We start from the raw sequence: 112,062 nt of genomic DNA, 5'->3' as shown, positions 1-112,062 counted from the left end.
GATAGTGCCCCCCTGGACAACCCCTCGCCACACCTGGGCCATCCCCCACCAGTCCCTTAGCACTCGAAGACCCCTCCCAGGCCAGCAGCACGGCTCCCCCTCAACTGTGGCGCCGCTGGACACAGCCCGCAGCCGCCACGCCGGGTTCACACGTGAGAGCATACGTGTCCTGCGCCATCAGGAACTCGGCCCTTCGGGGGCGGAGCATCGGGCAGGGACTTCAGGTGATGGCCTGATGCCGTCCCAATGGCGTACTCCTCGATGACGCTGTTTTGGAGGGGGCGGGGCATCCGAAACCAGGCACTGCCCCCGATTCGGTTGTAAATAGAGATTCTCCGCCCAAGCGCCAATTACGATATCGGCGTCGGGCAACGGAGAATCCAGCCCCTGATCCCCATACTCTTGGTTAGACCACACTTGGAGCATTGAGCACAGTGCTGATCTCGATAATCCTTTATTCGACCACACTTGGAGCATTGAGCACAGTGCTGATCTCGATAATCCTTTATTCGACCACACTTGGAGCATTGAGCACAGTGCTGATCTCGATAATCCTTTATTCGACCACACTTGGAGCATTGAGCACAGTGCTGATCTCGCTAATCCTTTATTCGACCACACTTGGAGAATTGAGCACAGTGCTGATCTCGATAATCCTTTATTCGACCACAGGTGAAGCACAATACTGGAATTCATATTATGGAAAATACATAATTACAGGGTGACATGTTTACATGGGAATCTTCCATCACAAATGAAGACACAGGAATTTACATAATGAAATGAGCATGTCATAACAGGTAATGATCCTTTGGAGATTGGAATTGTTTAGTAGAGTATGGCATTTTAAAACTGTGCATAACCGTCTGAGCATTTTAATCGCTTGTATTAATAGTTGTAAAATTATGCGCAATTCATAAGCACCTTGCAATCTTTGACAGCCTGGGAAAAACTGCAGCATTTAGAGAGCCCGCTCAGAACTGATAAAAAAAAGTTGAGCAACATCATATTTTTCTTTATTACTATTTGACCAAACTGGCTGCCCACAGCCCGTCTCCCTGTTTCACACTCAGTTCTGCTGGAATCTGATCTGTGTGTATTCCGTCGTCTCTCCCCTGTGAAAATTTCAGTCACCATGGGGCAGCTTCGAGAAGTTGATGTTCGCATAGAGAAGGTCGTCAGGATTGTCGGCATTCCCACATTCAGCATCACCTCCTATTGGACCTTCAGAGAGATCACGGAGAGCTGGTGTCTTCACATCTCCAGTTGTGCCTCTGTTTGTGTTCCGGGGGTCAATAATCAGCATATCCTGTTTACCCTAGAGAGAAATGGAAACAAGACATTCTCACATCATTCACTGGCAATGATAGGGTTAAATTATTGCATAGCCTCGGAAGTGACGGTTGTGGTTCAATCAATTCTCTTTCTCTTTCTGTCTCTCTCTCTCTGTCTCTCTCAATGTCTCTCTAATCTCTCTCTCTTGCTCTCTGTCTCTCAGTCTGCCTCTCTTGCTCTGTCTCTTACTCTCTATTTCTCGCTCATCCTCTCTCACTCCCAACGTGTAATGCTCTCTTTGTCGCTTTCTCTCTCTGTCTCTCATTGTCTCTTGCCCTCTATCTTCTCTGTCACTACCCCCCCCCCCCCCCCCCCCCCCCCGTGTCTCTGTCTGATGCTCTCTCTGTCTTGATCTCTTTTGCTCTCTTTCACCGGAGTCGGTCTTACATTCCAATCTCAATGCTGTTTGCAATCACAGAACTTCCAAATTGCATTCAGAGCCAATGAAGGATATTTTGTGACTTGAGTCACTGCTGTGGTGTTGGAAATGTTGCAGCCAAGGAGCACAGCAAGATCCCACAAACAACAATGCAATAATGACCCAGGCCATGTGTTTTAGTGATGTTGGTTGAGGGATGTTGGCCCAAGGACACCAGGAGGAATTCCCCTGTGATCTACTTTGAAATTGTTGGACATTTGACTTTTTATGATAACCTGATAGGGCAAATGGAGCCTTCATTTACCATCACAACTGTAAACTGGAGCCGATGACAGTGCAATGCTAGTCCCTGACAGTGTAGCATTCCATCTCAAATGACCCTTTGACAATGCAGCATTCCTTCAATACTGACCCTGCGACAATGCAGCACTCTCTCAAGACTAACTCTCCAACAGTGCAGCATCCCATCTGTCCTATCATCCGACGGTGCAACATTCCCTCAGTACTGACCCCCCAACGGCGCAGCCACTCCCACAGTATTGACACTTGACAGCGCAGCACTCCCTCATTACTGATGCGCTCCTCAGTGCTGACCCTCTGATAGTGCTGCGCTCCCTCAGTGCTGATTATCCGATAGTGCTACATTCCCTCGGAACTGACCCTCTGGCAGTGCAGCACTCCCTCAGTACTGACACTCTGACAGTGCAGCACTCCCTCAGTACTGACCCTCTGACAGTGCAGCACTCCCTCAGTACTGATGCTCCAATAATGCAGCACTCCCTCAGTGCTGACCCTCCGACAGTGCAGCACTCCCTCAGTACTGACCATCGGACAGTACAGCACTCTCTCAGTACTGACCCTCTGAGAGTGTGCAGCTCCCTCAGAACTGACCCTCAGACAGTTCAACGCTCTCTCAGTTTTGACCCTTGGACAGTGCAGCACTCCTTCAGTACTGACCTTCTGATATTGCAGCACTCCCTCAGTGCTGACACTGACAGTGCAGCATTCCATCAGTATTGACACTCCAACAGTGCGCTCCCTCAGTAGTAATCCTCCGACAGTGCAGCACTCGCTCAGTACTGATCCTCTGAGAGTCAGAGTTCCCTCAGTACTGACCCTCCGACTGCGTAGCACCCCCTCAGTACTGACACTCCAACAGTGTAGCGCTCCTTCAGCACTGACCTTTTGACAGTGCAGTACTTACTCCATCAGTGCCAATCCTCCTTCGACAGTGCAGCATCCCTCAGTACTAACCATCTGACAGTGCAGCATCCCTCTGTACTGGCACTCCAACAGTGTAACACTCCCTCAGTACTGACCCTCCGACAATGTAAAAAGAACAATACAGCACAGGAGCAGGTCCTTTAGCCCTCCAAGCCTGTACCAGACATGATACCACCCTTAGCCAAAACCCTCAGCACTTCCATGTACCGTATCCCTCTATACCCATCCTATCCATATATTTGTCAAGATGACTTTTGAACGGTGTTAATGTATCTGCTCCCTCAGTGCTGACAGTCTGACAATGCCCCGCTCCCTCAGTACTGACCCTCTGACTGTGCAGCACTCCCTCAGTACTGATCCTTGGCCAGTGCAGCACATCCTCAGTACTGACCATCTGACATAGATTATCATAGAATTTACAGTGCGGAAGGAGGCCATTCGGCCCATCGAGTCTGTACTGGCTCTTGGAAAGAGCACCCTACCCAAGGTCAACACCTCCACCCTATCCCCATAACCCAGTAACCCCACCTAACACTAAGGGCAATTTTGGACACTAAGGGGCAATTTAGCATGGCCAATCCACCTAACCCGCACATCTTTGGACTGTGCGAGGAAACCAGAGCACCCTGAGGAAACCCACGCAGACATGGGGAGAACGTGCAGACTCCGCACAGACAGTGACCCAAGCCGGAATCGAACCTGGGACCCTGGAGCTATGAAGCAATTGTGCTATCCACAATGCTACCAGTGCAGCACTCCCTCAGTACTAATCCTCAGCCAGTGCAGCACTCCCTCAGTGCTGACCTCCGTCAAGTGCAGCACTTCCTCGGTACTAACCATCCGACAATGCAGCATTCCCTTAGTACTGACTCATTGAGAGTACAGCACTCCCTCAGTTCTGACACTCCGATAGTGTAGCAGCACTCCCTCAGTCCTGACCCTTGGATAGTGCAGCACTGCCTTAGCACTAACCCTCCGACAGTGCAGCACTCCCTCAGTACTGACCCTCCAACAGTGCAGTGCACCCTGAGTACTGACCCTCCGACAGTGTAGCACTTCCTCAGTACTGATCCTCTGACAGGGCGGCATGGTAGCATAGGCGTGAGCACTGCTGCCTTAGAGCGCCAGGGACCCAGGTTCAATTCTGAGTTCAATTCCGGCCTTGGGTGGCTGGGTGGAGTTTGCACTCATTCACCGTGAATGTGACTCTGCTGGAAGCCAATTTAGAACACTCACTTGAATGCGGATGAGACTGTGAGCCCTCTGACTCAGAGAGAGAGAGTGATAGAGAGTCAGAGAGGGAAAGAAAGGGAGAGAGAGACATGCTAATCATTGATGACAGCACAGGTAGGAATCTGTGGGTCTCCCACTGGGGATCTGGGATACGTATTATCTACATATTGAGACAGAAGCTTTGTAGTGAATGTAAAAAGTTTCTGTACCTGGTGCTTCACATGGACTGGTCTGGTACTCAATGAAAGATCTTTGGTTTCTGAACCTCTTTCCTTATTCAATGTCTTTCTCCTGCAATAATACAATATCGCACTGTGGTTATTATATATCAGAGAGTCAGTGCGGCACAGACACAGAACCCAGTAACATTACACAAACTTACAAAAAACTTCTTTTTTTTGATTTGTCTTTAAGCGATATCAACTTGACATCACGAGAAGGGAAGTGTGACATGTGATCCAGTCTGAGGTTCACTTTTAGCAGAGCACACACCCACAGATCTGGGGCGGGATTCTCCGATATCGGCTCCAAAAACGGCTCGAATCAGTCCTGCATCGCGCCACCCCAAAGGTGTGGAAGTCTCTGCATCTTGAGGGGCCGAGCCCTCACCTTGAGGGGCTAGGCCTGTGCCGGACTGATTTCCGCTCCGCCAGCTGGCGGGAAAGGCCTTTGGTGCCTCGCCAGCTGGCGCAGAAATGACTTTGCCAGGCGGCGCATGCGTGGGAGCGTCAGCGGCCGCTGACCATGGAGACCATGGCGAAGGCGGAAGGAAAAGAGTGCCCCCACGGCAAAGGCCCGCCCGCGGATTGGTGGGCCCCGATTGCGGGCCAGGCCACCATGGGGGCACCCCCGGGGCCAGATCGCCCCGCGCCCACCCCCAAGACCCCGGAGCCTGCCCGCGCCGCCGTGTCCCGCCATCCCAAAGGTGGTTCAATCCACGCTGGCCGTCGTGGGTTGACAGCGGCGGGACTTCAGCCCATCGCGGACCAGAGAATCGCTGGGGGATTCCCGCCGACCGGCGCGGCGCGATTCCCACCCCCGCCGAATCTCCGGTGGCGGAGAATTCGCGACACGGTGGGGGCCGGATTCACGCCGGCCCCCGGCGATTCTCCTACCCGGTGGGGGGGGGGTCGGAGAATCGCGCCCCAGATGTCTTCACCTTTATCCTGATCTATAACTTCCCTCATGTGCCTAGTCTTAATAAATTAATTCATAACATGCTTACAAAATCCCCTAAAAGAGATTGGTGCCTTGTGCTTGTACAGTAAATAAGGCGTATTATATCATTAGATAAATGCAACATGATAATTGGTGCTCATAAGACAGGTTGCAACAAGCTTAAGAATAGGTACATCATGATGATCAGCCTTAGATTATCCTACATGGCATGAGAAGGCTTTACTCGGTCCTCAACGAGTTCACGGTGTCGGAGAGTGTTGCAAACGCAGCATGGTGCCTGCGCAGGAAAGTTTCAGAGACACAGCACCGGTCATGTGCTCAAATAAAGAGCTGGTCAGTAGATGAATCCCTCCTGTTGAGCCTGCCCAGTTCCATGAGTGGACTGTAGGTCCAGAGACCCGGCACCAGATTAACGCAGTCAGTAAAGGCGAGTGACGAGTGTGTGAGCCAGATCGATAACGAGCAAAGGAGAGTGGCATGTTAGCACAGTGGTTAGCACTGCTGCCTCTCAGCACCAGGGACCCAGGTTTGATTCCCGGCTTGGGTCACTGTCTTTGCAGGGTCTGCACGTTCTCCCCGTGTCTGCGTGGGTTTCTTTTGGGTGCTCCAGTTTCCTCCCCGTAGCATCTTTGGATGCTATATTGCCCCTTGGTGTCCAAACGGTTCAGTTGGATTACGGGGATAGGGTGGAGGTGTGAGCTTGGTTGGGGTTCTCTTTCCAAGGGCATGGTGCAGTCTCGATGGGCCTAATGGCCTCCTTCTACACTGTAAATTCTATCATTCTCTGAGTCAAAGAAAAAGACAGTCATAAGGTTACGATTATAATGGTCGGCTTCAAGAGTTCCTGAACAATAGTTTGAATTGAGAAGCAAAGTCGTAAGTACCACAATTAGTCTTCATGGACACAGCTTCGGAAAACATGTGAAAGCAGCTTCAGCAATACTCTCCCAGTTACTATAAAAGAAGGAAGGTTAAAAGGAGGTATTGTCAAAATGTCAACTAAAATCCAGAGTTTAAATTGGGAAACAGCCGACCTACTATCCAAATTTAAAATGTCTTAACAGTGAACAGAGCTATGGTTTCTTGATTCATGTGTGTCTGCGCCCGACAAGCTAGCCTTACAATGGACCTCGCAATTGGGAGCGAAGTACTACATAGGCTGAACACGTCAGGAGTTCCAAAGAGGAGTTAATAGATTTCCATTGGAAAACTGATTCAGTATCTGGCTAAACTTCTGTGTTCATCAACTCGAGTTTGTGATGTTCTTTGCTTTGTGGATGATGATGACTTGAAGTTGAGTGTCTTACAAAGAACTTCAAACTATATAAAAGCAAATTACTGCGGATGCTGGAATCTGAAACGAAAGAGAAAATGCTGGAAAATCTCAGCAAGTCTGGCAGCATCTGTAGGGAGAAAAAAGAGCGAACGTTTCGAGTCTGATGACTCTTTGTCAAAGCTCAAAGAACATCAAGCTATGTTTCAAACAAAGCTTATTTAGTAACACTACAACTAAACTAGGTTCGAACCAACTTACTAAGATATGAATATGACAAGATACATGAAGACTATTATTCTATCTACAGAGCTTCTGAAAACACAACTACTCTCTACCCCGCCTAATCACCTATTCCCAGAATCAAGGTATCATGTGATCCAGGTGTGTGCTCTTGATCACCATTTAGTGGCTGGAAGCATACACATTAAATTGTTAACCCTTCATTTACTATACAATATGTATATTTGGGTAGCAGTGTTGCTTCACAGCTCCACGGTCCCAGGTTCGATTCCCGGCTTGGGTCATTGTCTGCGTGAAGTTTGCATGTTCTCCCTGTGTCTGCGTGGGTTTCCTCCAGGTGCTCCGGTTTCCTCCCACAAGTCCCAAAAGACGTGCTTGTTCGGTGAATTGGATATTCTAAATTCTCCCTCTGTGTATCTGAACAGGTGCCGGAATGTGGCGACTAGGGGCTTTTCACAGTAACTTCATTGCAGTGTAAATGTAAGCCTGCTTGTGACAATAAAGATTATTATTATATTGTCACAGAATTCATGTCATTTTGAAAACAGCTGGCAGAATCCAGAGTCCACTTTGTCAGCAGGAACACATAACAGGGTGATCCTGTGATTTTTCTAAAACAGACAGAACTTTGAGGCAGATTCACATCCACTCCCATAGTAGTGTTTCAGAAAGATCTGAAAGACAATCCCAAAAGTATAGCATCAAACAGCTACTCAAGGGTGGATATAAGGTGTGGGCTTAAGTTTGGTGCTCTTTTCAAGGGCCGGTGCAGACTCGATGGGCCGATTGGCCTTCTCCGACACTGTAAATTCTATGATTCTATGATTCTAAGTGTAAGGAACCTCTTTAAAATCCTTTCATGATCCTGGTTCCCTTTTTAAGGCTTGTCCTGCTGGCTGTTTTTAAACCTACAGAAGTTTGGTTTTGAACTGCAACCCCTGCTGCAAGCTGCTATTTGAACTGACCCAGACACACCCCTTGATCCAGTGTGCTTTGTGGCATAGCACATGATGTTATTTTATTGGGCTTGGCTAGCAGCCAACCCCTCTTCTGCAATTCCGGTACCTGTTAAATAGAACATAGAACATTACAGCGCAGTACAGGCCCTTCGGCCCTCGATGTTGCGCCGACCTGTGAAACCACTCTAAAGCCCATCTACACTATTCTCTTATTGTCCAAATGTCCGATATCCATATCCCCCATATCCCACCTCCCCATATCCACCCTCCCCCATATCCCCCCCCATATCCCCCCTCCCCATATCCCCATATCCCCCCCTCCCCCATATCCCCCTCCCCCATATCCCCCTCCCCATATTCCCCCTCCCCCATATCCCCCCTTCCCCATATCCCCCTCCCCCATACCCCCCATATCCCCCCTCCCCCATATCCCCCTCCCCCATATCCCCCTCCCCATATTCCCCCTCCCCATATCCCCCTCCCCATATCCCCCTCCCCCATATCCCCCTCCCCATATCCCCCATATCCCCCTCCCCATATCCCCCATATCCCCCCTCCCCATATCCCCCCTCACCATATACCCCTCCCCCATATCCCCCCTCCCCATATCCCCCATATCCCCCCTCCCCCATATACCCCATATACCCCCTCCCCATATCCCCCATATCCCCCCTCCCCCATATCCCCCTCCCCATATCCCCCCTCCCCCATATCCCCCATACCCCCCTCTCCCATATCCCCCCTCCCCTTATACCCCCTCCCCCATATACCCCCTCCCCATATCCCCCATATCCCCCTCCCCATATCCCCCCTCCACATATCCACCCTCCCCCATATCCCCCATATCCTCCCTCCCCCATATCCCCCATATCCCCCCTCCCTCATATCCCCCATATCCCCAAGTGAATCCAGCCCTAACCTTAACCTCTGCAATACACGCGCAACCGATGGCGTGCATTCATATACCTGTCTAACACTGTTGCCTTTTACCCCTGCCACCACCCCCACCCCCCACCACCCCCCCCCCCCCCCCCCGACCGCCACAGGAGGAACGCGCACACAACACCAGGGAGCATGTGAGGACTGGAGGAGGCCCCGCTGATGAGACGCCACTGACCGAACACGAGGAAAGGGCCCTGGAACTGGCTGGCGGACCTGAGGACCGGGAGGTTGCTGATGCAGAGGTCGGGGGCGTACTAGCAAGTGAGCCACCGACAGCCCGTCCCCATATCCCCCCTCGCCTATATCCCCTCCCCCATATCACCTGATCACTGCCTGCGTGCCTAACCATGCATGCTTCATTGTGTATCGCAGGAACAAACGTCAAGGCACCCATCCCCGCAGATGCAGACCGCCCGCTGAATGCCCCTCGGAGGCCATGGGAGACGGAGAGACCCGGACTCTCCGGAATGCGACGCCCGCAGGATGCCCCTCGCAAACCACGGGAGACGGAGAGACCCGGACCCTCCGGCATGCGAAGCCCGCAGGATGCCCCTCGCACACCACGGGAGACGGAGAGACCCGGACCCTCCGGCATTCGACGCCCACAGGATGCCCCTCGCACACCACGGGAGACGGAGAGACCCGGACCCTCCGGCATGCGACACCCGCAGGATGCCCCTCGCACACCATGGGAGAAGGAGAGACCCGGACCCTCCGGCATGCGACGCCCGCAGGATGCCCCTCGCACACCACGGGAGACGGAGAGACCTGGAGCAACAGGGAGACGACGCCCCCGTCACGTGCGGGTGCAACGACGCAGGCTTGTGCCATCCAGCGACGAGAGGGGCAGCCACAGGCCCCAGTCACAGCCGAGCCAGGACACCCCTACCCAGGACACCCCTACCCAGGACACCCCTACCCGGGACACCCCTACCCGGGACACCCCTACCCAGGAAGACGAAATACCGGACAGTGACTCAGAGTGGATGGGTGGAGACGAACCCCCACCCCAAAGTGCCATGGATGGGTGGGACGAAGAGCACGACACAACGCCACTGCTGTCACCAACACCCTCCACCATCGCAGAAACACTCACCATGGTTGGGCACTTTAGTGATGAGGCGTCTGGTACACTCACTGGTGCGCACAACACAGCCATCCCGGTACAGCAGGTGGAGGTAGGAGCAGCAGAGGGGCCGGGCGGTCGGAGGGCAGCCCAGCCCAAGCGAACATCTGCCGCCCAGATGGATCCCAGGTTCCTGGAGTTACCACACCCACACATATATCCGATGCAACCACCGACCCGGAGACGAGCGAAGAGGGTGACGGCCGGCATGCGGCGGCTGCAGTCGCAGGTGGAGGAGTCCACCCGCGTCCAGGAGCTGGGAGTGGTGCCGGTCATACGTGCCACCCAGGCCGACACCGCACGGGTGGCGTCCGCGGTGGAGGCAATGGGTGCGACGGTGTCAGACATGGGGAACAGTTTGTGAGGCCTGGGGCTTTCCGTGCCAGCGGAGTCTGTGGCCCAGGACATGGCTGCCCTCTCACAGGAGGCCATGAGCCAGTGCCAGCGCCAGATGGCAGAGGCGCTGGAGCGCACAAAGACTCACGAGAGACGAATAGAGATGAAGTCGATGAGGCTTTATTAAGCGTGACTTGTTTCCCGCAGTTCAGTAGCAGACTGGCCTGCGGGGGAGAACTCCTGGTTCTTATACTCCGCCTTCAGGGCGGAGCTAGAGGTCAACAGCCAACCAGGACCCGGGATCTGTCAGCCAATGACATCACGGTTTCACAGTCCCACATGACCCCTAATGCATACTACCACAGGCGCTCAACGCCATGGCCCAGTCTCTGCAGGCCATGGCCCAGTCTCAGCAGGCCATAGCCCAGTCTCAGCAGGCCATAGCCCAGTCTCTGCAGGCCATAGCCCAGTCTCAGCAGGCCATAGCCCAGTCTCAGCAGTCCATGGCCCAGTCTCAGCAGGCCATCGCTGAGGGCATCGGCGCCAGTGGCCATGTGCGAGCCGGCGTCGCACAGTCACAGACAGGGTTTGCCAATCCCCTGGGCTCCATGGCTGCAAACCTGCAGACCCCTGTCGATACCAGCACGGGCCTCCAGGACTGGCAGCGCCAGATGTCGGGGGGGGGGGGCGTCGGATGGCCAGTCCGTTCGCATCCCCCACCCATGTAGAGGCTTGGGGGCCATCGAGCACCCCGAGGGAGGAGGAGGTGGTGTGGTCCGTCCCGGGTCCCCCTGTAGGGGAGGTCCCGGAACATCGCGACACCTCGGACTTCCCCCCCTTCCGTCCCAGGTGCATCAGGTGGGCAACGGGCAGGACAGGCTGGCAGCTCGCCATCCCAGTCACCCGGGCCGCAGCCTGGCCCATCTAGGCCAGGACGCCCCAGGAAACGGCCGCCAAAGGGATCCCGTGTCAGAGGGCAGGAATCACAGGAGTCCACCTCCAGTTCTGCTGTACCGTCTGGGGAACCACGTAGACGTAGTCAAAGGGCCCGTAAGGCCAAACAATTAGACACTGAGTAAGTTGGCACAGGTGCAGGGCACAGATGAGTTTTAGGGACTAGGGCAATTGCATGAACTCCTTTGGTTACTAAAGTCAATGTTACACCGACAGAAGCTGCCTTTGTGCTCTGTCCAAAGCGTGCGGGGGTGTCATGTACGTTGAGCGCAAGTGTGTGTGTGAGGGGTGGTCTTACCTCAGCCCCAGGTGAGTCTGCCCCCTTCCCCCTGGGCCGCCATCAACATCCCCCCGGGCAGAGGACGTGACCATGCACTGCAGTGTCACAGCCGCATGCAGGGATGGTCCGGGTGGATGGTGGTACTGTGGCCATGGGTCAGACATAGTCCAACGATGTGGAGCCAGGAGCCCATCGCAGGGCGGGTTGTCATCATCCTCCATGGCCTGCAATAGACACGCGTTCACCCGCAACTGTGTGAGCCCGGCCATTGTGCCGCAGGTGGATCGGCAATGGGGGGGGGTGGTGTGCATGCGGGTGGGGTGGGTGGGGTTGGGGAGGGGGGTGAGGGTGCTGGGTGGGTGGATGGGTGGGGGGCGTGGGTGGTCAGCTGTTGCCATGGTGTGCGGTCTGTGGCCATACTACCCGATTCCCACGCCCATCTAGTCAGTGAAGCGGGCGGCTATCAGTCTGTCCCGTGCCCGCTGGGCCAGCCGGTAACGGTGGACAGCCACCCTCCTGTGTCTAGCCCATCTGCCCTAACCATTGCCCCCATCCCCCTCATCTGGGGAGGTCTGCGCCTCTTCCTGCTGCTCCTCCACTCTGCCCTCCTCTGCCTGCGGCACATCGCCCCTCTGTTGGGCTATGTTGTGCAGGACGCAGCACACCACAATGATGCGGCCAACCCTATCTGACTGATACTGGAGGGCGCCCCCAGAGAGGTCCAGGCACCTGTAACGCATCTTCAGCACGCCAAAGCACCTATCACTCCCCCTGTCGCTACATGGGCATCATTGTAGCGGTTCTCCGCCTCATTGCGTGGCCTCCGTATAGGCGTCATCAGCCACGATCGCAATGGGTAGCCCCTGTCGCCCAGCAACCAGCCCCTCAGCCGTGGATGGCGTCCCTCGTACGTGCCGGGGATGGATTACCGCGACAACACGTATGAGTCGTGTACACTGCCCGGGTAACGGGCGCAGACGTGCAGGATCATCATGCGGTGGTCGCAGACCACCTGTATTTTCATCGAATAGGTCCCCTTCCTATTGCTGAACACGGCCCTGTTATCTGCAGGTGGCCGCACGGCGACATGCATCCCATCAATCGCGCCCTGGACCATGGGGAACCCGGCCACGGCAGAGAAGCCCACGGCCCGGGCATCTTGGCTGGCCCGGTCCACAGGGAAGCGGATGTAGCGGTGCGCCATGGCATATAGGGCATCTGTCACTGCCCGGATGCACCGATGCACCGATGTCTGCGAAATGCGGGACAGGTCCCCACTCGGTGCCTTGAATGACCCCGTTGCATAAACGTTCAGGGCCACCGTAACCTTGACGGACACGGGGAGAGGGTGTCCCCCGCCAGTGCCACGCGGTGACAGGTGTGCCAGCAGGTGGCAGATGTGTGCCACGGTTTCCCGCCTCATCCGGAGTCACCTCCTGCATTCCATGTCTGTGAGGACCTGGTATGACAGCGGGGGCCGGTACACACAGGGCGCCCTCGGGTGCCTCCGTTGCCGTGGGACCGCGACGTCCTCCTCCCCCTCCTCGTGCTGTCGGTCAGGTGTCCCTCCAGCCTGGGCGGCTGCCGCCTGCCTCTCTGCGGCAGCCTGTGCCGCCTCTCTGGCACGCTCCTCCTCATACAGGGCAACATAGACATTAGCGGCTGCCGCCACGGCGGCCAACATCGCTGGATGATCGGAAAACATGACGGCCTGGTTGGGGGGGGAGGGGTGGGAACGACGACATGTCATCATTGCCTATATCCCCTCCTCCCCCCAGCCAGGTGGCATGGACCGCATGGGTCCAACTGTTGGAGGCTGGCACCTGGCCAGTTGGACCAACTCACTTGGCCTCACATCCCCCTCCCCGGCACGGGCCCCCCATCCCCGGCACGGACCCCCCCCATCCCCCTCCCCGGCACGGAGCCCCCCCCCCCATCCCCCTCCCTGGCACGGGCCCCCCCTCCCCGGCACGGAACCCCCATCCTCCTCCCCGGCATGGACCCCCCCATTCCTCTCCCCAGCACGGACCCCCCGTCCCCCTCCCCGGCACGGACCCCCCATCCTCCTCCCCGGCATGGGCCCCCCATCCCCCTCCCAGGCACGGACCCCCCCCCATCCCCCTCCCCGGCACTGACCCCCCATCCCCCTCCCCGGCACGGACCCCCCATCCTCCTCCCCGGCACGTGCCCCCCATCCCCCTCCCTGGCACCGACCCCCCCATCCCTCTCCCGGCACGGACCCCCCATCCCCCTCCCCGGCACGGGCCCCCCATCCTCCTGCCCGGCACGGACCCCCCATCCTCCTCCCCGGCACGGACCCCCCCATTCCCCTCCCCAGCACGGACCCCCCATCCTCCTCCCCGGCACGGACCCCGCATCCCCCTCCCCGGTACGGGCCCCCCGACCCCCTCCCCAGCACGGACCCCCCATCCTCCTCCCCGGCACAGGCCCCCCATCCCCCTCCCCGGCACGGACCCCCCCCCATCCCCCTCCCCGGCACTGACCCCCCATCCCCCTCCCCGGCACGGACCCCCCATCCTCCTCCCCAGCACGTGCCCCCCATCCCCCTCCCCGGCTAATGGTAAGATTCTTGGCAGTGTGGATGAGCAGAGAGATCTCGGTGTCCATGTACATAGATACCTGAAAGTTGCCACTCAGGTTGAGAGGGTTGTTAAGAAGACGTACGGTGTGTTAGCTTTTATTGGTAGAGGGATTGAGATTCGGAGCCATGAAGTCATGCTGCAGCTGTACAAAACTCTGGTGCGGCTGCATTTGGAGTATTGCGTGCAGTTCTGGTCACCGCATTATCGGAAGGATGTGGAAGCATTGGAAAGGGTGCAGAGGAGATTTACCAGAATGTTGCCTGGTATGGAGGGAAGATCATGGGCGAAATTCTTCCCCAACGGCGCAATGTCCGCCGACTGGCGCCAAAAACGGCGCCAGTCAGCCTAGCCCCCCAACATTGAGGGGCTAGGACGGCGCCAGAGGGATTTCCGCCCCGCTCAATTCTCCGGCCCGGATGGGCCGAAGTCCCGCCCAGAAATTGCCTGTCTCGCCGGCGTAAATCAAAGCTGGTATTTACCGGCGGGACCAGGCGGCATGGGCGGGCTCCGGGGTCCTGGGGGGGGGGCGCGGGGCGATCTGGAGCACAGGTTGACCCCGATTAAAAGGAGGTTTGATTTACGTCGACGTGACCGGTCATCACGTCGACGGGACTTAGGCTCATCCGGACGGGTGAATATCGGCAGGCCCAAAATCGGCTGCCTTGCGCACACCCGTGCTATTCTCCGACGTCTGAGGCTCCATTAACGCCCCGCCGACTTTTCTCCATTCGGAGACTTTGGCAACCGGCAGAGGCGGGATTCACGGCGGCCAACGGCCATTCGCCGACCCCCCGCTGGGTCGGAGAATGGCCGCTGGCCACCGTGAATCCCGCCCCCGTCCCCGCCGAAGTCTCCGGTACCGGAGATTGGCCGGGGGTGGGAATCGTGCCGCGCCGGTTGGCGGGACCCCCCGCTCAATTCTCCGGCCCGGATGGGCCGAAGTCCCGCCCAGAAATTGCCTGTCTCGCCGGCGTAAATCAAAGCTGGTATTTACCGGCGGGACCAGGCGGCATGGGCGGGCTCCGGGGTCCTGGGGGGGGGCGCGGGGCGATCTGACCCCATGGGGTGCCCCCACGGTGGCCTGGCCTGCGATCGGGGCCCACCGATCCACGGGCGAGCCTGTGCCATGGGGGCACTCTTTCCCTTCCGCCTCCACCACGGCCTCCACCATGGCGGAGGCGGAAGAGACTCTCCCCACTGCGCATGCGCGGGAAACTGTCGGCGGCCGCTGAAGCTCCCGCGCATGCGCTGCATTTCCGCGCCAGCTAGCGGGGCAACAAACGCCATTTCCACCAGCTGGCGGGGCGGAAATCCCTCTGGCGCCGTCCTAGCCCCTCAATGTTGGGGGGCTAGGCTGACTGGCGCCGTTTTTGGCGCCAGTCGGCGGACATTGCGCCGTTGGGGAAGAATTTCGCCCATGATCTTCCCTCCATACCAGGCAACATTCTGGTAAATCTCCTCTGCACCCTTTCCAATGCTTCCACATCCTTCCGATAATGCGGTGACCAGAACTGCACGCAATACTCCAAATGCGGCCGCACCAGAGTTTTGTACAGCTGCAGCATGACTTCATGGCTCCGAATCTCAATCCCTCTACCAATAAAAGCTAACACACCGTACGTCTTCTTAACAACCCTCTCAACCTGAGTGGCAACTTTCAGGTATCTATGTACATGGACACCGAGATCTCTCTGCTCATCCACACTGCCAAGAATCTTACCATTAGCCCAGTACTCTGTCTTCCTGTTATTCCTCCCAAAATGAATCACCTCACACTTTTCTGCATTAAACTCCATTTGCCACCTCTCAGCCCAGCGCTGCAGCTTATCTGTGTCCCTCTGTAACTTGTAACATCCTTCCGCACTGTCCACAACTCCACCGACTTTAGTGTTATCTGCAAATTTACTCACCCATCCTTCTACGTCCTCCTCCAGGTCATTTAAAGAAATGACAAACAGCAGTGGACCCAAAATAGATCCTTGTGGTACACCACTAGTAACTGGACTCCAGTCTGAACACTTCTCATCAACCACCACCCTTTGTCTTCTTCCAGCTAGCCAATTTCTGATCCAAACTGCTAAATCTCCCTGAATCCCATGCCTCCGTATTTTCTGCAGTATCCTACCGTGGGGAACCTTATCAAATGCTTTACTGAAATCCATATATACCACATCAACTGCTTTACCCTCATCCACCTGTTTGGTCACCTTCTCAAAGAACTCAATAAGGTTTGTGAGGCACGACCTACCCTTCACGAAACCGTGTTGGCTATGTCTAATCAAATTATTCCTTTCCAGATGATTATACACCCTATCTCTTATGAACCTTTCCAAGATTTTGCCCACAACAGAAGTAAGGCTCACTGGTCTATAGTTACCGGGGTGTCTCTACTCCCCTTCTTGAACAAGGGGACAACATTTGCTATTTTTTCATCCTCCAGTCTTCTGGCACTATTCCTGTTGACAAAGATGACTTAAAGATCAAAGCCAAAGGCTCAGCAATCTCCTCCCTAGCTGCCCAGAGAATCCGAGGATAAATCCCATCCGGCCCAGGGGACTTATCTATTTTCACCCTTTCCAGAATTGTTAACACCTCCTCCTTATGAACCTCAAGCCCTTCTAGTCTAGTAGCCTGAATCTCAGTATTCTCCTCGTCAACATTGTCTTTTTCCTGTGTGAATACTGACGAGAAATATTCATTTAGCACCTCTCCTATCTCCTCGGACTCCAAGCACAACTTCCCACTACTGTCCTTGACTGGCCCTACTCTTACCCTAGTCATTCTTTTATTCCTGACATATCTATAGAAAGCTTTAGGGTTATCCTTGATCTTACCTTCCAAAGACTTCTCATGCCCCCTCCTGGCTCTTCTTATCTCTCTCTTTAGGTCCTTCCTCGCTAACTTGTCTCTCCTAATATCTCCTTCACTATCTCTCCTAATAAGGCTGGAACTTCTCTCTCTGATATCTCGGCTGGAGTGAGCTGCTCTGGACACTATCAATCCTGTGAAGGTTTAACTCCCGATTAAATGCTGATAGGATTCACAATCCAGCCAGGCCTGTCAAGGTTTTAATTCTTGATTTAAATGCTGCAAGCATTCTCTATTCAGCCGGGCCTGTGCAGGTTCTAACCTTTGTGAGATAGGTTGGGAAACGCCAAGGCTGATAATCTCTCCTGAGAATCCAAAAAGGGTCCTTCAGTCCAGGCCTTTTTCCCTCTCTCTATACCGCAGCCGAACACCCTGCGCAAAGACCAGACAAGCAGCTGAAAGGCAGAGTGGACGGTGAACTTTCTGTAAACTCTGAGCTGGAGGACTCTATCTCAGTGAGACTGAGTCATTCTGGTGGAGGCCTGTACAAGTGACGGTGACTCCAGAGGAGTCCTGCAGCCCACGAGGTTTAATTGAAGGCACATTCAAAAAGATCCAAACCAACTGATGATTTCAAGATCACCGACTACAAGAACTACCAACTCAGCAGCAAAGATTCATCTCGGTCCTTTTAATCCCTGTTATTTTTGAACCTTTCCTTCCCGACAGTATCTATTGTGTGTGTCTGGGTGGCGGGTGGGACGGGGTTTGGGGAATAGTTAGATTAGTAGACCATTATTCTATTGTTTCCATGACCTGTTCATCTCCTCTTGTTATAAATAAAGTTTTTTTAAATGTTTTACTTACAAATCTGGTGCCTGTAAGCCATTGGAGCAGTCAAGGTTCACAGATGTCATGAAAACACATAAATTATTGGTTAATTCGCTTAAATTGGGACTCCAAGGCCAATGGGGCTTGAATTGACACAAGCCCGGTGTGTCATAACAGAAGCGATCCTCGCTTGCAGGTCCGAAGCAAAATCCCAATTCATGACACACTCACTAGAGCACCCAAACCCAGTAAGGCATGTGATAGGTGTGGTTTCCTGTATGCACCAAGGAATTTCCAACTTTTCATCAACTCTGCAAGGAATGATGCAGAAAGGGCTTTTGACAATGGCAGTGCACTGGAGAAAATGCTGATGCAGCTACAAAGGGCCATACACTGATTCCAAGCAGATTGTTCATGATGGGTACCGACAGGCAATAAGAACGACCGTCTGCTAGACCATCAGAAACGTATGCATCAGGTAACTGACAAAACAGAAAATAATGATGATGTGTGCACGGGAAGACAATGAACACATTTCACATCATCAATTTCATGGAAAATATAATGCCGTCAAACTGTTCAAAGTGTTTGCCAAGATTCTGTCCTCACGAAGTTGGTTCTTACTCATGATTGGCCAAGATTGACAGCGGGCAAGTGCTAACATCCTCTCCCTGCAAATTCTAAAATACAGGTTGTGGCGCACAAAGACTCCGTGAGACGAATAGAGTGAAGTCGATGAGGCTTTATTAAGCGTGTCTGTTCCCCAGCAGCCCGATAGTAAACTGGCCTGCGGGGGAAGGCACCGGCTTCTTATACTTCACCTTCAGGGCCGAGTATGAGGTCAACGGCCAACCAGGACCCGGGATCTGTCAGCCAATGACATTAGGGCTTCCAGTCCCACATGACCCCCAATACATACTACCACACAGGTATCCACAGAAATGGAAGGCCATGGTGAAAGCTGCTGTGAAACTTGCTGCGGTGTAACATTCAGCGTACAACAGTTCACTAATTCCATCCGGGTTCCATCATCCTGGAGTGCAAAAACAATCAATCTTCCTGGGTGTCACACATGGAAACTAAAGGCCTGACAATTGCAGGTCTATCAGTTTTATGTGACCCCCACATTAAAAACAATCCATAGAACCATAGAGAAGTTACATCGCAGAAAGAGGCCTTTAAGCCCATCCTGTCTCCTCCAGCCAAATAGAGAAAAACACAACTGGCCACTCATTTTCATCCCATTTTACAGCACATGTTCGGAAGCCTCTGAAATGTGACATCAACCTTCAGCAGATCAATTTCTTTAGTTCTATTTATTCCAGTATTGGCACATTGCCAATCCAAGTAAAATCAAGGATATTAAAGCCATGCCAATCCCTCAAGATAAGGATGATCTTCAAAGGTGGCTGGGTCTTTTTAATTTCTTGTCTCTATACATCCCAATTTTGCTCAAAAAACATCGTCACTAGGAGAATTGTTGAGAGGTGATGTGCCTTTCCAATTGCACAAAAACCAATAGCTCTTCAAAGTTGAAACAGTCATTATCAGAAGGAATTATCCTGGAGACAGATGTCTAACTGAAATGTTTGGAAACATGGATACTAAGAAAGGGCAAACTGATAGCAATTGCTTCAAAATCTGTCTGTAACGCCATCCAACTTCTCCAACATCGAGCTTTATTGTTTCAAATCATACCTATCTATTTGGCAAATGATTTGTGGTAGCGACAGACCACAAACCACTTGATAATTTGATGAAAACAATTCACTAATACATCACCATTGCAAAGTCTCTGGATGAAGATACAGGTTGCGACTGTGAGATTAGGTACAAGCCAGGTAACTTGATGATCACATCAGATACACAGAGCTGATTGTCTAACCCAGTGAAAACAGAGGATATATCCATAGGCCTATAAGTTTATTTCATTGACATCGACCTTGTTCTTCAAATTCATGTGGTGCATTTTTCACGTTGCAATTGCCAGCAGTTACAGAAAAAAACAGCAAAAGATTCTACATGACAGAAACTAGCAAACCATCATTGAAAGATGATCTGAATCAATTCAGCATGTGCACAAGCACGTGAGACAATTTTAGCCTTATTGACGTGAGCTCAGCATCTCCCAAGGAATCATTTTAACGGCAGGCAGGTCAACATGCCAGAATCTTTGTGACCTGATATTCTTCAACAACTCCATCACTCGGGCATGGGCATAGATCAAATGAGACGACTCACAAGAGAATGATTTGATTGGCCAGGTATGAAGAATGACATTGAGATCATTGTCAAGATGTGTGAGGCATGTCAAGAGCGTATGACAAGACTCATTGATTCGACATAAAGTTCCTACCCATCCTTGGTCCAAAATTGCATCTGATCTCTTTCATGTTCGTGACACTGACTCCATCATCAACGTCGACTACTTTACCAAATACCTCAATGTTCAACATTTGCACAACACATCAAACAGAACTGTTGCACAATCTCCAAGTGCTACTTTCAGATAATTTGGTGTGTCTCGTGATATCATTTCAGGTAACAGTCGCAATTTATTGGTATGATTGGAAGTGGATTATAGATCACACTACTTCTCATTATCCAAGGCCTGGCTATTGAATGATTCACTTGGTGAAATCCCTAATTCTCAAAAGTAGTCAGACAAAATCTATATGTTGTCATGTTACATCTGAGAGTGATACCTTTAATTGCGACTATTCCATCACTGACAGAGCTCAAGTTTGGCAGACCAGTGATTATTGATATACCTATTCTTACCCATTATATTCGCTGAGAACTAGAGCACAACTTTTATAACTGCAATAGAAGATGACCAACGTGCACAAAGATAATTCAGGTACATAATTGCCAGGTTTACAATTGGGACAACAATTTCAGATCCAGGATCCAACAGAAGGTACGTGGAAACCAGCCGAGGTGACAAGGATTCATTCAGAACCAAGGTCCAGTGACGTAATTACACACAGAGGCGCAAGGGTGAGGTATAACTGCGGACAAATCAGATCCATTCCAGCTCCTGAATCACCTTATAGTCTTACTGCATTGAGAACAAGATCCCAAATGCAACTAGGAACAATATTCAAGCTAGACAACCTCACAGATCACTGTGAGAAATGAAAGAAGCCTCCAGACAAGGTGACCATTACAAGATCTGCGTGTACCAGTTGATTTCCTCTCTGCTTTAGAGACTCAAATTCATCTGTTTATGTACTTATGTAATCATATCTAAACATAAATATGTATTGTAAATAATTATAGTTCTTAAGGAAGGAGAAGTATCCTGAAAAAGAAAGGTTGCTGTTGGAATACATCTTTAAGGGATATCAACATGACATCATGCGAAAGGTCAAGGAGACACAGCCTGAGTGAATGAGACACAGACAGAGTGAGAATTTGGTAATTTGGTGCAGTGAGGTAACCAAGAAAGGTAAGTGGTTAATCTAATTTTGCTGTTTTTCAGTTAAAAGTGCAGTGTAGATTAGTGTCTGATTGGCTGAAGCTGCCCCCACCCTAATTGCTGAGAGGCAGTTATCTGGCAGTCAGCTGAGGCCTGTTAAGGGGCACAAAGGTACACATTGTATTCTTCTCTTTGAAGTTTTAGTGTGAGTCATCCTAAAGTCTGTATAAAAGACAGACAGAAAGCGCACTTAGTAAGCATTGCGCAGGTCAAGGAGACACAGCCTGAGTGAGTGAGACACAGACAGAGTGAGAATTTGGTGCAGTGAGATAATTCGGTAAAGAGTGGGAGAAGGTGCTTTTTCCCGACTGTTTTGTTCTCTCTCTTTCTTCGGGCCTAATTTCGGGAGCCGTTTGGAGGAGGAGGAGCAGTCTCTGTGAGTATAAAAACCTAACGTTACTTCCTGTTTCCAGTTTATTTTTCCAAAAGTGATGTCAGAGGGAAGCTGTGATCTGATTGGTTGATAGCAAATCTGCCCCAAATTAAAAGAAAACACAGCTAAACTCGTAAACTTAAATTAAACTAATTAATTAATTAGTGCTGGCTGGTCAGGTGATGTGATGGAGCTGCTTGATGTGGAAGCTGGCAGATCCCATTGCGAGCTGCAGCGACCACATCTGCAGTAAGTGTTGGCTGCTCGAAGAGCTCCGGCTCAGAGTTGATGAGCTGGAGTCTGAGCTTCAAACACTGAGGCACATCCGGGAGGGGGAGACTTACCTGGACACTGTGTTTCAGGAGGCAGTCACACCTGTCAGAGTAAGTAGTTAAAATCCTGCCAGTGGCCAGGGACAGCAGGGTGCGACTGCAAGTCAGGCAGGTAAAGGGAACCAGCAGTCAGGAACTCAGGAGCCTCAGCCCTTGACACTGTCCAACTGGTATGAGGCACTTGCTCCCTGTGTGGATGGCGAACAGGGCTGCAGGAAGGATGAGTCAGCTGACCAAGGCACCATGGTTCAGCAAGCCATTCAAGGGGAGGGAGTAAATAGGCAAGTTGTAGTTGTAGGGGATTCTATTATCAGGGGGATAGATAGTATCCTTTGTGAGCAGGATAGAGAGTCCCGCATGGTATGTTGCCTGCCTGGTGCTAGGGTGCGGGACATCTCTGACCGGCTTGAAAGAATACTGGAGAGGGAGGGGGAGGATCCAGTTGTTGTGGTCCATGTCGGTACCAACAACATAGGCAAGTCTAGGAAAGAAGACCTGTTTAGAGATTATAAAGAGCTAGGATTCAAATTAAAAAACAGGTCCTCAAGGGTCATAATCTCCGGATTACTGCCCGAGCCATGTGCAAATTGGCATAGGGAGGCAAGAATAAGGGAAGTTAATACGTAGCTGAAAGAGTGGTGTGGGAAAGAGGGGTTCCTTTTCATGGGACACTGGCATCAGTTTTGGGACAGGGGGGACCTATACCGTTGGGATGGTCTCCACCTGAACCGAGCTGGGACCAATGTTCTGGCGAAAAGAGTAAATAGGGTGGTCAATCGGACTTTAAACTAGAGATTGGGGGGGAAGGGAAAGTCAGGGAACCAAGAGGTGAAGTAATCAGTGGGAAGCGCAGCTGCTTAGGAATGCAAAAAAGCACGAACAGACAGAACTCAAGAGTGGTTACGATTGTCCCCATCCCACAAAATATGACACAGTGTATGGAAAGGCTCAGTAAACCAAGGTCCACCACACTAAGAAAACAAAAAGGGACGGTCAATAGAGAATTAAAGGTGCTATATTTAAATGCGCGCAGTGTACGGAACAAGGTAGATGAGCTTGTGTCCCAGATTGTGACTGGCAGGTATGATGTGGTAGGCATCACAGAGACGTGGTTGCAGGGTGTTCAGGACTGGCATTTAAACATCCAGGGATTCACAACCTATCGAAAAGACAGAGGTGGGCAGAGGGGGCGGGGTTGCCTTGTTAATTAGGAATTAAATTAAATCAATAGCACTAAACGACATAGTGTCAGATGATGTGGAGTCTGTGTGGGTAGAGTTGAGGAACCACAAAGGCAAAAAAACCATAATGGGAGTTATGTACAGGCCTCGTAACAGTGGTCAGGATCGGGGGCACAAAATGCACCACAAAATAGAAAGTGCATGTCAGAAAGACAAGGTCACAGTGATCATGGGGGACTTCAATATGCAGGTGGACTGGGTAAATAATGCGGCCAGTGGACCCAAGGAAATGGAATTCATTGAATGTTTACAGGAGGGCTTTTTCGAACAGCTTGTGATGGAGCCCACGAGGGAACAGGCCATTCTGGACTTAGTGTTATGTAATGAGCCAGACTTGATTAAAGATCTTAAAGTAAGGGAGCACTTAGGAGGCAGTGATCATAATATGGTAGAATTCAATCTCCAATTTGAAAGAAAGAAGGTAGAATCAGATGTAAAGGTGTTCCAGTTAAATAAAGGTAACTACAGGGGCATGAGGGAGGAACTGACGAAAATCGACTGGGAGCAGAGCCTAGTGGGAAAGACAGTAGATCAGCAATGGCAGGAGTTTCTGGGAGTAATTGAGGACACAGTGCAGAGGTTCATCCCAAAGAAAAGAAAGGTTATCAGAGGGGGGAATTAGGCAGCCATGGCTGACAAAGGAAGTTAGGGAATGCATCAAAGCAAAAGAGAAAGCCTATAATGTGGCAAAGAGTAGTGGGAAGTCAGACGATTGGGAAGGCTACAAAAACAAACAGAGGATAACAAAGAGAGAAATAAGGAATGAGAGGATCAATTATGAAGGTAGGCTAGCCAGTAACATTAGGAATGATAGTAAAAGTTTATTTAAATACATTAAAAACAAACGGGAGGCAAAGGTTGACATTGGGCCGCTCCAAAACGACGCTGGTAATCTAGTGATGGGAGACAAGGAAATAGCTGAGGAACTAAATAAGTACTTTGCGCCAATCTTCACAGTAGAAGACATGAGTAATATTCCAACAATTCCGGAGAGTCAGGGGGCAGAGTTGAATATGGTAGCCATCACAAAGGAGAAAGTGCTCGAGAAACTAAGAGGTCTAAAAATTGATAAATCTCCGGGCCCAGATGGACTACATCCTAGAGTTCTGAAGGAGGTAGCTGAAGAAATAGTGGAGGCGTTAGTTATGATCTTTCAAAAGTCACTGGAGTCAGGGAAAGTCCCAGAGGATTGGAAAATCGCTGTTGTAACCCCCCTGATCAAGAAGGGAAAAAGGAAAAAGATGGAAAATTATAGGCCAATTAGCCTAACCTCGGTTGTTGGCAAGATTCTAGAATCCATTGTTAAGGATGAGATTTCTAAATTCTTGGAAGTGCAGGGTTGGATTAGGACAAGTCAGCATGGATTTAGTCAGGGGAGCTCGTGCCTGACAAACCTGTTAGAGTTCTTTGAAGAGATAACAAATAGGTTCGACCAAGGAGAGCCAATGGATGTTATCTATCTTGACTTCCAAAAGGCCTTTGATAAGGTGCTTCACGGGAGACTGTTGAGTAAAATAAGGGCCCATGGTATTCGAGGCAAGGTACTAACATGGATTGACGATTGGCTGTCAGGCAGAAGGCAGAGAGTTGGGATAAAAGGTTCTTTTTCGGAATGGCAACCGGTGACGAGTGGTGTCCCGCAGGGTTCAGTGTTGGGGCCACAACTGTTCTCTTTATATATTAACGATCTAGATGATGGGACTGGGGGCATTCTGGCTAAGTTTGCCGATGATACAAAGATAGGTGGAGGGACAGGTAGTATGGAGGAGTTGGGGAGGCTGCAGAAAGATTTAGACAGTTTAGGAGAGTGGTCCAAGAAATGGCTGATGAAATTCAACGTGGGCAAGTGCGAGGTCTTGCACTTTGGAAAAAAGAATAGAGGCATGGACTATTTTCTAAACGGTGACAAAATTCATAATGCTGAAGTGCAAAGGGACTTGGGAGTCCTAGTCCAGGATTCTCGAAAGGTAAACTTGCAGGTTGAGTCCGTAATTAAGAAAGCAAATGCAATGTTGTCATTCATCTCAAGAGGCTCGGAATATAAAAGCAGGGATGTACTTCTGAAGCTTTATAAAGCATTAGTTAGGCCCCATTTAGAATACTGTGAGCAATTTTGGGCCCCACACCTCAGGAAGGACATACTGGCACTGGAGCGGGTCCAGCGGAGATTCACACGGATGATCCCAGGAATGGTAGGCCTAACATACGGTGAACGTCTGAGGATCCTGGGATTATATTCATTGGACTTTAGGAGGTTGAGGGGAGATCTAATAGAAACTTACAAGATAATGAATGGCTTAGATAGGGTGGACATAGGGAAGTTGTTTCCATTAGCAGGGGAGACTAGGACCTGGGGGCACAGCCTTAGAATAAAAGGGAGTCACTTTAGAACAGAGATGAGGAGAAATTTCTTCAGCCAGAGAGTGGTGGATCTGTGGAATTCATTGCCACAGAGGGCGGTGGAGGCCGGGACGTTGAGTGTCTTTAAGACAGAAGTTGATAAATTCTTGATTTCTTGAGGAATTAAGGGCTATGGAGAGAGCGCGGGTAAATGGAGTAGAAATCAGCCATGATTGAATGGTGAAGTGGACTCGATGGGCCGAATGGCCTTACTTCCGCTCCTATGTCTTATGGTCTTATGGTCTTATGGAAAGGAAATTTGTTGTGTAGTCCAGTCTTGGTTTCACTTTTGCATTGAGCAAAGCTCACATGCACAACTCTGATGTCTTCAAGGTTTATAACTGTATAATTGTTCTTAGGTGCTGAGTCTTTATGAATCCACAATGTGTTTCCCAATTCCCCACAAGTTATTGGTGCATTGTTTCTAGTACAGTACATAAATCCATGTATTATCTCACCATAATATTGCAGCATTTCTTCCTCTCCAGTCCTGTTTTTTCCCCCATAACCCGACAATTTTTTCCCTTTCAAATATTTATCCAATTCCCCTTTGAAAGTTCCGAATGAATTTGCTTCTATCGCTCTTTCAGGCAACGCCTTCAGATCATAACAGCTTATTAGTATTTGTTTGAATACAGGACAATGAAAGATGCACTCCAGATCATGAGGGACAAATAAACTGCTTACAGGAGAGTTGTATGGCTGTAAACTCAAAGAATAGAATCACAGACTTGAGGAACGAATGTTGAAGTAAATATTTCAAAACATATCAAGTTAAATATTCATACTTACTTCCTCACATTCAAGAAGATTAAGATTCCAACCACAAATACACTCAGTATGATCCCAACTGTGAGCAATCCCACTGTCCATTTATTAGAGTTTCTACCTGTAAAAACAACCTTTAATTACTGCACTGCATTTTTAGAATGATGCGACAATGTATCACGAGAAACAATACATCCACTCATTCACGGGCAATGCCTACATTTATTGTCCAACCCCAGTTTCTCCTTGTGAATGTGAAGGGTGACCTTCCTCCTGAAACACTTCGAGACCAGTTTGTAGGGGAGTTAAAAAATAACCACGTTGCTATTTGAGACTGGAGTCACGAATACATCCCAGATCGGGAAAAGATGGCAAGTTTGCTTTGCTGAAGGGGCAATAATAACCAAATGTATGGAATCTCTAGGGATGTATCAACCAATCTCATTACAATTATGATCATGATCAATATGTGGAGATAGGGCGGGCGAGTGGATCTAGATAGCGTGCTCTTTCGGAAAGTTGGTGCAGACTCAATGGGTTGAATTGACTCCTGCACTGTAGGGATTCCAAGAATCACCAATGGCCAAATTTCCCTTACTGTCTTTTGTTTCAAAAAAAAATCTGGCAATCTCAGATTTAAAATTAACTATTTGATCGAATACTGATTTCAGTTTGGATAAAGAAGTTCCAGATTTCTCCCACCCTTTGAGTGTCAAAGTTTTTCCTGATTTCGCTCCTGAAAAATCTGCCTCACATTTTTAGTTTCTGCTCTTTCGTCCAAGCCTCCCTGAAGAAATACTTTCTCTCAATCAACCCCTATCTGTTCTCATTAATATCTTGAAAATGTGATCCAATTACTTGTTAACCCCTGAAAGCACAGGGGATTAAAGCCTTCTTTGAAAATACTCGTTTTCAATGCAATAGCTGTTTTGGGATAGGAGAGATTACCAGATTTCCATTTGCCTTTGTGTAAAGAAATGCTTTTTTAAAAATCCATTCATCGGTTGTGGACATCACTGGCTGGGCCAGAACTTAAGAATCAATATCTGGAGTCACAATAGGACAAACCAGGTAAGGAGGCAGATTTCCTTCCCTAAAGGGCACTTTACAACACCACAATGGTTTCAGATTATCTCGACACTTTATTTCCAGATATTTATTGAATTCAAATTTTACTATCTGGAGTGGTGGAATTTGAACCCCAGTCCCCTTAGTGCCTGGATCACTAGTTTAATGACAATGCAACTACTCCACCACCTCCCCATATATCCAGATATCACCATTGAATTTGACCAAGGCATTGACATGATTAAAAGCTTGGTCAAAGAGGCTAGTTGTAAAGCATATTTTAAAGGTGCTGGAGAGAGAGGTGGAGTGAGGGAGGGAATTCTCGAGTTTAAGGATCAAGCCAGCTGAGCGGAGATCGATCCCGAACCATTCTCTCACCTTTGGCCCACAGATACACCTTGAACATGGCTTCCCCATGTGGGTTTCGAACCGAGCAGGATGCCGTCACTTCCTCCTCATTGTGGGGTCCCGTCAGGATCAGGGAGCCAATCACCTGATGCCCATCTCTGACCGAACGTGACACAAAATGTCCGTGTGTTTGGTTATCACTAATGTTGGCATGAGGCAGGTGCCAGATGAGGACTCCAGGTGGATTGGAATTGGACACACAAAAGCAGGTGACCCCTTCTGACTGCTGAGTGCACTTCGACTCCTGGGAAATATCTGGTTCATCTGTGGAGGAAATGACAACAATGGGACACTTAGTACGATAGAAAATTAATACTGAAACACTCATTGGTGCACTTGTTACTTCCAGACTTGAATATTCCAACATTCTCCTGCCCGGTCTCCCATCTTCCAACCGCCATGAACTTCAGCACATCCCAAACTCTGTTGCCCCATATCCTAACTCATACCGAGTCCCGTTTACTCATCACACCCTGTTGTTCACTGAACAGCATTTGCTCCCATTACAATATCCCTCTTTGTCCCCTCCCTATGTCTGTAACCCACTCCAGCACTTAAAAATCCGCTGTTTCTCTGTAATCACCTCCAGTCTCTACTACTTTCTCTGTCTCTATGACTTGCTCCAGCCCAACAACACTTGATACCTCTGTAAACTAATTCAGCCCCTTCAACAGTCTTGATCTCTTTAACGTTCACCTTTCCTGACAACTCTTAATGTTTCTGTTCCTCATCCAGCCCCTTGAATCCTCCGTTTTTCTGTAACCTACTCCTAGAACCTACCCTCGGTCAATTCCAGCTTCGTAAGCATCCTTTCAGCTGACTGGGGCCGTAAACCCTAATCTCCCTTCCTCCTTGCCTCCCTCCACCCCCGGGCCCCCACGCCCAGATAAATCTGTCAATTTATATCGTTCTCTTCATTTAGGGTACTTCTTCAAAAATCTAACATATCCTCTGAGCTTCACTGTTATAATAGCTCCTTATGTATCTCGGAGAGGCACAAGGTCAAAAAAGCAACAAGGATTATGCTAGTTATGCTAAACTACAGCAAGTAAGAGCCAGATAGAGTTAAATGCTTACATTGCACATCCAGGTGGGTAATGTTGGAGGTGCTGTTACCCAGTGGGTTCCTCACAGTGCAGTAGAAACTTGCATCATTCTCCCGTGTTACAGGATTGAAGGAGAGAGTGCGACTACGTGTGTTTAACTGGATGCTGGTGATCCCCTCGATCCTGAACCAGGTGTAATGGGATATCGGTGGGACACTTTCACTGGAGCAGGTTAATGTGATACTATTTCCCTCTCTTATCCCATCAGTGGATCTGCTGATGGACACCATCGTCTCCTGTGGGGGATCTGGAACAAGAAAAGAGGAGAATCAGAAGATAATCCCCAAGCCCCACAACCCTCCGAGATCTCCGTGCTCCTCCAATTCCGGCCTCTTGGCCATCCGCATATTTCTGTTGCTCCACCAATGGCAGTTGTGTTCAGGGTTGCCTGGACCCTAAGCTTTGGAAATCGCTCGCTCATTTCTTATCTCCTCAAAACACAATCTGACACTGAGTCACATCAGGAGATATCAGAACAGTTGACCAAAATCACAGTCAAAGAGTCAGGCTTTAAGGAGCGTCTTACAGGTTGTGAGAGAGTTGGAGATTATGGGCTGGATTCTCTGTTTGGGAGACTAAGTCCCCTCGCCAGCATGAAAACGGTGGTGTCTAACGCCTGGAAAACTGGCGTAAAATGGCCACCGATTCGTCGTTTTGCTGGGAGCTAGCATGGAGGCAGCATAGACCTCCCCGCTCTAGCTGCCGATACAGCCCTGAGCATTTCCTGATCCGTGGCTGTGCATGCACATGGCAACGGCCTGCAGCGGCCGCACCATGCTTCATGGACCCAGCCCGTGAACCCGGACCGCAAAAATAGTACCCCACTTCGGCAGCTCGCATGCCCCAGCCCACCAGCCCACACTGCCCCCAGCCCCTAATGAAGCCCCCCCTACCCGCGGATCGGCCCTCCCCCGACTGTGGCGGTTCCAGACTGAGTCCGCAGCCACCACGCTAAGTTCACGACGGGTGAGACCAGACGTGTCCCACGTCGTCGGGAACTCAGCCGGTCGGGGACAGAGCATCGCAGGGCAGGCCTCAGGCAATGGCCTGAGGCCGTGGATACGTGGTGCCGCGTATTCCTAGAGTGCGCCGCTTTTCAGGGGACGGAGCATCACAAAAGCGGCACCGACCCCGATTTTGCATCATCGGGGATTCTCCGCCCTCATGCCAAACGCAATTTCAGCGTCGTGAGCGGAGAATCCAGTGGTATGTGTCTGTGACAGGCGGCACCTCCGTAGCGCAGTGATTAGCACTGCTGCCTCACGGCACTGAGGACCCAGGTTCGATCCCAGCCCCTGGTCACTGTCTGTGTGGAGTTTGCACATTCTCCCCGTGTCTGCGTGGGTCTCACCCCCACAACCCAGAGATGTGCAGGGAAGTTGATTGGCCACACCAAATTGCCCCTTAACTGGAACAAAAATAATTGCATAGTCTAATTTTTTTTTAATGCATCTGTGGTCCTGTCCATTCAACTGCATGAAATAGACATTGTAAATCCCACAGTCTCTTGGAGATACATCTGTTTGCACTGAGAGAGACGTGGCATCTAATACCTTGATGATAAGACCAAAATTACATCCAAGAATGAAATCCCAGTTGGATTAGACATGGCAAGAGGCACGACCACTGACTGAAGTGCAAAAGCATCAGCACAAAGCTGAATAAAGCTCTAGTCCAGTGACTAGTGTGGAGTGTTCCACTCTATCAATGCGGGAGTTGGACAGAGGAGAACAGCTTTTGAAATGTGGGTTGGGAGGAGGATGCTGGGAATCAGATGGATGGACAGAAAGACCAGTGAGTGTCTTAGATCAAAAGGAGAAGTTCAGGAATTAAAGGGTTGCTCAGTACAGTCAGAGAGAGAAAGATAGTCAAGTACGAAGGCTGGAAAAGACCCGACAGCCTTGTCCTGACACCAATTGAAGGAGAAACTGAGAGTAAAAACAGAAGAGGAGAAGAAAAATAGGATAGGCGGATAACATTGGGACATGGATTGTGGGAGAATTGAAGAAACAAGACAATGCCAATGGCTCCACTAAGACTGATAATGAATGAATGATTAAGATGCTGTGAATGGGTCGCTGGTCATCTGTGTATTTGTCTGTGTATGTATGTGTGTGTGCGCTGTTGAGATCTGTGTACACTCACGTTCCACAATGATGGTTATGGACCCCTCCACCGCTCCATGTTCATTCTCTGCTGCACACTCATAGTCTCCAGTGTCCCTGGATGTAACATGAGGAATCACCAACCACAGCTCATTGTTGGAACTTGTTCTGATCATTGTGACATTAAGATGTCGCCACGTCAGGTTAGAAGCTGGGAAGCTCTCGACAGAGCAGATTATCACTGTAGAATTCCCCTCAATTATATTGATCCATGAAGCATTAATCATATCAAGAGAAGACATTGAGAGATTCCGTGGTGAGTCTAAAAACAAAGGAAGAATTTCTCGTGAGCAAGCACTGTCTGATGTCTGTATGTACTTCCATACACCTTTCCTCAATATAGCTTCCTATCTCACATTGAAAATCGACACTGCCTAGGGAAACAGTCATGCTGTAGTTTCAATTTCAACCAGTGGAGATGCTATTCACCTTGAAGTAGCTTCCTTTCATACCCACAGGAGGTCCTTGGGAGTTTGACATCCAATGAATTGTGTTTGAGCAGTGGAGTAATGAGGGGTAAAACTACAATTCTCTGTGCAAGAGGTTTCTTGTCCAATTCAGGTACTTGTTGATCAAAAACACAGAATCAGAGCTTGTGGGGAGCGATTCTCCGCGTCCGCGACTAAGTGCCCATGACGTTGTGAACATTCACGACGGCGCGAAACGGCCCCGATCTTGATGGTTCAGGGCCCGAAAATGGGCTAGGATCGGGGCCGTGAGAAACTCGGGGGGCGTGTCGCAAAAGCAGCGTCGTCAGCGCGCGCCGGGCATTGGCGCTGCGTAAATGTGGTGCCGCGTAAATGACGCGGCCGGCGTAACTGGCGTAACTAGCGTCACCCACGCATGTGCGGGTTGGCCAGCGCCAGACCCCATTTCAGGCCCCCACCCGGTGAAAGAACCCCCCTCGCCCCCCCACAGGCCGTCCCCCCAGCATTCCCGCGCCGTTCCCGCCGGCAGCAACCAGGTGTGGATGGCGCCGGCGGGAAGCCGTCGTTTTGAGCAGGCCGTTTGGCCCATCCGGGCCGGAGAATAGCGGGTGTAGCGGAGATTCGCCATTTTGGGTGTCCCGGGCGATTCTCTGGCCTGCGCCGCGCAGAACTCGACGGGGCAGTTCTCGCCGCTTGGGTGAATTGCATGAGGGTGTCGGACTGGCGTCGCGGGGAAAAATGGCACGCCACGGGATTCTCCCAACCAGCGCGGGAGCGGAGAATCGCGCCCCATATCAAGACTAAAGTTCATCACTGAGAGAGGATTGGAAATCATGCGTGTGTTTATGTGTGCACGTGTGTTTTTGTGAGCCGTTGAAGTCTGTGTACACTCACAGTGTGTTTGTATGTGTGTGTGTGTGAGATAAGCATGTGTCCACTCACATTCCACAGTGATGGTTATGGACCGCTCCACTGCTCCATGTCCATTCTCAGCCGCACACTCATAGTCTCCAGTGTCCCTGGATGTGACGTGAGGAATCACCAACCACAGCTCATTGTTGGAACTTGTTCTGTTCATTGGGACATTAAGATGTCTCCACATCAGGTTAGAAGCTGGGAAGCTCTCGACAGTGCAAATTATCACTATAGAATTCCCCTCAATGATATTGATCCATGAAGCATTAATCATATCAAGAGAAGTTATTAAGAGATTCTGTGGTGAGTCTAAAAACAAAGGAAGAATTTCTTGTGAGCAAGCACTGTGTGCAATAAGACTCTACACTTCACCTCTCTTTATCTGATGTCTGTATGCATTTCCAGACACCGTTCCTCAATATAGTTTCCTATCTCTGCAACATATTTGGGAAGACCAGAAGTAAACCACAGGCTAACAAGCGATCAGGAGCCAGCCCTGGTTCCATGTATCCCTGGTGCATGCTGAGCACTCATTAATGAGGAAGCGAACAGGCTGGTCATTCAATCATGAAAGTGTCCCACCCCTGAAGGGGGCAACAGGATATCAATGAAAGTACAGGACTCGGCTTACACCGTGCACCAAAGAAGCAAAACCTAACCTCTAAGGCTGTCCCTAATAAGAGCCTTCAAAAAGGGGCATCCCAAGTCCCATGGGGCAACAGGATACCAGCCAAAGTACCGGACCTGACCGAGCCCAGCACATCCCGACACATATGAATCAATACCCCAGGACCTCTAGCACACCCCAAAACCTACACCCCAGTCAACCTGCACCTCTCCAACCACATCCTGGGCAGTGCACTGTCCCCACTTACACTAAGTAAAAAGGATGAATATGGCCAGTACCAGCCGAAGTGAGCTAAAGAGATGAAAAATCCTCAAGTCACCCAACAATTAGACACCCTAGGAGGGAAGGCCGATTCCCTCCTCTCCGATACAACCAAGGGAACCTCCCCTAAACCAATGGACCCGACCAGGATAATAAACAGAACCCTGTTCTCCGAGATGAAGAGAAGTAAAAAAAAACAAAGGGAAACACGCTCGAACTGACCCCAAAACATCAACCACCGCCCAAAATATCCACCATCACAGATAGGATATAAAAAACAATCCCTCTCTTCAACAGACCAATCACAGATTAGCCAACCTCACTTCAGTGTGCGCCATTACTCAAATCCTCTCAGTCTAATAGTTCTAAAGAGAAATAAGAGGCCCCAAGGAAAAGCTACAACCTCAAGCAGAGTCAGAAGGAGCCCAGTCCTCTCCAGAATACACAGTCTGCCTAGGCCATCAAAGGAGAAAGGCACGGATTCTTCAATTTGAAATAACAGAAAAATTCAAAATGAAAACTGCATGCGGCGAGCTCTAACTTGGGTTGGGGAGGGAGGAGGGCTATCGTCAATCTCCACTCGGGTTGATTAACACTACCATCCAACTCCACCCCAGCCATCCACCCCACACCGGCCCTGGCTCCACTCATCTTCATTATAAACGAGATAAGGGATGACAAAAAAGCACTCCCCTCCCATAACCACAAGGATTATAACACATGAAGGAAAATGGGGCGCTGTGTTAACAAGGAGTATTTCTAGCCTCCACTCCTGGTATGTGTCAAAGTGCTGAGGGGCCAGTACTTTAGAGTGGGTCAAAATAAAACACCAGGTGAATGGATTCTGGTGGCAGAAGCTTACTCCCAACACTGAGCAGTTGCAACAAATCAGGAGTGGGGCTAAGGGAAGCGAGAGATTCGGCACACAAGCAGCACAAGACATTCACTGCACATGGTTGAATGAGTGAACTCCGTGACTATACTTTGCTTCGTTATTTTCCCCATCTCACTTACTTTCACTGGATTGTTCGAAGGATAGGTATGTATATACATGTACCCGAATCCCCCACACTTCCCTATTTAACAGAGGTGCGGAGTGAGACCCTTAACTCCACAACCCTTCTGACACCCGCTCTCAACCCACCTACGGGTCACGACCCGCACTTTGAAAAAGCCTGCACTAGACAAGGAATAGTTCACCCACGTCTGTTTTTCTCAATGACAACGGACAATTTTTGTCTTCAGCACAGTGGTGTTTGTGGGATCTTGCTGAGCACAAACTGGATCATTTCACCTAATGGCGAATGAAGGATGTCTGGACTTACATTGCACAGGTAGTATGAGGGTCCGCTCCGATCAAACAGATGGATATCTCACTCTACAGGTGAGATTTTGTCTGTGATGTTTGGGTGATAGGGTCAGGCTCAGAACAGAAGCATAGGTCAGAGTGACACCATGCTGAGTCACAGTGTTTGAAACTAATCCCGGTATTTCAGTGAGAGTGTCCCAGGTTAAGACAGCTGATGTTTAGGGCAGCACGGTGGTGCAGTGGTTAGCACTGCTGCCTCACGCCGCCAAGGTCCCAGGTTCGATCACGGCCCTGGGTCACTATCCGTGTGGATTTTGCACATTCTCCCTGTGTTTGCGTGGGTTTCGCCCCCACAACCCAAAGATGTGCAGGTTAGGTTGATTGGCCACGCTAAATTTATCCTTAATTGGAAAAAATGAATTGGGTACTCTAAATTTTTTTAAAAGGGGCGACAAAAGACAGGTGCTGTTCCACTGCACATTGTGTTAAAGGTGCAGCTTATGTCCACACCTTTTCCTGCAATAATTTCAGCAGGGATAATTCCCTGAAATTATCCTGGGTATATCTGTGAAATCTAACACACAGAATAGATCCTTTTAGATAAATATAAAGTGAAGCATCAATTCAAATATAAATCACAGTCCCACAAGAGAAAGCTCTTTTAGAAGGGTAATATCAGCATTGAGACATTATTTCCTACGTTCAGACCTGGTGGAGTGTCTGTCAATCAGCTTAATACATTTTCACTCCAATTGACAATCTCGGGTGAGGGAAGAGGAGCTGCTCATAGTTCATGGTGAACTGGCTCATTGTGTTCACAGTCAGTTGACAAATTTAAATTCTATCCTGTCTCCATCTGAACAGAAACAATTTGAAACAATCTGTGAACCAGTACCTAATACCGATTATAAGGCTATTGATCATCTTGCTATTTGTGGGAGCTTGCTGTGCACAAACTGGCTGCTGAAAATGAACATCAAAGCAGGGGCCACATTTCAGAAATGATTTAATTGTCTATGAATCTATTTGGGACATGTTGAGGTGGTGAAAGATGCTATAGAAATGTGAATGTTTATTTTGTTGAAATCAGGGCAAAGCATTTGGCCATATTCCCCATCATGCTCTGCAATAAACTAAACTGGCCGGAAAAGAGATTCTCTTCCAGAAATTTCAGCCTTTCTAAAATAAACCTGCTGAATTCCCTGAGCTGTGAGACCCAAACAAATGTCATCATTAGAAACAACAAAGACAGCGCAGGCAAGCGAGGGACACTGGTGTTTAAATGTATGACAAAGACGTGGTGCAGTCGAACTTAAATCAGATGGCACAGTGTACCTCTAAAATGCAAACCTAATTTTTTGGATGGTTGGCTGCAAGGGTCTTCACCTCATGGAAAATTATTGGATAAAGGGAAATAATGATTAGCACGTTTCTGGACAGGTTCAAACTCTATGGGAAAAACAAAGGACTAAAAATGTTATTGGGCACTTTGATTTTAGCATTTTTATATTTATTTCACCAGAGGATGGTCCAGCTTCTCACTATGTTAAACACCCCCCCTGAAATGTTTAAATGTTTGAATAGAGCGGAAGCCTTTACTTCAAACCCAAGAGACCAGCACTGCTGTCGAAGGAATGGGGAAAATTAACTTGAGTCTCAGAAGTATTAAGCTCCAATCAACAGGAGCTGACCACTTCAGTGATTGAGCGAATGAGGTTCCTGTAACATATTTGATCATTTAAATTCTAGATAATTATTGAGAAATGTACTTTTTTGGAGTAGAGAAACAAAGTAGGTTTGTTGTTTTTGTTTTGGATGGTCCCTCTAATCTGTGGATTCTTGGCGAGCTTCTAGGTTATCGGACAGACTGTCGACATACTCTGGTACTTGCTTAAATCTTATTACAACTGTCTCTACACAGGTTACAGAGTGAGCATGTTGCTCCTGGTAATGTTTCCAACCCCTCTGTCTCGGGAGTCTGACACACGACCGATCGATGCCAGTGATACATCATCATCTCCATCATAGATTAGCATGTCCATTCTGTTAACTCTTACACTGCAATTTCCATATTATTATTTTATATTCTCTTCTTTCCCAGTCTCAATCAGTAACCATTTTAATTTCCCTGTCATCATTTTAAATCTGTGCTTGTGGTATATCAGTAATCATGCGTACAAATAAATTAATCTTAATCAGCAAACCAGCCTTTTGAATGAGTCATCAATTTGTTCCCTTCTAAATTGTGACTTGGAACAAACTATAAGTTTGAGTTTGAAAACAAGACATGGGGCGAAATTCTCCGGAAACAGCGCGATGTCCGCCGATTGGCGCCCAAAACGGTGCAAATCAGTCGGGCATCGCGCCGCCCCAAAGGTGCAGAATGCTCCGCATCTTTGTGGGCCGAGCCCCAACGTTAAGGGGCTAGGCCGGCGCCGGACAAATTTCCGCCTCGCCAGCTGGCAGAAAAGGCCATTGGTGCCCCACCAGCTGGCGCGGAAATTACATCTCCGGGCGGCGCATGCGCGGGAGCGTCAGCGGCCGCTGACGGCATTCCCGCGCATGCGCAGTGGAGAGTCTCTTCCGCCTCCGCCATGGTGGAGACCGTGTCGAAGGCAGAAGGGAAAGAGTTCCCCCACGGCACAGGCCCGCCCGCGGATCGGTGGGCCCCGATCGCGGGCCAGGCCACCGTGGGGACACCCCCCGGGGCAAGATCGCCCCATGCCCCCCCCAGAACCCCGGAGTACGCCCGCGCCGCCTTGTCCCGCCGGTAAGAGAGGTGGTTTAATCTACGTCGGCGGGACAGACATTTTAGCGGCGGGACTTCGGCCCATCCGGGCCGGAGAATCGCGGGGGGGGGGGGTGGCACCGGCGCGCCGCGATTCCCGCCCCCGCCGAATATCCGGTGGTGGAGAATTCGGCAACCGGCGGGGGCGGGATTCACGCCAGCCCCAGCGATTCTCCGACCCGGCGGGGGGTCGGAGAATCTTGCCCATGATTACAATTTGTAAACATCACAGTTTGTGTTCTTTTCCCTTGAGTGTTGAATGTGAATTGTTGAGGAATTATAACCCAGCACTTACCAGAAACCTGAAGCCGGGTAACAGGGTGATAACTATGGCTGGGGCCATTGTCAAATTCTATTCTGAAATAATAAGGTCCTGCATCTTCCCGCCTGATATTGTTTATTATCAGGGAACAGTTGCCATCTTTCAGGTCTCCAGACAGCCGGGTCCGATCGCGGAACCGTGACAACGCGTGATTGTGATTCTTGGAGTGAAAGGCTATCAACGATCTCCCCGTTTCCTCATTAAACCAGACTCCGCCTCTTGGTTGGTTTCCCAGACACGATGGATAACTGTAATGACACGGAATCTGTACACACGAACCATTGACCGCTGTCACCTGTTGTGGAGTCTCACCTTTCCACTCTTGTGACGGTTCTGCTGGGGAGAGAAATATCAATATTTAACACTGGGTGGTTTGTACATCCACCAGACTCAAAATTCACAATGGGACTGAATTGGGCGGGATAGTCAATACTGAGGAGGGTTGCAAAAACAAATCAAAGGTGGGAAGAATAGAAAAGCAGAATATTATATAAATGGAGGGAGGGTGCAGGATTTGATACTGAGGGATCTGGGTGTCCTTGAACATGAATCAAAAAAAGTCAGCATGCAGGTACAGCAAATGATTAGGAAGGCAAATGGAATGTTGGCCCATATGGAAAGGGGGATGAAGGTATGTCTTCCCACAACTCAGTAACTCAACCAGTAACGCTCACTCAGAAACATATATGTTTCAATGAGAACACCTCTCGTTCTTCTAAACTCCAATGGCTAACCGGCCAACCTGCTAAATGTTTCCTCATAAGGTAACCTTTCACCCCAGGGTTCAGCTGAGTGAACATTGTCTGAACTGCCTCCAATGTTGGAGGGCATTGGAGAATCACAACAGAGCACTATGTACAGTTCTTGTCTCCTTATTTAAGAAGGGGTATGCTCACATTGGAGGAAGTTCAGACAATGTTCACTCAGCTGAACCCTGGGGTGAAAGGTTACCTTATGAGGAAACATTTAGCAGGTTGGCCGGTTAGCCATTGGAGTTTAGAAGAACGAGAGGTGTTCTCATTGAAACATATATGTTTCTGAGTGAGCGTTACTAGTTGAATACTGAGAGAATGTTTCTCTTTGTCAAAATGTAGGATCAGGGGGCACAGTTTCAAAATAAGGGGTCACTCATTTAAGACAGAGATGAGCAGAAAGTTCCTTTCTCAAAGGGTGGTTAGTCAGTGGAATTCTCTTCCCCAGAGAGTTGTGGAGACTGTGGGACATTGAATGTATTCAAGGCTGAGTTAGACAGAGTTTTCATCAACAAATATGTCATGGGTTATGGGCGGGGCAGACAGGAAAATGGAGTTGAGACTAGATCAGCCATGATCCAATTGAATGGCGGAGCAGGCTCGAGTCCTTGAAGTACTCAGGTAAATGTGTTCCTTGCGAAACATGTTCAGGAGAGGTTCAGGATTCGGCAGCACCCTCTGCAGCAAACCTCCAACAGCTGGCGCCTCAAACCCCTTTTGCAATTGTGGAATGACAAACAATGCAACAAATTATGAAGGAACTCTGCAGAGTAAACTCAGTAAATGAGGAGATTAATGCTTGGCCTTGGGGATTGGCATTCGCTGAATTAAAATAGAAAACATTATTTGGGAAAGAAAAATAAGGAGGTTGTATATTACCTCAGAAAGAAGACTCGAACTGGGTAGAGGGGAAAAGAACAACAACAACTGATATTTACAGACTAATGTTAACATATTTAAGTATCCCAAGGTGCTGCACAGGAGGATCATAAAACAAAGTGTGACAGCCAGACACAGAGCGAGATATTGGGACAGGTGGTCAAAAGCTCAGTCAAAGAGGTAAGTTTTTAAGGAGCATTTAAAAGAAACAGTGCGAGAGAAATAGAAGAAGAAAGAAAGGGAGGTGGAGAGATTTAAGGTGTCAATTCCAGAGCTTAGGGCCCCAGGCACAGTCACGAATGGTGGGAATTTGGGGAATGCTCAAGTGTCCGGAATGGAAGGAGCACAGAGATGTCGGAAGGTTGTGGGGCTGGAGGAGATTACAAAGTTGAGGAAATAAGGACGAGAATTTTGAAATTAAGTCTTTGCTTGATCAGGAGCCAGTCTAGTTCAGTGTGCACAGAGGTGAGAAGACAGTGGAATTGGTGCAAGTTAAGACACGGACAGCAGATATTTGGAAGACCTCGGGCGTCATTCTCCGACCCCCCGCCGGGTTGGAGAATCGCCGGGGGCTGCCGTGAATCCTGCCCCCGCCGGTTGCCGAAGTCTCAGGTACCGGATATTCGGCGGGGGCGGGAATCGGGCCACGCCGGTTGGCGGGCCACCCCGTTCGATTCTCCGGCACGGATGGGCCGAAGTCCCGCCGATAAATTGCCTGTCCCGCCGGAGTGGATTAAACCACCTTTTGAACGGCGGGACAAGGCGACGCGGGCGGGCTCCGGGGTCCTGGGGGGGGGGCACGGGGCGATTTGGCCCCGGGGGGTGTTCCCACGGTGGCCTGGCCCACGATCGGGGCCCACCGATCCGCGGGCGGGCCTGTGCCGTGGGGGCACTCTTTCCCTTCCACCTCCACCACGGTCTCCACCATGGCGGAGGCGGAAGAGACTCCCTCCACTGCGCATGCGTGGGAAACTGTCTGCGGCCGCTGACGCTCCCGCGCATGCACCGCCCGGGATGTCATTTCCGCGCCAGCTGCGGGGCAACAAAGGCCGTTTCCGCCAGCTGGCGGGGCGGAAAATCCTCCGGTGTCGGCCTAGCCCCTCAATGTTGGGACTCGGCCCCCAAAGATGCGGAGCATTCCGCACCTTTGGGGCGGCGCGATGCCCCTCTGATTGGCGCCGTTTTGGGCGCCAGTCGGCGGACATCGCGCCGTTTTGGGAGAATTTCGCCCCTCAAGTTTATGCAGAAGGGGCAAGTTTATGCAGATTCCCTAATCTGGAAGAAGGAACTGACAGAATTGTGGCTAAGTTTGCAGATGTAACAAAGATATGTAGAGAGACAGGTTGTGTTGAGGAAGCAGAGAGGCTGTAGAAGGACTTGGACAGGCTAGGTTAGTGGGCAAAGTGGCAGATGGAATACAATGTGGAAAAGCGTGAGGTTCTGCACTTTGGTCGGAAGAATAGAGGCATTGGGCACAGTTGAACAGCCATCTTGTGCCTGAAAGGCAGCCGCTGCGGTGCAACGTAGCTGACAGAAGCTGGGAGAGCTCGCTCCCGGGGTGTACCTAGCTCACAATGCCTCACGAATCTATTGTGACCTCACGAGATGCTGCGATGTGAATCCCGCCCATTATGGGTAGATCACTTTTTGGCAAATCTGCATATTAGAGTCAGACAGCTCGTCTTACTTTAATATGCAGTTTCCCGAGGCACCCAAGGCATTGGGATCTATTCCCTTTGCCTCAGAAACATCAGACGAGCACTGTTCAGTACTAGTCTCCAACAAACAGAGATCAGATGGACTGGCACTGGTGGGGGTCTCCAAGGAGAACGGAGGCCACCAGGTGCTTGTCCTTAGGGCGGGGTGGCACCCTGGCATTGCTGGTGCCCCTCTTGCATCTTGACATTGCCACCTGGGTGCCAGCCTGGCACTGCCAATGTGCCAAGCTGGCCCTGGGACCCCGTTCACAGTGAGTTGGAGCTTGGAGGGCCAGGTCCGGGGTTAGAACATAGAACATAGAACAATACAGCGCAGTACAGGCCCTTCGGCCCACGATGTTGCACCAAAACAAAAGCCATCTAACCTACACTATACCATTATCATCCATATGTTTATCCAATAAACTTTTAAATGCCCTCAATGTTGGCGAGTTCACTACTGTAGCAGGTAGGGCATTCCACGGCCTCACTACTCTTTGCGTAAAGAACCTACCCCTGACCTTTGTCCTATATCTATTACCCCTCAGTTTAAGGCTATGTCCCCTCGTGCTAGCCATTTCCATCCGCGGGAGAAGGCTCTCACTGTCCACCCTATCTAACCCTCTGATCATTTTGTATGCCTCTATTAAGTCTCCTCTTAACCTTCTTCTCTCTAACGAAAACAACCTCAAGTCCATCAGCCTTTCCTCATAAGATTTTCCCTCCATACCAGGCAACATCCTGGTAAATCTCCTCTGCACCCGCTCCAAAGCCTCCACGTCCTTCCTATAATGCGGTGACCAGAACTGTACGCAATACTCCAAATGCGGCCGTACCAGAGTTCTGTACAGCTGCAACATGACCTCCTGACTCCGGAACTCAATCCCTCTACCAAGAAAGGCCAACACTCCATAGGCCTTCTTCACGACCCTATCAACCTGGGTGGCAACTTTCAGGGATCTATGTACATGGACACCTAGATCCCTCTGCTCATCCACACTTTCAAGAACTTTTCCATTAGCCAAATATTCCACATTCCTGTTTTTCCTTCCAAAGTGAATCACCTCACACTTCTCTACATTAAACTCCATTTGCCACCTCTCAGCCCAGCACTGCAGCTTATCTATATCCCTCTATAACCTGCTACTTCCTTCCACACTATCGACAACACCACCGACTTTAGTATCGTCTGCAAATTTACTCACCCACCCTTCTGCGCCTTCCTCTAGGTCATTGATAAAAATGACAACCAGCAACGGCCCCAGAACAGATCCTTGTGGTACTCCACTTGTGACAGAACTCCATTCTGAACATTTCCCATCAACCACCACCCTCTGTCTTCTTTCAGCTAGCCAATTTCTGATCCACATCTCTAAATCACCCTCAATCCCCAGCCTCCGTATTTTCTGCAATAGCCTACCGTGGGGAACCTTATCAAACGCTTTGCTGAAATCCATATACACCACATCAACTGCTCTACCCTCGTCTACCTGGTCAGTCACCTTCTCAAAGAACTCGATAAGGTTTGTGAGGCATGACCTACCCTTCACAAAGCCATGCTGACTATCCCTGATCATATTATTCCTATCTAGATGATTATAAATCTTGTCTCTTATAATCCCCTCCAAGACTTTACCCACTACATGCGCTGGGGGCTCCAGAGATTGGGGCGCCATTTAAAAATGGTGTCCTGATTTCTCGCCGTACTGAGGAGTTCCAGAGAGCTGAGCTCCTCTGTGCAAAAAAACAGGGATTTGTGCAGCCTCAGCCGCTCAATCTGCTCTGAGGCCCCCTGTCTAACCAGGGGTGTGTTAAACAGCGGGTTGTTTCCCGGTGCTGTGAATGCCGGGAAACACGGGGCTAAACACAATCGCTATCGGTCTTTGTTCCCATTTAGTTTAATCGCGCCCAGACTATTTTTTAAATGGGAAAAGGCTTCTGAAATCTGAAGCACAAAGGGACTTAGGAGTCCTAGTTCAGGATTCTCTTAAGGTTAACATGAAGGTTCAGTTGGCAGTTTGGAAAGCAAATGTAATGCAAGCCGAGAGATCTAAAATGCAAGAGCAGGGATGTACTTCTGAGGCTGTATAAGGCTTTGTCAGACACGACTTGGAATAGTGTGTGGTAAACCACTGTTGCACCTCTATTAGGTGATGTATGGTCGGACCAGTACTACAGGTTCGTTAGTAGTCCCTGCCTGCTGGCTCCGCCCAGTAGGCGGAGTATAAATATGTGTATCCTCCATGCCGTAGCCATTTCACCAGCTGCTATGGGAGGCCACACATCTTAGAGCAATAAAGCCTCAGTTGTACCCAACTCATGTCTTTGTGCAATTGATCGTGCATCAATTTATTGCTCTAAGATTTTCAAAAGATGGACCTCTGTATCAAACCAGATCGCCTGCCGCAGGATCCGCATTCAAGCGACGCCAAAAAGGACATTCAACACTGGCGAGCTTGCTTCGAGGCGTACATCAACTCGGCATCCACCCCTGTCTCGGAGGCTCATAAGATACAAATCCTGTACTCGAGGTTGAGCCCAGCGTCTTTCCGCTAATCCAGGACATGCCGAACTACACCGAAGCCATGACGCTTCTCAAGGGGAATTACGCTCAGAAGACGAACACGCTCTTCGCCAGGCACGTACTCGCCACTCGCTCTCAACTCCCTGGTGAGTCCATAGGAGACTTCTGGCGGGCCCTAATCCCACTCGTTTGGGACTGTGACTGTCAGGCCGTTACGGCCACTGAACATTCAAACCTCCTTATGCGGGACGCGTTTGTTGCGGGAATTGGGTCGGAACTCATACGCCAGCGACTGTTAGAGAGGGCCACGCTCGACCTAGCGGAGACAAAGAAACTAGCGCTCTCCATGACGGTCGGCTTGTGCAATGTTCAGGCCTACACCCCCAGCCACGTGGTCCACCCCTCCTATGCATCGTGGACCCAACAGACGGCCGCCCCAGCGGGAGCCTTACCCAGCTAATACGACTGCACCACGCGCCAGCCAGAAAACACCAGAGGTCCCCAATGTTATTTCTGCGGCCAGCAGAAACACCCCTGCCAACGCTGCCCGGCCCGCGCTGCCCTTTGTAAGGCTTGAGGCAAGAAGGGGCACTTCGCCGCGGTGTGCCTGGCCCGTGCAGTTGCCGGTATCGCCTCCACCCCCCTCGTTTATGGACAATGGGCGCCGCCATCTTCTCTCCCACAGACCAAGCGCAGCCAGTGTGTGCCCGCCAACTTCCCCCCCGAGCAACACGTGCGGCCCATGGGCGCGGCCATCCTGTTCAATCCCCGCCACGTGCGGCCCATGGGCGCCGCCATTTTGTACTCCTCTAGATCTTCAGCCACCATTTTGTCCTCCTCAAGATCTTCAGGGAGATTTGTCACCCCCACGGCACATGGGCACCACCAGCGTTCCAGGACCAGGGCCCCCCGGGCCCCCCGTCATCCTACACCAGCGACGGCCGACCACGACTCGCCTCAGTGACCATCGACCAATCTCGTCCGCAAAACCTGGCCACCACATCGACCAGTGTTAAATGGAAAGAGAATTACCGGTTGCGGTATTTATGTAGAGGACGCGCAGGGACGCGCAATAGATGAGATCGCATTAAATTTGCCAGGACACTTAGGCTCGTAGGCAGCAGAGCTAGCAGCAATCACTTATATAATAGACCACCCCGACTCATTCCCGACCCCAGCAGACATCTATTCAGACAGCTTGTATGCATGCAACAGTTTGACGGAATTCCTACCCCTGTGGGAAACGAGGGGATTTGTTTCCGCGGACGATAAACTCCTACCCTCAGCCCCATTACTCCGTCATATCTTAGGTACAGCGAAGGATAGAAAATATGGAATAATTAAGGTTTGCAGTCATCACCGTTCTTCCCCCCCCGGTAACGTTAAATAGACGCGCTCGGGAAGGCAGGCTCCAGGCATGGTTATTTTTGGAACCCCCCCGAAAGCACTCCAGTACACGCAGTTCAGGCCTCACAGACCAATATTCAGGATCTAGCGAAGGCACAGAAAGAGGACGAGACACTCAGGGACGTTTTAAAGGGAACATTCCCAGCCCCGTATGATAACTACAAGAATGAAATAACCACACATGATGGTGTGATTTTAAAGGATGGCATTTATATAGTTCCCAGCCAGGACAGGAACCAAATCATTTGTCAGCTCCATGACAATCATGGACACCTATGTATTGAACCCACCCCAACCCACATCAGACCGCTCTGCTGGTGGCCTGATTTAAAAGCCGATGTTACCCACTACATAGAGGATTGCTTGATCTGTGCCCAGAACAATCCGGACAGATATGCGAAAAAGGCTCAACTTAGTCAAACCCGCCCCGTTAATGGACCCTGAACAAATCTACAGATAGACTATATAGGAACCCTACCCCCTTGCAGAATTGGTTATAAGTATGTGTTGGTGGTCATAGACACCTTCACAAAATGGGTGGAAGCTTTTCCATCGCGAACTAATACAGCCAAGACAACGGCCAAAGATGTGCAGGTTAGGTGGATTGGTCATGCTAAATTGCCCTTAGTGTTGGGTGAGGTTACTGGGTTATGGGGATAGGGTGGGGTGTGGGTGCTCTTTCCAAGAGCCGGTGCAGACTAGATGGGCCGAATGGCCTCCTTCTGCACTGTAAACTCTATGATCTATGATTACATCACATCTTTACAAGCTGGGGACTCCCCTGCAGTAAAAAATCCGATCAAGGCTCCCATTTCATAGGACGTGTAATGAAAAACGTCCTCACGATTTTTGGCATTCGACAAAGTTTCACATAGCATACCACCCCCAGTCAAGCGGTATTGTAGAGAGGATGAACAGGACATTAAAAGCCACCCTCAGGAAAATGGTACAGCAGAATAACAGCACCTGGGATTCAGTTCTCCCATTTGCTTTAATGTTTATAAGAAACACGGTATCCACGTCCACAGGATACACCCCCCACACCCTCATGACCGGACGCCCCATGAAAGGGACAGAGTATTTATTAGGACTGGATTTGGCCAGCCCCGCAGTCACAGCCCTCACGCATGAAAATGCAGTGCAACAATTGATAGAGAACATAAAGGTAGCCCAACCCGCAGCAGCTATGAGACTTGGGACCAGGAAGAAACAGAGCAAGGCTTGTTTCGACAAAACAGTAAACGCCACTGAGTTTGTAGTAGGGCAGCAAGTGATGCTTTCCCTATACAACCCCAGTTCATTCCTTTCCCCTAAATTCTCCGGACCGTACTCCATTTCGGACAAAGTCAGCCCCTTGGTATACAAGATTACATATCCCAATGGCAAGTCTGCGTGGTTTCACATAAACCAGCTCAAGGCTTATGGCTCGCAGAATAGCCACATACATCACATCCTGCTCGCAGCAGCAGACGAGCACGCCCCGCCCACAGATGACGTTTTCCTACCCTCCCCCAACCAGTCCAGCCCGTCCTCAGACACAACTTCAACTCCACCCCCAGAGGCACGACTCCGCCTCTCCCTTCCTTCAACCAGCAGCGACAGCGACAGTGATTGCGATCGCGATGACGATGGCCACAGCACACCACGTTCCGATTATCCCCCTGTACCAGGCCCCACTTCCAGCGAATCTGAGCATGATTCCACTGACCCCTTCGAGATTACATATATCAAAGTCCCTGACCCAGACCCACCGCCCGACGATTACGGATTGAAACCTAGTAGCTCCAACCTTGACACATGATTCTGGCACTGAGGCAATTCGTTCAGGCTCACCTGGAATGATGAGATGGACCCCAATTCGCGTCAAGCAGCTTTAGCACGGTTACTACAGACAAGAGTTTGGCAGCCGGGAGAAGATGATGGCATAGAGTCTGACTCCCACCAAACAAATCCCTTTGCGACCCTGTTCGCTATTGAGCAGTGAGGTGTCCAGATAATGGAAAAAAGGATCCGATGGAGAGATACGGTGTCCTTTTTGATGGAACCTGCACCATGTTTGTTGTATGTTTGTTCGTCAGTGTTAATGTTAAGTGTTGTTTGTAAACTTGAAAGTTTTTCACGCCCCCCCGTCACCACTCCTTTGACGCCCAATGCCTGTTAATGGAACAAGTTTGTCCCCAGACAACAGTTCAGAGGAACTAGTTTGTCGACAGAAACCAATTCAGAGGAACTAGTTTGTCAACAGAAACCAGTTTAGAGGTACAAGTTTGTCAGCAGACAACAAGGCAACCCCCACGACGATCACATTCTTACCCGTTCTTGCCGGTTGCTCAGGCAGTGGAGAAACGGCACTGGGCCCCGCCCTGCCTGAGGACCCCCCCCCCCCTCTGGTCAGCTACGCTCGGGTAGAGCCCATACGGCATTGATCACCGTCCTACCCGGGGATTCCACACATTTCTTACCCGCCGCGGCCCATACACACTCCATTTTGGCACTTTCAGTTCGAAATTCTTTTGTTTGGTTTTGGCAACCCTTAGGTTGCTTCCATATGCTATTTACATCCTCAAACACTAGGATGGTAGAGCACACAGGCTGCGAGACAGCTCGCACTATGTCAGTATTCTTAATAGATGTCTTGTCCAAAATATTTGGTTTTAAAAAATGAGGGAGTCACAGATGGTGACCAATTATAAAGGGAAATTCGCAACAAAGGACAGACAGACAGGCATACGAGATCTTAAGCAAGACAATAACAGATATTATGCTTGCGTTCACAGAACTCCGGAACCTCAGGAACCCCAGAGGAAGACAAAGAAGAAGACAGAAAGACGGAAAGATGAAGATGACCTCCATCTTGTTCACCTTGATCTTAGCGGGATCCCTTCAGTTGCGCGCGGACACTACCACCCTGACCCCTACCCCACAAGCCGTGAATGATTCCCACCCCTGCAATACACAGAACCCCAAGATAGCTAGCCCCACGACAGCTAACAATACCCCGACCTGGTGTGATAAGTTTATCACCTGGTACACACTATCGTATGTAGTGGAAGCCCTCTTAGTGCTGGCGATTCTTTGCAGTGTCGTGCAGACACTTAGAGTCAAGAAATGGTGAAAGAGAGCCTACCACTCTCGCACCCCGGTATACAGGTTTAGGTCCCCTATTTTCGGATTTCACCAAACCTCTGAACCCCTTGACATGAATTAAAGTGCATCCATTTCTCTTTATCTATTCTGTTAAATAAAGAAATGTAAACCTCTGTGTCTGACTGCCCGCCACAGAAATTTGTGTGCTGCTATTTTATACAGTTTAAGATGTTATAGATTATTTTTGGGATTGTTTGAGTGAGGATAGTTTATTGAGGATAGTTAGAAGTTCCAGTTTTTTATTTTTATGTAATGCATGCATTAATGTCATAGCACCCCGTAGAGTTTTATAATAATGGATGTATTCAAAACAAAATGATTCAGTTAAAATTGTGTTTCACAGGATAGGGCAGAGTAGAGCCTGATTATGGGTGCCCCGTTTGGTCAGAGGATGAAGACAACGCAGTAATGTGATCCTTCACGCGTTGCGTTGAGGATCACAAGGAGGGTGTGTAGCCATTTGGGATGGCCACGTCCCGATTACAAAATGGACATTTTGCAAAGAATGCAGGGAAAATTGGACAATGCCGAAAAAGCAAGCAGGTGCAAGGTCTGACTGTTGATTAGAGCTGTAGCTCTCAGACAAGACCGGTACTGCAGAACCATCTACATACATTTGGGCAGCACGGTAGCATTGTGGAAAGCACAAATGCTTCACAGCTCCAGGGTCCCAGGTTCGATTCCGGCTTGGGTCACTGTCTGTGCGGAGTCTGCACATCCTCCCCGTGTGTGCGTGGGTTTCCTCCAGGTGCTCCGGTTTCCTCCCACAGTCCAAAGATGTGCGGGTTAGGTGGATTGGCCATGCTAAATTTCCCATAGTGTCCAAAATTGCCCTTAGTGTTGGGTGGGGTTACTGGGTTATGGGGATAGGGTGGAGATGTGGACCTTGGGTAGGGTGCTCTTTCCAAGAGCCGGTGCAGACTCGATGGGCCGAATGGCCTCCTTCTGCACTGTAAATTCTATGATTCTATGATACTAATGAGCCATCCCCGGGAACAAAAGGCAACACTTAGGTAAACAATGCTAAGACAGACAGCCCGGCGCCAGAGGATACGAAAACAAAGCAAACGAACGGCCACCTAGGACACGCCCAGCAACCAGGCAATCCACCCCTCTATTGGAGGAAAATCGATAAGGACGATTGGAAAACAGCCCAATTTATTGGGGCCAAGTTCAAGGCCCGCCGAAAAGCGCGCAAAGCCCTTTTGGGTATAAAAAGGATTCCCCAAGAGAGAATCGCTCTCTTGACCTTGGCTCTCAGCGAGGAGAGACATGCCAAAGCTACGCCAGACCAAGTAAGTTCCAAGTCAACGCACGCTACGAGATAGACACTCCTAGTTGCTATCCTGTAAACAGCTCAACCCAGCAGCCTCAGAACCAAGCAACATCCATTGTTCCTCTGACTGAGTGGGCACCCGAAGCTAAATGTAGGTTTTTAGTGATAGTGATAGTTTAGATTGTAGAGTTTTATGCATGAGTAGGTTTGACTGTGTGTAAATAAACGAGCATTGCTTTTGAACTTACTAACTGGTGTATCGAGTCTTTGATCAGTATTCGGTTTTGAACCTTGTGGCGGTATCAAAAGGTACCTGGCAACTCTTGAGCAAATGTAATTAAACAGAGCCAAATTAAGAGACAACAGCAAGTTAGCAACAGTGGCCATCCTGATTAAAGGTAGGGAAAATGGAAACAGATCCGGGAGGCAGATTTATTATGGTTAGCGGGAAACGGGAGAGACTGGCAGTAGTGTTGGTAAATATATATGCCCGAAACTGGGATGACGTCACGTTTGTTAGGAAGATGCTGGAAAAAGTCCCGGACCTCGACTCGCACCGGTTGGTTATGGGGGATGATTTTCACATGGCCTTGGGTCCCAGGATGAACCGGTCGAGCTCTAGGTCGGGGTAAGTATCAGCAATGGCGAAAGAGCTGCGGGGGTTCATGGAGCACATGGGGGGTGGTGATCCATGGAGATTTGAGAGGCCAAGGAGCAAGGAATATTCATTCTACTCTCATGTGCACAAGGCGTACTCCAGGATCAATTTTTTTATACTGGACAAAACATTGTTAGCGTGGCGGGTGGACACAGAGTATTCAGCAATCGTAGTATCGGATCATGCGCCACATTGGCTAGACCTACAGGTGAACACGGGAAATTCACAGCGCCCACAGCGGAGGCTAGATGCAGGGCTGTTAGCAGACAGCAAGATATGTGAGTGAGTGAGGGAGGCCATTCAGGGGTATATAAAAACCAATGACACGGGAGAGACCGCTGGGGTAGTTTGGGAGGCATTGAAAGCGGTCATCAGAGGGGAATATATATCGATTCGGGCCCTCAGGGAAACGGCTTGTTGCCAATCGGCACCAATTATGTTACCAATTAATAATGATGCTCTTTAGAGTCACCAGGTATCAAATGATACCACCACATGGCTTTACTGGATATCGATCAAAGGACCACACAACCAGTTAGTCAGTTCAAGTTCAAAGATGGTTTATTTACACACAAGGATTACTTCGACATGCAACACAAAACACAACAAGTTAAACTACACCTAACAACTACAATAACCTGTACTTAACTTCAGGGCCAGCGGCTCTATGCAGATGGACAAGGCCTTTGTCCGGATCTTGCGTGGCTGGGTGGAAGAAGTGGTTCTGTTTCTGCTGGGCTCATCCGTCTGGTAGCAATCGTTGGTCTTGAACTTTTTGTCTGGTCGTTGTGCTGCACTTGGGTTGGCATAGGCCGGATCCAAGAGAGACCGAGCACATGGCTGTGTTTCTTCTTATCCCTCTGGGATTATGCGCTCGTTAGGGCGGTCCTTAACTTGGACCCAATAATTCGACAGGCTTCGATCACTGCCTTCGATTTTGGCCAATAAAGGGGCGGGTGCCTTGATGGCTGGGCCTGTCCTTAGCAGTCATTGACCTTGGCTGTTTGAGCTCCCTGAGTAAAGGGAGTGGCGCCGATTAGTCTGTATCTGTATCGGTTACCTAAGTACAGTTCTTTTGTTCTGGGGAAATGGGCCATTGGAATGCAAACGAGCGGGGGTTTCGATCGCGTCTAGCCGTCTGGGTTGCAAATACACACACAAGCTCTGAGTCTGTCTGAGTCCTGGTTTGGCCATAATTCCCATGGTCCTTTGCAGGTGGCTATCTGAGATGGCTACAGGCTGAACGGGCGGAGCTGGTCAGGCTAGTCGGAGAAATCTTACAGATGGACAGGAGATATGCGGAGTCTCCGAAGGAGGATGTCCTGAAGGAGCGTCAGAGACTCCAAATGGAGTTTGGGCTCTTTTCCACAGGTAAGGCGGAGGGACAGCTGAGGAGGGTAAAAGGGGCCATATATGAATATGGGGAGAAAGCTAGCAGGATGTTGGCACATCAGCTGAGAAGCAGGAGATGGCGAGAGAAATAGGGAAAATAAAGGATATGAGGGGGACGGCAGTGAGGGACCCGGGGGTGGTTAATGAACTGTTTCGTGAATTCTATAGTCGTTTATATGAGTCGGAACCCCCTGCGGGGGAGGAGGGAATGAATTAATTCCTGCAGAGGCTAAAGTTCCCGAAGGAAGATGAGGAACTGGTGGAAGTCTTGGGGGCCCAATTAGGGCTCGGGGAGGTGATAGACAGATTGGGGGCGATGCAATCGGGTAAGGCCCTGGGACCTGACGGATTCTCAGTGGAATTTTAGAAAAGGTTTTCAGGGCAAGTGGGACCGCTGTTAGTTAAGGCTTTCAATGAATCCAAGGAGTTAGAATGCTTTCCCCAACGCTATCACATCAATCTCTCTCATCCTGAAGTGAGACAAGGTCCCGGAGAGCTGTGGACCGTACAGGCCAATTTCCCTTTTAAATGTAGATGCTAAATTACTGGCAAAGATCTTGGCCACCAGAATAGAGGACTGTGTCCCGGAGGCAATAGGCAAGGATCAGATGGGATTTATGAAGGGCAGGCACTTGATGTCCAATATCACACGGCTTCTTAATGGTATAATGATGCCAGCTGAGGGGCATGAGCCTGAGGTGGTAGTAGCCATGGACGCGGAGAAGGCTTTTGACCGGGTGGAGTGGACATACTTATGGGTTATTTGAGGCAGGTTTGGGTTCGGATAGGGATTTGTGGACTCAGTCCGGCGGGCTGGCTTAGCACACTGGGCTAAATCGCTGACTTTGAAGCAGACCAAGGCAGGCCAGCAGCATGGTTCAATTCCCGTACCAGCCTCCCCGAACAAGCGCCAGAATGTGGTGACTAGGGGCTTTTTACAGTAACTTCATTTGAAGCCTGCTTGTGACAATAAGCGGTTTTCATTTTCATTTATATCGGACTCAGGTGGAAAATGTGAGAACCAACCGAACCCGGTTAGAATATTTTAATCTCGGGAGAGGGACAAGGCAAGGATGCCCGCTCTCCCCATTACTGTTTGCCCTGGCCATAGAGCCTTTAGCAATAGCCCTTAGAGCATCGAGAGTGTGGTGGGGGATAGTGAGGGGGAGAGGGCGGGGGGGAGCACAGGCTTTCTCTCTATGCGGATGACTTGCTGCTTCATATTACAGACCCGATTGGGGGGGATGACTGAAATCATGGAGGTACTTTTAGGGCAGCACGGTAGCACAAGTGGATAGCACCGTGGCTTCACAGCGCCAGGGTCCCAGGTTCGATTCCCCGCTGGGTCACTGTCTGTGCGGAGTTTGCACGTTCTCCCCGTGTCTGCGTGGGTTTCCTCCGGGTGCTCCGGCTTCCCCCCACAGTCCAAAGACGTGCAGGTTAGGTGGATTGGCCATTCTAAATTGCCGTTAGTGACCAAAAAAGGAGGGGTTATTGGGTTATGGGGATAAGGTGGAAGTGAGGGCTTAAGTGGGTCGGTGCAGACTCGATGGGCCGAATGGCCTCCTTCTGCACTGTATGTTCTATGTCTATGTCTGCTAGGAGAATATGGGTGATTTTCGGGCCACAAGTTGAAAATGGGAAAGAGCGAGATGTTTGTGATCCAGGCACGGGGGCAGGAAAGGAGATTGAAGGAATTACCTTTTAAAGTGGTGGCGGGGAGTTTTAGATATTTAGGGATTCAAGTGGCTGAAGAGTGGGGGCAGCTCCACAAGTTAAATCTGGGCAAAGCGGTCGACCAAATGAAAAGGGATTTCCACAAGTGGGCCATGCTCCCGTTGCGCAGGCGGGAAGGGTCCAGACGGGGAAGATGACAGTCCTCCCAAGACTGCTTTTCTTTTTTCAATGCTTTCCAACTTTTACCCAAAAGGTTTTTTTTAGAAAAATAAACCTGGCGATTTCAGGTTTTGTGTGGGCGGGGAAAACCCCGAGAGTAAAGGGGGCACTCCTGGAGCGGGGTTGCGGAGAGGGGGCCTGGCCCGCCCGAGCTTTATTAATTATTACTGGACGGCCAACATTTTGTTGGTCAGGAAGTGGGTAGTGGGGGAGGGGCCAGCCTGGGAGCGAGTGGAAGCGGCATCCCGCAAGGGTACGAGTTTGGAGGCTTTACTAACGGCGCCCCTGCCATTCTCGCCGACTCGACAAGCCCTGTGGTGGTGGCAGCCCTAAGGTGTGGGGGCAATGGAGACAGCACATGGGATTAGAGGGGGTGTCAGTGTGGTCACCGATCTGTGACAATCACCGGTTTATCTCAGGGAGGATGGATGGGGGCTTCAGGAGGTGGCAGCAGGCAGGGATCTAGAGATTTGGGGATTTATTTATCCAGGAGGGCATTCCGACCTTCAAGGCACTAGAGGAGGAGTTTGAGTTCCCAGGCGGGAATGGGTTTCGATATCTTCAGGTCAGGGACTTTGTCTGGAGGCAGGTTCCAAGCTTCCCTCGCCTCCCCCTGAGGGGACTACAGGATACGGTGATGTCAAAAACTGGGGTTGGAGAGGGGAGGATTTCGGAGATATACAAGGATTGGGAAGGGGCCCCGATCAGGGAGGTGAAGCAGAAGTGGGAAGAGGAGCTGGGAAGGGAGTTGGAAATGGAAAAGTGGGAAAAAGCCTTGAAGAGAGTCAATTCATCTTCGTCCTGTGCCAGACTTGGCCTGTGTAAGGTTTTCGGGCAATTCGGCCCTTTTTGGACTGCCCAAGAATAAAACCAGAGACTGTAAACTGGACACTTTTCAGCCAAAGGAACGTAACCAAATTTCCCAGCAGGCTTGGTCCGCTGAGTTGAGTAGGGGCATAGGTATTTACAAACCCCCCCCCCCCCCCCCCCCGGAGCTACAAGGAAGAAGAAGCCAGACAACGAAATAGGATTAAAAACAGAGACAAAGGGGAATGGTAATGCTGTAAGGGGCCTGCCTGCAAGCAGGACAATGGGATGGTCATAGCCCCATGCAGATGTAAATGACTTTGCCTCCACCAGAGCAGAACCCAATCAACACCCCATCAACATAGCAGCGATCTCCGGAGCAGATGGAAGACTTTGAAAATCTTCACAAGGGAGCTCAACCTCGTTATCTCAAAAAGCAGACTGGAGGCGGACCTCGGGGAGGTACTCCCATCTTGACAGGTCTGACCGGCTCAAAGGGGGCAGGACCAGCGGGAACTTTAAACCTTATGGATTCAATGCAAAAGGGGCTGGCCGAACACAGGAAAAAGCCAGGTAAAACGGATATAAAAGGGGCTGTGTTTCGATTGAGGGTCTCTTGGCTTGACCTCTCCACCTTCGACTTGACCTCCTGCAGCCTGTGACTGTAAGTACCCTGCAGCAGCTTGCGAAACTCCCTTGACTTTGATAGTGGTTGAGGCTTTGGGGAAGGGGACTTGATTTGTGTTTTGTGTCATTGCTAAAATTGTGTAACAATAAGATTTTATGTTGTGTCCGTTATAGTACTTTCTGAATAGACTTAGTTTGTGTTAGAGTTTAAGATTTTATTATAATTTCTTCTGTTTGATGATTTTGACCTGGGTTTTGCAATAAACCTTGATTTGCTGATAATTGGAGTCGTTTAAATTCTTCAATCTCTCACCAGCGATCTCTGACCAAGTCATTGTTAAGATATTCCTCACCTTAATTCCGGGGTCGAGAATCTAGGGTCATCTTGAACGATTCGAACCCGTTCACTCAGGACAGGCTGCTGGTTAGGTAATAAACAGCAGTGTCCTATTCTCTCTCTTGGGAAAGCTACTCCAGCGAAGTAGGAACCGGGTGGGTGTTGCACCACCGGCAAGAGAGAGAATCACCTGGGCATTGGTGGGGGTCTGGATATCTGTGTGATATAAGCCTCAGGCTTCCGGTTAGGGATAAACGGCAGGCTTGATTCAGTGCTCTCTTCCGTGGAGGTGTCCCAGTGCGGCATCCCCTGGCCACTGAAGTTTCAGTGCCAGCTGGAGAGAGACACACACAGATACTCAAACCCCAGATATCGGCCCAGTAGTGGAGTAGCAGAGATGGAACCCTCTACACCTGATCCAGTTCAAAGTGGTCCATAGGGCCCACATGACGGTAGCCCGGAGGAGCAGGTTCTTTGAGGAGGTGGCGGACAGATGTGGGCAGTGTGGGGTAGCTCGGCTAACCATGTACATATGTTTTGGGCATGTCTGAAGTTGAGGGGATTCTGACAGGGATTTGCGGACGTTATGTCAGAAGTCCTGGAAGAGAGGGTAACCCCGAGTCCAGAGCTGGCAATATTCAGGGTATCGGATGATCCGGGGGCCATGGGGGGGAGGGAGGTCGATGTCCTGGCCTTCTCCTACCCGGTGGCCCGGAGACGGATTTTGCTGGGATGGAGGGACTCGGAGCTCCTGAAGTCAGGTCAGCGATATGGCAGGTTTTCTCAGCCTGGAAAAAAAATCAAGTTCGCTTTGAGAGGATCAACTCAGGGGTTCGCCCAGAGATGGCCGCCGTTCATCGACTTCTTAAAAGAAAATTGAACATCAGCAGTCAGTGGGGGGTGGGGGGGGGGTGAAGAAAATAGGAGGCATGGCAGTGTTAGATAAGGGCAGGGAACAAAGTATACGGGTAATTAGGGAATAGGACGTGGGCAGTAGGGGACATTGGGGACGATTCTCCAAAATGGAGCCCAAGTGTTCGCACCGTCGTGAACATTGTCGCGTTTAACGCGGCGCGAAACGGGCATGGGGACGACCGATTCTGTCCCCCACAAGGGGCCAGCATGGCGCTGGAGCGGTTCACACTGCTCCAGCCTCCCTTCTCGGCACCAAATGGGCGCCGCGCCAACCCGTGCATGCGCAGTTGGGCTGCTCCAACCTGCGCATGCGCGGGGGACTTCTTCAACACGCTGGCCCCGACTCAACATGGCGTCGGTGTTCAGGGGCCGGCCGTGGGTCCGATCGCGGGCCAGGCCCAATCGGAGGCCTCTCCCTGGGAACGGAGCCTCCCTCCCCGCCCCACAGGCTGCACCCGACTGCCGGCAGCAACCAGGGGTGAACGGCGCCGGCGGGACTCTGTCGTATCTGCGCGGCCGCTCGGCCCATTTGGGCCAATTCCAGCAGCCGGTGCCGCACCAAACGCGCCGGCGCAAATGGCGGCGATTCTCCGCACCTCGGTGAGTCGTGCGCCAGCGTCGGGGCACGGTTGCGGCGATTCTCCGAGGCACGGCGTGGGCCTTGGAGAATCGCCCCCATTGTTTTTTATGTTTTTTGCTTGCGCCGGCCCATGCGGGTTTTTCCTTTTAAGAAACTTAGACAATAAAGTACAGAAGGAGGCCGTTCGGCCCATCGATTGTTGAGGAATTAAAAACACAGCACTTACCAGAAACCTGAAGCTGGGTTTCAGGTTTGTAACTTTGTTTATTATTGCCATCAAATTCTATTCTGAAACGGTATCTTCCTGCATCTTGTTGTCTGACGTTGTTTATAATCAGGGAACAGTTGTCATCTTTCAGGTCTCCAGACAGCTGGGTCCGATGGAGGAACTGTGTTGAGATAGCATTCTGAAGCTTGGAATGAAAGGCTGTAGTCGATGTTCCACGTTTAATGTAATACCAGATTCCAACTCGTGGTTGGTTTGTCAAGTGCAATGGGTAACTGTAATTACATGCAATCTGTACACAGGAACCTTCCTCCGCTGTCACCCCTTCTGGAGTGTTGGCTTTCCACTCTTGTGACAGTCCAACTGCAGAGAGAAATATCAACGTTTAACACTGCATAGTTTGTAGATACACTTGACTCAACATCCACCCCCTCCTTCACTGATGCACACGTCTGCCGTGTGGACCATCTACAGGACACAAAAGGAACTCCCCAATTAAGTGTTGGGTGCTCTGAGACACAGACGAACCAACACGGTTGCGATTGGTACAACGCAGTTTTATTTCTTTAAACTATTTATATAACAAACGTGGTACTCAGCAGATGGTGATTGTCTGAGTGTCTGGCTTGGAGGTCCTTGCCCTGAGCCATCTCCTGTTGGACTGCCCAGGAAGTGTCATGTATCTTGTTTTGTACTGTGTATGCTCTTGTCTGTGATTGGCTGTCATGTTGTGTGTGCTAATTGGTCCGTTGATCTGTCTGTCATTATGTATGTGTGTATGTGCTGTGATGTTCACTTGAATATCATGACATCCCCCCTTTTTTTACAAGATTATGTGCCCACTTGGTTATAAATAGAGATGTATACTGAGTGCAGCTAAATGTGTGTGTGTGTAGTATTTACAGCATGTACATGGGGCTTAACTATATACAAGGGGCGATGTCGGGTGTGACATAATAACAAGGTTGTACCATAACAAAGAACGTGGAAATGTGGAACAATAAAACGAATTCCTGCAACGATAAGAACATAGACAGGTTAAAACAGTGGTTGCATGAGTTCAACGTGTAAATAGTCTCATAAGTCCAGTCTAGTAGGTGTGCGACGAATTCGGGTTGACCGCCTCAAGGATGGGTCGGGAACCACCGGCTGAGGTGCGGGCCTGGCCACGGGCGGTGACGGAAGGGGCATGGTAACAGGCAGCTCCACAAAGTCGCTATCAGGAACCACAGGAGGACACGGCGTCAGTGTAAGGTCTCGTTGCGAGCGTGGAAGTAGGCGAAGAGCCCAGCAATTGTGCCTACGCACGGATCCATCAGGCATGCGTACCAGGAACGAGCGGGGAGCCACGCGTCGGAGAACTTCAGCAGGTGCTGACCAGCCACCTTCTGGTAGGTGGATGCGGACGTCGTCTCCAAGGGCCAGGGCGGGAAGATCAGTTGCCCGTGTGTCATATGACCTCTTCTGGCGACCACGCTGCAGTTGCATCCCATGCAGTACCGGAGCATGGTCTATTGTTGGTGCCAGGATGGAAGGCACAGTGGTCCTGAGGGCGCGACCCATCAGCAGCTGTGCTGGTGAGAGACCAGTGGCTAGTGGGGCCGAGCGATAGGCCAGCAGGGCGAGGCAGAGGTCCGATCCGGCAGCAGCAGCCTTGCAGAGGAGCCGCTTGACAATGTGAACGCCCTTCTCCGCCTTTCCATTTGACTGGGGGTGCAGAGGGCTGGACGTCACGTGTGTGAAGCCATACGAGGTAGCAAACAATGACCATTCCTGGCTGGCGAAACAGGGCCCATTGTCCGACATGACAATCATCGGAATGCCGTGGCGAGCAAAGGTGCCTTTGCAGGCCCTGATGACAGCAGACAACGTCAAATCGTGCAGGCGTATGACTTCTGGGTAGTTGGAGAAGTAGTCAACGATGATGACATAGTCCCTGCCGAGCGCGTGAAATAGGTCCACACCCACCTTCGCCCAGGGGGACGTCACCAGCTCATGGGGCAGAAGCGTTTCAGGAGGTTCCGCCGGCTGAAACCTTTGGCAGGTTGGACAGTTGAGCACCATGTCGGCAATATCGTCACTGATGCCCGGCCAGTATGCCGCCCCTCGAGCCCTCCGTCTGCACTTCTCGACCCCCAAGTGGCCTTTATGTAATTGGTCGAGAACCCGCTTGTGCATGCTGTGCGGAATCACAATCCGGTCCAGCTTCAGAAGGACGCCATCAATGACGGCCAGGTCGTCTTGGACATTGTAGAACTGCGGGCACTGCCCTTTGAGCCACCCTCCCGTCATGTGGCGCATCACACGCTGTAGAAGGGGGTCGGCCTCAGTCTCTCGGTGAATACGGGCCAGACTGGAGTCGTCAGCTGGCAGATTTGCCGATGTGAAGGCCACCTGCACCTCGACCTGACAGACGAAACCCTCCGCATCTGGCGGCGTGCTCACTGCTCTGGATAGGGCATCCGCCACGATGAGGTCCTTCCCTGGGGTGTAGACCAGTTGGAAGTCGTACCTCCTGAGTTTAAGTAGGATGCGCTGGAGGCGAGGTGTCATCTCGTTCAGGTCCTTGTTTATTATGCTTGTGGTGTTGGGTGCTCTGGTGCACAGATGAGCCAACACAGTTGTATGTGGTACAACTCTATTTTATTATAACTCTTATAATACAGTTCGTTCTGGATACTCTGCACGTGCTGTCTCCCTGAGTGTGTTTGGCAATAGATGTGTCCTGGTTCTCCTCTGCAGCTAATACTGACCACCGGGGGTCGTGTCTGTGCTTTTATATCTTTCTGTCATTGGTTGTGGTGTTGTGTGTTCTGATTTGTCTGTTGGTGTGTCTATCATGATGTGTGTGTTTGAATATCATGACATCCCCCCTTTTTACAAAGATAAGTGCCTACGTGGTTATAAATATAATTGTGTCGTGAGTGCATCTAAGAGTGTGTGTGTGTGTTGTGTACAGCGTGTGTTTATGACGTAACTATTTACATGGGGCGATGTCGGGTGCGTCACACTAACAAGGTTGTACCATAACAAAACTTGGATGCGAGAGAAAAAAAAAAACTTGAACATTGGTCCGGTCAGACGATATCTGGAACAATAAACAACAACAGGTTATAATACAGAAGTGTTTGACTTTTTGAACGTATGAACAGCGTTATAAGTCCAGTCTAATGGGTGACCGCCTCAAGAATGGGCTGGTCCTCAAGCCGGTTCAGCTGTGGAGATTTGGGGTCACACTGGTTCACCTTGGACTGTTGGAGGTGATGCTGTTGCCGAAGTCTCTACTTTACCATTTGTTGTACTTCGTGCAGTGCTTGGTTTTTTCATTCGTGCAAATATAACATTCAACATCTTTGTTAGTGGTGCCCTGGCTGTGGTTTGGTTCTGGTGGCGATGGAAGGGGCATGATCCGTGGCATCTCCACGAAGTCATCCTTGGGAACCAGTGGAGGATCCGGCGTGTGCGTACGGTGCAGTTGCGAGCGTGGAAGGCGGCACAAAGCCCGCTGATTGCGCCTACGCACCAATCCATCCGCCCTGCATGCCAGGAACAAGGTGGCGTCTGCTTTCTTTTTATGTTTGTGGTGGACGGCATCTTGTAGCCGATGGGTCGTTGCCATCGAAGTAGCACCATCACTAATATCATGCAAGGCGATGACTGTGCCAGATGTGGAAGTTGGCCGAGACCGTGTACGCTGGTTCCGGCCACCTGCTGTGCCGGAAGGGCGACTCCGCAGAGAAACGTCGAAGCATGTCGCCTTGGAGAGAGAATTGTTGCTCGCATCAACGTCTGGCGATGGCGCGAATTGGTGTGTCCATCTTGGACCGCCGGTGCTGGTTGCCACTGCCGACCCAGTGGGACTGCCACGCGATCCATTCCCTGTCGCCGTGGCATCTGCCGTCACCCTGAGCGTGCCATCACCGAGGCCGCGACACCGCCCGTCCGGAGCAAGGTCTGGCGTGCGCAAATCAGAGTCGGCGCTTGGCTGCTCCCCATCTGGAGTCCGGTCTGCCTTCCGTCGATGCCCCCCGTCCGGAGTCCCAACAGGTTCACTGGAGGCAGCCGAGATTCCCTGAAGCTGCACTTCTGGAGTCGGAACATGCAGGAATGCACCAACCAGTGGAGAGGCTCGAGCCATCGAGGGTGGAAGCGGTGCGCCGCCACCGCAGTCGTCAGTGGTCCCACCGTGATCGTCGAGTGCCTCGGTACGCACTAGGCGAGGTCTGTCACCTTGCACCTTTTGCATGGGAAGTGGGATGCTGTCGTCACTCGTCTCACATCCCGTGGATAGATCGTCATTAGCAGCTTGCTGTTCACTAGGGTTGGGTAAATTGTCAGAGTTTTCATCTGGTGGTGCACACCATGTCGGTGGACTGTCATTGTCTTGCCATTGTCCTTCATTTGGGCTTTTCTTCTTTGGAACTTTAAATCTTCCCCCAGACATTGCAGAACCTTGTTTATTACCCCCAAATTCTCCCATATGTATGGTCTCGAATATAGGATCCACTGTTTCTATCGACATTGTACCATTTTCCAAAGAACATTCCGTTTCACTTTTCTTCTCAGGTACCTCATATGTAACTTTGTTTAATGTACATGCCTTCATGGTCTCTGGGTCTGATTTTGCTGGGACTGGCATGGTCACAGTCTCTCTTTTACTGTTCTCAATTGCCCACATTATACTCCCCATACAGAACTGCTTAATCACTGGGGTTAGTGTGGTACAATGGATAATCGGGTCGACCTTATCTGCATCTTCACCATTAGTGGAAAGCACACTTGGTTCACTTGAAACTGCTGTGGGTTTTAAATTCGTTATCTGGCTACTCGATGTCGGTGTCCTCAGGATTCTTGCTCCAATGTTCTGCTCAATAATCAGTGGAGTGTGTGTAGGTTCAATGCAATTAATGTTCCCCTCAAGGTTTGAAGAGTCATTACTGACTAACTGCTGGTCTCCGAAGTTGGGATTTTGCGGCATTGTGTTGAAGGGAGACATTTGTCCCTGCTGTAGATATGATTCAGGTTGTGTTATTTCCATTACCTGAGGATCAATGTCTTGTCCATTTTTTCGATCCGTACTAAAACACTGGCAATTCTCAGTCTGCTCCTTGCAAGTTAAACATTCAATTAATTTCGTTAGCAAATCCTCAGCATCCTTCTGTGGCCGTGCAGCATTATTAATCTCTGTTCGGCTACAATGATCCTGAAGGTCAGCGCATAAACCTTTTTTCTTCGGGCTTGGACGAGGCGATTCCTTTGGCTTGTCTTCAGTTGGGCTTGAACAGTCTTCAGCGCTGTGCCCTTCATTGTAGCATGAGAGACCGTCATGGTCATGCTGCTGTGTAGTGGAGCATGGTAGGCTGTTATAGCCTTCTTGCTGTTCACGTGAGCATGGCAGACTTGCATCGTCTGCCGCTGGTTGGTCAGGAGAGGTTGCTAGACCCTCATGGTCTTGTTCCTGCAAGGACTGCGCTCTGGAGTCTTGCGTTCCTTCCATCGTGGAGTCCGTCCACGAGCTCTCTGTGGAGGCTTGTGACACTGGAGTCACTTCTTGTTCGTGCAAGGACTGCGCTCTGGAGTCTTGCGTTGCTTCTATCGTGGAGGCTGTCCACGAGCTCTCTGTGGAGGCTTGTGACACTGGAGTCACTTCTTGTTCGTGCAAGGACTGCGCTCTGGAGTCTTGCGTTGCTTCTATCGTGGAGGCTGTCCACGAGCTCTCTGTGGAGGCTTGTGACACTGGAGTCACTTCTTGTCCGTGCAAGGACTGCGCTCTGGAGTCTTGCATTTCTGCAATTGTGGAGTCTGTCCACGAGCTTGCTGTGGAAGCTTGTGACACTGGAGTCACTTCTGGTTCATGCGAGGACTGCACTCTGGAGTCTTGCATGTCTTCTTTCATAGAGTCGGGAACGTTGAGCGGGACGTGGACCACGCTCTGTGTGGCAGCAGGGCACTCTCCGTGTGCTTGCACCGCTCCCTGTCTGTTAATGTCAGGCTGCAGCATCATCCGGTACTGATAAGTTGGAACGTCATATCTGCTGGATTGAAGATCCTCAAATCCGAAAAATGAATCCGCATCTGCGTCAGATTCAATGTGGGGGCCGCCAATGTGCAACACGAAAGGTTCGTCCGAGTCATAGTCATATAGGACCACGGAGCTATCATTGGGCTCGCGAGGTCCGGAAACACTGTAAAAATCGTCATCGAAGTATTCAAGGTCGGAATCATCGGCTTGTGCGTAGGTAACTGCTTGTCGGAGGGTTCTTCGGAGGTCAAATTCATCTCCTGGGTCAATTTGCGGCACTGTGCTGTCATTCCAGGTGAGGGAAGGTTGTTTTACAGCTTTAACAGATTTTTGTTTTTTTGATTTGGGACGTTTCCCTTTTAAATTGGATTTGGGACATTTCCCTTTTAAATTGGTGCAGTCTGGGGCCTCTGACATCCTGACGCTCGGTATGTAGCACGTAGGAAGCGACTGCGCATGCTCAAATCGCTGTTCCTTTACCGATGGCCGTTTTCTTGACTGCGCATGCGCAGCAACTCGCGCATGCGCAAACGAAACTTCCGGTTCTGCGCACTTCTCGCGCAACTGTGCTAGCGTTATACCTTTAGCAAGATGGCCGCCGACCTCGACCCAGCCTTCTCTCAGGCCCGGGATTTCGGGCTCCGGGATCCCAGCCACGAGGTGAGTACTGCAGCTTTTCTTACCTTTATGTGCCCATTGGATTGCGTATTCTTCACAGTACTTGGAGAATTTGCCCAGGACTGCCTGGTAATCGTACCTTTGCTGCCTCCTGAAGAACCTGAACCTTCTGAATATTTCTCTTGCCCTTGCACCGGCGACGGTGAGGAGAAATTCAATTTTTCCCCTATCATCCAGGTCTTTGAGTTCAGCTGCCACCAGGAACAATTCGAAATTTTGCCGGAATCGCCGCCAGTTTTCGTGGAGGTCGCCGTGGCACTGGAGCGCCTGCGGAACCGGGAGCTCGTACATCATGCCTGGGCACTGCTGGTTGTCTGTGTACACTGAGGTATGCCGGCAGGTATCGATCCACTCCTGTACCATGTGGTGTTGGGTGCTCTGGTGCACAGATGAGCCAACACAGTTGTATGTGGTACAACTCTATTTTATTATAACTCTTATAATACAGTTCGTTCTGGATACTCTGCACGTGCTGTCTCCCTGAGTGTGTTTGGCAATAGATGTGTCCTGGTTCTCCTCTGCAGCTAATACTGACCACCGGGGGTCGTGTCTGTGCTTTTATATCTTTCTGTCATTGGTTGTGGTGTTGTGTGTTCTGATTTGTCTGTTGGTGTGTCTATCATGATGTGTGTGTTTGAATATCATGACAATGCTGACCAGGGGGCGGTGGTCAGTTTCGACAGTGAACCGGGGAAGACCATATACATAATCATGGAACTTGTCTAAACCGGTTAGCAAGCCCAGGCACTCCTTTTCGATCTGCGCGTAGCGCTGCTCTGTGGGGGTCATGGTTCGAGATGCATAGGCAACTGGGGCCCATGACGCCGTGTCATCCCTCTGCAGGAGCACTGCTCCAATGCCGGCTAGGCTGGCATCAGTTGAGATTTTGGTGGCACGAGGCGTGTCAACGAACGCCAATGCCGGTGCAGTGGTGTGTTTGAGTTTGAGCTCCTCCCATTCCAGCTGGTGTGTGTGTTGCCATTGGAACTCTGTGGATTTTCTGACGAGGTGGCGCAGAGTCGTCGTGTGGGAGGCAAGGTTGGGAATGAACTTCCCCAGGAAGTTGACCATGCCAAGGAAGCGTAGCACTGCTTTCTTGTCGGCTGGCTGCGGCATGGATGTGATGGCGCTCACCTTGTCTGCATCCGGACGGACCCCTGACCGGGAGGTATGGTCCCCCAGGAACTTCAACTCCGTCTGGCCAAAGGAACACTTGGCTCGGTTGAGGTGCAGGCCGCTTTCCCGTATGCGGGCAAAAACGCGTTGGAGACGATGTATGTGCTCCTGCGGTGTGGTGGACCAGATGATGACGTCGTCCACGTATACGTGCACCCCTTCGATGCCTTCCATCATCTGCTCCATGATCCTATGAAAGACCTCGGATGCCGAGATGATGCCAAATGAAAAATGAAAATGAAAATCGGTTATTGTCACAAGTAGGCTTCAAATGACGTTACTGTGAAAAGCCCCTAGTCACCACATTCCAGCGCCTGTTCGGGGAGGCTGTTACGGGAATCAAACCGTGCTGCTGGCCTGCCTTGGTCTGCTTTCAAAGCCAACAATTTGGCCCTGTGCTAAACAGCCCCTGTCATCCGGTTGTAGCAGAACCTGCCGAAAGGGGTGTTGAAGGTGCACAGTTTTCGGCTGGAGGGATCGAGTTGGATCTGCCAAAACCCCTTAGAGGCATCCAGTTTCGTAAATATTTTCGCCTGGGCCATTTCACTGGTGATCTCCTCCCGTTTGGGTATGGGATAATGTTCCCTCATGATATTATTATTGAGGTCTTTGGGGTCAATACAGATGCAGAGCTCGCCGGCGGGCTTCTTGACACACACCATGGAGCTGACCCACGGCGTGGGCTCCGTGACCCTGGATAGGACCCCTTGGTCCTGGAGATCCTGCAGCTGCTGCTTGAGATGGTCTTTAAGTGGCACAGGAACCGTGCGAGGTGCGTGAGCGACCGAGATGGCGTCCGGTTTGAGGCGAATTCGATAGGTGTATGGCAGCGTTCCCATGTCCTCGAATGCCTCCTGGTTGTGGGCGAGGAGCGATTGGAGCTGTGCGTTGAACTCTGCATCCGGGAAGTCTGATGTGCCGTCTGTAGAGAGAGAGTGGACTCGTTGTACGAGGTGGAGAGCCTTGCATGCCTGTGCGCCCAGCAGGGAGTCCTTCGATGAGCTGACTATCTCGAACGAGAGTGTGGCCGTGTGTGTGTTGTGATCACCTGGAACTGGCAGGATCCCATAGCCGGGATAACGTTCCCGTTGTAGTCGGCCATCCTGCACCGGAACGGCCGGATTGGTGGTCTGACCTTCATGGCGTAGAAGGCTGACCATGCTATGAGGTTGGCGGAGGCGCCAGTGTCGAGGCGGAAAGTGATCGGCGATCGGTTGACCGTCAGGGTGGCACACCATTCATCACCCGGATTGATTGTGTTGACCCGGTTCCCATCAATGATCGCAACCCGGAAGGCATCTTGGTCATCTGCATCATCGGTTTGGATGTCGCAATGTGGGGGCTGAATGGTCCGCACGTTCCTGCGAGGTTGTCGGAGATGCGGAAGATCGACAGGCTGAGCCGCTCGACAGTAGGCAGCGTAGTGGCCCATCTTGCCACAGCGTAGGCATTGTCGGGTTTTTGTGGGACATTGCCCTTTTAAATGTGCAGCTCCACAGTTGCCGCACGTCGTGACGTTATGGCATTCGTTGCGCCACTGCGCATCACGTCCCTCAGTGTTGCCGTAGGTTTTGGCGCGCACAAGCGCGGGAGGCCTCGAAAAGCGCGCAAAACAGCCGCCCACGTCCGGGCCGTGGGCCAGGAGAAACTCAATCACCTGGACCCGTTCGGTCTCGTGGGGCACCTGGCTCGCCGATCCGGTCGCGTAAGACCCCCTCCGCGCCGATTTGGTTGCCTGAAATTGGGCATAGCGGCTAGTCGCGTTCTCGTGCAGGACACAGGCTTCAACTGCAGATGCTAAGGTCAGGCCTTTTATTTTTAGAAGCTGCTGGCGTCAGCTGCCGGAGGCAACCCCAAAAACGATCTGGTCCCAGATCATGGACTCTGAGGTGGTGTCGTAACCGCAGCACTGCGCGAGTATGCGGAGATGCGTCAGGAATGACTGTAAGAGCACATCCTTACCTTGCAGGCGCTGCTGGAAGACATACCTCTCAAAGCTCTCGTTGACCTCAACGTTGAAGTGTTGGTCGAGCTTGAGGAGGACCGTGTCATATTTAGATTTGTCCTCGCCTTCCGCGAACACCAGGGAGTTGTATACGTGGGTGGCGTGCTGACCTGTGGTGGTGAGGAGGATGGCGATCTTCCTTTTGTCCGAGGGGCCCTGTTTTTCGTTGGCTTCCATAAAGAGTTTGAAGCGCTGCTTGAACAGCGTCCAATTTATGTCAAGGTTCCCAGCGACTTGCAACGGCAGCGGTGTGTTGACGGTGTCCATGGCGCAGGATGGCAGATTTGCGGGTAGGTTTTGATTCACTTCTGGTACCATGAAGTGTTGGGTGCTCTGAGATACAGACGAACCAACACGGTTGCGATTGGTACAACGCAGTTTTATTTCTTTTAACTATTTATATAACAAACGTGGTACTCAGCACATGGTGACTCTCTGAGTGTCTGGCTTGGAGGTCCTTGCCCTGAGCCGTCTCTGTTGGACTGCCCAGGAAATGTTGTGTTTCATGTTTTGTACTGTGTATGCTCTTGTCTGTGATTGGCTGTCATGTTGTGTGTGCTAATTGGTCCGTTGATCTGTCTGTTATTATGTATGTGTGTATGTGCTGTGATGTTACACTTGAATATCATGACACCCAAGGTTTCACAATGGATCGAAGAATTCTAGGTCGATGCGATTCCGTTCTTTAGCCACCAGGTGGAGCTAAGGCCAGGGAGTTCAGATCAGTGCCGTTCTCATCGCGGACCACCAGACAGTGCTGTACACAGGATGCTCAGACCGGTGCACTACTGCCTTTCTACCAGCAGATGGAGCTTTCACCTCCCTGTGAGATCAGCAGGATAGCACTCTCCAGAAGACCCGCCTGTGATGATATGCCGATGAGCTCTATCATAGTTGGATGGTGTGCGACCTCCAACCAGCAGGTGGCAGTACAGACTCACCACGCGGTCTCCAAGCGAAGGTCATGTGACCTGGGACCAGAATATAAAGGGAGACACATCCAGCCACCTTCAGAAGAAGGTTGAGAGGGTAATAACACGTACATGTAATTGGCCAGTGCTTTGAACCTGGGACCTCAGCGCCATGAGGCAGCAGTGTTATCCACTGTACCACCGTGCTGCCCCGTCATTAGTGACTTTAATAAGAGCTGTTTCATTACTGTCACCGTGGCAGAAACCAAATTGGAAGGGATCAAATATGGAGTTCCTGGAGAGATGTGAACGGATTCGGGAGAAGAAAACATGTTCAAGGATTTTGGAGAGGAAAGAGAGGTTGGAGATGGAATGGGAGTTTATACGGATGGTGGGGTCAAGGATTGTTTCTTATGGAGAGGGTTGTTTGTGGCAGATTTGAAGGAGAGAGAGATGACACATGAAGAGAGAGAACTGTTAACAATATTGGCTGATATGAGGATCAGAAGGGGAAGTTGTGTGGTCAGCAATTTACTGGGAATAGAGTCAAGAGAAGAGGAGATGGCTCTGATGGAACAGATGTGTTCACAAAGGACACGAGGGAAGATAGGTGAGAAAAGTTTGGTCCAGGTGCGTCTGTGTTGTGCACCTTGCAAAGCAATACTTTGCATGTTCCACCAGAGGTCATGCACGAGCGGTGCATGAAGTAAATGAGATGAACACAGAAGAACAATTTTTCATTGATCTCATCATGCCGAGAAACCTCCCAACCAACAGAAACAAAAATAGAAGCAGAATCAGAACAGAGCATGAAGACAATCATAATGCTCCGAAAACCTTTACGTCCTGTACTCAAATTGATGGTAATGCTCAATAATACTTTCATTCAGTGTGACTTTGACCCTAAAGCGACAGCCAACCACGTAAGTCGACAGGTTATGCAGAAGCTAAATGTGCAGCGAGACTTTGCTAATCGGTCAGGGATCATGATAGACTTCAGCACAAGAATTTTCGGGAGTTTTGATGTTTGTGAATTAGTGTTCTCAGTGGTAGATATAAAGCACATATTAGACTTCATATTGTAGATTTGGATGTGGACTTAGTAATTGGTATAAAATCATGTGAATCCTCGAATCTAGTTGAGCGGATAAATCTCCTCGGAGATAGCTGGTCACCTGAGCTCAGTGAATCACTACAAGGCATTACACTGTGCAGGGTGTATGAGGATTTAGAAGAAATTCTAGTGGAAGACGACAAACCAGGCATCGGGACGGAACTGCCGGCGAGCCTTCCATAATTCTGGTTAACAGTCTTGAAGAATGTGCATAGACTCGATGGCATGATATGAGGACATGATAAACCCGTATTAAAGCATCTGCGAGATGTGAGTGTTAAATGGACAGAGCCGTGGAGTTTCACTCTGGAGTTTACATTCGGCTCTAATGAGTATTTTACAAATGAGGTGATTACTAAAGTGTATCAGTTGGACTCATGGCCACTGAAAGCATGTGCGGATGAGCCGCAGATCGTCGCACTGGCTGCACAATTGACTGGAGGGAGGGCAAAAATATAACTGTACGACCAATTCGAATGAATCCAAAATACAGAGGTTGGACCAATCCATGAACAGCGATAAGAACCATGGGCAAAATTCTCCGGAAACGGCGCGATGTCCGCCGACTGTCGCCCAAATTTGCGCAAATCAGACGGGCATCGCGCCGCCCCAAAGGTGCGGAATCCTCCGAATCTTTGGGGGCCGAGCCCCAACATTGAGGGGCTAGGTCGGCGCCGGACGAATTTCCGCCCCGCCAGCTGGCGGAAAAGGCCTTTGGTACCCCGCCAGCTGGCGCGGAAATGACATCTCCGGGCTGCGCATGCGCAGGAGCGTCAGCGGCCGCTGTCAGTTTCCCGCGCATGCGCAGTGGAGGGAGTCTCTTCCGCCTCTGCCATGGTGGAGACCGTGGCGGAGGCCGAAGGGAAAGATTGCCCCCACGGCACAGGCCCGCCCGCGGATCGGAGTGCCCCGATCGCGGGCCAGGCCACCGTGGGGGCACCCCCCGGGGCCAGATCGGCCCGCGCCCCCCCCCCCAGAACCCCGGAGCCCGCCCGCGCCGCCTTGTCCCGCTGGTAAGGTAGGTGGTTTAATTTACGCCGGCGGGACAGTCATTTTAGTGGCGGGACTTCGGCCCATCCGGGCCGGAGAATCGAGCGGGGGGGACCCGCCAACTGGCGCGGCGCGATACCTGCCCCCGCCGAATATCCGGTGGTGGAGACTTCGGCAACCGGCTGGGGCGGGATTCACGTCAGCCCCCGCTGATTCTCCGACCCGGCGGGGGGTCGGAGAATCTCGCCCCATTAACCAAGGAATCGTTCTTCAACTTCTTCAGTCCCACTGAAGTTCCACAGGGTGGAATTTTAAAGCAAGCTTTGGCGGCCGTATGCAAAGTTATATTTTTGATGTGAAAAGACTGACGATGAGGCTGAATCCGAGGCCGACTACTATGAAAATCTGTTTGAGATTACTGACGATGATGAAGGTGAGACGGATGAGGAACACTATGAGCTCCTTGTACAAGCCTTCTCCAGCAGCACAGATGAGGCTCCAGTGGCAGGGCCCCAGTGGTCAGCAAGCCATAACAGGGTGGTCATGGGGGACGCCAGAACCATGCTGGACTCTGTGGAGAGCGGGGGTTTGGAGATGTCGCATGTAGAATTCAAGGTGCTGAAACTACTGAAGATCGGCTATTGAGGGAACCAAAGGTGCAAGAAATTATACCGATTGTGGAAAAACTGGCCTCGGAGATATGTGATGTCCCGCCACAAGTCCTTGAAATGGCTCCAGTAATTTACTCCCAAGCAGTCAATGACACCGATGACGAGTGGGAGGACATAGATGAAGATGCTGATTGCAGTGGTGTGGAGGTTGCAATATTAGGCAATATCTGACACTGACTCCGAGGACGGCTGAATGACCATCTCATTATGCAGCTCCATGGACCACTCGCACATTTGCGAGTTCGATCTAGAAGACCCAGGGCTTGGATCAGCTAAGCCAGACACTATAGTCATTGCAGTGATGACGAGCAAGTCACCGATGCTCCAGCATGCCGAAATGAGATGAAACCACCAACCATGGTTCCATCCTCCGTGCCGGCACTAGAAACCGAGGTGATCCAGCGTATTGACGAGGCCGCAAAAATGGGCGTGCGCACACCAGCCAGAGATGAGGAAACGCCTAGACCGCTTCGGATCCCTCACCACATAACAGCCAATGTCACGCCAAAGGCTGCTATAAAGATGACAACCAAGAGACACACTAGGATACTTCACCTTGTCCAGAAAATGAAAAGGGAAAAGAAGAAAAGACTGGGAGGACTACCGCATCCCGCCAGCCAACCAGTATCGAAAGCACTTGCAGGGAACAAGCAGCAACGTGCCAGAAAACAAAAGGAAAAGTGACTGGTCACGCAAATCTGGCAGTCTTGGACACAGGCCTTTCAAAAACACAGGGCGAAGCGTAAAAAAAGCAAGAAGCCGGCAAGCAAGCCAGATTCTATGGAGATGGGAACGGACTTGAAACAATGGCGTCTACATAAAATGCAAATGGACACTTTTTGTAACATTTGCTCACTGCATCAGCTCCATGCCATACCTGCATACAATGTAATGTGTAATGTTGGTTGTAAAAACAATTTTATATTAATGTTTTGTGAGGAAGAGGGAACATGATGATATGCCTATGGGCAATATCATAGTTGGAAGGTGTGTGACCTTCAACCAGCAGCTGGCGGTACAGACACACCATGCGGTCATGTGACCTGGGTCCTAGGTCATGTGACCTGGGACCCAAATATAAAGGGAGACACATATCTGGCCATCTTCAGAAGAACATTTAGAGGGTGATAAGATGTACATGTATTGGTCAATGCTAGGTGTAAGTTACAGAGGACTAGCAAGACTCCATGACAATATGCTCTATATCAGATTGCCATCTTGCCACACGAGACATAATAAAAGGATCCTGGTTTGGACATATTGAAGTGTTTGTTACTTCACAAAGTACAAGGAGCTAAACACAACACCGCCTTCTTCCCTGATGGTTTCTGACTAGCTTCACCAACCACACGCCCTGATAGGAGAAGGTTGAAAATCCTATATGCACTGATTGCCTGCTTCCAAGTCTCTCAAATGACATTACAGATTCTGCCACAGAACGTAAAGGGGGTGTTTTTGGACCAGCCCATCTGAAAGGAGGTTTGTCCCAGTGCTAAAGATTACAATTGAAACAAAAAACCCAATGGCTGCAGTAACTTTGCAGCAGCCAGCCCCGAAGATTGTATATCACAACCATAATGCAGGATGGGCATTATGTTCTGAGAAGGGACTATTCTGTCTAATTCTACCTTCCAGCTCTTGGTCTGAAGTCCTGTAGGTAACAGCACCTCAAGCACAAATCTGGTGGTCTTGATTAAAAAGGGGATTTCTTGATTAATAAGGGGATCAGGGGTTATGGGGAGAAGGCAGGAGAATGGGGATGAGAAAAATATCAGCCATGATTGAATGGCGGAACAGACTCGATGGGCCGAATGGTGTAATTCTTCTCCTGTCTTGTGGTCCTTCTATCTCTGTTTTTGTGTTCTCATGTGTCTAGTCTAAACAAGTGAACCCACAACATATTTACACAATCCCTGATGAGTGACTGATGCCCATGTATCATTATAAAAACACAAGATAATGTTAATCGGTTGTCAAACATCCTGGCAGTAAGATCCAGTACAGGTACAACATGATGAACAGCCTTAGATCATGCTACATGGTACGAGACCACTCTTGATATTTTTCTCAGACCACAACAGAGTCGCAGTGTCAGAGAGTGTTGGAATCGCAGCCTGCTGACTGCACAGGAAATCTTTGAAAACAGAAACATGGACATGAAGCGATTGGCAATCTAAAACATGACAGTGATGTACACAATGAGGTGACGAGTGTTGATTAATATTTCACTTTACACAAATGTCCTGAAATTAATTGAGTATTGTAAACCATAATGATCTTGCAATGCACTTCAAAGAAACAAAAAATATCAGAGTTTGTTCAACAGTTGTGCTTAACAATTATGATGCAATTGCTGAAAAGTTTCACATTTCAAACTATCGATGTCATGGAGAATGTAGATACAGTCACACCTTCCGAAGTGTTAGCCAAGATTTGAATTGTCTGCCCTCAGAAAGCTGACAAGCTCTGGTCATCGGCCAAGATTGACACAGGGAAAGAGCTAACACACAACCCCTGTGAATTCTAAAAGGTGGAGGCCATTCAGCCCTTCGAGCCTGCTGCCATTCATTATGGCTGATCACCACCTTAATAGCCTAATACTGCTCCCCCCCCCCGTATCTTTTGATTCCCTTTGCCTTAGGTGCTCTATCTAACTGCATCTTGAAAAGATACAGGGCAGGATTCTCCGTCACATCGCACCTGTTTTCTGGTGCGGCACGTCCCTGCCGGCAGCGGGATTCTCTGTCCCGGCAGCCGGCCAATGGGGTTTCCCATTGTGGGCACACCTGGCTGGTTGGTTAGTCGATTTCGGCGTGAGAACAGCTGGTGAGTCAGTTTCAGCGGGAGCATTGCGGAAGTGGCTCCTGGGAGGTAAGTCGACTTTTAAAAGCACTTTTCTTTGCAGGGGCAGGCCAGTCGATTTCGGCGTGAGAACAGCTGGTGAGTCAGTTTCAGCGGGAGCATTGCGGAAGTGGTTGCTGGGAGGTAAGTCTGTCCTTTAAAAGCACTTGTCTTTGCAGGGGCAGGCCAGTCGATTTCGGCGGGAGAATCAGCTGGTGAGTCAGTTTCAGCGGGAGCATTGCGGAAGTGGCTGCTGGGAGGTAAGTCAACCTTTAAAAGCACTTGTCTTTGCAGGGGCAGGCCAGTCGATTTCGGCGTGAGAACAGCTGGTGAGTCAGTTTCAGCGGGAGCATTGCGGAAGGAGGTTGCTGGGAGGTAAGTCGACCTTTAAAAGCACTTGTCTTTGCAGGGGCAGGCCAGTCGATTTCGGCGTGAGAACAGCTGGTGAGTCAGTTTCAGCGGGAGCATGCGGAAGTGGTTGCTGGGAGGTAAGTCTGTCCTTTAAAAGCACTTGTCTTTGCAGGGGCAGGCCAGTCGATTTCGGCGGGAGAATCAGCTGGTGAGTCAGTTTCAGCGGGAGCATTGCGGAAGTGGCTGCTGGGAGGTAAGTCAACCTTTAAAAGCACTTGTCTTTGCAGGGGCAGGCCAGTCGATTTCGGCAGGAGTGGAGCTGGCTGGTTAGTCAATTTCAGCAGGAGCTGAGAATTTTTCTTTTTTTTAAAATTAGTTTTTTAGGCGGGAACAGGAAGTCGACCCGCGGACGTCTGAAAAGACCCTCACCAATAAATTCTGGTGGAGAGGAAACCCGAGACACTACACGTGTAGTGTCTCCCACCCGCCCTCCTCCTCTAACCTAATAATAAAACCCATTGGTCTGAGGTAAGTACCATATTTTATTATATTATTATTATTTTTTATAAAAATTTAATTTAGTTGTTAGCCAGATCTTGGTAGAAAGTAAGAGGAATGGCAGGGAAGGGAGTGCAATGTTCCTCCTGCAGGATGTTTGAGGTGAGGGATGCAGTTAGTGTCCCTGCTGATTTTACCTGCAGGAAGTGCTGCCATCTCCAGCTCCTCCAAGACCGAGTTAGGGAACTGGAGCTGGAGTTGGAAGAACTCGGATCATTCGGGAGGCAGAAGGGGTTATAGATAGCAGCTTCAGGGAATTAGTTACACCAAAGATTGGAGATAGGTGGGTAACTGTAAGAGGGACTGGGAAAAAGCAGTCAGTGCAGGGATCCCCTGCGGTCGTTCCCCTGAGAAACAAGTATACCGCTTTGGATACTTGTGGGGGGGACGACTTACCAGGGGTAAGCCATGGGGTACGGGCCTCTGTTGCTCAGAAGGGAAGGGGGGAGAGGAGCAGAGCATTAGTAATTGGGGACTCTATAGTCAGGGGCACAGATAGGAGATTTTGTGGGAGCGTGAGAGACTCACGTTTGGTATGTTGCCTCCCAGGTGCAAGGGTACGTGATGTCTCGGATCGTGTTTTCCGGGTCCTTAGGGGGAGGGGGAGCAGCCCCAAGTCGTGGTCCACATTGGCACTAATGACATAGGTAGGAAAGGGGACAAGAATGTCAGGCAGGCTTTCAGGGAGCTAGGATGGAAGCTCAGAACTAGAACAAACAGAGTTGTTATCTCTGGGTTGTTGCCCGTGCCACGTGATAGTGAGATGAGGAATAGGGAGAGAGAGCATTTAAACACGTGGCTACAGGGATGGTGCAGGCGGGAGGGATTCAGATTTCTGGATAACTGGGGCTCTTTCTGGGGAAGGTGGGACCTCTACAGACAGGATGGTCTACATCTGAACCTGAGGGGCACAAATATCCTGGGGGGGAGATTTGTTAGTGCTCTTTGGGGGGGTTTAAACTAATGCAGCAGGGGCATGGGAACCTGGATTGTAGTTTTAGGGTAAGGGAGAATGAGAGTATAGAGGTCAGGAGCACAGATTTGACGTCGCAGGAGGGGGCCAGTGTTCAGGTAGGTGGTTTGAAGTGTGTCTACTTCAATGCCAGGAGTATACGAAACAAGGTAGGGGAACTGGCAGCATGGGTTGGTACCTGGGACTTCGATGTTGTGGCCATTTCGGAGACATGGATAGAGCAGGGACAGGAATGGATGTTGCAGGTTCCGGGGTTTAGGTGTTTTAGTAAGCTCAGAGAAGGAGGCAAAAGAGGGGGAGGTGTGGCGCTGCTAGTCAAGAGCAGTATTACGGTGGCGGAGAGGATGCTAGATGGGGACTCTTCTTCCGAGGTAGTATGGGCTGAAGTTAGAAACAGGAAAGGAGAGGTCACCCTGTTGGGAGTTTTTTATAGGCCTCCTAATAGTTCTAGGGATGTAGAGGAAAGGATGGCGAAGATGATTCTGGATATGAGCGAAAGTAACAGGGTAGTTATTATGGGAGACTTTAACTTTCCAAATATTGACTGGAAAAGATATATTTCGAGTACTATAGATGGGTCGTTTTTTGTACAGTGTGTGCAGGAGGGTTTCCTGAAACAATATGTTGACAGGCCAACAAGAGGCGAGGCCACGTTGGATTTGGTTTTGGGTAATGAACCAGGCCAGGTGTTGGATTTGGAGGTAGGAGAGCACTTTGGGGACAGTGACCACAATTCGGTGACGTTTACGTTAATGATGGAAAGGGATAAGTATACACCGCAGGGCAAGAGTTATAGCTGGGGGAAGGGCAATTATGATGCCATTAGACGTGACTTGGGGGGGATAAGGTGGAGAAGTAGGCTGCAAGTGTTGGGCACACTGGATAAGTGGGGCTTGTTCAAGGATCAGCTACTGCGTGTTCTTGATAAGTATGTACCGGTCAGGCAGGGAGGAAGGCGTTGAGCAAGGGAACCGTGGTTTACCAAGGAAGTGGAATCTCTTGTTAAGAGGAAGAAGGAGGCCTATGTGAAGATGAGGTGTGAAGTTTCGGTTGGGGCGATGGACAGTTACAAGGTAGCGAGGAAGGATCTAAAGAGAGAGCTAAGACGAGCAAGGAGGGGACATGAGAAGTATTTGGCAGGAAGGATCAAGGAAAACCCAAAAGCTTTCTATAGGTATGTCAGGAATAAGCGAATGACTAGGGAAAGAGTAGGACCAGTCAAGGACAGGGATGGGAAATTGTGTGTGGAGTCTGAAGAGATAGGCGAGATACTAAATGAATATTATTTGTCAGTATTCACTCAGGAAAAAGATAATGTTGTGGAGGAGAATGCTGAGCCCCAGGCTAATAGAATAGATGGCATTGAGGTACGTAGGGAAGAGGTGTTGGCAATTCTGGACAGGCTGAAAATAGATAAGTCCCCGGGACCTGATGGGATTTATCCTAGGATTCTCTGGGAGGCCACGGAAGAGATTGCTGGACCTTTGGCTTTGATTTTTATGTCATCATTGGCTACAGGAATAGTGCCAGAGGACTGGAGGACAGCAAATGTGGTCCCTTTGTTCAAAAAGGGGAGCAGAGACAACCCCGGCAACTATAGACGGGTGAGCCTCACGTCTGTAGTGGGTAAAGTCTTGGAGGGGATTATAAGAGACAAGATTTATAATCATCTAGATAGGAATAATATGATCAGGGATAGTCAGCATGGCTTTGTGAAGGGTAGGTCATGCCTCACAAACCTTATTGAGTTCTTTGAGAAGGTGACTGAACAGGTAGACGAGGGTAGAGCAGTTGATGTGGTGTATATGGATTTCAGCAAAGCGTTTGATAAGGTTCCCCACGGTAGGCTATTGCAAAAAATACGGAGGCTGGGGATTGAGGGTGATTTAGAGATGTGGATCAGAAATTGGCTAGCTGAAAGAAGACAGAGGGTGGTGGTTGATGGGAAATGTTCAGAATGGAGTACAGTCACAAGTGGAGTACCACAAGGATCTGTTCTGGGGCCGTTGCTGTTTGTCATTTTTATCAATGACCTAGAGGAAGGCGCAGAAGGGTGGGTGAGTAAATTTGCAGACGATACTAAAGTCGGTGGTGTTGTCGATAGTGTGGAAGAATGTAGCAGGTTACAGAGGGATATAGATAAGCTGCAGAGCTGGGCTGAGAGGTGGCAAATGGAGTTTAATGTAGAGAAGTGTGAGGTGATTCACTTTGGAAGGAATAACAGGAATGCGGAATATTTGGCTAATGGTAAAGTTCTTGAAAGTGTGGATGAGCAGAGGGATCTAGGTGTCCATGTACATAGATCCCTGAAAGTTGCCACCCAGGTTGATAGGGTTGTGAAGAAGGCCTATGGAGTGTTGGCCTTTATTGGTAGAGGGATTGAGTTCCGGAGTCGGGAGGTCATGTTGCAGCTGTACAGAACTCTGGTACGGCCGCATTTGGAGTATTGCGTACAGTTCTGGTCACCGCATTATAGGAAGGACGTGAAGGCTTTGGAGCGGGTGCAGAGGAGATTTACCAGGATGTTGCCTGGTATGGAGGGAAAATCTTATGAGGAAAGGCTGATGGACTTGAGGTTGTTTTCGTTGGAGAGAAGAAGGTTAAGAGGAGACTTAATAGAGGCATACAAAATGATCAGGGGGTTGGATAGGGTGGACAGTGAGAGCCTTCTCCCGCGGATGGATATGGCTGGCACGAGGGGACATAACTTTAAACTGAGGGGTAATAGATATAGGACGGAGGTCAGAGGTAGGTTCTTTACGCAAAGAGTAGTGAGGCCGTGGAATGCCCTACCTGCTACAGTAGTGAACTCGCCAACATTGAGGGCATTTAAAAGTTTATTGGATAAACATATGGATGATAATGGCATAGTGTAGGTTAGATGGCTTTTGTTTCGGTGCAATATCGTGGGCCGAAGGGCCTGTACTGCGCTGTATCGTTCTATGTTCTATGTTCTAATGCCGTCGGGAAATTTGTGGGCGTGAGTGTGCTGCAGGTGAAACGGACAATCCGGCCGAGGGAAAATCCAGCCCACAATGTTTTCACCTCAACTACTTCCTGTGTGATGCGCAATCAATTACTCTTGAGACGAAGATAATAAGTAACTGAGGCTTTAATGCACTAGAACTTTACCCCAGCAGCTTCGGTACAGAAAGTGAAGGCTGCTGGGACAGCATTATCTCTTATACCCCGCCTTCGGGGCTGAGCTACGTCATACAGCCAATGGTAGGCTCCAGGGTCTTAACCAATGGCGTCGGCCTGTCAGGTACCGCAATACCTAGCACTACCACACTGTGATAATGTGTTGCACAGGCTCACCATTCTCTACCTGAAGAAATTTCTCCTCACATTAGTCCTAAAATAGCCTACCCCGTATCCTCAGACTGTGACCCCTGGTTCTGGACACACCCACATCGATCCTGCATCTACCCTGTCTAGTCGTGGTAGAATCGTATAGGTTTCTTTGAGATTCCCCCCCTCATTTTTCTGAATTCCAGCGAGTACAATCCTAACCACTGTGCCATCACTTCTATAATGGTAATGAAAGGTGAACAAAACACCAGGAACCTCTCATTTCATGTCCTTCTTAAACATCCATGACACCATCAGCAATCTGAAGAGTTCCTGATAAGGATCTTTGTGATGACCCTTATGAGGCCCACGGGAATACATTAATCGATCTCCCAGTGTGACTCGTGGAATGCGAACTTCACTGTTAGTGGGCGGAGGCCCGCTCAGCTGGAGTTCGGTCCCCACTCTATAAAAGCGGGCCCACACTGTGACCTGCGTTCTGGTAGACCCGACTAGAACATATCGGGCATAATTCAATGGCCATGCGGCAAATGAAAAGTAGCTTGTCATGGCACAGCATGGCCGATAAAAGCCGGGAGACCCCGCTGCAGTGATCTATCTAGCTCGCAACACGTCACGAGATCCAACACGTTGCGATCTCACGACACGTTGCGATGTAAATCCCGCCACAATGGGTCTCGTTTTAATGTGCAGATTTCCGAGGTACCTGAAGCTTTGGGATTTACCCTCTTCACTGTGGCGACCTTGGGCATGCTTTGTTTAATACTGATCTCTAAAATCGGAGACCAGACGCCACCTGGACACTCTGGCAGTGCCAGCCTGGAACCTTCACCGAGCTATCTGGGTACCAGCCTGGCATTACCACCGGCCTCAGTGACACTGCCAGCTGGCATGGGCGCTGCCAGGGTGCCAACCTGGCATTTTATTCTGCAAGTGTGTGATTGTGCCGGGGTGGGGGGGGGGGGGGGGGGGGGAGGGTGCCCTGAGTGGATGTGGCGGGGGGGGTGGGCAGCGGGGATCCTCCTATAGTACGTTTGGGCTGGTGGGGTCAGGGTTCGCTTCGGGGCCTCGGAGATTGGGACACCTTATTAAAATGGCGCCCCGATCTATCGCTGCATTAGGGAGTACCGGCGAGAGGAGCTCCCCAGTGTACAAAACGGGGCTGTGTGTGTCCTTGGCCCTGCTGAGGCCCCTTTTACAACACCAGTTACTGTGAGTGCTGGGAAATATGCAGCTAAACGTGCTCATGACAGGACTTTATTCCCAATGAGTTGAATCGTGCCCATTGTGTGTAATCCGTCATTGTGGCTGGTTTCATTGACTTGAATAAACTTCCTTTAACTTACCTTCTCTGGCCTCCTGGGTCTTTGTAGTCTTAAATTATCTTAATTTGTAGAATGATAGGGCAGCACGGTGGCGCAGTGGTCAGCACTGCTGCCTCAAGGAGCTGAGGCCCCAGTTTCGATTCTGGCTCTGGTCACTGTCCATGTCTGCATGGGTCTCACCCCCACAAACCAAATATGTGCAGAAAAGGTGGATTGGCTCCGCTAAATTGCCGCTTAATTGGAAAAAAATAATTGGGTAATCTAAATTTATTTTACTAAACATCGTAGAATGATACAGTAAAGAAGGAGGCCATTCAGCCTTTTGTGATTGTGCTCAAACCATCACCTCCTTGTTAACTTGCTGAAATACATTGGTTTGCAGTATAGCAGCACCTCGAGTTTAAGATTCGCATCTGCAAAGCTCCCATTGCCCTCTCCATACCCTAACTCTGCAGCTGAGTCCAGCCCTGGAAGCCTCCTAATTATCTGCTCTTCCCCAATTCCGCTGTCAGACAGGGAGTCAGTGTATCTCTGTGAAGGTGGTGGGTGGGTTTGACTTGGTATGAGTTTGTCCAATGGGTCACTGCTGAATTGGTTCCCAATCAGTTCAATAAGAATGATCTTTTACCAAGACTATTAACCATAAATTTGTCCAAGCTGAAGATGATATTACCTTGGAGAAGTGACAGGAGAAAGTAAGATTTCCCGATCATTGTCCACTCCCAGATATTTCATCAGCTTGTCACTCTCAAACTCTGAAAGAGAAAGAAGTTAATGAAACCTCACCTCTTGCCGACAGCACTTGCGAGATCAGAACTACTTTTAGACATTGTCTTCACAGACTAATTGTATTCTGTGTGGGATGATAGGTGCTCTGCAGAGAGCTACAAGGCTTTAAGAAGGACAAACAATGAGGGACTTCCATTTCTATAGTGCCTTTCACCATCGCAGGATGTCCGAAAGCTCGTGTCTTTACACTTCCCTCATCTCTTGAACTAAAAAGATGTTCTGTATGTCATGTGAGAGTACCTTTAAGAAATGGGTGTTTATAAATGGATATGTATATAAATATCTGTAGTGAGAGTACTTTTAAGAAATGGGTCTTTAATTCTGCAGTGATGTCAGAGAGTGGGTGGAGCTGGGCTGTCTGTCAGCTTTTTACTTTCGTTTTAGGCTGTTTGCTGCAGGGTGTGTTTTAGTTTTGTTTTCAGTGTTGGAGCTGAAGCCAGACAGAGCAGGTGGACTGTTGATCTCTCTGCCATGAAAAGGCTATCTCTTCATCATTTGGTGAATTCAGAATTAAAAATGTTCTCAGTAGTGAATGTAAACCTAACGTGCTTCTGTTAAAAGGTGTTTCTTTTGTCTTCTGGATGTTGTTTGGGAAGTTATTAAGGGTTACTTAGTGTTGTATTCTTTGGGGGTTGTATTTGAATTGATGGTTGCTAAGATGTTCACTGTATGTTTTAAAAAGGTTAACTTGAGTTCATAGAACACACATTGTTTTGTTTTAAAATATACACCTGTAGAGTGGGTGTGTGCTCCCCATACCACAATCTATTAAAAGTTGTGGGTCAGGTGAACTCCTTGATACACTTTGGTGTTCTCTAAATCCTGGCCCATAACACTGTACAACAGACGTGAGCCTCAAACCCAGATCTCAATGACAAGCAGGAATCTTTCAAAGGCATCAAACATTAGAATATGTCTGTAAAGTCACAACATCCACAATGTTGGTCATGGAAGTGAATTCCAATCATTGGTTACTTACCCAGGGCTTGTCCGACTGCTCGCCTGGGGAGTAACTGCCGCCACGTTCTTCTTGGTCTGAATGACCTCTTCCTGTGTTGCTCCCACTGTGTATTTAATTAGAAAGGGTTGATGTGACTCAAAATGAGGAAGTTCAAAACTCGACAAAGGTTTGAGCTTTAAGCAAAATGTTGACCATTTGAACCTGACTCTGTGATGATATAGCTACTCAAAGCTGAGCAACCTTTTCCAATAAGAACCCCAAACCTCAACTCAGAGGCAGGACATCTGGCACTCAAGTTTCCAATCCAGAACCTTGAGTCCCATGGTCCTGATCAGCACTCTCTAGAATCTGTACAGAGAGAGAACTGCAGTATTGAAGGATCCGCACTGAAGGGGAGCCACACAGTTAGAAGGTCAGTACTCAGGGAGGAATGCTGCAATGTTTGAGGGTCATTACTGAGAAGTGCTGTATTGCCAGAGAGTCAGGCATGAAGCGATGTCTCGCTGTTGGTGGACCAATACCAAGTCACAATGTCAGAGGATCAGTACTCTGGGAGCGCTACACTTTCTGCGGGTCAGTACTGAGGGAGTGCTGCACTATTGGATGGTCAGTATTGAGGGGGTGTTGAACTGTCAGAGGGTCAGTACTGAAGACGAGCTGCACTGTTGGAGGGTAAGTACAAAATGAGTGCTGCACTTTTGGAGGTTCAGCTTTGATGGAGCACTGCACTGTCGGAGAGTGAGGACTGAGGGAGTGCTGCACTGTCGGAGGTGCAGTGCTGAGGGAGTGCTGCACTGTTGGAGGGTCAGTGCTGAGGAGTGCTGCACTGTTGGAGGGTGAGTACTGAGGGAGTGGTGCACTGTTGGAGGCGTAGTACTGAGGGGCTGCTGCACTGTCAGGGGGTCAGTACTGAAGGAGTGTTGCACTTTCGGCGGGTCAATACTGAGGGCAGCATGGTGGCACAGTGCTTAGCATTTCTGCTTCACAGCGCCAGGGACCTGGGTTCAATTCAGCCATGGGTGACTGTGTGAAGATTTTCTTCTTGTTACTGTATTTGTTTCCTCTTGGTGCTCAGCTTTTGTCCCTCAGTCCAAAGATGGGCAGGTTAGGTGGGTTGGCCCTGCTAAGTTGCCCCTTAGTGTGGAAGGATGTGCAGGTTAGGTGGGCTTACAGGGATAGAGTGGGGTAATGGGCCTAGGTAGGGTGCTCATTCAGAGGGTCGGTGCTTGGATTCTATGGAGTGCTGCACTGACGGATGGTCAGCATTGAAGGAGAATTGCCCTGATAGAGGGTCAGTACTGAGACCATGCTGAACTGTCATAGGGTCGGTGCTGTGGAAACGCTGCACTGTCGGAAGGTCAGTACTGAGGGAAAGCTGCACTGTTGGAGGGTCAGTACTGAGGAGAACTGCACTGTCAGAAGGTCAGTACTGAGGGTGTGCTGCACTGTCAGAAGGTCAGTACTGAGGGTGTGCTGCACTGTCAGAAGGTCAGTACTGAGGGAGTGCTGCACTGTCAGAGGGTCAGTACTGAGGAGAACTGCACTGTCAGAAGGTCAGTACTGAGGGGGAACTGGACTGTCAGAAGGTCAGTACTGAGGGAGTGCTGCACTGCAAGTGAATCAGGACTGATGGTTTGTGTGGTAGCGCAGCTCCTTTATGACCGCCTCGTGCCCAATCACATGGGAACACATGAACTCCGACCAATAGAGAGACGGTGCAATAGCCTGAGAGCAGAGTCCCAGGTAGGTAGGCGCCCGAGCCAGAGAATCAATATCTTACCACCATTGCTCTGTGTCTGTCTGTAGTTGCCTTTACCTGCTGTTAATAAGCCCCCTTTGTTGTTAATGGAAATTTCCGGTGTATTGTCTCGAGCCACCATGTTTTTTCTTATTCGTTCATAGGACGTGGGTGCCGTAGGCTGTGCCTGCATTTATTGCCCATCCCTTATAGTCCTTGAGGGGCAGTTATGAGTCAACCCCACATCGGAGTCACATGGAGGCCAGACCAGATAAGGACAGCAGATTTCCTTCCCTAAAGGGCATTAGTGAACCAGAAGGGTTTTAATGACAATCAACAATGGTTTCATGATAATCATTATACTTTTAATTCCAGATTTTTATTGAATTCAAATTTCACCATCTGCAGTGGCGGGGTTTGAACCTGTGTCCCCAGACCATTACTCTGGGTCTCTGGTTTACTCAGGTTTACTAGTCCAGTGACAATACCACTACACCACCACCTCCCCATATTGGAGCGAGATAAGCGATTCGATGACTCATCCTCTCAGAAGAAACAAGGCACAGTTGCCCTCTCATGTGAAGGTAAAGGATAATTCAACAGGGTCCAACACTGATACCTTTAAACAGTGGAGTTAAATATTATGGAGAGCCTGAGGAGATATCTCTTCATGGGAAAGCGTTATTGGGAACTGGAATATTTTATGACAGATTGTTTGAGGGAGGGACCGTTGCCCACTGATGAAGTTTTGAATGGGTGTGAGCTACGGGAATGTGGGAGAAGAGAAGGAATGAGAGAAATGCTTTGGGATTGTTTTTGGAAAGAGCAGTCATAGACACAATTGGCTAAATCGCTTCTGAAAGTGCAGAAACCACTTTTGGTTTGAGAGCCTCTGTCCATGTCAGCCACGTCCGTATGTTTCTTTTGTTCGTTATTGTGAAAGAAAGGATTTGAGCAATTAAACCAGCTTTTCTAACTTTAGTTCAGAACTTTTAGATATCTTCCTATTTCAGAAGATCGGATGGTCAGTACTGAGGGAATTCTGCACTGTTGGATGGTCAGCACTGAGGAAATTCTGCACTGTCGGATGGTCAGTACTGAGGGAGTGCTGCACTTTTCAAGGGTCAGTGCTGTGAGAGTGGTGCACTCTGTAAAGAGTTACAAGGTTTTAAGAAAGAAGAACAATGAAGGTTTACATTTTTGAAGCCTCTTTCACCACCTCAGAGCAATCATAAACTCATGACTCTGCATGTCCCTCCTCTCTTCATCTAAAGAATGTTCTATACAACAGCCTTGAGCCTCACACCCAGATCTCAATACGAAGTAGAGATCTTTCAATATCACCAATCATTGGGACCTGTCTTGATAAATTCTCAACATCAACAACGGACAATGTTGGTCATGGATGTAAATTCCATTTGTTTATTACTTACCCAGGATCTGTCCGGCTGCTTGACTGGAGAGCTCGTGCCGACACAATCTGCTTGGGTTGAATGATCTCTTCCTCTGTTGCTCCCTCTGCGCATTTCACCAGAAAGGCGTGATGTGTCACTGTGACTCAAAATGAGGAAGTTGTATCAAAGTGAGAAAAGAGCACTTTGCCCTTCCCTTCCAGCAAACCCTGCGGCTATGAAAGAATATCAGAACATAATCGGAACACAAGATGGTCATTCAGCCCCTCAAGCCTGCTCCACCATTTAATAGTACAATTTCTGATCTGACCATAATTCCTCTTTCTCGTTTGCTCCCCATAACCCTTGACTCGTGTGATGAATGTAGTTGTCATATGTCATATTTATTTGCAATAATGAAATCAAAGCCTGTGTTAAGATGCATAAAAACATTATGATTGCCAAGCTGTGATTAAGGTCGCGTAAAAGTGAGATAATCATTGATTTGCAGATGAAGTGTTCTTCTGATAGATATTGAGAACCATTTACTTGTTTACAGATAGCTAGTTAATGAAATATTGTTTATGTTTGAAGGACCCCTTGGTTTGAGATAATTTATGAAGGGTACTGTGTTTGGTCCTGGCTAAACATGTCAAGAGACATCTTATGAGAAAAGACAGAAGAATGTCTGATGCTTTGGGTACGGATGATGTTGTTAAAGGGAGGAGAAAAGTCTGTCTGAAAAGTCAGTTGTTCCGAGAACTCTAATCTGGGGCGTCATTCTCCGAACACCCGCCGGGTCGGAGAATGGCCGTTGGCCGCCGTGAATCCCGCCCCCGCCCACGCCGAGGTCTCCGGTACCGGAGATTGGGCAGGGGCGGGAATCGGGCCGCGCCGGTTGGTGGGACCCCCCACTCAATTCTCCGGCCCGGATGGGCCGAAGTCCCGCCCAGAAATTGCCTGTCCCGCCGGCGTAAATCAAAGCTGGTATTTACCGGCAGGACCAGGCGGCGTGGGCGGGCTCCGGGGTCCTGGGGGGGGGCGCGGGGCGATCTGACCCCGGGGGGTGCCCCCACGGTGGCCTGGCCCGCGATCGGGGCCCACCGATCCGCGGGCGGCCTGTGCCGTGGGGGCACTCTTTCCCTTCCGACTCCGCCACGGCCTCCACCATGGCGGAGGCGGAAGTGGCTTTCCCCACTGCGCATGCGTGGGAAACTGTCAGCCGCCGCTGACGCTCCCGCGCATGCGCCGGGAAGCTGTCAGCGGCCGCTGACGCTCCCGCGCATGCGCCGCATTTCCGCGCCAGCTGGCGGGGCGGAAATCCCTCCGGCGTCGGCCTAGCCCCTCAATGTTGTGCATTCCGCACCTTTGGGCCGGCGCGATGCCCGTCTGATTGGCGCCGTTTTTGGCGCCAGTCGGCGGACATCGCGCCGTTGGGGGAGAATTTCGCCCCTGAACAGACTTATTTAAGTTTGATCCTGAAAGGTTCTCTCTCCAAATATTCTGCACAGTGAACAGAAAGTAGAAACCTGGGGCAGGATTCTCCCGCAATCAGTGGGGGGGCCATATCAGCGCCAAAGAGTGGCGTAAACCACTCCGGCGTCGAGCCGGCCGGAAGGTGAGGAATCCTCCGCACGTCCGGGGGCTAGGCTGGCGCTGGAGTGGTTGCCGTCGTGCCAACTGGCACTGAAGGGCCTCCGCCAGCCGGCGTGAGTTGGCGCATGTGCAGGAGCGCCTGCGTGTTCTGGCGCATGCACAGAACCACTGACGTGTTTCCTGCGCATGCACAGGGGGTTTCTTCTCCGTGCCGGCGGAGGGAAAGAGTGCCCCCTGGCACAGGCCCGCCCGCCGATCGGTGGGCCCCGATCGCTGGCCAGGCCACCGTGGGGGCCCCCCGGGGGCCGGATCCCCCTGCACCCCCCTGAGGACTCTGCAAACCGCCCTCAAAGCCATGGCCCGCCGGTATGGACCTTGTCTAATCCACGCCGGCGGGACTGGCCAGAAACGGGCAGCCGCTCACCCATTGGGGCCCAGAGAGTCGCCAGGGAGTCCACTGCCAATGGCCCCGACTGGCGCGGCGTGATCCCCACCCAAAAACGTGCACCGGAGAATTCGGCAGCTGGCGTCGGAGAGGCGGGGCAGGATTCAAGCCGGCCCGCGGCGATTCTCCAACCCGGCGGGGTGTCGGAGAATCCCACCCCTGGTTGTTAACTTTATTCACGAGTGGTATTTGAAATACATTAGGTTGCTTAATTGGAATATTGTAGCAGGTTTCGGAAGTAAGTTAACATTTTCTTTTTTACTTTAGAACTGTTATAACTATTAACTGGAAAGCTATTCCTTTGTTGCAAATGTGGTTAATTCTGTGTTCTAAAGTAAAGTTTGTTTTAACGTAAAAGATACCTATTGGTCAGTATTATAAGTGCAGTACCTTTTCCTCACAGTTGTACAAATTGAAAATAGTTGGGTTCTCTTCCGAGATCCCAACACAAAAGGGGTGTCCTGCTGGGATTTATAAAGTGTAATTCCTTGTTTGTCTTGGGATTATTGCATTTACAGACAGCGAGTCTGTGGAGCTGTTGTTTTCAAGCATTGATACTCTGTCAGTTTAATAGGGAGTGACTTGTAAAATGGCTCTTTCAGAGGCTCAGGGTGCGATTCAACTACCTCGTCGCGTCGGACTTGGAGTCAAAACGCAATGATTGAATCCCGGGAGCGGCCAAATTTGGCCTTCGTGCCGGGCAGGAAACATTGTGAGAGTTAATGGACTCGCTGTGCCCAGCATGATTTGGATCTTGCCCTCGCTGTTGATAAGAAGGTATCAGAACTTTTTCAAGATTTTATTTGTGAGGGTAAGATTTACTCATGTATGCAAGGTGAAGTAGGTAAGGAAGTTAAAATCTTAAGAGATACAGGAGCAAGTCAATTTTTAATGATGAGAGTTAAGGAGATATGTAGCTCAGAAGGGGTAATGCCAGAAAAATGTGGGATTGATGGTGAATTGAGTCGTGTCCATTATGTAACAGAAGGTTAGAAAGTTGGGTGAAAAGTGTTGAAGTGGTTGTCGGAATAATAGAGAAATTACCTTTTTCAAGGGAACAGCTTATCCTGAGTAATGATATCGCTGAATCACAGGTGGGAGTGATACCTACTGTGGTTGAAAAGCCAATGGAAAACAATCAATTGAGGTGTTTCCAGATGTATGGTAACAAGGGGCCAAATTCTCCGGAAACGGCGCGATGTCCGCCGACTGGCGTCCAAAATGGCGCCAATCAGACGGGCATCACGCCGCCCCAAAGGTGCGGAATGCTCCGCATCTTTGGGGGCCGAGCCCCAACATTGAGGTGCTAGGCCGGTGGCGGAGGAATTTCCGCCCCGCCAGCTGGCGGAAAAGGCCTTTGTTGCCCCACCAGCTGGCGTGAAAATGACATCTCGGGGCGGCGCATGCGTGGGAGCGTCAGCGGCCGCTGACAGTTTCCCGCGCATGCGCAGTGGAGGGAGTCTCTTCCGCCTCCGCCATGGTGGAGACCGTGGCTGAGGCAGAAGAGAAAGAGTGCCCCCACGGCACAGGCCCGCTCGCAGATCGGTGGGCCCCGATCGCGGGCCAGGCCACCGTGGGGGCACCCCCCCGGGGTCAGATCGCCCCGCGCCCCCCCCCAGGACCCCGGAGCCCGCCCACGCTGCCTTGTCCTGCCGGTATGGTAGGTCATTTAATTTACGCCGGCGGGACAGGCAATTTATCGGTGGGACTTCGGCCCATCCGGGCCGGAGAATCGAGCAATGGGGGGCCCGCCAACCGGCGCGGCGCGATTCCCGCCCCCGCCGAATCTCCGGTGCCGGAGACTTCGGCAACCGGCGGGGGCGGGATTCACGCCAGCCCCCTGGCGATTCTCCGACCCGGAGGGGGGTCGGAGAATGTCGCCCAAGATCACAAAGCTACTCGTTGAATCAGGAGGAGAAATCAAGGAATAAAGATAGGGAGACTGAGGTTCCATTATCAGAAACAAGCTTGACCAGATTGTTGATAAAGAGCAAGAGCAATGGGGGATGAAGCTGATATCTCTAGTTCAAGAAAGTTGGTCAAATTACAACAGAATGATTTCGACATAAAGTGTTGAATCAGAAAACATACACAGAAATAGACGCTGAGTGTATACCGGAGTGTTATTACATTAGGAATAATGTAACAATGAGAAAGCAGAGACCATTATTTATTCAGACAGATGAGAAATGGGCAGGACTTCGTCAAATAACATTACTTGTGGTTTATAGAAACAAGACTTTGCAGGTAGTGCATAAGGTTTCAGTAGGGGGACATTGAGGAATAAGGAAAACTCAAGCAAAAATAAAAAACATTTAGGGGCAGCACGGTGGCGCTGTGCGTGAGCACTGTGGCCTCATGGTGCCAAGTGCCCAGGTTCGATCCCGGCTCTGGGTCACTGTCCGTGTGGAGTTTGCACATTTTCCCCGCGTTTGCATGGGTTTCGCCTCCACAACCCAAAAGATATGCAAGGTAGGTGGATTGGCCATGCTAAATTGCCCTTAATTGAAAAAAAAATGAATTGGGTACTCTAAATTTCAAAAAAAAAATTTTTCAAATTAAAAAAATAAAGAACATTTTATTGGCCTCATCTTCATAAGGATTTTGTGGTACATGTCACACATGCAAGGTGATAGGAAAACCTCAAGTGATAATAAATCTAGTATCCTTAATAGCCATTCTGGCATTTGAGAAACCTTTTGCTCGGGTCTTAATTAATTGCGTGGGTCCCCTTAAGTTGAAAAGTGGGAATCAGTATTCGTTGACTATGATGGATGTGTCTATTAACTGTACAGGGGCCATTCCATTACAAAATATTAAAGCTACATTATATACAGTCTTTAACAGTTCATAGAGGAGTTAACCAAACTTTTTACCAGATACAGACTAAGAAATCCAATTAGAACATAGAACATAGAACATAGAACAATACAGCGCAGTACAGGCCCTTCGGCCCACGATGTTGCACCGAAACAAAAGCCATCTGACCTACAGTATGCCATTATCATCCATATGTTTATCCAATAAACTTTTAAATGCCCTCAATGTTGGCGAGTTCACTACTGTAGCAGGTAGGGCATTCCACGGCCTCACTACTTTTTGCGTAAAGAACCTACCTCTGACCTCTGTCCTATATCTATTACCCCTCAGTTTAAAGTTATGTCCCCTCGTGCCAGCCATTTCCATCCGCGGAAGAAGGCTCTCACTGTCCACCCTATCCAACCCCCTGATCATTTTGTATGCCTCTATTAAGTCTCCTCTTAACCTTCTTCTCTCCAACGAAAACAACCTCAAGTCCATCAGCCTTTCCTCATAAGATTTTCCCTCCATACCAGGCAACATCCTGGTAAATCTCCTCTGCACCCGCTCCAAAGCCTTCACGTCCTTCCTATAATGCGGTGACCAGAACTGTACGCAATACTCCAAATGTGGCCGTACCAGAATTCTGTACAGCTGCAACATGACCTCCCGACTCCGGAACTCAATCCCTCTACCAATAAAGGCCAACACTCCATAGGCCTTCTTCACAACCCTATCAACCTGGGTGGCAACTTTCAGGGACCTATGTACATGGACACCTAGATCCCTCTGCTCATCCACACTTTCAAGAACTTTACCATTAGCCAAATATTCCGCATTCCTGTTATTCCTTCCAAAGTGAATCACCTCACACTTCTCTACATTAAACTCCATTTGCCACCTCTCAGCCCAGCTCTGCAGTTTATCTATATCCCTCTGTAACCTGCTACATCCTTCCACACTATCGACAACACCACCGACTTTAGTATCGTCTGCAAATTTACTCACCCACCCTTCTGCGCCTTCCTCTAGGTCATTGATAAAAATGACAAACAGCAACGGCCCCAGAACAGATCCTTGTGGTACTCCACTTGTGACTGTACTCCATTCTGAACATTTCCCATCAAGCACCACCCTCTGTCTTCTTTCAGCTAGCCAATTTCTGAACCACATCTCTAAATCACCCTCAATCCCCAGCCTCCGTATTTTCTGCAATAGCCTACCGTGGGGAACCTTATCAAACGCTTTGCTGAAATCCATATACACCACATCAACTGCTCTACCCTCATCTACCTGTTCAGTCACCTTCTCAAAGAACTCAATAAGGTTTGTGAGGCATGACCTACCCTTCACAAAGCCATGCTGACTATCCCTGATCATATTATTCCTATCTAGGTGATTATAAATCTTGTCTCTTATAATCCCCTCCAAGACTTTACCCACTACAGACGTGAGGCTCACCGGTCTATAGTTGCCGGGGTTGTCTCTGCTCCCCTTTTTGAACAAAGGGACCACATTTGCTGTCCTCCAGTCCTCTGACACTATTCCTGTAGCCAATGATGACATAAAAATCAAAGCCAAAGGTCCAGCAATCTCTTCCCTGGCCTCCCAGAGAATCCTAGGATAAATCCCATCAGGTCCCGGGGACTTATCTATTTTCAGCCTGTCCAGAATTGCCAACACCTCTTCCCTACGTACCTCAATGCCATCTATTCTATTAGCCTGGGGCTCAGCATTCTCCTCCACAACATTATCTTTTTCCTGAGTGAATACTGACAAAAAATATTCATTTAGTATCTCGCCTATCTCTTCAGACTCCACACACAATTTCCCATCCCTGTCCTTGACTGGTCCTACTCTTTCCCTAGTCATTCGCTTATTCCTGACATACCTATAGAAAGCTTTTGGGTTTTCCTTGATCCTTCCTACCAAATACTTCTCATGTCCCCTCCTTGCTCATCTTAGCTCTCTCTTTAGATCCTTCCTCGCTACCTTGTAACTGTCCATCGCCCCAACCGAAACTTCACACCTCATCTTCACATAGGCCTCCTTCTTCCTCTTAACAAGAGATTCCACTTCCTTGGTAAACCACGGTTCCCTCGCTCAACGCCTTCCTCCCTGCCTGACCGGTACATACTTATCAAGAACACGCAGTAGCTGATCCTTGAACAAGCCCCACTTATCCAGTGTGCCCAACACTTGCAGCCTACTTCTCCACCTTATCCCCCCCCAAGTCACGTCTAATGGCATCATAATTGCCCTTCCCCTAGCTATAACTCTTGCCCTGCGGTGTATACTTATCCCTTTCCATCCTTAACGTAAACGTCACCGAATTGTGGTCACTGTCCCCAAAGTGCTCTCCTACCTCCAAATCCAACACCTGGCCTGGTTCATTACCCAAAACAAATCCAACGTGGCCTCGCCTCTTGTTGGCCTGTCAACATATTGTTTCAGGAAACCCTCCTGCACACACTGTACAAAAAACGACCCATCTATTGTACTCAAACTATATCTTTTCCAGTCAATATTTGGAAAGTTAAAGTCTCCCATAATAACTACCCTGTTACTTTCGCTCTTATCCAGAATCATCTTCGCCATTCTTTCCTCTACATCCCTAGAACTATTAGGAGGCCTATAAAAAACTCCCAACAGGGTGACCTAGAATCATAGAATAGAATCATAGAAGTTTACAGCATGGAAACAGGCCCTTCGGCCCAACCAGTCCATGCCACCCAGTTTTTTACCATTAAGCTAGTCCCAGTTGCCCGCACTTGGCCCATAACCCTCTATACCCATCTTACCCATGTAACCATCTAAATGCTTTTTGAAAGACACAATTGTACCCGCTTCTACTACTACCTCTGGCAGCCCATTCCAGACACTCACTACCCTCTGAGTGAAGAAATTGCCCCTCTGGGCCCTTCTGAATCTCTCCCCTCTCACCTTAAACCTATGCCCTCTAGTTTTAGACTCCCCTACCTTTGGGAAAAGATGTTGACTATCTACCTTATCTATGCCCCTCATTATTTTATAGACCTCTATAAGATCACCCCTAAGCCTCCTACGCTCCAGGGAAAAAAGGTCCCAGTCTATCCAGCCTCTCCTTATAACTCAAACCATCAAGTCCCGGCAACATCCTAGTAAATCTTTTCTGCACTCTTTCTAGTTTAATAATATCCTTTCTATAATAGGGTGACCAGAACTGCACACAGTATTCCAAGTGTGGCCGTACCAATGTCTTGTACAACTTCAACAAGACGTCCCAACTCCTATATTCAATGTTCTGACCAATGAAACCAAGCATGCCGAATGCCTTCTTCACCACCCTGTCCACCTGCGACTCCACCTTCAAGGAGCTATGAACCTGTACTCCTAGATCTCTTTGTTCTATAACTCTCCCCAACGCCATACCATTAACTGAGTAGGTCCTGGCCTGATTCGATCTGCCAAAATGCATCACCTCACATTTATCTAAATTAAACTCCATCTGCCATTCGTCGGCCCACTGGCCTAATTGATCAAGATCCCGTTGCAATCCTAGATAACCTTCTTCACTATCCACTATGCCACCAATCTTGGTGTCATCTGCAAACTTACTAACCATGCCTCCTAAATTCTCATCCAAATCATTAATATAAATCACAAATAACAGTGGACCCAGCACCGATCCCTGAGGCACACCACTGGTCACAGGCCTCCAGTTTGAAAAACAACCCTCGACAACCACCCTCTGCCTTCTGTCGTCCAGCCAATTTTGAATCCAATTGGCAACCTCACCCTGGATCCCGTGAGCTTTAACCTTCTGCAACAACCTACCATGCGGTACCTTGTCAAAGGCTTTGCTAAAGTCCATGTAGACAACGCCTACTGCACTACCCTCATCTACCTTCTTGGTCACTCCCTCAAAAAACTCAATCAAATTTGTGAGACATGATTTTCCACGCACAAAGCCATGCTGACTGCCCCGAATCAGTCCTTGCCTCTCTAAATGCTTGTAGATCCTGTCTCTCAGAATACCTTCGAGCAACTTACCTACTACAGACGTTAGGCTCACCGGTCTGTAGTTCCCAGGCTTTTCCCTGCTGCCCTTCTTAAACAAGGGCACAACATTCGCCACTCTCCAATCTTCAGGCACCTCACCTGTGGCTGCCGATGATTCAAATATCTCGGTTAGGGGACCCGCAATTTCCTCCCTAGCCTCCCACAACATCCTGGGATACATTTCATCAGGTCCCGGGGATTTATCTACCTTGATGCGCTTTAAGACTTCCAGCACCTCCTCCTCTGTAATATGCACACTTCTCAAGACATCACTATTTATTTCCCTTAGTTTCCTAACATCCATGCCTTTCTCCACCGTGAATACCGATGAGAAATATTCATTCAGGATCTCACCCAACTCTTGTGGCTCTGCACATAGATGCCCTTGTTGATCCTTAAGAGGCCCTACTCTGTCCCTAGTTACTCTTTTCCCCTTTATGTATCTGTAGAATCTCTTTGGATTCTCCCTTGCATTATTTGCCAAAGCAATTTCATGTCCCCTTTTTGCCCTCCTGATTTCCCTCTTAACTCTATTTCGACAATCTCTATACTCTTCAAGGGATCTACTTGATCCCAGTTGCTTATGTACGTCATATGCCTCCTTCTTCTTTTTGACCAGAGTCTCAATATCTCGAGTCATCCAGGGTTCCCTACTTCTACCAGCCTTGCCCTTCACTCTAAAGGGAATGTGCTTACCCTGCACCCTGGTTAACACATTTTTAAAAGCCTCCCATTTACCAGCCGTCCCTTTGTCTGCCAATAGTCTCCCCCAATCTACCTCTGCAAGTTCCTGTCTGATACCATCAAAATTGGCCTTGCCCCAATTAAGAATTTTAACTCTTGGGCCAGACCTATCATTCTCCATAGCTATCTTAAAACTAATGGAATTATGGTCACTTGTCCCAAAGTGATCCCTCACTAGAACTTCTATCACTTGCCCTTCCTTATTTCCCAAGACGAGGTCAAGTTTTGCCCCCTCTCTAGTCGGTCCATCCACATAATGAATGAGAAATTCCTCCTGAATACACTCAACAAATTTCCCTCCATCCAAGCCCCTAATGCTATGGCTGTCCCAGTCAATGTTGGGAAAGTTAAAGTCCCCTACTACTACCACCCTATTATTCTTGCAGCTATCTGTAATCTCCTTACATATTTGCTCCTCAATTTCCCGCTGACTATTTGGGGGCCTGTAGTACAGTCCTACCAAGGTGATCTCTCCCTTCTTATTTTTCAGTTCCACCCATATAGACTCAGTGGGCGAACCCTCGGATATATCCCCTCTAAGTACTGCCGTGATGTTCTCCCTAATCAAAAACGCCACTCCCCCTCCTCTCTTACCTCCTGTTCTATCCTTTCTATAGCATCTGTAGCCCGGAACATTGAGCTGCCAGTCCTGCCCCTCCCTTAGCCATGTTTCAGTCATAGCTATAATATCCCAGTCCCATGTGCCCGTCCATGCCCTGAGTTCATCCGCTTTGCCCGTCAGGCCCCTTGCATTGAAATAAATGCAGTTTAATGTAGACCTTCCTTGCTCTCTGCCCTGCTTTCTCTGGTCATGCTTTACACACTCTCCCTTCCTGCCTTTTGTTTCTGTCCCCACTGACTTCCTACATCGGTTCCCATCCCCCTGGCACATTAGTTTAAACCCTCCCCAACTGCACTAGCAAACACCCCCCCGAGAACATTGGTTCCGGTCCCACCCAGATGCAGACCGTCCGATTTGTACAGGTCCCACCTCCCCCAGAATCGGTCCCAATGTCCCAGGAATTTGAAACCCTCCCTCTTGCACCATCTCTCAAGCCACGTATTCATCCTAGCTATCCTGTCATTCCTACTCTGACTATCACGTGGCACTGCTAGCAATCCTGAGATTACTACCTTTGAGGTCCTACTTTTTAGTTTAACTCCTAACTCCCTAAATTCAGCTTGTAGGACCTCATCCCGTTTTTTACCTATATCGTTGGTGCCTATATGCACCACGACAGCTGGCTGTTCACCCTCCCCCTCCAGAATGCCCTGCAGCCGCTCCGAGACATCCTTGACCCTTGCACCAGGGAGGCAACATACCAACCTGGATTCTCGTTTGCGTCCGCTGAAACGCCTGTCTATTCCCCTTACGATTGAATCCCCTATCACTATAGCTCTGCCACTCTTTTTCCCGCCCTTCTGTGCAGCAGAGCCAGCCACGGTGCCATGAACCTGGCTGCTGCCACCTTCCCCTGGTGAGCCATCTCCCCCAACAGTTTCCAAAACGGTAAATCTGTTTTGGAGGGAGATGACCGCAGGGGATCCCTGCACTGCCTTCCTACTCTTCCTCTGTCTGTTGGTCACCCTTTCCCTATCTGCCTCAGTAATTTTAATCTGCGGTGTGACCAACTCACTGAATGTGCTTTCCACAACTTCCTCAGCATCGCGGATGCTCCAAAGTGAGTCCATCCGCAGCTCCAGAGCCGTCAAGCGGACTAACAGGAGCTGCAGTTGGACACACTTCTTGCAGATGAAGGAGTCAGGGACACCAGAAGGGTCCCTGACTTGCCACATCTCACAAGAGGAGCATGACACGGGTCTGAGCTCTCCTGCCATGACTTAAACCTGAAGTTAAATTTGAACTACACTACACAGCTAGGAGAAAGTCAAAGAGAGAGAAATCACTTACCAGTTACAAGCCAAACACTTACCTGCTGGCTGTGATGTAATTGCTCTCCTTTCCTCTCCTTTCCTGTTTCTAACTTCAGCCCATACTACCTCGGAAGAAGAGTCCCCATCTAGCATCCTCTCCGCCACCGTAATACTGCTCTTGACTAGCAGCGCCACACCTCCCCCTCTTTTGCCTCCTTCTCTGAGCTTACTAAAACACCTAAACCCCGGAACCTGCAACATCCATTCCTGTCCCTGCTCTATCCATGTCTCCGAAATGGCCACAACATCGAAGTCCCAGGTACCAACCCATGCTGCCAGTTCCCCTACCTTGTTTCGTATACTCCTGGCATTGAAGTAGACACACTTCAAACCACCTACCTGAACACTGGCCCCCTCCTGCGACGTCAAATCTGTGCTCCTGACCTCTATACTCTCATTCTCCCTTACCCTAAAACTACAATCCAGGTTCCCATGCCCCTGCTGCATTAGTTTAAACCCCCCCCAAAGAGCACTAACAAATCTCCCCCCCAGGATATTTGTGCCCCTCAGGTTCAGATGTATACCATCCTGTCTGTAGAGATCCCACCTTCCCCAGAAAGAGCCCCAGTTATCCAGAAATCTGAATTACATCAAGAATCAAATTTTATGTTGTGGTTATTCTGAAAACTTATGGATAGCTTAGTAGCAAAGCAATTTAAATCAACCGCATATCATTCAGAATTGCAGGGAGCATTAGAAAGGTAGCACCAAACTTTAATGACCATGTTAAGGATTGTGTCAGAATCATCCAGAGGATAATGACCATATTGTCAGGATTATCCAGAGGTTTGTGTTAAAGGAATTCCATTTGTACTATCTGCATTTCGGGGTGCAACTAATGATTCAACTAAATTCAGTCCGTTCAAATTAATTTTTGGTCATGAGGTAAGTTGACCACTTAAATTCATTATGGAGAAATTAGTGAACCATAGTTCTGAGACTACAATTTTGGACTTTGTGTCAACCTTTAGGGAGAGATTAAATAGGGCACCCAAAGATGTCTGGAATGCTGGGAATTCTGTCAGCTTCTTCCCCACAGCTCCTCGACTCCTCAATGACACTCCCTCAGTCTGATCTGTTCCCTGTGAGAATACTATTCACGACACCCTATGCTGCTCTTGCTCATGTATTTGCTTTATTTGGCCCCTTGTTCCGCACTGTAACCAATCACTGTTTGGCGATGTAACATTTGTCAATGTACTCTGGCGATTATTCGTTTTTGTCTACTATGTACGTACTGTGTACGTTCCCTTGGCCACAGAAAAATACTTTTCACTGTACTTCGGTACAAGTGACAATAAATCAAACCAAATCAAATCAAATTGACTCACTAAATTGACTTAACAGTTCATTTTATTTTCGAATTTCATTCTCTTCTTTTTTCAGTCAGGCTTTGCTGGTTTCTAAATGTTCCCCAATCATCCATCCAACCACTAATCGTCGCAACCTTGTAGACTTGCTCTTGCAATTTGATGTCATCCTCAACTTCATGAGTTTGCCATGGATGATACATCCTTCCTGTCGAGTTTTGTTTCCTTTCTCAGTGGAATAAACCTTTCTTGTGGTTGATGGAATGTCTCCAAAAGGTCTGCCACCTTATCTGTAGCTTATTCCACTCTACTGTAACCAACTCTACTATAGCCACTCTACTGTAACCAACTCCATCTTCATACCCTTGTAACTGCCTTAAGATGTTAATTTCAGACAAAAGTTTCTCACCCTCAAATTGAATGTGAAATTCCAAAATGATATGATCACTCTTCCCTCGATGATCACTTGCAATGGAACATTAATTAATCTTATGCCGTTATCACATCTAAAATGATTGGTTTCCTGATTGGTTCCACAATGGATATTTATAAGAAACTGTCCTGAGTATACCCAATGAACTCATGCTGAATTCTGCCTTGGCCAATATGATTTGTCCAATCAGCACGATCACTAAAATCGTGCATGATTCTTACAGTATCTTTCTCATAAACGTACATCATATTTTGGTTTATACTCTGTCCGACACAGTGCCGACTGTCCAATGGGCTGATAAACTAATCCCGCCAGTGATTTATTTCCCTTGTTACTTCTTGGCTCTACATCTTGACCTCTTAGCTAAGATAATTTCTTACTCTGCACTAATCTCATCCTTTATTCATAGAGCTACCACACCTCATGTCCTATCAAAATGTTAAATAGTTTTAAATCTTAATTTATTCAACTCCCTGCAGTGGCTCTCACACGGGTATTTATCTCTATTTGTCCTATTAATTCATCCATCTTGTTACAAATGTTCTTTTTTTATATTTATTCTTTCACATGATGTAGATGTCTCTGGCTAGTCCAGCATTTATTGCCTATCTCTAATTGTGCCTTGAGAAGGTCACTGTGAGCTGTCTTCTTGAACTACTGCAGCCCAGGTGGTGTAGGTACACCCACAGTGCTGTTTGGGAGGGAGCTCCTGGATTTTGGCAGAGCGACAGTGAAGGAAGGTGATATGATTGCAAGTCAGCACGGTGAATGACTTGGAGGGGAACCTGCTAGTGGTGGTTTACTATGTATTTGCTATCTTTGACCTTCTAGGTGGTAGAGGCCATGGGTTTGGTAGCTGATGTCAAAGGAACGCTCAGTGAGTTGTTGCAGGGAATTTTATAGATGGTGCTCACTTCTTCCAGTACATCAGTGGCGGACGGATTGAATGTTTAATTTGCTGGACGGGGTGCCAATGAAGCAGGCTTTGTCCTGTATGGTGTTGAGCTTCTTGCATGTTGTTGCAACTGCGTTCATCCAGGCTGGGGGAGAGTATTCCATCACACTCCTGACTTGTGCCTAGTAGTTGGTGAACAGGCTTTGGGGAGTCAGGAGGTGAGTTACTTGCTGTAGGATTCCCAGCCTCTGACCTGGTCTTGTGGCCATAGTATTAATATGGCTGGTTCAGTTCAGATTATGGTCAATAGTAACTCCCAGGATGTTGATAGTGGAGCATTCAGTGATAGTAATGCCATTGAATTTCAAGGGGAGATGGTTAGATTCTCTCTTGCATGCATTTAGATAAAGAACCTTGAATTCTATCTTTGTGCTATTTCTTCTTACTCTCATCTTATTTGCTGGTGCAATGTTTGATGTTGGTTTCAGTGTCAGCTTGTCTCAGTTGGTCGATCTCTGGCCACTGTGTTGAGTCTCGTGTGCCCTCTTGGTAGTGACAGTGATGAGGTTGTCTCGTGCTGCCAGGAATCTAATGCAGAGGTTGTTGAAAAGAAGGAACACAAAAAAATTGCCACAATGAAGGAAAAAGTATTGAGTAAGCTGTAGGGATTAAAGGCAGACCAGACTAGGTCAGTACTGAGGGAGTGCTGCACATACAGTGACGGATTGAAGGCAGACCAGACTAGATCAGTACTGAGGGAGTGCTGCACAAACAGTGATGGATTAAAGGCTGTTGAGACTAGGTCAGTACTGAGGGAGTGTTGTACATACAGTGACGGATTAAAGGCAGACCAGACTAGGTCAGTACTGAGGGAGTGCTGCACATACAGTGACGGATTCTTCCATATATGAGAGAGAGAGAGTTAAACTCATTGAGCCACGACTGACACTAATGAGGATACACATTAATTTTACCTGATTATTGCCAGTAAATGATGTGAGGATGTCTTCTGCTTCTATTTCTCTCCAGGGTAAACAGAACATCGTACGAGCTGACTTTTCTGCCCCCATGCAAGTACTAACACCCTCCAAATCTCGGCATTGGGCCCCCAACACTCCCTTCATTGTCCATTCAGCGCCTCCCCAACCCTTCCTTCATTCACAACCCACCCCTGTGAACCACATGTGTGGCTAATGATACCCTGTCTGTGTTTCCACAGGAAAAGCTCTTGCACAACAACTGGGAGAGGGCCCAGACTGGTGGAGGCGTACCAGATATACTGATCCTTACGACCTTTGAGGAATGAGCTGTGTGTCGCGTTGGGTGTTCTGCTGCACAAATGATCCAAAACGGCTATAGATGGTGCAACTCTGTTTTATTGTCTTAACAATGGTCACTGCCCTCTGGTGTGCGGGCAGCCACTGGAATTCCGTTGTCTTTTTGACCAGGTGGCGAAGAGCAGTCGTGTGCGAAGCAAGGTTAGGAATGAACTTCCCCAGGAAGTTGACCATCCCGAGAAAGCGCAGCACTGCCTTCTTGTCTGACGGCTGCTGCATGGCTGCGATGGCTGCCACTTTGTCGGCATCCGGCCGCACACCCGACCGGAGATGTGGTCCCCCAAAAACTTGAGCTCAGTCTGGCCAAAAGAGCACTTGGCTCAGTTGAGGCGCAGGCCCTGATCTCGTATCCGTGCAAAGACACGCTGGAGACGACTGATGTGCTCCTGTGGTGTGGTGGACCAGATGATAACGTCGTCTACGTAGACGCGCACCCCTTCGATGCCCTCCATCATCTGTTCCATGATGCGATGGAACACCTCGGAGGCCGAGATGATGCCGAATGGCATCCTATTGCAGCAGTATCTGCCAAATGGAGTGTTGAAAGTGCACAGTTTCCTGCTGGACTGATTCAATTGAATCTGCCGAAAGCCCTTGGAGGCATCAAGCTTGGTGAATATTTTTGCCCGAGCCATCTCGCTCGTGATTTCTTCTCGTTTGGGTATGGGGTAGTGTTTCCTCATAATGTTGTGATTCAAATCTTTCGGGTCAATACAGATCCGGAGCTCGCCGGAGGGCTTCTTTACGCACACCATGGAGCTGACCCATGGCGTTGGCTCCATGACCCGGGAAAGCACTCCTTGGTCCTGCAGGTCCTGTAGCTGCTGCTTGAGGCGGTCCTTGAGTGGTGCTGGGACCCTACAAGGTGCGTGAATGATCGGGGTGGTGTCCGGTTTGAGCCGTATTTTCTACGCGTAGGGCAGTGTGCCCATGCCCTCGAAAACCTCCTGGTTGTGCGCGAGGAGTGAGTGGAGCTGCGCCCTAAAGTCTGCATCCGGGAAATCGGATGTGCCTTCTGGAGACAGAGTGTGTACCCGCTGAACGAGGTGGAGGATCTTGCACACCTGTGCGCCTAACAGAGAGTCCTTCGAGGATCCAACGATTTCAAATGATAATGTGGCTTTGTGTGAGTTGTGTGTAACATCGAGCTGGCAGGACCCTGTGGCCGGGATGACGTTTCCGTTATAGTCAACCAGCTGACAGTGGGATGGCAGAATCGGTGGTTTAACCTTCAAGATCCGGAAGGCTGACCATGCGAGGAGATTGGCGGTGGCACCGGTGTCCAGGCGAAATGTGATCTGGGATCGGTTGACGGTCAGGGTGGCACACCACTCATCGCCCGGATCAATGCTGTGCACTGGCAGCGGCTGGTGGTTCCGACTTGGGGACATCCAGTTCTTGTGGATTACCGCAACGTGGAAGGTCTCCCTGTCTTTGGTATCGCTGGTCTGCATACTGTCTGGATATGACTCAGTGTAGGGGGACTGAATCGCCCGCACGTCTCTGCGAGGCTGACGGAATTGTTGGGAATTGGCAGGTTGAGCTGCTCGACAGCAGGCAGCATAGTGGCCCATCCTGCCACAGTGGAGGCATTGTCGCGCTTTGGCCAGACATTGCCGCTTTAAGTGGGCGTAGCCACAGTTGCTGCACGTCGTGACGTCATGGCGTTTGTTGCGCCACCGTGCATGCGCGGTGCGGTCCTGCGTAGAGCGCGCCTGCGCATCACGTCTCTCTGCGTCAACATCCCCTCTTTTGGCGCGTACAAGCGCGGGAGGTCTCGGAAAGCGTGCAAAATGGCCACTCTTGTCTGGGCCGCTGGCCGGGAGGAACTCGATCGACTGGACCCGCTCCGCCTCGTAGGACCCGTGCCGTGCCATTTCGGCCGCCTGGATTTGGGAGTACCGGCTTGTCGCATTCTCATGGAGGACGCAGGTCTCGATGGCAGTCGCTAGGGTGAGGCGCTTTATTTTAAGGAGCTGCTGGCATAGGGTGTCCGAGATTACCCCAAAAACTATCTGATCCCGTATCATGGAGTCGGAGGTGGCCTCATAGCTGCAGGACTGCGCGAGGTTACGGAGGTGTGTCAAGTAAGATTGGAAAGGCTCACCCTTACCCTGCAGTCGCTGCTTGAAGGGGTACCTCTCGAAGCTCTCATTGACTTCCATGCTGAAGTGTTCATCGAACTTGAGAAGCACCGTCTTATATTTTGTTTTGTCCTCGCCTTCCGCGAATGCCAGGGAGTTATAGCTGTGGGTGGTGTGTTGCCCCGCCGTGGAGAGGAGGTGGGCGATCTTCCTGGTGTCTGATGCATTCTCCCTGTCTGTGGCTTCGAGGAAGAGCTGGAAGCGCTGTTTAAACAGCTTCCAGTTGACGCCAAGATTTCCAGCGATTCGGAGCGGCTGCGGCGGGCTGAAGTTTTCCATGGAGCAGGATGGCGGATTTCTGAAAGGGTGCAGGTAGGTCTCACAGTCGCTGGTTTGCGTCCACTACTGGTACCATGTCGTGTTGGGTGTTCTGCTGCACAAATGATCCAACACGGTTGTAGATGGTACAACTCTGTTTTATTGTCTTAACAACGGTTGCAACTAACTGCTGGCTTGGGTACGTGCTTCACTAACTAACCTGTGGACCCAGCCCTATCACTATGTTAGTGAGGCACTCAGCACATGGACTATGTCTGAGTGGCACGCTGTGAGCTTTGTGCTCTGAGCTATCTCCTGGTAGAATGAGTGGGAACTGTGGTGTTCCCTGTTTTATAGCGCGTGTGCTCTCACTGGTGATCGGCTGCGATGTTATGTGTGTGCTGGTTGGTCCAACTGCCTGTCCATCAGTGTGTGTGTGATTGCCCCATGATATGCTGATGTGGATATCATGACACTGTGGAGGTGACGCAGTGACCAAGGGCAGAACGGTCACCAACCCGGAGGCTTGCGGAGGTTGGCGGACGTCACATAGGTGAGGATCCACCAGGCTCCACATGGAGGCCCTGCCAAACGTGAGTTGTTATTGCCATACTGATTGACCCACCCCTGCCATTGACCACATGTCCATTCCCCTGCAGGTCCTCCGGCAGGCGGTGCCGGCCCATCCCGGGAGACCCACTCTCCTGCCTCCCAGGAGAACACCTCAGAGGACAACTCCGAGGAAGACACGATCAGTACGTCACAGATGTTATCCCCAACCTCCACCAGCGCAGAGACACGCACCTCGGTGGGAAATAGCAGTGGTCAGGCTTCTGGGGCACAATCTGGTGAGCAGCACACAGCTGCTGATGCACATCAGGTGGAGGCTGGAACTCCCAAGTGAGACAGCAGTAGGAGGGCTGCTGGATTCCAGGACTCAGCTAGGTCCAAGCCTGGGGTTGAGCCTCTGGTGATGGAGTCATTCGGGCCAGGACATTCAGATTGGGATGTCAGCGACACTCCCGAAGGTCCAAAGTTGATTGGAGAAGTCCCAGAGGCTGAGGGCACAGGAAATGGTGCCAGCAATGCGTGGCACCAAGACCAACATTACTAGGGTGGCGACTGCAGTGGCGAGCTTGGTGCACGTCGTTAGCAGCATTAGTGAAGGTGTCCAAGGCATCGGACAGTCAGTGACGGCGATGGCTGAGGGTCTCGGCAGAATGTCCGACTCTCTGGGAGATGTCACCCAGTACCAGGCTGACCTTGATGAGGTTCTGCGGGACATTTCCCGCTCTCAGATGGGAATAGCCGAGGCGCTGCAGAGCTTGTCTCAGTCACAGGTAGGATTGCCGAGGAGCTGCAGAGCATGTTCCAGTCATTGAGGAGCATCGCCGAGGGTGTTGACACGATGGTGCAGACATCGGGGAGAGGCCAGGGCTGGCAGAGCCAGATGATGCTGCTCGAACTAGCTACCCCTCCATTCTGAGGTGAACCCTGGGGCCCTATGGGAAGTGAACGGGAGGAGGGGGTTCTAGGTACCATCCCGGACCCGTCCCATAGAGCGTGGGGATAGTGGCCACCAGCACCCCCGAATTCCACCCCTCTGATGAGGCCGCGTCCCGAGGTCAGCACACGGGTTAAGATGGCACGGATGTGACTGTACCGTTGACAAGCGAGCCATGGCCCTCCACGCCAGAGTCCCCAGAAGACGCCCGCCAGGTCATCAAAGGCCCCGGACGTGGTAAGTAGCTGGCTACCTCCACCTCAGATGTGCATCCTGGGGAGACACCTGGATGTAGCAGTAGAGTTGGAAAGACCACGCACATTGAGGAACACTGAGGGAACGGGGTGAGGGGGAGAAAGTAGGAGATTAGGTAGGGGATGAGGGGGGTGTGAGGGGGTGGTGGGGAGAGTGCGACGGCACCATCGGGGAGTGGGGAATTGTATGACGTCTGTGGTACATGAAAAACCCGGGAGCACAACCAGTGTAATGCCTCTGTCACTGTTCTGCTAAGAGGGCCAACCTCCAAATGCTTAGCCCATCTCTCCAGGCATTTCCCAAGTTCCCCGGGCATAACACATGCAGGTGATGGGTGTGAGCGAGCACTCAGCAGACAGGCAGGGGTCAGGCACTGGCATTCAGCTCCCTGCGGATTATCATCGCCCCCCTGCCCTTGACAGTGACCCGCTGACGGTGCCGACAGTCCCAGCACCCTGGATTGGTGTGACACAGATCCTGGGAAGGTGGGAGATGGGGGTGGGGGTGAGGTATCGATGACGGGCCAGGCCACGTCCTCAGTGAAGCTGGCGAGTATGAGGGCCTTGCTGGCCTTTCAGGCTTGCCGGTCCCTTGCCTCTGCCGCCTGCCCTGCAGCCTTCAGCTGGTCCTCCAGTTCCTCCCTGGGATCATCCTACAGCCCCTGCTGGTCCAGCACTGCCTCATCATCCTCGCCCTCCTCCTCGGAAGTGACCACATATTCCTCATCCCCAACCTCCAACTCATCATTCCGCTGCTGTGCCAGGTTGTGGAGGTCACAGTAGGCCACCACAAAGCGGGCGCCCCTCTGGGCAGGTGTACTTCAGGACATCAATAGAGCGGCCGAGGCCTCAAAACCCCGTTTTGAGCAGTCCGATGCACCAGTCAATGACAGCCCGAGTTGCCACATGGGCCTCGTTGTACCGGGTCTCCATTTCGGTCTCCAGCCTCCGTACTGGCATCATTAGCCAGGCACACAGCGGGTACCCCTTAACCCCCAAAAGCTTGCTGCCCATGCAGGAGTGGTCCTTGAAGAGTCCGGAATGACCAATTGACCCAGGATGTAGCTGCCGTGGACAATCCCTGGAAAGCGTGCACACACATGCATGATCTTCGTGTGGTGGTCACGCAGAAGCTAAATGTTCAGTGAATGGAACCTCTTCCTGTTAACGTAGGGCATTCCCAGATGGCTCGGTGAGCGCAAGGGGGCATAAGAACATAAGAACTAGGAGCAGGAGTCGGCCATCTGGCCCTTCGAGCCTGCTCCACCATTCAATGAGATCATGACTGATCTTTTGTGGACTCAGCTCCACTTTCCGGCCCGAACACCATAACCCTTAATCCCTTTATCCCTCCTTGGATACCCATTTTACTGATGTCTTGATGGTTCTTCTTCCTCCCAACTGGGGTCCCCTCCTGCTAGGACCAGACTGTTTAATCCTTTCTTTTCTTGTGTTGGTGGAGTAACCCCTTGTCCTGGTTGGGATTGCGGAGTTGCAGGCTCGGGCAGCGTGTAGGAGTTGGAGTTCTGTGGGAGATCTTGGGGTCATATTCTCCTGAGTTTACTTCAAGGACAGTGCTGGGCTAGAACAACTCTGACACCGTGGTCAGTGGTCTGGGTTGGATACAAATTTCCTGGCATCCGAATGATTAGTTCTGATGGTTCTTGCTCTTTTCTGGGAGACCCTGGAGGCGAGTCTGTTGTGTCTCTCATTTTGCCTTTCTCCTGAGCTACTCAAGGTGAAGTTTAGTTCTGGAGAATGTGGGAGATGGTTGATGCTCGGTGTTCTGGTTGTTTAGGAGTGGGCCCACTCTGTGTGCTCTTTTTACTGTGGCATTAGCCTTTTTCCTGGCTGGCCTTGGTTAGTGGGGTGGCTTTCCTGGTTGCAGTGGGATGGGGGGTGAATCAACCCTCCCTCCCAGGGCACCCCTTTTGGGGGGCATTTTGATGGCTCCCTTCTCCTCGAGGTGAGGGTCACCTTTCAGCTGAGACCAAAAGATATCCTGACTCAGATTTGAGGCCTCATGGTTATCCTGTCATTCCCCTTGGCGGGGGGGAGGGGTTATTTTCTAGTCAGTCGGGTGGACAATTCTCTTTTGGTTGGTGGAAACTTCACGAGTGCTGTGATGAGTCAGGACCTGGGATCCGGAGAGTCGGTTCTGGTAGCTCTGGTCTTTCCTCTTTTCTTCTTCTTCTATGAGGGACCCTGGGTCTGAGAATAACTTGGACTTGCTGCCACCGGTCCTCTCTTCACAATTTTGTGATCATGTGATTGATGTTGGTTCTGTCCTGGGACCGGATGGGGGTTGGATCGTGTTGTGGGATGAGTATGTAATTCACCCTTCGTCCTGGGGTTCTCGTGGATTTTTCTTTATTTTTTTTTCTGGTGCTAAGTGTGATGTATCTCTCTGTTTTTGACTCTACCCTGCATTGGTACAGACGGGTCTTATATCTGTGGGAGGAACATGTTGGGAAAACTGTTCTAAATTCACCCTGTCTTATCAATTCCTACGTTTGCAGTGTTTCTTGTTCTGTGCTGCACCTGTTTTGCTTTCTATTGACTAACTACTTTCTTCTTGTTTTGTTGTGATATTTGTAAAAACTTAAAAATCCAATAAAAATACTTTTTAAAAAACATGAAAGAATTGGATTATGATACAATATGTCCTTTACTTAGCTTAACAATTACACATAGATTTTTCAGATTAACATCGATTAGAAAGAACATCTTAAAATGTGTTGGTCTCATTAACACACCAAGTCCCTAAAATCTTTGTTCATCACAAAGCTTTCCATTCGTGATTTGCATTTTGAAATCCAGCCCATCTTTTCCAAATGTCTCTGTGAAACAGATTCCTGCTGCACTTTTAACAGAGACCCCAGTCCAGGATTTACACCTACTCCTTTAAGATTTATTTGTCTTGACTGCTGTTCAAATGATTCACAATTGCTTTAATTCTCAAGTCCCAGGCTGAATTAAAATGGCATCAAACATTTAATTCACCTCTGAAGTCTGCTGTCCCACTTTAAATCTAGTTACTGCCATTGTCCCTTTTAAATAGAACACTTTGTTTACTCTTTCTTGAATTATTCTGAACAATACCTTCCTCTCTGTTCACTTCGATCAACATAAATGTTCTTTCTGCCCAACTTCCTGGTTACTTGGATTGTATCTTGTTTCTTCGGAATCTTGCATCTTTGCAACTTCCTTGTCCTCTCCAGCTTCACCTGGCAGAGTTGAGAGAGGCTCACTCTGGGTGTCCTTTCTCCAACAATGTATACAGCTAAAATTCAAACTGAAAAAGCTTTAATTTTCCTTAAAAGTGCCTTGAGTTACTAAGCAAAACTTACATACCCCTGCTGGTCTATTATTTTTCACAACATTGCCCACTCAATGCACAATACGATCACAGTTGCAACTTAACCAACCCTCACACATACAAATACCTTTGTCCAGCATGAATCTAACCACAGGTTTTACCCTTCCAGGCACAGAAACGTCAAATTAAACACACTTAAAACTACATCGGATTTCAAATGTTGACCGACACAAATATAAATCACTTAAAACTACTTTTATTTTCATTAGTTCGTGACCCCATTACAGAGATATTGGGCGTGATCTTCTGGAGTAATTTCCAAAGTTATAGCGAGTGTGAATTGTTGTGAGTTTCCTGGCGTTTAGCCCAGCGAAACCGGCAATGCAATTCAATAGTAATTGGTCCACTTAATGAGCCCTAATGTTATAATTAGGCCCCGAATGCCAGCTCACCAACTGATTCACCGGGATTGCGATCACCAGCTCCCCGGTAACAAAGCCAAGCAGCACTTAAGCTGACGTTGTCAGCCAACCCCAGCCAGCTCAAAATAATGCGCCAAGGAGACCAGCCCCAAGATTTGGGGATGCTGACCTGGGAGGCTCCTGGATGCGGTGGAGGCCAGGAGGGATGACCTGTTCTCCCGAGGGTCCCAGAGGGTGAGCCGCAAGACAGCCAGTGCTGCCTGGGATGAGGTGGCAGCAGCAGTCAGTTTGAGCAGTGTGACCAGGAGGACTGGCCTCCAGTGTCGGACGAAGGTCAACAACCTACACCGGACAGCACGAGGGAGTCGACACCAACGTCCCACCCTTCATCCCCCGAAGGTAGCATCCCACCAGGCAACTCCCAACCCTTCCTCCATCCTCCTCTTCATTCAGCACTCCCTTCACCCATCGCTTCAGCCCTTCCTCCACCGCAACCCTCCCTTCATGCCCACCTCACAACGATGAACCACACGTGTGGCTAATGATGCCCTCTCTGTGTTCCCTCAGGAAAAGATCTCCCATATTCGGCGGGAGAGGGCCCAGACTGGCGCTGACGTGCCGGACTTGAGAATCCTCACCTCCTTCGAGGAGCGGGCCCTGTAGATGACTGGTGCGGCTGAGGACAGGGCTGTCACCAACGCGGAGGCTGGCGGACCCGCAGAGGTGCAGCACCATCAAGCTCCATGGATGAGGCACTTCAGAACATGGCCCAGTCACGGGGGGGGGGGTGTCCCAGTCTCTGACGAGCATCACCACGGGCATTGAGACGATGGTGCGTACTATGGGGAGCTACCAGATGATACAGGGGCAGCCGGAGATCAAACCAGCTGCCGCTCCGCCCCTAGGTGAACCCCAGGGCACTATGGGCACTGACCGGGAGGGGGGGACGCTGAGCGCCAACCTGGGCCCGTCCCATGGGGTGGTGACGGTGACCACCAGCACTCCCGAGTTCCAGCCCCCTGATGAGGTCACTTCTCGGGGTCAGCACATAGGACAGGGCGGCACGGCTGTGCATGAGCCGGGCCACTCCAGCCCCAAAGCCCCCAGATGTGCCTCCTGGGGAAACAACAAATATGTAGTGGTAGAGCTAGGAGGGCCAGGCAGATTGAGCATCACTGAGGGCACCAGGGTAGGGGTAAGGGGTTAGGTAGGGGTTGGGGTTGGGGGCTGGGGATTACACAGCACATTAAACAACTTTTTTAACAAACATTATGATGCCTCTGTCACTTTCTTCTGCAATGCAGGCTGACCCCTGGACCCTTTGACTGTCTCTCCAGGCAACGCCCCCTCCCCGTGGCACCCACCCACCCTCCGGCCATTGTCATCTTCCAGGAGCTGTGTCCCTCCCCTGGGTTGTCAGATGTTGGCTGCTGCATGTGTGGTGTTTACTCCCACACAGTGCCCAAGCATCAAGGTGCGATCGGAATGCTAGGCAATGACTCCCACATGACCCGCCTACCCAGAGAAATCCACTTGGGTAGTGTGAAGTGCTCACTGAGCCACGATTGCTAATTCCCGATTCGCGATAGCCTTCAGCAGCGCAGCCAGAAGCCTCAGCAGTCAGTGGGGGTTATGGTTGCTGGGCTGCCCCCAGAATGGGGTTGGATTCAGGGGTTGGCATGGTGGTGCCGTGTGCGATTGCCCCCCCCCCCACCCCCCACATTCCCCACACCCTCCCAAGGCGGCCCATCCTTGCAGAGGTTCCCCACCCCCCCAAGCACTGGGGTGTCAAGCCCAGCGTCCCCGTGCTCTTTGCCTCTGAGCAAAGATGTCTACTCCCCTCCTCGGCTCCCCACAGAAGCCCTTCCGTCAGGTTCACATTTTTAAAACGGAGTACTAATTTGAGCCAGTGTGGCCACTTGCTGGGGAGGTGGCTGAATGACGGGAGGCCGTTGGATATGGGGTGGCTCTTGTTAATTGTATGGAAATAGGACTGAAGTGGTGATCATTGGTTTCTCGCCACACTACGGCGAGATCCCCAGTTCGCCGACGGGAGTGGGCCAGTTGCATTGTAAACTGTTTGGCGCCTGGCGTGGTTCCCATTTCTGGCCTCTCCCGCTATTCACTGACCTTGTTACGCTTGAGCGCGAATGTAACGAGGTCAGAAGATTGTGCCCAATATCTTAATACCTTAGATCGATAATCACCAATGTCAGTACTGAGGAAGTGCTGCACTGTCGAAGGGTCAGCACTGAGGGAGTGCTGCACTGTCAGGGTCAGTACTGAGGGAGTGCTGCACTGTCAGAGGGTCAGCACTGAGGGAGTGCTGCACTGTCAGAGGGTCAGCACTGAGGGAGTGCTGCACTGTCAGGGGGCCAGTACTGAGGGAGTGCTGCACTGTCAGAGGGTCAGTACTGAGGGAGTGCTGCACTGTCAGGGTCAGTACTGAGGGAGTGCTGCACTGCAGAGGTTCAGTACTGAGGGAGCGCTGCACTGTCAGAGGGCCAGCACTGAGATAGTGCTGCACTGTCAGAGGATCAGTACTGAGGGAGTGCTGCACTGTCAGAGGGTCAGTACTGAGGGAGTGCTGCACTGTCAGGGTCAGTACTGAGGGAGTGCTGCACTGCAGAGGGTCAGTACTGAGGGAGTGCTGCACTGCAGAGGGTCAGTACTGCGGGAGTGCTGCACTGTCAGAGGATCAGTACTCAGGGAGTGCTGCACTGTCAGGGTCAGTAATGAGGGAGTGCTGCACTGCAGAGGGTCAGTACTGAGGGAGTGCTGCACTGTCAGAGGGCCAGTACTGAGGGAGTGCTGCACTGTCAGAGGATCAGTACTGAGGGAGTGCTGCACTGTCAGAGGGTCAGTACTGAGGGACTGCTGCACTGTCAGGGTCAGTACTGAGGGAGTGCTGCACTGCAGAGGGTCAGTACTGCGGGAGTGCTGCACTGTCAGAGGATCAGTACTCAGGGAGTGCTGCACTGTCAGGGTCAGTAATGAGGGAGTGCTGCACTGCAGAGGGTCAGTACTGAGGGAGTGCTGCACTGTCAGAGGGCCAGTACTGAGGGAGTGCTGCACTGTCAGAGGATGAGTACTGAGGGAGTGCTGCACTGTCAGGGTCAGTACTGAGGGAGTGCTGCACTGCAGAGGGTCAGTACTGAAGGAGTGCTGCACTGTCAGGGTCAGTACTGAGGGAGTGCTGCACTGTCAGGGTCAGTACTGAGGGAGGGCTGCACTGCAGAGGGTCAGTACTGAGGGAGTGCTGCACTGTCAGAGGATCAGTACTGAGGGAGTGCTGCACTGTCAGAGGGTCAGTACTGAGGGACTGCTGCACTGTCAGGGTCAGTACTGAGGGAGTGCTGCACTGCAGAGGGTCAGTACTGAGGGAGTGCTGCACTGTAGAGTGTCAGTACTGAGGGAGTGCTGCACTGTCAGGGTCAGTACTGAGGGAGTGCTGCACTGCAGAGGGTCAGTACTGAGGGAGTGCTGCACTGTCAGAGGGCCAGTACTGAGGGAGTGCTGCACTGTCAGAGGATCAGTACTGAGGGAGTGCTGCACTGTCAGAGGGTCAGTACTGAGGGACTGCTGCACTGTCAGGGTCAGTACTGAGGGAGTGCTGCACTGCAGAGGGTCAGTACTGAGGGAGTGCTGCACTGTAGAGTGTCAGTACTGAGGGAGTGCTGCACTGCAGAGGGTCAGTACTGAGGGAGTGCTACACTGCAGAGTGTCAGTACTGAGGGAGTGCTGCACTGCAGAGGGTCAGTACTGAGGGAGTGCTGCACCGGCGGAGGGTCAGTTCTGAGAGAACGCTGCATCTTCGGAGGGGTAGAACTGTCAGATGGTCATCATTGAGGGACTGCTGCACTGTTGGACTGCCATTACTGAGGGATTGCTGCATTGTTGGAGGTTTCGTATTGAGGAGTGCTGTCTTGTCAGAGGGTCAGTAGCAAGGGAGTGCTGCAGTGTTAAAGGGACAGTACTGAGGGACGCAGCGCTGTCTGAGAA

The 112,062-nt window shown here is 50.1% G+C and overlaps 1 protein-coding gene across 1 annotated transcript; it reads right to left on the bottom strand.

Annotated features, from left to right (window-relative positions):
• Positions 1-634: 634 nt before the first annotated feature.
• Positions 635-84,760, bottom strand: LOC140386530 (sialic acid-binding Ig-like lectin 12). Its single transcript, XM_072468938.1, has 12 exons — positions 84,667-84,760; positions 81,514-81,598; positions 80,419-80,500; positions 56,819-57,181; positions 37,672-38,034; positions 32,418-32,699; positions 31,028-31,309; positions 28,854-29,129; positions 27,747-28,040; positions 26,325-26,421; positions 4,381-4,462; positions 635-1,318 (listed from the first exon to the last, which is right to left on the bottom strand). Exons 3-12 carry the CDS (start codon positions 80,456-80,458, stop codon positions 1,127-1,129), a joined length of 2,271 nt encoding a protein of 756 aa, XP_072325039.1. The 5' UTR covers positions 80,459-80,500; positions 81,514-81,598; positions 84,667-84,760; the 3' UTR covers positions 635-1,126.
• Positions 84,761-112,062: the final 27,302 nt, after the last annotated feature.

This window comes from Scyliorhinus torazame, chromosome 12 (assembly GCF_047496885.1).
Source record: "Scyliorhinus torazame isolate Kashiwa2021f chromosome 12, sScyTor2.1, whole genome shotgun sequence".
Lineage (NCBI taxonomy): Eukaryota > Metazoa > Chordata > Chondrichthyes > Carcharhiniformes > Scyliorhinidae > Scyliorhinus > Scyliorhinus torazame.
The sequence above is the reverse complement of the archived record's forward strand: the minus strand, read 5'-3'. Positions and strand labels throughout refer to the sequence as shown.

What these genes read in the sequence shown, in the direction of transcription:
- LOC140386530 (XM_072468938.1), bottom strand. Translation starts at nt 80,458, where the DNA reads ATGATCGGGAAATCTTACTTTCTCCTGTCACTTCTCCAAG. An exon ending in TACCCGGCTTCAGGTTTCTG is followed by an intron (nt 32,700 to 37,671) that starts GTAAGTGCTGGG and finishes CTTTGTTTTTAG; the next exon opens with ACTCACCACAGAATCTCTTA. An exon ending in CATAACCATCACTGTGGAAT is followed by an intron (nt 31,310 to 32,417) that starts GTGAGTGGACAC and finishes CTTTGTTTTTAG; the next exon opens with ACTCACCACGGAATCTCTCA.